The sequence below is a fragment of the Populus alba genome, chromosome 2 (genome assembly GCF_005239225.2).
Source record: "Populus alba chromosome 2, ASM523922v2, whole genome shotgun sequence".
NCBI lineage: Eukaryota > Viridiplantae > Streptophyta > Magnoliopsida > Malpighiales > Salicaceae > Populus > Populus alba.
The window spans coordinates 2,220,463-2,358,308 of NC_133285.1; the positions used below are offsets into that span (position 1 = coordinate 2,220,463).

A 137,846-nucleotide genomic window follows, 5' to 3' on the forward strand; every position below is an offset into this window, starting at 1 on the left:
TTATTTTAATGTGGAATTCAAAACTTTTTAATATATATACTCTATATTCATAAGAAAAAAATTATAGTTTTTCAATACAAGATAAAAAATCTTTTGAAATAATCTTTTAAATTTTATTATTTATAATATTTATAGATTATATTCATATAAATTGTTTTTTTAATTTTTTTTTATATAAAATATTAATTTTTTTAAAAAAAAAATTCAAGTTACTTTTAGGCTCCGTTTGTTTGCAGGAAAGTGAATTCCTTTTGGAAAGTGAATTCCGGGGAAAGTGAATTCCGGGAAAGTATTTTCCGATGTTTGGTAGTGTTATGGAAAATGAACTGGAAAACACTTTCCAGTGTTTGGTTATGTCATGGAAAATAAGCTGGAAAATAACTTATTAATATTTTATTTTTCTCAAGTTTATTAAAATAATGAGGAACAAATCTTACAAATTAAAAAGTTGAATAAGAATGAAATTGAAAAAAAAAATACAATTTCATAAATTATCTCAAATAAAACAAATAATAATCAAAATAATAGGGATCAAATCTAAAAAATTAAAAAAAAATGAAAAATGAAGAAATTAAAATAATAATAATCAACATTTCATAAATTATTTCAAATAAAATAAGTAACAATCAAAAGAATGGGGATCAAATTTGATAAATAAAAAATTTCAATAAAAAAATGATAAGAAAAAAGCAAATAGCAATTATAAAAATAAGGACCAAAGTTAATATAAAAATAAAATTTTAAGAGATGAAATTGAAAAATAAATATTCAAAACAAAATATATATAGCAATCAAAAGTTTGAGGATCAAATTTGATATAATCAGCAAATAATGACATTTCTAAATTTTTCACAACTTCCGGAAATTGTTTTCCCTTCAAATTTTTCAGGAAAACACTTTCCTGAAAACCAAGCCAAATTTTCCTTTTACTGGAAAGTGTTTTCCATTGACCAACTTTCCTACTGGCAAACAAACACAAGAAAGTTTGGAAAGTGCTTTCCCGGAAACCACTTTCCGGAAAACAAACACAGCTAAAAGGAAAACACTTTCCTGAAAACCAAGTCAATTTTTTTTTGACTAAAATTTACTGGAAAGTGTTTTCCGTTGACCGGAAAGTGTTTTCCGCTGACTGAAAATTGTTTTCCGTTGACCAACTTTCCTAATGACAAACAAACACAGGAAAGTTTGGAAAATGATTTCCCGGAAACTACTTTCCGGGAAACAAACAAGGCCTTAGTTAATCTATATAGACTAGAACCGATTCCATATCCAGGTCAAGTTCCTAACGGGATCCGATAACTATTGTATTTATAATAAATATATGGATGTGCTGAAAAGACTCGCGAACAAGACCCCTTAAAATTTATTCGAGACTTTCGGGGAAATCCCGCGAGTCACGTGACAACTAACGTCAGCTGGAATGGTAGAGGGCCGAGCAGGTGGTCACCAATTTAGATCATTGGTTCGTAACCCAACGCCCATGCCAGCCCAACAAATATTTCCCAGCCGGAAGGTTGTCAACTGAATTCTGAATTTATTTATTTTTTACTCCAAATGGGCTGATTTTAGAATACCATGACAATTACATAAAAATAATAAATAAATAAATTTTGAATTTAACATGCATGAATTAATTGACCGTTACCAATGTTTTGATATGCTCAGCCATTGTTGTCCAGAGGAAGAGTGGAAATGAGTTTCTTGATTATATATCTGTCTGTTGATTTCATACAGCAATGTCGCTATTTTCTCATTGTTAGATTATTCGTCCCCTATGTTTTCTAAAAATCAATCTTGGTCCAAAGATTCATTTTCCATGTTTTTTAGTTTCTAATTTGAGAGGAGAAAATGCTCGTTGAGTTTTGATGGGAAAAAAAAAACTTGTAATATTTTTTTTATATTTTGGACTGATTTTTAATTTAATTAAAGGTATAAATGGGTATACTTAGGTTTTTAGATTTTTTATCAAGTGTTTTTTCGTTCAAAACATGATTGAAAAATAAACTTTTAGTGTCAATTACTTTATAAATGATTTTTATGCAACTTTCTAGTTGCTAAAATCTAGGTTGAAATCTAGGTTAATTCAAGGGAAGAGAAATAATTATTGAATTTTAGTGATAAAAGAAAAATATTGTTGATATCAATTTTAATTATTAAAAAATAATTAATTTTTGTGTAAATAGATTTTAGTAAATAAGATGAGCTGTTCTTGTTATTTTAAAATTTTATAAAAAAGTAAATTCAGCACTAGAGCAAGTTTTTGGGTTTCATGTTTAATTTTTTTTTTTCTTACAGATTTTTAAGTTGCTTAAGAGCATAAGCGGGGTCGCTTGGATTTATTTTTATTATTTTATAGGTGTTTTTCATGGTTAAAAAATATAATCTTGAGTTTAAAACACTCCTGCCTGTTTTTCATGCAATCCTTTGATCGCTGGAATCCAGGCTACAGACTTCTTTTTTAAGTTGTTTCTTTGGATTTCCACCTGTTTCAGAAGGTTATTTGTTAAAAGACATCACTAAGCCTAATTCACCATTAAAATTTTTAAGTTGAAATTATTTTTTTGTAGTAAAAAAAGTAAAACACTGCTATATGAATAGGAAGGGCAATTACGAATTCCAAATAAGATTCATCTTTTCCTTTAAAAAGGTAAGTAAAAACACAACAAATTAAAAGCTGGGAAAGAAAGAGTGGAACAAGGCAGCTTCAATTAATCAATATTTATATCCAAAAAAGAAACAATATGCCAATAAATCGAGGGTAATCATTCACCATCAGAAGCCCATTTTCGTTGCAGATCACTCTCTCTAACCGTTTACATGGGCATAATTGAGAGGTGAAGAGAGAGAGAGAGCGAGAGAGAGAGAGAGAGAGAGAGAGGAGAGTAGTGCAAACTCATTTGTTCATTTATCTGTCGTTTTTTCCATTACATGACATATTCCTGTGCTCTAATGACTTTCTTCCTCTTTGAACAGAGAAGAAATACAGGCAACAATAAGGGCTAAGGGACCGATCCAAACCAGACTAAGTATCGCCATTACTTCTTCCATTTTTGAAACGCAGCCGTGATCCGAGGAGCCAGTTTTCAACACCAACACATCTAGAGGTACAACCACACCATTTTTGGGCTCTTCTTTCGACGCCATTTTTATGCGTTTTGGTCATTGCAGTGGTCATTGGTTGCCTGAGTGATGTTGCTATCCGCCATCTGATTTAAAGGGAGACCAGTGCTACTCTCACAAGACAAGGGTATTCGCGGCGGTGTCCCTGGCGGTGCAAATTGTTTTGTGCATATGCTCATCGATTTGCAGGTCAATTGCCAGGAGACAAGGCACGAATAGATGATATATGTCATGGAACTTGTTCTTCCTAGTTTATGAAAAACACCGCAAGGGATTACCATGTAATAATATAAACCTTTTAAAAAAATTTTTTTCAATTTTTTAATTTAAAGTGATTAAAAAAATATTCTTCTACATTGGATATTATTTTTTTAATTGGATTCCAAAACTTTTTGATTTGAACTCAAGTATTTAGATATTCTCAATCAAGGGTCCTCTTATTTCGTTAACTTTCCCATCAGTTTAGAAAAAATTATAGATCTCACGTATCTTTATTACAAACCACATGCAACAAATCTGGGAAAAGTCTTGACAGATTGACCCAATTGTCAAATTTGGGAAGCTTTTGAGACCTAATAATAAAACTAAAAAGTATAGGACCCAATTGGGAATAAATACACACTTTCGGAACTAAATTGATGTTTCCCAAAACAATATACAGTAACTAATATCCATACATTAATAAAAAAATAAAAAAAAACACCAAATAGCAAAAAAGTCGAACTCTTTCCAATTCCAGAGCCGAGACTTGTTACCAGAAGGCAACTGTAAGCACTACTACACCATGATTGTATCCCACTGCTCTCTAACACGACCCTGGCATCCATCAACTCACGAACCCTATTTCCCTAACCTAAAAAAACCAAAATCCCCTCTAACTCTCACTTCTAGCGTAACCTATTCCTTAAAACTCACGGCCCATGTCCTCCCGCAAGGAACTGAAGTAGTGTCCACTGACAACGTTCTTGTACAAAACCCAGTAATTGAGACCGTAGAAGCAAAAGAAGAAGAAGCCCATGGAGTTTTCAATGGAGGGGCAAGCACCAAATCAGAAGATAAAACCCCAGTGAAGAAGAAGAAGAAAGAAGATGAGGACAGCTTTGAAAATAGATTCCAGCTTCGAAATGGAAGAGAGGTTGCTTTTTAAGTCTTTTTTTTCCTTTTTTTAAATAATTTAGTAGCTCTTGTCTTAATCTAGTAACTGTTTTTTTTTTTTTTAGGTTTACGAGGAAAAAGCTTACCTGGTTGGAGTTGAGCGAAAAGGCAATACGGTTGATGCTTTTGGGATAGAGGAGTCCCTTGAAGAATTGGGACAGCTTGCTGATACTGCTGGAGTTGCAGTTGTTGGTTCTACTTATCAGAAGTAAGTGACATATTTTTTAAAATTTTATTTATGAATTTGTGAAATTTCGATGAACATATTGGATTGCTGGTTTTTCTGGTTGTGTTTAGACTAGCTTCTCCGAACCCGAGGACTTACATTGGATCAGGCAAGGTGGCGGAAATTAAGAGTGCGATACATGGATTAGGTGCTGAGACTGTAATATTTGACGATGAACTTTCTCCGGGGTAAGGTTGTGATTTCTTTTAACTTGTCTATGCAAATGGTCTTTGTTTGGATTGCTCTTTGATGAGATGATTGTTGGCGATGTCGATTCTGTGTGGTTCTTGAACTCTTTGTGATTGTCATGATTAATCTAGAAATAGTTTATTGTCATTGTTTAATTAACTTCATCTAAGCTGTATTTTGCAATAAAGCTCTACATTTGAAGTTTTGTTTTGTTGATCTTGTAGGCAACTGCGTAACTTGGAAAAGATTTTTGGTGGAGATGTTAGAGTTTGTGACCGCACTGCCCTTATCCTGGATATATTCAACCAGCGAGCAGCGACACATGAAGCATCTTTGCAGGCATGATTACTGTTGCACTTCGTGTCTAGTAATACATTTCTGATTATCTATGTGAACATGCTGATGATTTTGTTGCTTTAGCATTGTGGAGCTCTTAACACATATTTAAGTAAATGTTGTCATCAAGTTTTAAGAAAGAGGTTAAACATGACAGTCAGTCCTCATAACTTGGAAAGCAAAAACTGTGTATGCACTAACACTGAAAATTATGTGGTCTTTCAAGGTTGCACTGGCTCAAATGGAATACCAGTTACCTCGACTAACTAGAATGTGGTCTCACCTTGAGCGCCAAGCTGGAGGCAGGGTGAAGGGTATGGGAGAGAAACAAATTGAAGTAGATAAGCGTATCCTCCGTACTCAAGTATGTAATTTTTCTTGCACTGAGTTTTTTTTTCCTTGATGTATCATTATTTCCTATAGAACATCCTATTCTGCAATGTGAAGTGATTCTATTTCTGTGATGTTTGGATTTAGTAATGGTAATTGATTTGCTGAATTTGTCTTATGTACTTTGTAATCAAAAGTGATGATTTACATGAAGTTGATTTGGCATGATTTTCTGTCTCATTTGCTTTGCTAGATTGGTGTTCTTAAAAAAGAGCTAGAATCTGTTAGAAAACATAGAAAGCAGTACAGGAATAGGCGTACCTCTGTTCCTGTCCCTGTAGTATCTTTGGTAAGTAAACGCAAACATTATATTATCTATCCTTTCTCTACTAATCCAAAACAGAAAGAAAACAACAGAGTGCTGACCTTAACATATAATTATGTCATGCATTTGACTGTATTTAGGTTGGTTACACAAATGCCGGAAAGAGTACACTTTTGAATCAATTAACTGGAGCAGACGTTCTTGCCGAGGATCGGCTATTTGCAACACTTGATCCGACTACAAGAAGGGTTCAGGTCAGTCCAACAAGTTAGGAAAATAAAAGGAAAGAAAAGTCTTACTTATGAATTGGCTTAGGTATAATCTATTTTGTATAATTATGTATGTGCCGAACTAAAAAATTATTGCTTTCCACTTTGTGTTGGAAACTTTTGTGTTTATGAAGCCAACTTGAGATTGTAGTTACACAATGGATTTCTTTATATTTTACCAATCAATAGGAATTTATATTACAATGTTTTTGGCAACCTGGCCTACTGAAACTGGCTGCATGTACTCACATTAGATGCTTGTGCTGTTTGGTTGCTTCCAGATAAAGAACGGGAACGAGTTCCTTCTGACAGATACTGTTGGTTTCATCCAAAAGCTCCCAACTACCCTTGTAAGCCCTTCACTGCTTTGATGTGAAGCTCAGTGATCATCTCCCTTCCCATTTTTCATGCACAGCTCAAGGGTCTGTTGGTTTTATTGGCTTAACCGACAAAGAAGAGAGTTAGGATGAATTTTATATTATAGATCTCATGTTGCAATGGAGCTCAAGAGTTTTGACTGGTCTGCAAATGAATTGCTTCCAACAGGTTGCTGCTTTCAGGGCAACATTGGAGGAGATATCAGAGTCATCGCTATTGGTACATGTGGTCGACATCAGGTATGATATTGTCCAAATGATCAATAGAATTTGTTCCTGATGACCATTGCCATTATCTTATACCATACAACTATCAAGTTCAGCCATCCACTGGTGGAGCAACAGGTACATGCAGTGGATGAAGTTTTGTCAGAGCTGGATGTATCATCAATTCCAAGGCTGGTGGTTTGGAACAAGGTATTTTAAGATATTTCCTGGTGATTCTGATTAGATTTACAACTAATTAATCTTCACAGTAGTGCTGTGATGTTGTTTTCCCTGTGGACTCTTTTCCGATGATTTACAACTTGATACAAGTCCAAAACTTTTTCCCTGCAATCTTAACTCTGTATGGATAGCATCATAGCCACTGCTGCTTATGGCAGGTTGACAGGGTCAGTGATCCTAAAAGACTAAAGTTGGAAGCAGAGAGAAAACAAGATGTTGTTTGTGTGTCTGCTTTGAATGGCGATGGGTTAGAAGAATTCTGCAATGCAGTTCAGGAAAAAATGAAGGTATCAAGTTGGTGAAAACACCCTGTTGTTTTCTGAAACAGATAACTCTGTTCATTCTTGCTAACCGCGCTGGAGTTTCAGTTGCACTTGAAAACCTTAACAATTTTCTTTTGTCGTAGGATTCTATGGTATGGGTAGAAGCTTTGGTTCCTTTTGACAAAGGGGAGCTTCTCAGCACCATACATCAAGTTGGAATGGTAGAGAGAACAGTGAGTATTTTCTAGACCGTTTTCATTTTTTTCTATTGATAACCAATGTTCTCTCATTAGTTTTTTGTAACCTTCCCCCCCCCCCCTTAATCTTGAATAGGAATACACAGAAAGTGGGACATTGATCAAGGCGCACGTCCCGCTTCGTTTTGCAAGGTTGCTAACTCCTATGAGGCAGCTGTGTGCATCGTAACTCTTTAGCCTTGCTGGATGATTTTGTAGAACTGTAACTACTATCCATACCGTTCATTATCATGTATATATCTATCATCCAACTTACAGTCATTTCTTTCTATTTTCTAAGGGGGAGAGAGATCACCTATTGTTGTAGATAGATTTTCTTTTACAATCCATCCTTGTAATGAAAGCTTCTAGCGAATGATTATATTACGAAGGTTCAGTTTTTCCCAGCCTAACAAATTTCAGAAGGGATTTATGTGTTTCTTACTTCCCGCATTAACCTTTACCATTGCTATTTAGCTGAAGTAACGGTTCTAGCAAACAAGAATTCTACCCATTTATAACCTATTATTATAAATTATAAATAACATTAAAAGATTTGAGTTGGAAATGCTGTTAATATGAACGATGAACCATCTCTAATTTAGGTTAGGTTTTTAGTTGAGTTGAATGATACATTGACCTTATCAAACTTATTTGATCTAATTGAATTTTAATAATTTGGTTGATTCGATCAAACCTCATCTTATCATTTTAATAAGAATAATTAATTTGAGTTTGGGTTGATCTAATTACTCACGAAATAACGGTGAAGTAACGGTGATCCATACCTTTTTTCATGCCAGTCTCTAGATCGGACTGCACAGAACTCACCCTTGACTGCAACGGAAATCCGCGTCTTTGAATCGCAGCATAAGCTCTTAGCATATGGGCTAAACATACTTTTGGAACGTGATGGGTGGATTGGACATGCCAGGACCATGAGAAAGGAAAATGCTACAAAGGAAACTGCGTTGGAAGATGTCAAAACGTCGTAGTTCTACAAAGCACAAGTTAATCCACTAATAGTAGGTGATAAGTTTCGAGAAGGAATTGAGAAATCTGTGGGTGTCTTTTTCCTGCAATGGTGTTTCTGTAACCCGAGAGCCAGGGCCCATGGGCTTGGCCATGACTACTTGAACCTATTAGCCTAAGAAATTGAAAAATCAATATTGAATCTCGGATCTTCTATGCTAAGTCCATTTATTATGGTAATAATTAGTTTTTAAAATGTTATTTTTTTATTTTTAAAAATTTATTTTTATTATCAGAGTATCAAAATAGTATCAAAAATAAGATGAAAATATTAAAATAAATATTAATTAAAAAAAAATATATTTTTTTAAAAAAATGGTTGAATCATTCAAAATCTAATCATTAACTCAATAACTGTTTTTTTTATAAAAAAAATTAATTAAAATTATATTATTGGATTTTTTGAGTGGCGTCACTGATTAACCTCATGACATGGTGAAACCGCAAGTTGAAAGAGGCAGGCTCGGAGATACTCTTGTGATCTTGTCTTGGAGCAGGTACTACCAGAAACACTTACACAACCAAATTCATCAACAAGCACATGTATGTTCTCTTCTATGCCTAAAGAGGCATGCAAACAAGAAAGACATGGTCATATCTATCCACATTAGGTGTTATAGAAGGATTTGGTAAGGGACGCGTTTGAGTTGCAGGTTAAGTAGCAGAGATGGCAAACACAGAGAGCCCATCACTGTCTACACTGAACTATAGGAATCCTCTTTTCCATGGCTTTCTCTAAAGCGTGTTTTAGTTTCATTGTCCTGATTGTTCTCCTCTCATCAACAACGAGCCTAGCTCATCCTGGCTTTGGCTGGGGTGGAAAGGGTGGTCCTTTTGGTGGTGGCTCCTCTGGTCTGTTCCCTGGATTCTACCAGTATTCATGTCCTCAAGCTAATGACATTGTCATGTCAGTGTTAAGAAAAGCTATTGCAAAGGACTCCAGGATGGCTGCCTCTTTGCTAAGGCTTCATTTTCATGATTGCTTTGTGCAGGTCATACACCTGGTTTTGTATTTTTCTTCATCTTCTCTGCATTTTATCTTTGTTCTACGCATAATCTGTAACCATTTCTTTGAATTGATCGCATCATGTGGCCTTGAACAGACTTATAAGCAGCGTATTGATTGATTAAATTGTCATGTTACTGATCTTGCAGGGTTGTGATGCGTCGGTTTTGTTGGACGATAGTGCACAGATAGTGAGTGAGAAGAATTCTGGACCAAACAAGAATTCCCTCAGAGGATTTGAAGTGGTTGATGAAATCAAGGCTAAGTTGGAAGAAGCATGCCCTCAAACTGTCTCCTGCGCAGACATTCTCGCCTTGGCAGCTCGTGGCTCAACTGTGCTAGTAAGCAAAATCCAAAACCAAATTCTACCTTCTGAATTCTGAATTCTTGGCACCTTTTGCCATTTATTAACCCATTTTTTTGCTAACAAAAAACCGGTTGGTGTTTTGATACAGAGCGGGGGGCCTAACTGGGAACTCCCATTAGGAAGAAGGGACTCAAAGACTGCGAGTCTGAGTGGCTCAAACAACAACATCCCTGCACCCAACTCCACCATTCAAAACCTCATATCACTTTTCAAGCGTCAAGGCCTTAATGATATCGACCTTGTTGCTCTCTCAGGTTTTAACACAACACATCCTTCTGCGTATGTTAATATTTGTCACACCACATTATAACACAGATGGATCATTTGATTATTAATTTGAAAACTGCCATCTTTCAGGAGGGCATACAATTGGGGTGGCAAGGTGTGTGACCTTCAAGCAGAGGCTATACAACCAAAATGGAAACAACCAGCCAGATCATACTATAGAGAAAAACTATTTCTTAGATTTGAAGTCAGTGTGTCCGAAATCTGGAGGAGACAGTAACATTTCTCCCTTGGACTTGGCCTCTCCAGCAAAATTTGACAACACTTACTTCAAGCTCTTACTTTGGGGCAAAGGGCTTCTCACTTCTGATGAAGTGCTTTATACAGGAGAAGTTGGCAAGACAATCCAGTTGGTTAAGAGATATGCTGAGGATGAGGGCCGGTTCTTTGAGCATTTTGCCAAGTCTATGGTTAACATGGGAAACATTAGTCCTCTTACTGGTTTTAATGGTGAAGTTAGGAAGAACTGTCGCCTTGTTAATTAAAGTGAGTAATTGTGTAACCTGGTGAAGAGCATTATGTATTGTATTAAGCTTTTAATTATGGTGGAATCCGGTATCTGATATGAATTGAAGTGTTGCAATAATAGATGCTACTTGGTCTTGATTTTATTTTTCGAGTTAATTTCTCTTCTAAATATAAACGAGTGCCTTTTTTTTTCACTTTCTAAACTCAGTTATTTTCCTCTCTTCAAAATATTATTTAAAATGACATTTCATAGCATAGTTGGTAAATCCAAGTCAACTTAACTTTGACTAAATTTTAGCAGTGCATGACAAAAGGAACAATGGTCAGGATGTTGATATTTACAAGACATAATCAGAATTTGTTATTTTGCAACATTTAAATAGTTACTTATTTTCTATAATTTCTTATATTTTAATTTATATATTTTTTATATAAAAAAATCCCTTCTAAAGTATTTCCATATCAATGATTAAAAAATGTATTTAATTAAAGTTTCTAAAAAAATACGAGTACTCAAACAAACAAAAGTAAACTAGAGGGACTCACATAGAAATTTGATATAGCACAGGCACTGAATCTATAACTATCGACTCATCTCCTATTATTTAAAACGTCGGGCCCCCAGTATGATTGTCGTCTGGGCTCGACAATGTGGAACCAACGACATGCCAAACGTCTCCACGGATCGTAAACAAACCAGTAAATAATCCATCCAACGAAGTGGAACACAAGATTTTGATTTTTGATTCCTGATTTGATCCGCGTCGACTCCGATTTCGAAAACTGCATCAAACCAGAGAATTAAAATCCACAAAACAGCGAGCGAAGCAATAGTAAAATGGGAAAACAAGCAACCGCGTGGAATACATTTCAGAAGAAGAGATGGACACTGATGATTCTGTCTCTGTTCACTCTCTTAACACTGACATTCTTCTTCTTCACGAGATCCGCATTCAATTCCTGTAACTCTACTGACCATTTCCAAGCTCAGATTCAATCAGCTTCGCAAACATCAAGTTCAGGACCGAATCCTCTTGGTTTCATGAAATCAAAGCTCGTTCTCCTTGTCTCTCACGAGCTCTCTCTTTCTGGTACTCAATTTCTTCTTCCTTTTCTTTTCGTTTCTGTTTATTTTCAGAGAAGAAAAATGTACTAAGTGGAGATTTAAAATAAAATTGAAGGCGGACCTCTGTTGTTGATGGAGCTTGCGTTTTTATTAAGAGGAGTTGGAGCCGAAGTGGTTTGGATCACCAATCAGAAAACGGCCCAAGCTGATGATGGTGTTATTTACAGCTTAGAGCGTAAAATGTTGGACCGCGGAGTGCAGGTAATTCTTTTGTTTTTTTTTTTGGGTAGATGTAAATTAAATTATTAAAATTTTAACGGATAGCTGAAATGGATAGTTTGGCTTTAAATTTTTTAGGTTTTTTCTGCAAAAAGTCAGAAAGCGATAGATACAGCGATGAAAGCTGACTTGGTTGTTTTAAATACTGCTGTTGCTGGGAAGTGGCTGGAAGGTGTTTTGAAGGAGAACGTGAAGCAAGTTCTTCCGAAGGTTCTGTGGTGGATTCATGAAATGAGAGGGCATTACTTCAAATTAGAGTATGTTAAGCACCTCCCTTTTGTTGCAGGTGCTATGATTGATTCGCATACGACAGCAGAATACTGGAAGAACAGGACTCGAGAGCGATTAGGGTATGTAAGTGTATGAATCACATCAGTTTAGTGGAGTGTATATTATGGCTCACATTGGAGTCTATTTGGATTTTACTTTGCTCTGTGCTTTTTTTCCATCTGATTTTTTTTTTTACGTATCTTTGGTTTTAGGATTAAAATGCCTGAAACATATGTTGTCCACCTTGGAAATAGCAAGGACCTTATGGAAGTGGCCGAAGATAGTGTAGCCAAGAGGGTGCTTCGTGAGCATGTTCGAGAGTCTCTTGGGGTGAGAGATGATGATCTACTCTTTGCCATCATAAATAGTATGTTCTCCCTGCTGATGAAATAACTATCTTGACCTATATTGTTCCATCAGCCAGTGAAAGAGAGAATGTCTGTTCAAGTTTTCACTTTCCACTATCCATTCTAGCGAATGTTCATCGTGAAATTTTTTGTTTAATGAACATTAGAAACCTTGTTGTTGCAGGTGTTTCGCGTGGGAAAGGTCAGGACCTCTTTCTTCATTCTTTCTATGAGAGCCTCCATCTGATCCAAGAGAAGAAGCAGCAGGTGCCATCAGTGCATGCAGTAATTGTGGGAAGTGACATGAATGCTCAGACGAAGTTTGAAACAGAGCTGCGTAATTTTGTTTTAGAGAAGAAGATTCAAGACCGTGTTCACTTTGTAAATAAAACCCTGACTGTTGCTCCATATTTGGCTGCGATTGATGTTCTTGTGCAGAACTCTCAGGTTTGTTCTGCAGATTTAACTTCTGAATTCTCATTGGAACGTTGTGTTTTTATCAATGTTCTTGTTATTTCATCTTTGGAAAAAGGACAAAGGGGCGCTATTGAATTTTAAAAAAATTCTATGAGCACTTGATCAATTAAAGCACCACACGAGATTACAGGAAACTCTTAAACTGCCAAAGCTTTTTCGTAGAGGACCATTTCTTATTACTAAACTCTCCATTTAGAAATAGTCCTTTGGTTCTTCTTTGAACAGGTCCTTGTGCATACATCTCTACACTCAATGCCCTCTTGTCTGAATATGTTGATGCAGAAAACTAGTCTTGTGAAAGTTAAATACAATAAGTAAAGGGAAAAAAAGGATGAAATTGATAATCTAAAGTAGTTTTGCTCTGCCATTGATGCCTTGATTCTTTTGGTCAAATTTCATCTCACACATTATTTTGGTCAGTTTTCCCCTTTGTGGATAAAAATTATTCTGCTAAGCACTAGCTTTCTTGCTGATATTTGAAGTTATTATTAATGTAGGCTAGAGGAGAGTGCTTTGGGAGGATTACCATTGAAGCAATGGCCTTTCAGCTGCCTGTGTTGGTGAGTCTTTCAATCTAAGCAAATATACTGCCCCAAAATCTACCGATTTTTGCTTTTTTTTTTCTTGTGTTCTGTTTCAATCTAGGTGTTAATTTTCTTACTCGCTTTTATTGCAATATTCCAGGGCACTGCAGCTGGAGGCACTATGGAGATTGTCATGAACGGCACCACGGGCTTGTTGCATCCTATTGGAAAAGAAGGCGTGATTCCTCTTGCAAATAACATTTTGAAGTTAGCCACACATGTTGAAAGAAGATTGACAATGGGAAAGAAGGGATATGAGAGGGTGAAAGACATATTCTTGGAACACCATATGTCACAGAGAATATCTTTTGTGCTAAAACAGGTGTTGCGGAAGGCCATGTCCTAGGCTATGCCATGGTGCCATGGTTTACATTGTGGTGTTTTTAAAAAAAAATAATTTTTTTTAGTTTTAAATTAATTCTTTTTGTGTTTTTTTTATTTTTTTAATGTGTTTATATATAAAATAAATTAAAAAAAATATTATTTTATTATATTTCCAAACGAAAAACACTTAAAAATAATAATATAATGATTTTATTTTATTTTTTTAAGGTAGACTCATGAAATAATAAAAAGAATATGAATAATTATTTTTTAAGCACTATAAAATCTTTGCTCTCTCCCTTTGATTTCTTTCATAAATTTAAATAATAACTTTTAGTCATTCTTAATTTGCTAAAAAAAAGAACTTGTCATCATTATTTTTTTATTTAAATATGAAAAATAATTTAAATAATTTTTATATCAATAAGGATTTTTTTTTTTTTTTTAAAAAAAAGAAAATTCTCAACATGACTCTCGATTATAGTTATAAAATTTTAATTTTAATCTAATATCAATCCAAGATAAGATCCCAATCATATGTCAAGAGAATTAATCTTTCTTGACTATTGTTTTTTCAATAATTAAAAAAATATTATTAAAAAAATTCACTAATTGAGAACTTGATTTTATCCTATTCTATTAAATTATAGATTAATAGAGTTTTCAATCAAGTCAACTAGATAAAAATGACTTGCTCTATTTTTTTATTTAACCCGTACTCATCCAAATCCTAGATTTATTTGTTAAGCCTGTACAAGTTTTACAACTAAGCTCTCAACATTATCTTTATATTGGACCACTTCGTCTATAAGCCTGGGCCGAATTAGCAGCAACGCTACAGGTTACAACGACGTCGTTTATCAGCCAGCATACTGCAAATTAAAATTCAAGTATAAAATCAGGCGACCCTAGCTTCAAGTCAGTTGCAGCGGTTCTCTTCCTCGACAAAAAGAAGGTAAATTCTCAGCTCCATTAACAAGAAAGAAGAATGGCAACGATAAGCAACGATGGAGAAGACGCAGCGCGACGTCGTAATGCAGAGGCGGATTATCGCAAGAAGTTACTCAACCACAAAGAGCTCGAATCCAGAGTTCGATCTAGTCAGTCACTCCCTCCTTTACTACTTACTTTACTTCAAATCATTTCTTTAATTACTTTAATCAAAGATCTAATCTGATTTCTTAATTGGACTTTTCTCTTTATTATTATTATTATTATTATTATTATTATTATTATTATTATCTCCTCTTGTATTAATCACCAAATTTATTATTTTATTTTTGTTTCATTCCAATTTGCCTTCAGAAATTAGGATTAAAAATAATTTTTTTTGTGAATTTCGTATCAAATCATGGGCTATAATAGTATGGATAATACGTGTCTATTTTGCAGCGAGGGAGAATTTGAAAGCTGCAAAAAAAGAATTTAACAAAACAGAAGATGATTTGAAGTCTCTTCAAAGTGTTGGTCAGATTATAGGAGAAGTTCTTCGACCTCTTGACAATGAACGCTGTATGTTTCTTTTTTCCCCTTAATCTTCTGTTATTGCTGTATACATATGGTTGATATTTATAGGCATTTGTTTGATTTATTTCTTTTAAATTTAGTGATTGTCAAAGCGAGCAGCGGGCCGAGGTACGTGGTAGGCTGCCGTAGTAAGGTGGATAAGGAAAAACTGACTTCAGGAACTAGAGTGGTTCTTGATATGACAACACTTACGATCATGCGAGCTCTTCCACGTGAAGTAAGTCATTGTGGTGTTTCAGAACATGTTTTTATGCCAGAATTTGCAGTGTCATGAATGATGTCTGATGTTGTGTGTGTTTGGGGCTGACAGGTTGACCCAGTTGTTTATAACATGCTGCATGAAGATCCTGGTAATGTGAGCTACTCAGCTGTGGGTGGTTTATCTGATCAGATTAGAGAATTGAGGGAATCTATTGAGCTACCTTTGATGAACCCTGAGCTTTTCATTAGAGTGGGGATTAAGCCTCCAAAGGTCTCATTTTATGTTTTCCCCTTCTTTTCCCTTGCGATATACATATAAAGTATCAGCGGTAATATTTATGCCAGTATGAATAAAGTTAGATTATATTTCATCTTAACTTCTTGCTCACTTTCTTTCAGGGTGTCCTTCTTTATGGACCTCCTGGTACTGGGAAGACATTGCTGGCTAGGGCTATTGCAAGCAACATAGATGCCAACTTTTTAAAGGTCAGATCCTGTTTCATCTATTCAGCCCTTTGTTTTTCCTTTTTTTATGTTCTATTGCTTGGAATTGCCCCCTTTGGTTAACATGCTGCCCTTTCAAACTGGATTAAGGTTGTTTCAAGTGCCATCATTGACAAATACATAGGAGAAAGTGCTAGGTTGATCCGAGAAATGTTTGGGTATGCACGTGATCATCAAGTAAGAGTCTTTGTTCCATGAATTTTTTTTATTCTGACTAATTTATACCTCCATTAAATATACAATTTGCTTTTGTCTCTCAAGCCCTGCATCATTTTCATGGACGAGATAGATGCAATTGGTGGACGCCGTTTTAGTGAGGGAACAAGTGCTGATCGTGAAATTCAAAGAACATTGATGGAGTTGCTTAATCAACTTGATGGATTTGATCAGCTTGGGAAGGTAAATTTGGTTTATACTCCAATACCACTTTGTGAGTTGATACTAAACAAAAAATTCCTTTGGGAGGCACTTTTGTAAAAAGATGGGTGTGGTTTTTCTATTTGTCATTATTTTCAAATGTGTATAGTGGGTTTGCTTGGGATCTTCTACACCGTGCACTGTCTTCTGAATCCTGTCTGGTTTGGTAAACTCTTGCTGTTAGCTTGTTGTTTTGGGGGAAGTGAGTAATATCAACATTGCATTATGGGTGTGGTTTTTCTATTCTTCATTATTTTCAAATACATACAGTGGGTTTGCTTGGGATCTTCTGCACCATGCACTGTCTTCTGAATCTTCTCTGGTTTAGTAAACTCTTGCCGTTGGCTTGTTATTGTTGGGGCAGTTAGCAGATATGAACATTGTGTTTGCATGTGACTAGGCTACTGCATCATCCTCTTCATGACCCTTAATTTTGCTCTAATTCCCTGTTGAAATTTGTGGGCCTTGGACTTAAGTAAACTTAATGTCTGATAATTTGGAGATTTAAAAAGTAAATCTCTTGTAAATGCATTTGTTAGCTTATATCTATATCATATCTCTGTTGTGTGTGTTAGCGCTGCATCTTTTGCCAGCCACTTTCTTCTACTAGTTTTCTATATACATGTTTAGATGTTTCAGTTTGCAGCCACTGAATAATTGGGGAAATTGAGTGTTCAATTGTGTGTTGTAGGTTAAAATGATAATGGCCACAAACCGCCCTGATGTTCTTGACCCTGCACTTCTTCGTCCTGGAAGATTAGACAGAAAAATAGAGATTCCACTACCAAATGAACAGTCAAGAATGGAAATTCTTAAGATCCATGCTGCTGGGATTGCCAAGCATGGGGATATTGATTATGAGGCTGTTGTGAAACTTGCAGAGGTGAGTTAGTGGTGACTTTGGTTGTTACATGCATATATCGTTCGCATAAATTATTGTTGCATAATCTCAGGGTTTTAATGGAGCTGATCTTCGTAATGTCTGCACGGAAGCTGGAATGTCAGCAATCCGTGCAGAACGTGATTATGTCATCCATGAAGATTTTATGAAGGTAATTTTTAGTGCACACAAAGAATGTTCTTGTGCATGTTTCTTTCCAAATATATGTGCTCAGTTCTGGTGGAAATTTATTGCAGGCCGTACGGAAACTTAATGAAGCAAAGAAACTCGAGTCTACCGCGCACTACAATGCTGATTTTGGCAAAGACTAGATTCGATCCTTGCCTACAAGCCACGGAGTTGTAGTCAATGAGTCGAGAATTTGGTGTCTTATATTTATAGGACACATTTGTAATGGCAAATTTTTATTTTTCCAACCAAATCATGTATCTTATATTGGTTTTTAGTCTCGAAGTACATCATGGGTTATTTATTTTGGTTGAAATTTAACCTTGACATATGTGAAGTTTCATTTATCCATATTGCTATTTTGGTTGAAATTTAGCCTGGCCTTCAACTGATACCCATCAAATACACTACCTCAACAGGGAAAAAAAAAAAAATGGCGAGGAGGACACGATGAGGCAATCAGGCCCAGCCTCAAGCTAGGAAAAACAGAGAAAGAGAGAAGCAGACGACAGGTAGTCCTGGAAAAGTCACGTTCTTCGGTATTTTACTCAATAATTGTGTTCTGTAGCTATTTTCAGGTAAAAACACCTCATGTTTATACTAATGTCTTCAAAACAACTCAAAAGTCATCTTTACCATCTTTTCAATCAGAGGGAAAAAAAATTTGGAAACCTATTTTCACATCTGAGATGAGATCTAGTTTTTGCGAATCATTTTGAAGTTACTAGATACCTCCAATCGACTCGATAGGCCAGCTTTTATCAATTGGAGGTTACAAAGTCCTTACTCTAAGCTAGAAAACAGCGTTCTGATCACTTTTTTTCTTCTCATTTGTTTCTCCAATCAAAGCCTCTTTCAAAATCAGGGATCTTTTTAAAAATTGGACAAGACTAAAATTGACTATCAAATGAGAAAAATATTTTGGCAACGATCTGTTACAAGTCATGAGGATTGCAAGTTTTGTGAAAAGGTTTATTTAAATCTTGATGTATACTTTATTTGCTCGTGTAAATTCTAAAATTTATTTGAATGAATGAAAAAACATATAGTTATAGACAAACATAAGCAAAAAATTAAATCTAGTGTTTTTTATATGTTATAAAAAAATATCAATAAAAATCTCATATATAAATGATCCTGAACTTAATTTTCAGCTCAATTGAGGACTTATTAGTTATTAGTTGTTAGTGGCACCGGCCCCGATAAGTGAAAAACCACGACACAACCCTTACTAGTAACGGGGATCAATTAGCAAGTTCACTGAAATTGAAATAGCAGACCCGATATTTCTCCTTGGTCATCAAGTTCAAATTTGACAGATACACTGAAAAATAAGGGTAGCTTTTGTTTATATGGCTCCCCGTATGTTTTTTTTTTTTTTTAAAATCTGTTTTAAATTAACTTTTGTTCCAGTGTTTTAGTATTATTTTAATATGTTTATGTTAAAAATAAATTTTTAAAAATATAAAAAAATATTATTTTAATAAATTTTTAAATAAAAAATAATTACTATCACAATACCAAATACTACCAAAATCTACATGAACTTTCTATTTTATTATAACTAGTTAATTTTTTATCAAATTTGAAGAGTGAATCTAATCTCGATCAAAAAATAAAATATGATAAGAAAATAAAATAACTTTCCACTATGCAAATTAATATGTCGCTTGAAACAGCACATTTTGGAATGGTATTTTTTTTTTTTTAGTTTCTATAGTTTTTTCAATTTAAAATATCTATAATTGAAGTTGATTTTTTTTATTTCTTGTACTCATGCCTCCACAACCAATAGTTTGAGAATAAAAAGGAAACGAGAAATGTCATCCAATAATAAATAAATAAAATTATTGATTATTCAAATAGCTACTTATAAAAGAGAAATATACTCACAGGCATGCAAGGAAAGAGAATTATGAGAGATAGAAATAACAAAAAAATCGAGCTTTGATAAAAAATATTCTTATAAGACAATTCTTTTTTTTTCTTAAAATGGTTCAATGGATCGAATATTAACAATTATTACCTAAATACTCTAATATTTCTCCCATTAATCAAGCTAATTGTTAGTTAATCAAACATTGTGATGAGTCAAAATACTTGTTAAGATTTTTTTAAATAAAAAAATTAATCATATAAAATGAATAAAAATTTGAACTTGATATAATCATGTCCAAAATAGTCTTGGTTTGATGAATAAGTCAGACCTAAAAGATTTGAGTCTGGAATCAATTAAACTTAAGATAAAATGAGTCTAGAGAATTGAATCCACCATAATTCAGAATTTTTTTTAAAAAAATAATTTTAAATAAAATCATATAGTAAAATTAATATTATTAGTTATTTAACATATCGAGATGCCTACAATTAAATTTCTTGATGTTTAGGAATCTCTCAATCTTCAAAACCCAATGGTGCAATATTTTGAGAAGCAATTACATTAATGAAATATTCCCTTTTCCATGAACAACGAAATAAGTGCTATGCAGCATGGGCTTTACTCTAGTAGACTATACTGTAACAAGCTCACATCAATCCCAGCCCATTAACAGATTAGCGTGACTGTGATAAAGCCCAATATAGGCCCATTACCACATGATCCTTAAACTTTGGATTTGTCATTGTCCGTACTAACTCAACTCCTATGCCCAGCTTCCCCGCGACAAAAACTGACCCGGCACTTCAAATTACACCCGATATCTCACAATCCGCTATGGAGATATACCAGGTAAAAATACCGGCACGCTTTCCTCTACAAGCCGGTTGTTTTCCTTCAAACTCAAAAAAAAAGTCAACGTTTCTTCGTCGTGTAGCTGCTTTTACAACCAGTTCGCATTCCCTAACCGATAAATCGGAATCCGAATCTCAGAATCGGATGTTCATTCTCGGCATGGGATTTGTGTGTCAATTCTTTGCACAGTCCCTTAAAAAAGAAGGCTGGTAACTCCTAATTCTCCGAGTTTTGAAGCACGGTTGATTTTTTTATTAAATCACTTAACAAAAACGTTGTCGTATTGGGTATTTTCTCAGGGTAGTTACTGGAACTTGCACGAGCAAAACGAAGAAGAAACATCTTGAGGAGAAGGGATTTCATGTTCACCTTCTTGATGCAAATCAGCCAGAGTGTGTTTTTGCTTTATTTTTTATTTTCTTTAATTTTTGTTGACTTTTATTTAAAATGGACTAATTAGAGAACAAACCTACAAATTTTATTTTTTTACTGCTGGGATTATTGATTTCTTGAGTGAATATTTCTTGTCATTAATTAGTTGTCTAAGTTATTGTGTGGAATTTTTATTAATGTTGAGATATCTTGCTTCAAAAGTTGTTGAAATTTTGCTCTTCATTATTTATTTATTTATTTTCAGATTGAGCACTCTAGATGCTTTGAAATGTTACACGCACCTCCTGGTCTCAATCCCTCCTGTTGGGTGCGCGGGTGATCCGGTATGTGAACTGCCTTGTTGAATTCTTTGTTGGATATTGTTTGAATGCTCCCTAAACATGGAACGTTTGATTCTATGCTATTGATTTCTTGTCATTGTTAAGATGCTTCAGCATGCAGAACTTCTAAGAAGTACGCTGTTGGACGGAAATCTTCAATGGCTTTGTTACTTGTCATCTACCAGTACGTATTTTGGTATTATAATTCATAAATGCATGTATGGATGGAAGTCAAATGCTTGTTTGTGTTCTTTTACTTGCATATATATGTGAATATATATTCCAGCATTGAATATTTTGAGAACTTTATCATCTATTTTTTTATATAGATCGAGTGTGGTAAGTGAACATAAGTTTTGTTTTGCTTCAAACTATGTATTTTCTCAATGTTATGGTGAATATGAGAACAATTTGTGTTTTTGAAGGTTATACTGAATCAGAGCCGGTAAATAAACCAATTCTACTAGTTTAATCATCCAGTGCTTAGGCAAATTCAAACAAACTTACTGATTCTCAGCGTCAAATCCAACTTTATAGCAAGTTGATACATATAATAATCTTCCTTTAACATTAGATGCAAAGGCAGCTGCATTTCAACAAATGGTTGTTTCATTCATCATGTTTCTAAGGAAATAGAGTTTTAGGGAGAATTACTGCTGAAAGGCTGCATTATATATGCTTGAATCTCTTCATGAATTGTTAGGGAGAAGACAAAGACTTGGGTTTTTAATTCCCATCATCTGAATTTTTTGGCACGTTCCAACCTCTTCCATCCTTGCAAAATAGTTGGGTTTGACTTGGTGATACTTCATTTTGCTCGCAGGTGTATATGGTCATTGTGATGGTGCTTGGGTGGATGAGGAGTAAGCAGAGGACCCTTATGCACTGCTGTGTAAGAAATATAGCTTGCATGCCACTAATTACTTGCATTATCATGTGGCAGTTATCCAACCAGCCCTACAAGTGAGCTAGCTAAATTGAGGTTAGATGCTGAGGAAGGATGGCTAAATCTGGGCCAAAGCCTGGGGTTTTCCACTCAAGTATTTCGTCTTGGAGGTATCTATGGTCCTGGAAGAAGGTTGTAATCAGCATCTCTATATGCCATATTTGTTTGTGCTGCCCCACAGCTGCCATTGAAGAGTATCCGTATCACTTCTCTATTCCAAGTTCTCACTTTTCTCTTCAAGAATAAGATGCCTAGCTAATTAACCTAACGTTCAGTGCTAGCAACACCCCTTTATTATTAGAAGCGAGAGGTGTTAATATATCACTTTGTTTTTTTTTCCCCGGGAGAAACCATGCACTTCTTTTTGGTTAGTTGGTAGTTAACTGTTAATATTTACCTGCTAAAAATATGGTGTGGTGCGGCTAACTTGGAAACAAATTTTGGCAGCGCTGTCGATACAATAATTAAGCAAGAGCCACAGTCAGAAGGTCAGAAGATGAGAAAATCGAGGCAATACACTTCCAGAGTTCATGTTGAGGACATTTGTCAAGCACTCAAGGCTAGTATTTACACGCCATCCTCCAGGTGGGCATTTATAAAAATATTTCTTTTATCCAGTTTCTTGCACATAATTCATTAGATTTGTGAGAGAGTAAGTCTGCCTCATTGAAAGTAAAACCCCTAACTTAAAGCTAACCTTCAAAAAAATATGATATATCCTTTTAAGTATGCCATGTGCTCAATGAACCCTGTGTCATTTTACCAGTGTTTATCAATCTCTCTCTTTAACTCCAGGAATTTAATATTTTTGTTGGTTGTCTGAAGTGCATCTAGATTCCACTGAATCTCCCTTTTTCAGGGGAATTTACAATATTGTGGATGATGACCCAGCTCCTCGTGAAGAGGTGTTTACATTTGCAGAGGACTTGATCAAGAAGAAGTGGCCAGGCCACACTAAATGGAGCTCTAATTCTGCTAGCGCTGCATCACCTACCAAGAAGGATAATTCAAGAGGAGATAAACGGGTTTCCAATATGCGTATGAAGAGAGAACTAGGAGTGAGGCTTCTCCATCCAAGTTATAGATCAGGATTGCTAAGTATTATTGATCAAATGGAAAACCCATTTCACTGTAGTCCATGAAGTTTGTGAGTCACAATGTTGTTGATATCCGAAACTGAAAGGAGCACAGGTTATAGTCAGAAAGGCTGTGTGAGGAAGTATATTTTTTCTTTGTATCAGCTCATGTTTTGTGTCAATAAAGAGTGAACAACACTCGTGGAGCGTCCAATCATTAGTTGATCTTCTCGGTGCTCCGGACCATTTGACAGCCAAATTATAAGGGAACTGATTGTGATCTTTTAATGTTTCCGGTGCATAATCATTTGGAATGTTGAATTCAGATCAAATTACGTATTAAGGTTTTTTAGAGTTAATTATTTTGGGATCAGAAAATGAATAGATCCATCTCGCAGGTCGTTCTTCTTTGCTAATAATTTGGTCATGACGGTATCAAGCAGGGGAGCCAGACCGGCGATATTCTTCAATAAAGCAAAATTATCCAGAATTTGGTGCTTTGTAACTTGTATTAAAACAAAATAATTGAATCAAATTAAATGATATCTCAGACCAAGCATAGGATGTCAGGATGGCCGAGTGGTCTAAGGCGCCAGACTCAAGTTCTGGTCCTCGTGAGAGGGCGTGGGTTCAAATCCCACTTCTGACATTTTCTCACTTCTTTTTTTCTATATTTTTTCTTTTGAAAAAATGATAAAAATTCCGTTGCCGGGAATCGAACCCGGGTCTCCTGGGTGAAAGCCAGATATCCTAACCGCTGGACGACAACGGATGCTTCTCTGTAACCAGCTCAGTAATCTATAAGACCTAATAAATACTGCATTCATACTGGCTTCTCTTCACATCAACTTCGTCGCGGGCATTCATTGCAATTTAATTAACCTCCGTGAAACAAGATTGGTGCTATATTTTTTAGTAATGATTTGCATGAAGAATTTTCAAACGAAGGGATACACGATAAATAAATTACCAGACAGTCGCGTTAAATTACCACCAATGATTGTATTTGTGTTGCATTATGTAAAAATCATTAATTATATCAAGCATCACTCTCTTTCAACCTTTCAAAAATGGTTTAATAAACCTTGATGATTAGTGTCAAATGAGTAAAATTAATTTATACTCCACTTAATATTAACTATTTCATTCCGAAAAGTAAACTGGGAAGGCACCAAAACTCCTTTTAATTCCATGGATCTTTTCAAAATTGATACCCAAAATCAATGGCCTATCATTTACATTTCGCTGCTGGGAGGCGCATTGCTTTAATGGGTGGTCTCTTAGCCACTTCTGTGCAGCACCGTCGCATAATAGATTCCTCAACTACTGCATTATTAAACCAAAGGCAGACAACAGGGGGAAAGACACCCATCGTGCACGAGAGAGACATTTTCTTAGCATTGATTAATAGAATACAAAAGTGCAGAACATTGTCAAAATTCAGTCCAGCCCATGGATAGCAAAATTAAGGGCTTCAGAGATCAGGCGGATGATTCCTAGACTACGCCTGTAAATGGATTTATCTGAAACCTATTTTCCTCTTTTCTTTTTTTAGAAAACTAAAACTGAAGCGAGGCCGAGAGAGGAGGGACAGATTTTCGATAGGCAAACAAAAAGAGTTAACGGAAAGAATGCGCTCAAGGCCTGAGTTGAATCACAGCCCTCTCCTTCAATCCTACATGATAATCACATCTCCAGCATTTACGGAGAGGAGAACTGGGAAAAAAAGAAGAGATATAAATTATATATATATATATAAAGAAAGAAAAAAAAGGAGAGGCAGAAAACTATACTTGTTAGCAAAGATGGACTATTTTATAAAAAAAAACTTAGGACGTACTAGCATGGCAGCTGAAAAAATGTGTTAAAAATTCTCACCTCAAACTAGTCAAGTCAATCTTTGCCATGCCTTGCCCAAAACCCTTTTTTCTCTGAAAGGGTTCGACTCCACTTAGACCCAAATGTGAAGCGCCGTCTCAAGAATGGCTTCACAGAGGAGCTTGCTACACCAGAACCGGGATCCATCTTTGCAGCTTCTCTGTCTTTCATGGCATTCTTTTGTTGATAAAAATCATCAGAATCGCTATCAAGGTAACTATCAATGACTCGGTTTCTTGATATCTTAAGGCCTTTTGCTTTCCATTCTGCTTCAGTTCTCAATGCTTTTGTGGACATCTTCAAAATTTGCTTCTCTCCTCCCTCACATATTGGGCATGCGGGATCATGCTTGTCAACCTCCAGAGTTGTAGCCTCCAAGCACTCTGCATGGTATACATGCCCACATGGCAGCACAGCAACCACTGGGAGGTCATTGGTGCTGATGATTCTCTGGCTGCTCCACACAGATTTCTCAGTCAAGAACTTTGAGCAAGCTCCACAAGTTTGCAGATCTAAGGAGGGAGAACACGAGAACCTGCTGCTACATCCACTTATTTTTCCAAAGCCAGAGCCAAAGTGCTCACTGTCAAAAGACCACCTCCCTCTTTGTGAAGAGGCTACAAGTTCGGAAAAGGTTCTCATGGACCAACCGTCAGAAGATCCACCATGGGATCCCATTGTTAAGTCATGGCTGCAAGTGGAGAGTACAAATGATGACCTTCCTTCAGACAAAGAACAGTTATTTGGTGATTTTAATCCCAGGATTCTACTATCAGAAACCTGTCTTAATAACCGGTGCCCAGGTGAGCAGCGAGCCCGTCTAGACGGGGTTGAGTTAGGAGGATGCGGATGACCATAGTTTGGTAAAGGATCAGTAGTAGGTGTTGAAAATGATGAATGTACAGAATATGAAATCTTTGGTAATGGCAAGTCTGCAATATCAGGTGATTCCGCCAAGCTCTTCACCTGAAATAAAATTAAAACATTAAGCAATCAGCAGGGATACATAAACAAAAGCATCCTCATACTAATTTTACATCTCTATTGGTTCAAACTCACCTCCATAGGGTGATTGCTTTCCGTGGATAGATCTGCACCAAGAAAATGAAAGTGTTAAAATACACCACCTCAAAGGCAAGCAGGAAAAGAACACAGTCCCAAAAACTGTTATACTTGCAGCAATGCGCGAGAAAAAAGAAGTAAACAAGTAGAGGGAACTCCATCACAGCATCACTATAACTGAAGTCCACTAACAGCAAACAGCAGGTGGATCTGCCAATCCAGGGATGAATTGAAAGTTTTTGTGCCCTACTAGTAAGATATCAATGTACCCAAAAATAGCACAGAGTTTACATGGACTAGAAACCTGATTCCAAAAATCAGCTAAAGAAAATGTCGAGTGCAGGTGCTACAAAGCAATTAGAAGTAAAGAAAATATATAATGAGATTGAAAACCATAAATGTCAGAAATGCATTATGAAGATCAGCAGCTAAAACTTGAATAAGATGCAGATAGATGTGGTCGGGGATGTCTAAATTTTTCACTTTTTTGACATGATCGACTAGCACTGTCAGACTCCTTTTTTTTCTGTGGATTAAGAATTCAAGATCCTATGGATTAGCAAATGAAATAGGTCACTTTTTTTCTGTTCAAATCAAAGTGCACACGTGGATTTCTGGAACAATTTGGCACACAGATTAGAATGGAACTTCAGCTTTGAAAAAGAATTTATTTTCACCTAAATGAAGATCAAACAAAACAAGCACAAAATAGCAAACCTTTACCTGAAGGTTGAGCCATCAGGATCACACCCATTCCTTCATGAACCGGCGATTTCAGAGATATAGGTGTTCCAAAACTCTCAAGCGGGCTTAAACCATCTGAAAGATTACCTCTATCAGAACCTAAAGTCCCCTTCATCTCCACACTAACATCTCTACTGACTCCACATGACATTTGACATGACAAATCCTCAATTTCACCGGCCACACGCCTTCGGTTGTCCCAACGAAAACTCAACGTTGGGGAACATCCGGAATTCCTATGCAATGCTTGACATCCAGTTGTGCTGGGAAAATCTTTATCTCTTGCAGCTACACAACAAGCTGCTCCCATGTTCACAGTATCACAGAGACTATCTAACTCCCCGGAAAAAGCAAACCTTGAATAGAAGCTTAAAGCAGAAAAGCTAGAATTCCTGTTAGAAAAACATGCGCACTTATCATCAAAATCTACTAATCCCAAATCAATTCAAAAGCAGAAATAAATAATCAAATACCAACCTCAAACCATGCCTCTACATGGAGAGTCACGCTACCACAAATCAAAGCCATAGATATTCATTCACAATTCCATAACCCAAAGCATATTAAAACATAAATTTCCAAACAATCAGACATTCAAAATCATACACTAAAAACACATTTCAGCCTTAAAAACACAAAGAATGATTCATTTCTCGTCCATTTCATATAATAAATGTCTCTGAATTAATTAATTACTTAAAGGTCCCTTAAGCAATTCCACACATTACAATATTCAACAAACAGATCAATTTCTGCCTAAATCCGCAAGCTAAACTATTTTTCATCATTATTTCGAAAAAAATCAGGAAACTACTGCTAGTTAACTCACTATTTCCTCGAAATAAATAAACATAACTATCATTTTCAAAATCATAATACACCCAGACACACTGCGCAGGCAAGCGGAGAGCCAGAACATGGAATTTCATGGATTAAAACTATATAAAAAAAAAAACGAAAAAAAAAAACACAGAAAATCCAAAAAAATTAACTCGCTAAATCCGAATCTGAAAAAAACTAGGGTTTATGAACTGTTTTGTTTAACGAACAAAAACCAGCTAATCACAATAAATGATAGAAGGAAGGAATCCTAACCGGAAGTTACCGATGCGGAAAAAGCTTCAACGTATTCTCCTTCACAGTGCCGGTCAGGTGCGAGGGAGAGTGATGAGAGATGGGGAGAAGAACAAGGAGAAAAAAGAAGAGGAATTATAAGATGCTATCTGTTACCTATGTATGAAATTAATTAAAGGCTTGAGACAGTGGTCTTCTGCTTCGTTTGGTTTCCGGCGGGGAAGGAAGAGGCGTTGAATGACAGTGTTAAAGAACGGAAATGATGTGCGAGCAAGTGATGGTGACCGAATTATAGCGAGGTCAGTATGGGGAATTGAGCCACGTATGATGTTTGTTCACTTTTTGGGTGGTGTACTTATGAAGGGTGAAACAGTAAGTATAGATAAAGGGAGACTTTTGTGCTTTTGCTTTCTTCTGTACCACGCGGTGTGCGCACTACGTGTTCTGGTTGCTGTTTGGTATTTTATGAAAAATTGATTTGAAAAAATAATATTTTTAAAAATTATTTTAATATATTACTGTTAAAAAAATTAAAAAATATTATTTTCAATATATTTTTAAAAAAAATATATATTTTTTAAAAAATCATTATTATATTTTTAAATATATCATTGCTTTTCTATTTCCCTTGCCTTTATGGAAAGAAAAGTGTTCCCAGCTTTTCCCATTTAATTTTATTAATAATTAGAAATAACAAAATATAGGGATTGTGATTTGTAATGAGATGTTTAAAAAGAAAACAAGGGGAAAAGAAAAGAAAAAAATACAAAGCAACAAAGGTGGTTTTTGATGTTGTTTTATAAATTTATTAATTTTGATTCAGCAATGAGTTGTATAAATATTTGTTTTCGTAATTATAAAACTAGATATAGAGTTAACTTAGACTAAGTTTCAGATTATGTATCTAATAAAGTTAATTTGAATTAATTTTATTTTTATTTTACAAAAACCAAAATAATATTTTTAAAAAGTATACAAATAATATTTTTTTTATAAAAAAATTAATTGGTTGAGTATTGAGATCTGGCTAGGTTATATTGACAAGTCAAACTTTTTTTTTTTTCAAACTAGTTAATTTTTTTTTTTTATCCTGAATCAATACTCGGTCAATTTCCTTGTCAATCCACGTGCATCTGTCAAGGTTTTGCAGCTGTGCTTGCTTTAAGAAACAATGGCAAGACAATCGATGAGATCTCATCTCCTTCAAATATCAAATAATTGATTAATTCAGCTAATGATGAAGTGAACGTCATCTAAACTTTGAAATCATGCCCCATCATTTCCTCTTCTTTTTTATGAAGCCTTTATTTCCTTTTAAATTTGGAATTATGATGTGATTTTCGGAACTAATATTTTTTCACGAGAAAGAAAAAAAGAAGAGAGAAAAAGGCTACAGTCTAAGGAAATACCAGTCGTTACCATTTTCATGGAGTACATGGTCAAAAACAATCAATGGGTTTGAATCGTTACCATTTTCATAGAGTACATAGTCAAAAAAAAAAAAAAACAAATTATGGGTCAAACCAATCTCCTCATTCCTAGAAGGCTAAAAATTACTTGACTTTCTTGTCCGTGACGTAAGATATAATCTTGTCTATTATACTGGGCTGGATTTGATCTACAAACAAGGGGAGCCCACTAAAATAATTAAATGGGCTTTTTCCTGTCTTAAATGGCTAAAGTCAGCTTCATGGCCCAATAAGATACTAAGGCCTTGGCCCATACAAATCACATATCCTTTCAAGTGGCTCAAATTTCAATTCTAGGTAATTTTATTTTCCAGAATTTAACTCCTGACCTCCCTTTACTAGTTTCGATCGCTCGCTCTTTGTAAACGTAGAAAGAGAACCTATTCCCTGAGGCTCCTTGCTATCGCTTGAAACTTCCTTACTTCTCTCATAAGAAAGGGTGGCCATCTTTAAAGCCACAGCTTCAGAATTGGAGAAGGCAGAGGCCGTCAAAGAGAAGAACTTCTTTCTTTCTTATTAAGAAGACCCAACTTTCCCCCTCTCATCTGCTAAGAGAAGAATCTTCCTAGCCACTGTGTCTGGAGAAACCTCCCAATGATGATCAACCAGCGAGTTGTGAAGCCCACACTCAATAGAACCAAATACTGGATGCATAACCAGTCCCATCCGTGGAAATAATGCCATGCTTGGCATGCCCAGAGCTTATCGAGATTAGGTTTCGGTTCTCTTGAAAAACCATGGGGTTCGAGCTCCATCCTGTGTACTTTCTATTCTATTCCTAACCCTTCCTTCTTGCTTAGCTTCGCAGGAATGCTTTCTTGCTTCCCCAGGTCGAGTCACAGAGAAACTTTCTTTCCGGGGCGAAGGGCTTTAGCGAGCCACTCCTGTCATCTCTTTGACTTTTAAGATCTCTTATCTTCGTTCAAAGAAAAGAGATTTCTATGGTTAACAACGAACTAGGCATAAAACTTTTGTATAAGGATAGCCCATTCTGCATTCTGGTGTGTAGCAAGTAGTGAATTAAGCCAGCTTTCCTTCTCTGACTTTTTCACGAAGTTTAATTTGTTTTTTTATTTGATTTTAAAATTTAATTTTAAAAAATTAAAAAATATTATTTATTTATTTTTAAATATATTTTTTTTTTAAAAAAAAAAAAAAAAGCAATCTCTGCACTCCCAGAACACTGGAAGAGACCTTGCAGCACCGTGAGGCTAGAAGGAAGTCATTAAGAACAATGAACATACCAATTATTAGAGATTGAATTCCTTCTATGGTTCCACGTGAGAAACCAGTACAAATATAAACTACATGTAGAATTGGACTATGAGCTAGAGGTCTTCCGCCTTTCTTTAAAGGTTACGCCACTCACGTCGAGTGGGGCAACCTTTTAGAATGTACTATTTGCCAATTTTTTCTCCAGTGTGCTCGTTTCTAAATAGATATTTTTGCTGAGAAAGAGAGTCAAGGTCAAGAAGAAGCTAAGAAAGAATCCACTGATTGATTTCTTTTTCTCTCTATCAGCTTCTTCGCTCCTCTTTACCTTAGCACCACAGCTCAGGTACGTATCTTCTTTTATCTCCCTTTCTATTTTTCTTAATGCATCCGATCTCATTCAACTAACCCACAAGCGATTTTAGGTCATTTAATTTCTGCTCATTTCCCACTACTATCACGCTCTTGAGTTTAGATTCTTGCTCTTGATTTCCAAATTTTTATTTTTGTTGTTCTCCCGATCTGCCCTTGATTCTATTTTTCGATTGCTGTTTAGTTTTCTTTATTTCATTTTTTCTAGGTCCAATGTTCTTGCCTGGTCCAGTTTTTATTGTGTGTTTTAATAATTTATATAAAAAAAAATCATTTTAAAATAAAGTGATCAGAGATAGGTTTTCAATTTATAGAAATGTTTTTTTTCCTTGCAAATTATCAGATAACTGATTGCGTGTTTGTTATTGGAATGTGGGGAATAGAATCAGAAACCATGCCGAAGAACAAGGGAAAGGGAGGAAAGAATAGGAAGAGAGGAAAGAACGAAGCTGTTGTCGAGAAGCGTGAGCTTATTTTTAAGGAAGAAGGACAGGAGTATGCCCAAGTGCTTCGCATGCTCGGAAATGGTCGTTGCGACGCTATGTGTATTGATGGGACCAAGCGTCTTTGCCACATTCGAGGGAAGATGCACAGGAAGGTCTGGATTGATGCTGGTGATATAATTCTCGTTGGTCTCCGCGACTACCAGGATCACAAGGCTGACGTCATATTGAAGTACTGGACCTATGAAGCCAGGCTTCTGAAGGCCTATGGTGAGCTCCCTGCGAATACACGTATCAATGTAGGTATTGCTGGAGGTTTTGATGAGGAAGACGATGGTGATGCTGCTGCTGCTGCTGGTGATGATGATGATTATATCGAGTTTATGAACGCCGGAACAAGCAGTGCGCGTATAAACTTTATATGAGACGTTAAACTTGCTATAATCCTCATGTAATGCCTTTCTGTATATATCACTTTTAATATTTCTCACGTGTCCTCTTATATATCCTGTGCTGTTTGTGCGGATGCTGGTCTGTATATATATAGAGTGCTTCGTGTTGTGTTTGGCATGTTTTAATGGCTTTTGTAAGAATATATAGGCGAGCTACCCTGTTTGTATCACATTTGGTGATATTTGCATAATGGGTGCAAAATGTGATTGTGTAATTAGGCTGCCTGTCAGCTGCCTTGGTTTTTTGTGCGGATTTTAAGTCTAAATTAATGACAGTAACTTGTTAGTGTTCTGGTTGTATTTACTCTTCCAAGCTTTGTTCGTCAGTGCTTCTGCTGTGTTATTTATCCTCAAGGGAACCGGAAAGGAAAGCATGCTTTGGGAATATTGCATATTTGACGACATGAGCTTCTAGCAGACAGCTATTGGTTTCCAAAATTCTACGTTACGCTTCTCCTTTGCCTCATGCAAATTTGGAATACCCGTGTGTTGCTGATACCAATCCTGTATTTTCTCCTTCAATACAGCCCCTAATTCACTTTCTTTTGTTTCATTGCAACCGAACTAGCACACGTATAAATGTGAGAGCGAGAGTATATTATAACCAAAAGTTTTTTGAAATTTAAAAATATATTTAGATAGCACGGAAGTATTTAGCATTGTTACTCAACATGCTTAACAGGTCAACTTTAAAATTATTAAATTTGATTTTTTATCTAACTTTAAATTTAAAATTAAATCATATTAGAGTTGTTTTAGCATGACATAGTTAACTTGACAAATTTAAAGATAACTTAAATGTTTAGTAAAAAATTTAATTTGATTTTTTTAAAAAAATTAATATAAATTTTATTGAATTTTAAAAAAAAATTTTTTAAAAAATTATTTTTTACCTAATTATATAATAATAAAAATATATTTATGTAAAATTGAATATCAACCAGCTTTATTTTCAACCATGGTAAAAGGACAAACACTAATGAGCTAGGCCAACAAGTCTAGCTTTAATCAAATAGTCAAGGCGTGCCTCCTTTTTTTATCTTAGGAGCAAATAATGAGTTATCCTCTTTTTTTTTTCTCAAAAAAAAAAAAAAAGCCTCGTGAACCAGCGATGTGTCATCCCTTTGCTTTTCAAAAAAAAAAAAAAAAAAACGGATGATAGGTTGTTTATAGTGTTAGGTGTCTTGTGATCCATTGGACACCAACCCAAAATCTACCACCATTATGTTGATTAGAAAATCCCATTTGACAAGTCATTTTCATAAAAAAAAAACTCAAAAATTTGAAAAAAAAAAATAAAAATCTTAATAAATCAGTTATAAACCCTAAAATACCCTCAAATTAAAAACACAAAAATCAACCGAATGGAAAAAATCTAAACTAAACAACTAACTTTTTTTCAAGCAAAATAAATATTTAAAAGCATCACCATTCAACTCCCCTTCTCAAATAGAACTTGTTCTTGTTGACATAAATTTTATCTTTAAAAAGTAGCTAAATCAATAACTTTCTTTTTCCTTGTCTTTTTTCCATATGCTTCTCTCTCCTCTCCTGAATTCAGAAACAAGAAAAAAAAAAGAAGAAGAAGAACTTTTGGACTCAAATGAAGAAGGTAAAAATTCTTAGAGCGAGCGGTCAACACATTTTCTTAGTGTTTTGCATTTCGATACTGGCACTTTAAATTTAATCTTTCCACTCCAATTTGTTACATGAGAATCAAATTAAAAATTTAGATGTTCTGTTAACAATCTAGTTTGTTACACTAAGATGGGCTTGGTCTATATACAAGGACAGCCCACAAAAATAATGGAGCTAGAAAGATACCCAAAACAGCGGAATTGCTAAATACAATTAAATGGGCTTTGGGCCTGTCTTAAATTGCTAAACTCAGCTTAATGGCCCGATACGAGATTAAGGCCTTGGCCCATAAAATTACAGATCCGGTAAAAAGGTTAAATACATATTTACCATCGTTGAACGGCAACCATCAGCAAATAAATAACACTTCAGCTGCTTCACCGAGGATAAGATAGGAAACGATGAAACCAACAAGGGATAGCAGAAAACCCTACTGACGTCACAGCTCCATTTCAAGTGGCTCAAATTTCAATTTAAGGTAAAGGATTTTTCTAGAATTTAACTCCGGACATTGGTTCCGATTGCATGCTTTGAGTAATTTTTAATTTTTGGGGGGGTTACATTTCGTTTGAGCCACTGCTGGAAATGAGAAATAGTCTCTTGTTTCTTAAGCATTTCTCGTTTTTGGTAGGTTAAAAATTTGTAATTTCTCTGTTATTTTCGCTGTACTTTTTTTTTCACTTCAATGTTGTTGCTTTGGTGATGGAGTGGACATGTCTATTGATTGGAATGAGGACTCTTGATTAGCGTCAAGTGGATTTAATTAATCGGTCCGAATGCGTTTTGTGGTTATAGTTTGAAGTGTTCTCTATCTGTTTGATAAAATGACAATGTGCTATGCATCCAAGGCTTCAATCTAGGAGGCTGTGGTATAGCTGAAAGATTTTGTTGGATGATGGAACATTTGGATTCGCTCTCCAGCAGAGTGCTTTCCGATCTTTATGCATGTCACCGCTCCACTGGAAACACCCTCTGCCCCTACTGTACTCCGGCCTGCTGCTCGCTGATTTTTATTTGCAACTTGATTCAGATTTTTGGTTTTGGTTGCTGAAGCATGCAATAAAGGAAAATGTATGGAATTTCTTTCGTGATTGCTCTTTTGCATTCTAGAGTCAATTATCTGGTTTCTTAATATGAGCATTGGATCCAAACTCTCGGAATTGGTCTCTGGTGCTAGCATCTTTCTTGTTTTTGGGTTATTTTTTTTATATGTTTGTTTCGTGAATGGGTGGGTGGGTTAAGATGATTGTTCTGATTTATTCAGGTAAGGGAAGGTTGATCTTGTCAAAGGTTAAATACTTCTTTTACATGTGTTTTGATGAGTGGATGATGTGGGCAACTTTTTAGAAAGGGGAAGATTGACGTTATTGGACACTGAGAGATATAAGTTTTGCTTTATACTGCTTATCATTCATCATTTTTATGGCTATAAATGTTCTCGATCATTGTTTCAAACTAATGGATGATGCTTTCTCAATTACAACATTATATTTTGTAGCTGGAGGATTCTGAAAATTGGAGGATTTATATGTATTTTGTCACCCAGCTTTCATTGTTATGTTTGATAGTGGAGTGTATGGATGACATTTTTTTTTATGCTTCTAAGTTCTTGTCCCTGCTGTCTCCAGTCAGGTACCTGGCAATGATTCTAAATGGGTGTGCCATGCCTTCCGGGTCTGCTTTTAGTAACACTAGAACATGTAAAACAATGGCTGGTATCATGGTTTCTGCCCATATTCCTTGTACAACTGCAAGGGCTGCATTGTTGAGCAGCAGGGCTTCATTGGAACGACATTTGGAGTCTAAATCCTGGTCATCTAGAGGTAGTTTTATGTATCCTCTGTCAATTTCTTTTGTCATGTGTTTTTTGGAGTAAAGTGAAAGGGGCACAACAGTTGGGTTTTGTGAAGGCAACAATGTATGGTAACTTTTGATAAGTAGGCATATGAGAAATCTCACCCTAACTAAATAAGTTTTCAACTCACCTCTGCTCACTTTGATTCCATCTCAAAACTTTTGTTGTATTTGTACTGATTTTGTATTTTTTTTATGGTAGGTTTGCTTTCCTTGCACCTTTCGGCTGCATCAACACCACTCTTAAGTGGAGATTATTGTGGATTTTCACTCTATATTCCCACATTTCGTCGGCAGCGTAGATCCTATTCATGTCCTCGAGCATCAAAAGATGTCCCATACAGTTTTCGCTTTCCTCCAATGACCAAGAAGCCAGGATGGTGGTGGAGGACTTTAGCATGCCTGCCCTATTTGATGCCTCTTCATGAAACATGGATGTATGCTGAGACGGCATATCATCTACATCCCTTCCTTGAAGACTTTGAATTCTTGACCTACCCATTCCTTGGAGCCATTGGGAGGTTACCAAGCTGGTTCTTGATGGCATATTTCTTTGTTGCATATCTTGGAGTAGTAAGAAGAAAGGAGTGGCCTCACTTTTTCAGATTTCATGTGGTAATGGGCATGCTATTGGAGATTGCTCTCCAGGTGATAGGTACTGTGAGCCGATGGATGCCGCTTGCTGTTTATTGGGGTAAATTGGGCATGCATTTCTGGACAGCCGTGGCATTTGCTTATCTTTTTACAGTCCTAGAGTGCATACGGTGTGCTCTTGCTGGCATGTACGCTGATGTCCCTTTTGCCTGTGATGCGGCATACATTCAAATCCCATACGATTAATCCAGAAAAGCAAGAGAACAAAAATTTGTGTTCGCTTCCCCCCTTGTGTTTCTCTTTATTTACCCCTTGTTTTGAACCAGAAGCGTTTTGAGCAGATATAGATCAGTTTATATGAGACAGCCTTGTGTAAATGTTGTGGTCTCATTACTTGTTTTTGTGCTAGAGCAGGATTCTCAGACAGATGGTTGTCACCCGTTGATGCTGTTAGTTGTGTTGTGTGAATTTATTATTTGAATCTTGAATGGTAATAGCATCTTCCTCACTCATCCTGATCCTACTACTTGAATTGCTGCCTGTGGAATTGCGCGGTGGTCATAGCGACCGTGGAATGCTGGTAGCTTGATATGAGTAAAAAATGTGTTACCCAGATCCTTCTCAAACACTGTCTTGCTGGCACTGTACTTCCATTTCACGTGTCCGCATCCGGAGATTCATTTCAGGACAGGGAACTTCTGTCTTGCTGGCATTCTGCTCACATTTCATGCCCCCCCAACTAAAAAAAAAAAAAAAAACCAGAGAGATTAGCATGACTAAGGCCATCGACGATTGTCAGTATAACGCTTATCCTGCAACCAAGCTCAATCGTTTTCCCGTCTTTATACACCGTCCGGGAATTTTTTTTATAGCTGGGCCAATCCACCCTACCGCATTGATTTAATCTCGCCCACTTTTTTCATGAAAATTGATTTGATATCATCTGATCTGTAAAAGCAGCTCTGGCAAGACTTTTAAAATTAAAAACTGCCACTCCAAGCTGGGAAGTCTCTTTGGCTGATGCCTCATTGCTTAACCCTAACAATCAGAGGTTGCACGGAGGATATTAGTGACTTCAATTTGGTGACCACCTGCGTCAAATTGATAGAATAAGTCAAATTCCCATTCCTAGGAGTAAGAACCATAGTGAGAACAGAGAAAAACATACCTTGTTATTATTATTATTATTTTATTTAACAATTCACTAAAACTTGTGGGGAAATTACTGTATCAATGAACAGTACTTTCCATGTGTTTTGGTATGGCCCAAAAAAGCTTTTTTTTTTTCTTTGATTTTTTCAATCAATATTTTTCTTTGATTTTATATTTTAAAATTAGATTTAATTTTTATTGTATTACTCCATTCTCATTATACAGATTATGAGTTTGACATGTTAATCTGGTTGGTTTTGGTTTTTTTTTTTAAATAATCTTTTAATATTAGATTAATTGTGAATTAGTTTTATTAGTTTGTTTTATTTGCTTTATTATGATCTCATAACCCGAGAATAGTGCTAACGGGTTAACCCGGGTTGAGTGTTTTTTTTTTTGCAATTTTATCATTTAATGTTGAGTTGATTGAAAATTAAGTTTCATAATTTGTTTTGATTTTTTTTTCTACAAGGATATTCTGATCTCATGATCAGAGTCGTGGGTTTTATATTTATCCCCAATTAAATTAAGTTTTTTTATATATTTTTTATTTTTATGAGGCTATTTTGGTCTCATGATCTAGGTTATGAATTTGGTGAATTGACATGAGTTATTTTTTATGTTATTTTTAATTGATTTTATTTTTTAATCTCATCTTCTGGTATTGAATTCATTGAAAATTAAGCTTCGTATTTTATTACGATTTTTTTTCTATAGGGTTATTTTGGTATTATGATCCAAGTCATAAGTTTAATAGGTTAAACCAAATTGTTTTTTTCATTTTTTAATTTCATCATTCAATATTGAATTGATTGGAAATTATACTTTATAATTTGTTTTCTATGGGGTTATTATAGCCTTACAATCTAAATTATAGATTTGACATATTAATCTAAATTTATTCAAATAAATCCAATATATTATTATTTTAATATTATCAAAAAGATGTAATTTTGAGTTTTTTTAATTAAATTATACAATTTACAGGTCATTTGAATTGTTTTTTAATCCAGGTTATATCAAGTTAACGTCACACTATTTAATTTTTTTTCTCCACTAAGAAAACAATAACAATATCTGATTTTTATATATATATTTTTAAGAAAATCTTACCTGGCCTCCATCATAGCACCAGTCAATGATGGAATACAAGGTAAATCTTTCGGCCTAATCATCCGTTTGTCCCAGAAAACGCAAACCTGGGTTTTGGGCCCTCTCACTTTGCTTAAATCCCAACCATAGACTGATATAATTCAATACACCATTGGATTAGCCCATATACATCATAACTTAGGTTGCGTTTATTGAAGTGGTCGAGCTGAGCTTTTTAATTTTTTTATGATTTTAAATTATTTATAAAAAAATAAATTTTAAAAAATAAAAAATATATTATTTTAATCCATACTAAAAACACTTTTAAAAAAAACCACAACTATAATAAAGAAAATATTTTCTAGTACATGTGGCAACAGCAGTAAGTATTAATTGTGTCTTGAAATGAATATTTCTCTCCCATGGAAAAATAAAAATATACTTTTTATTATTTTTCGTCTGAATCTACAAGATTTTTTTACATCCGTCCACCATGCCACGCGAAGGCAAAACTAAATTTCCTCTGACCCGAACAAAAAGACAGTTTTGTCCGGGTCAATGTGGAACCAAATTCAAAAGCATTTTGCATGATTGGATCATACACATCATGCTCATTCTCAGGCGTCACATCTTGTAATAAGAGTGAACTAAGCCACCAAACCAAACAGGAAGTGCAAGTGGCAAATCTCATTGTCCAATAATTCAAGAGATTATGTCCAACTCAAGCAATGTTCTTCGGCAAGGGAACCCAACTTGGGTGTCTCTGATTTGAGATGACGACTCATAACCTACTATTATTTGGATCGATTAGCATGGTTTTTCTTTGCACTCAAATCATTTTGGCTATTTTATTACATTTATACGTGCATGTCATTGTAGTCTCCCATCATCCTGCGGGCCATTTTATAGACCACAAGCTTAGTTAAATATTTATTGAAGTGTTTGGCGGAGCCAGTCGTTCGTCCTTGGCATGTCCACAGTTGGAAAGAGCGAGGAAATTATGTTACGCATTGCCACAATTTTACTGGTTCAAGGGCGTGCTTCAAGTAGTCTATATGTGCTAGTTTTAGATGCGCTGAGAATTTTACTTTGTTAATTTTGCTTGTTACTTGTCAAGATTAATCGGTATTCCTATATATAAAAAAATGAGATTAATCGAAATTGATTTGTTTAAAGTAAGCCAATAACATTTTAATAGCAAATTATTTTACTTTCCAATTAAAATGGGATACTCGACTCAAGAGCCGAGTTATGAGTTGATTAAAAACTTGTTTAAAATTATAGTAGTGATAACGATTTAAAATGTGTTTTTTTAGAAATATATTAAAATAAATTTTTTTATTCTTTTAAAATTATTAAAAATTATTTTTGATATCAGCATATCAAAACAATCTAAAAATATAAAAATATTATTTCAAACAAAAAAAATTGAAAAGTTTTTGGAACGTAATTTGCATCGTGTTCCCGAACATGCCCTAAATTAACATGGGTTAAAATTTCAACTATAGTTAATCACTGTAGTTAATTTTGGGTGCATTTGTTGCACATTATTATTCTGGATATAAACATTAAAGAAAAACAATATATTTCGACTTTCGCGTATTGATGGCCTAAAACATCGTGAAAGAAGCTAATTGGTTTCGCTACTGCCTAAACAGCACTCTAACTATTAAAAAAAACTGTGTATCAGTCTCTTGTAACTTTTGGTCACAACATAAAGCCATTTAAAAGTACAGCCTCGACACTAAACTAAGGCATGGAAAACGACATCAATCACTCATAATTAATGAGGGCAGGCTTTTAGATTAGTGGCTTTCCACATGCTTAATCACCTTTCTCCTAATTATAATTTTTGTCATTTTCTAAGCTTTCTTTACCCATCATGCAATCAAAGAGCCAAACATAGAAAGGCATCCTCTGCTTCCTCTTTTTTTTCTTCTTTTTTCTTTTTTAGAAAAATCCCTCCCCTCCTCCCCTCCTCCAATACAAAATCATCTGCGTACCTACGTTCAACCACTTCATTGACCCATTTTTAAGAATTGCTTGGGTATTGTCTTGACCTCGATTTTTGCATGATTTGTTCTTTTTGCGCAGGAAAATAAAAACAAAAATCTGAATTGAAGCATGTTTTTGTCATTTAAACTAAGTATCCGTACTGGGTTCTGAGGATGCACATGAAGTGCACTCTCGGTTTTCTGATGAAAAACATTTTTACTCGGAAACAGCGTATTTCTAAACGGAATCTAAATAAAATGCTTCTCTTTCATGTGCAATTTACTTTCTGCATCGCCTGAGACAAAATATATAGAATATAAAATCCAGGTGCTGCAGAAAACTTAAGTAGAAAGATCAAAAGCTGATTTCTTACTCATAGAACTCAGCTTTGGGTCAAGTACGGTGGGGCTTGAGTGTTTATAGATTCTTGCGCATCAATGCATTTATCTCCTCATTACAACATAAAATCCAGATAAGCACTGCAATTACATCTCAACAATCGCAGGGAAGACTTATGACATGAACTGATTAAAGGGATATGCCAGCGTACTAAGCTAGACTTGAATAATGGTTGCCGGTCAGCGTTAAGCAACCACATTACAAGGGTTAATGTTTTATTTTATATTTTCTCCAGATCAATTTCTTTGTATTATAATCTGTATTTTTATTGTAAGCTAAGAATTTCTGTGGCTGCGACAAGCCGTGCTTTAAAAAAAATCTCAAAATAATACCGGATTGGTTGAATGTGCTTACAGTGGCTTTGACACCCCACCAGCTTTTTCACACTATCCATGGCTGCTGGTGGCTAAATTTGGTATGCACTGTCATGTTTTCCTCTTTATTCATGATTTGGCAGTGATGCGAGCAGCCCACTATTCATATCCTTCTACTTTTGCATGCAGCAGAAAATCTTGGGTTCGTTTGTCGACTTTATACAAAAAAAAAAAAGGAAGAAGAGAGAAGAGAAAGGATGGTGCTATTATTGAAGATTTTCTCAAGTTTTCATGAAGCCCTCTCCAATTTTATACAATTTAATTAATTAAAAAAATAAATCAATTTTATTTTGATGGAATATATGTGTGCTACAGCAAAATATCTCTACATCAACAATATATATTAAATTGGTAGCTGGAAATTTGGAGTTCAAACATGCAATCATATGTCAAACCCTTAATCGAAATACATCGAATCAAAGTGAAATAATTGACGATAAATCTCTTAATTAACAAGAAAGGTGAGGAGATCCATGACGCGGCTTATTCCTTTTTATTTCTTTCTCCTTGCAGTTTTGTCTGTCATTGATAATTTATTCTAACTTCAACGTTTTAGCGGCTCTGAAATTGTTATGGGGGTTGTTTGGTTGTGGAGACAGGATTTTGCTGGTGTCTTGTTTAAAATTATTGGAATGTGATCTCATGCAGCCTCCCTTATTCTAATCGACCACGTATAAAATTCGTTTTGATTTTTCTGTGGACTTGTACGTGTCGACTCTTTACAGGCCGGTTTTCCATGAATTCTTTTATAAAAGATTGGTTTTTCTTTCCTTTTATAAAAGAGAGACTCAAGCGAGCTACAGGCTCCTTGAAAACGAGAGACACTGATAACATTTAAGTTTAAGATACTTATCATTGGATTAAGTGGTTGTTGAAGTATGATTTACAGTATAAAACGTTTGAACAAGTGATTAATCGGTCAATAATTCACCTAAAATATATACTTGGCCTGCTTAGCCAGCTAGCCTAGATGCATTTCACGCTTGCTCCTGGCTTTTCAAGGAAGAGGAGGGGGAGCAGTCGTAGATTTCTTTCTGGTCCATAAAAACGTGCTTGACATGCTAGTGTTGCGTGCGAATATGGTAAACCATCGCTTGGTGACATTTATGGCTGTCTCTTGGCAAATGTTTTTAGCACATGGACAGCCAAGCCAAGAAAAACACAGCGCAAGTCATTGTTCTTGAGAAATATAAAATAAATGATGAAGCCCACACCAGTTATGAGAAATTATATCATTAATTTACCACTTAGCAGAAGACAGAGCACATAGATACACAAATCCAAGGCCTTGCACACCATACTTATAGCGACCCTTTACAAGCCAGAACACTAATCACATTTTCCCTAAATTAGATACATTTTTCTTTTCAATGCGCACCAATTTCTCGTTAATATCATAGTATTATTTCATTCTAGGCCCTAGTTAACCTAGTATTCAACATCATATAATTGAGAAAGAGAAAAGGAAAAGGAAGATGGCCCTCCCTTTTCCTCTCCAATCATTGAGACCCTGAAGAAGACAAACCATAAATTGACCAATTTCCAACCCGTGGAGATGGTGATAATCAATACTGAAACAAATCTGGAGATGCCATGATGGGCTGGTTAAGATAGATCAAATTTAATGGATTCATGAAGTCATGATCTGCACTAGTTTGGAGATCCTCATGATGATCAATTTGAAAAACCCCATTGCTTGTGCTGATATAATTGAGGATCTCATTGAGAGAATCAAGTCTATGGTTCAGTTCCATCATCTGTGCCCTTAAAATAGAATTCTCAGCCTCAACATTCAAGAAGTGTTGTGTTGTGACATTGATGGTTGTAAGGATTTGGTTATTGTCCGTCCTTAGCTGTGCCACTTGAGCCATTAGATCACCCAAGTACTTCTGTTTTCTCATCCTGGATCTCCTTGCAGATTCTCTATTTGACAGCATTCTCTTCCTTTTCCTTTGATCCACCAACATCACCTGCTCTTCAGAGCCTGAGTTTTGCAGCTGAGTGGAACCTGAGGAATTCCCACTAGAGGATGCCATATAGATACAGAAAGACTATATATTTTGCACCAAAAACACTACCACCAACAATAAACCTCGATAAAAATGAGATCTTTATAGTACGGAGAATTCCAACCTTATAGATTTCAAAGACACAGGACCCAGGTAGTGATAATAATATCCAGAGAGTTAAGATAATTGTATATAGATATTCTAACTAATTACTATATACTATAATCCAGGCAGAATTGAGAGATCACTTATGAAAAAACATAGAACCAGTAAAGGAACACAACTGAGAAAGATTGGACAAGGTGGGTTCTGCGTCTGAGAGAGGAATTGATCATAAACCCTGACCGGAGGATTTCACTGACTACTGGAGACATGAACCTCAAACATTAAGATCCAAACCTGCAGCATCAAGATTTTGATAAAACAAGATTTATTTTTGGCAGAGTTACGGCAAGAAATAGAAATTCCGGGGTTTCTGTTTTGGACTCGAAAACTCAGAAACCAGGACTCAAAAAAGAGACAAACCTACAAGAGAGGAACAGAAAAAAAGAGAAAGAATAGCTAAATTACTTGCTGATGCAAAACCAGCAGAACCTTAGAGCACAAAGAGAGCTGAGAAGCAAGAAATCCTGATAACTAAAGGGGAAAGAGAGGAGAAGAGAAGAGATTTTAGATGGAATGGAGAAGTCAATTTATAGAACGAAAGGAGGCGAAGGAGATATAAGAAAATTTTTAAAAAAAAAATAAAAAAAAAAAAAGAAGAGAAAAAGTAAAGAGCATATTATTAGCATAGGAATCTCCAATGAGAGTGAGTTGTTGGCGGTGGCGGTTGATCAGAAATGTAGGGTGGAGCATAGTTGTCATGCATGACATAAGAATTGATTTGGAAAGGGGTTAGGGTAATTATAATATTGGTTAATTCGCTAGTCGTTTATTACAACGGAGTCATTTTTTTATTTTATTTTTTTATGTCAACTTGTTTGAGTTTGTATCACACGATTAACAAGTTCATTGAAATTATTAAAAATCAGGTCTAGTTTATTGTTTTAAAACTTAAATCGGCTTGATAGGTAAATTATAAATCAAGACTACTTTGAATTCAAAATAATAAAAACAAAAATTAGATCAATTCAATAAAAATAAGTTTGACCCGATCAAAACTTAATTATTAACATATTTATGTTTTAAATTTTTTTATTAAAATAATATTATTTTAATTCCTTTTATCTAAAAAAACCAAACTATAATTAATCAACCAAGTTTTAGTAAATTATTATTTAATTTAATTTAACTAAAAACTGGAGCAAATCAAGATCTGCATCCTGAATTTCTCGAACAAAAAAATTTCTTGACAGTACGGACTGTACCATTTATTATTTTTTGTTTTCTTTTGGATCCTTTTTACTAAAATTTTACCACACTTTCACTGCTGTTACCGAGATTAACCGCCCAAGTACAGCTTCTCTTTGACAACGGGTGCCTGCCTATCTGGATGCAGCAGGGGAATCTTGGGGATGGAGGTGGGGTTTGTAATTTGTTCGAGGGTGATTCGGACCTTGCGCGTAAAAGAGATGGAGTTTATATACTTGAGAATTTCTTTTCTTTTCGCTTTTTTTTATTAAAGGAAATCTTTGAAGTTAAAGTTTGCGTGTGGCCGAGATTAAATCTAAGATTTAAATTAGTTGAAGTACACAGTTATCACATCCATAAAATAATAATTTTTTTTTTAAAATGATACAATAATAATTATGTTCTGTACTATAGAAATGATATAGAATTTAGTTATTTAATTATTCATGTATAATTAGTTATTTAGTAATTCGACTATTCAATTATGATTTTGTTGTTATAGTACTCGTTTTGACTATATGGATTTTCAAAAAAAAAAAAAAATACTAACAGATCTTGTATTTATAAAAATGTTTAATCTAAATCTTATAGATTTTTTTGACCTTGTATCAAATATTAAATTTCTTTTTATTGATTAAAATTGAATTTTAAAAAAAATTAATACTCAAACTATAATTGAAAGATAATAAATTATTCCTATAAAAATATATAACATATTTTTTTCACAGTTCAGTAAATTTTAATAATTCTTGATTTTTTAAATATCATATATTTTTTTAAGATCAATGTGAGTCTTCAGGTGAGTTTGCACGCATCTCGATTTATTTAATGGACTCTGAAGTTAACGATCATGTAAGCTTATAGTAATTTTGAGATTTATGAGATTCGTACTTATAGCTTCTAAAATACAAACTCAAAATTTAATCAATTAAACTATATATATTCCTCATAATTAATATCATAATTTTTTAAACAACTTGAAGGAAGTGCTGACTTGGGTTGGTGTAGCATTAAAGATGGATTTCTTATTTTTTATGCTTTTACATCTTATTGAAAAATATTAACAATTAATGCGGTGTATATCCTCACATGGCTCCAATTTCCTAACATGTCGCCTAGAATACCTCTCCCACGACTCTTTGTAATAATAATAAAAAAAGGAGCTGTGTTGAAATGACTGGGCAAGCCGGTTCAAGAAATCTGCACTATTATAATCTTCTACCAAATGTCTCAGCTCAAAAACAATTCGAAGCCATTCAGTAGCATATTCAGTGGGTTGATGGCATATTAGCCGGAGAAGGCCCTCAAAGTGTATTAACAATTTTGGAAGGGAGGTGGTTCACCGGAACGATGTTAATCCACCGGATTGCATGGGCTTTTTGTCAATGCCACATGGGATTTGCATTTGTACGTAGAAGGTAATTAAAATTGTTATTAGCTACTTTATGAATATAATCATTATTTAACAATATTTAACTACATAGAAAAAAAATTCAATATGGGAAAAAAGATAATAAAATTCCTGAACAATTCTCAAATGAAAATTAAATTAAATAAAAATATTATTTTACCTTAAAAAAATAATAATCTAGAAGGGTTTTTTTTTAAGAGTAAAATCATCTTTCTACTGTTAAAATCAACATGGAACAAAGACAAATCTAAAATGAAAACACTACACTTTTTAACTTTTCTTTTAATATATTATAAAAGCACTAGAGCTGAGACATGATTTTGAATGTGTTTAAGAATATAGTTATAGTTGTTTTTAAAATTATTTTTTATTTAGAAAAGTATGTTAATAATATATATTTTTTATTTTTTTAAAATTATTTTTAAGATTAGTATATGAAAATGATTTGAAAATATAAAAAATATATTAATTAAAAAAAAAATAAAAAAAATTTAATTTTTTTTAAAAACTTTTTAAAACACAGTAACAAACGCACTCGAAAAGAACATGCATCTATCTTTTCCCCGGATCTATACTGCCGTAGTAGTCAGATTTATTCGTTAATTGTTTTTTTTTTTTTCAGGTTAATCTAAATTCAAGACCTGTTTTAATGATTTTATAATGGTTAATATAAATTTAATCAGACTACAATACTCATTGTTTTACTTAATTTAATTATCACGAAGATTTATCTTAGAAGCCAGTGAAAAATACTCAGCAGTTTGATTTATTTCCTTTCTTAAGAATCCTCAGTAGTCTGAGTTTGAATAACATCGCAGTAGCGATTGATGAACTGGAGAACGATTCATCAATCTGTTGGTTCAAATCCTAATGAATCTCCGATGGTTTTAGAAAAAAGTCGGGAGGAGATATTGTCAAAGCAACGCTTGATTTACGACACTTGGAAAACATAGTTTCATTCTTGAACAAGCAAATTTTAATTTTTGCAAGTTGACAGGGATGTATACCCACGGAGAAACTTATAACTGGTTTTGATTATTTTTATAATGCTTGTTTTTTAGAATATTTTTTATTTTAATATATTAAAATAGTTTAAAATTAAAAAAAATAATTAAAAAAAAAACACTTTTTAATCAGAGGATCAAGCGGGGTGACACCGAGCTCTTCAGCAAGCTTTTTGAACCCCACTAATGGTGACACAACTCAGGGAAATCAAAGTGCTGGATCTTCCGGTGGGGGACACTGCAGACCCCAGCCATACCTCGATGGTAGATATTCCTTTACTCTTTTTTAGCTTCTAATTTAAAAATATGGTGTAAATTATATTTTTTAAAAATTTATTTATTTTTATTTAAAATAAATTTTATTTAATAATTTTAATTTATTTTGATGTAAAAAATAATTTTTAAAAATAAAAATTTTATTTTAACATATTTTTAAATAAAAAATACTTCAAAATACCACCATTATCGTAATTTAAAACACACATAAAAGTCTAAAGTTCTAAAAGTTGTAATAGAATTCGACAAACCTCTTGGCTCTTGCCCAGATCTCCCAAGATGAATATTGGTGACACCAACTAGCCCGTAATACATTTATTTACCCACCAGTTCTTTTGTAAAATAAAAGGGTCGATTGTATATTTGATCCTTCTAATCTTGACATTTTTTAATGTCACCCTTCAACTTTTATTTTCTTAAAACCCATTCTTATTCTAGTCCGTAAAGGATGTAATCCCCATCATTTTTTTTTTTTGGCTATTCTAAGCACGTATTCTTATTTAGATTCTCTGAGCAATAAAAGTATTAGTGATGGAAGGACCACAGTCTTAGTGGACTAATAAGAGTTAAGAGATGGATTTGATGAAAATAAAAATACAAGAACCACATTAAATAATGGGTAAGTGTGCAAAGTCCTCATATTATCGGTCAAGAAAAAAAACTTGATTAAATATACTAAAATAATATTTTTAATCTTTTACATCAGTAAATTAAAATAATAAAAAATATTGATTTGAAACTTTAAAAAATAAAAAAGTCACCAGGCAAAATAAAAGTGATTTTAAGAGCGGAGTGACAAAATAATTAATCCAAAAGGGACGAACCATTCTTCTAATTTACAGAAGACTACCTTTTTGTAGGCAAATAGGATTTTAAAAGATTAAAATAGCAGCCATGGTCGGAGACACGAGATTTGATTAGGGCGTCACGAGACCAATAGCTTACTGCCGGATCCAGTACTGTCGAAGTGACTACTTGCACTGTCTTAATTGTTGCCCTTTGGTTCCTCCTTGCCAGAACCCTCCAAACTTCCCAAGTAATCATCAATTCTGCAAACTATGTGTAAATTTCACACGTAAAATTAATACTCCCCAATAAGAAGTAATATTAATTAATTAATTAATCTAGGAGCATCAATCACGATACCCATGTTGGATAAACTTATTTTAAAAACTCAGCTACAGATTAGGTCAAAATACATGCTTCATCCATTCCATTTTTATTTTTATTTTTATTTTTATTTATCGTTTTTGAAAATCCAATAGAAATTAACTTCGGTCAACTTTTTTACAATTTATTTCAGTAATTAAAATTTCAAAGATTAAGTTTTAGGAGGATTAAAGTTTTTATTTTTATAACCATTGTAAATTCTTATCCAGTATAAAATAAAATAAAATATTAGTAAGAAATATGTTAAATTTACTTTTGAAAAGTTACAAGGTTCCATAAAATTGGGACAAAAGGGTGATAGACGAATGGATTTTGTGCATCATCATATAGAATCTATTCACCTTTAAGTAAATGTCATGCTATTATTCATTGATTATTTGAATAATGTACTGGATTAAATTTATTCAATAATTTTATAGACCACATTGTTCTAGCATATCAATTTGATAAGATTTTTGATGAGTTTAATGGGATTTATTAGCATTATCCATGTTGTAGATTTGACAACACTACTGTCAAAATTTTGGCTAGTTCATGGGTCTAATATGCAACACTACTGTGACCCTACCACATGGATATTCACATTCATTTGAAAGTTATGCAAATCTTTGATTACATGATGGAGAATTACCCTCTTCGTAATATTATTCAAATCTTATTCTGAGAAAAGAAATATCGACTATATAGCTATTTTTTAAAACCAATTTCATAGAGATATATTCCTTCTCTTACAGGTTTCTGTAGATCTTCTACACTGGATATATATATATATATATATATAACTTTCTTGCAATAAATTGAAACGAATGCTTAAAAATGATTTGTTGCTTGCTTCAAGAATAATCCAAAGAGATCTATGGTGAGACATTGCCGATTACGTGATCACTACTAAAAAAACACGTCCCAAGTCACAACAATCTATATACTGTATCCCCAATCAAAAGACAAAGCCAACTCATAATTAAGGCATGTTTTCATTGGACGTCTTGTGGGAGCTAGAAGATAGTACACTACATAAAGCAACACCGACCTTGATTTTGATCGAGACCAGCCACAAGTGTTATTGTGGCATCAAACTAGATTAATATCCCAATTACAAATGAAATACAATTTTCTTGTTTAGGGATAAAAGTGTTTGAGAGTATTGAATTTTTTTTTTGTGTTTTTTAAAAATATATTTCACTTGAAAATATATTAAATTAATATTTTTTTAATTTTTCAATGATTTTGATATACTGATATATAAAAAAAATATAAAAATTATTTTAATGTATTTTTCAATAAAAAATATTTTAAAAAAATATCATGTGACTCTGTACTAAAATTTTCTATATATGTATGTCACAATTTTTCCTGCAATAGATCTGATTATGGGCACCTTATTTTCAAAGTAAAGATTCTTTTTGATCCAACTCAAAAAAAAAAAAAATCAAAACAGAAGCTGTCGTAAAAATGAGATGCAATTCGGTCCACACAAGAAAAATCGCCGGGGCGCATAGTCCATAAAACTGAACCGTGAAGAACAGGAATAGATATCTCTGCGTTGCTAAGTTCCTCGATTGGAAACTGAAATTTCTTCCGCCCTTAACCCCTCATGTATTTGCCTCGAGAAATTTAGGGTGTAATTCTTCCTCTTTTTGTTAGACTTTAATATAGTAGGGTTACGTCAATTTCCATATCTTTCCATCATCCTTGGGCACCGGTATTATTCATTTATTGACTAGTACGGTGATCTTGATTGTTCCCTTTGACTGGCCCCACTCACTGGAATAATCTCCTTAATTTCGTGAAGAACCAGTCGCACTAGGTCTCGGGGCACCTGCGAAAGCAAACAAGTAGCGCCTGTTATGGCTCTGCATTCTGTTTTGCCACTGGAATACCTCATTGTCAGTTGAAGGATGGAAATATGTGGGATATGGTATTGCAAATTCATTTCTCCATGAGGTTGTTTCAGTTGACAACGCCGTCAGGTTCATAGATTCAGGCAAGGTCATAAGCTTTGCTACCCCAATCGGAGTCACAGTCAGTTTGTCTTCGAAAATCCCAAGCAATCCTACCCGAAACAAAGAAAAGGTCTCTTCTCCGCATGCTTAGCCATTCAGGCAGCTGCTCAGGCCACTTGACAAGATCGATCAGAACCTAAAGAGTTATGCTGTAACCCCAAATTAAGGTAGCGTCCGACACCCAAGCCAGCATTGATGAACGGCATTTAAATGGCATTGGCGAATGATGAGTTATTAGTCAAACACTTGTACTTCTTCATCCTCTCATGAAATCTGACTTCCTGTTAAAGAACCAATTCAACCCAAAAACTTAAGCTGTTAGGTGAGGCCCCAAGATATGATTTATATTATTCTCTAACACACCCCCTCAAGTGAAAGCCCTTTGGACTTGAAACTTACACAGGCTCATATTACCTTGTGCTTAATTTTATCAAATAAATGAGGATGGTGAGATTCGAACTCGTGACCGCTTGGTCATTAAAGCTCTGATACCATGTTAAAGAACCAATTCAACCTAAAAGCTTAAGCTGTTAGATGAGGCCCCAAGATATGATTTATATTATTCTCTAACACTTCTAAAAGGAACTGGCTGGTTGTAAATTATTGCAGACTTCGTATCATCACTGGTGCTTAATCTGTATATCTGCCTAGCAGACAAAGCAATTATTGCAAGATTTTCATTGGCGCTCTTCGTTCTGTCTAAAGTACCCAGGTTATAATTCTGATCCAGTGGCTAAATTATGATTATTATTTAATTAGGAATGGGGATATAGCTCTTGTCTAAAGTCTGCCCACTATTTTGAATGGGGCCTTTTGTCAATTTGAGCTTAAATGTGCTCCCGTCGTTGGTATATAGTAGGCCTAACTCCATACCAAACCTTAGCCTCTTTCAAGATTTGTCAACCTAAAGTCTCTAACGCATAAAAAAAGCATGCTGCAATTCTACTGAACATTTATTTTTCTTCAACTGGATGCTAATGAGATCTGGATTACACAAGGAGATAGTACGAATCCTCCAATTCCCAAATCTTCCACTGCGACTCTCAAGCTCTTGAGTACGATATTTTTAACAGGGACTCAAGTCTTAACATAGGGCTTTGGCGAAGAAGGAACTGAGATGTAATGTGATTACGAAGTTCCAAATCAGGGGGGGCATGTGTAAGAGAGAATTTAAGAACATGTAAGATAAAAATGCTGTACACGATTATGGCTTAACCTTTAAGGAGGGAGCAATAAAGGGGGACATGAAAACTTAGTGGGTTTGTGATGAACTGTGACCTCAATAAAGTTAAAGCATTCACAAGTCCTTCATAAGCAGATTAAAGGGAGAACAGGGTGTTCTATTGACATCTTTCATGCTTTTGGTATGGGCAATAAACATGCAGCTGCCATCACTAAAGTAAAAGGGAAGGAAGAAAAGACATCAATGATGACAATCTCATCTGATCTTACTATGATTTTTTTTAATGATGTATTAATATGAAAGCTAGAGCCACATTACCAAAATTGCAAAAGAGTTCAGTACAAAATAAATAAAAAAACAAATATAAATATCATCTAATTGGACCACATTAGAGTACAATCCAAGTCTATACAAATCTGTGCTTGGGATTTTTAATCTTGCCAAGCAATATAGAATAATTAAGTTGAAAATTAATTGATTAGTTAGAGAGTTTATCCTGAAATATAAAATTATTCCGGACTATGAAATCTCCCTTCGAACAACTATGATTCCTGATCTTTGTAACTTGTATTATGTCTATTCTTACAACTTGCATGCTGGATCGTTTTAACTCGATCCTGCCCGATCACTTTTATCTTGATAATGACCTCCCCTTGTAAGCACCAGAATTTGATCGTGGCTTTGGAAAACAGGCTTACCAACGGAATCATGGAAAGTGAAATAGCATCCTACCTAACAAAACGTCTAGCTAGAATAGACCCCATGTTGTAGAAGGGTCAGGTAAAACAAACATTGGATTAGAGAACGACGTCGTACACAACATGTGGATCTTACTGTATAGCACTACTAACGTCCAAACACTGTATATATATAATTGAGAGAGACATTGTGATCGAATTGGGTTACTGAAAATATCAAGATCCACCTCAATAATTGTTGAAGTGGCATAAAGTTTGGGGAATGCTTTACTAGGTATTGCTCTTGGTGATTTGGAATGTGTCCCTTTAAGATAGAACAACAGTACAGAAGAACTGCAAGATTTGTGCCTGAAAAATAAAGTCGCACTGTTGACAACTTGGTCCGAAAACTAAAGATAGAACACCACATGGGTGGATATTCTTGATGGGTTAGTTCGGAGGCAAGGCACTAAGGTTACTTTGGCAAGTCTCCATGCTGGGGTAGGAAACCTTTTAAAAGTATTCTTTCTGTTGGTCGTGATATCAGGGTTGGCAAACTTGAAAGATCCCAGTCAGTTGCTTAGCTACCTTGCGCATATGAATTTAGCTAGTCTTGATATTAGAAGGAGAATGGTGATTTTTCTTCACCGAGAGTTTAATTAAGCTGCTTGACCAAGTTACTGATATTACAAAATTTACCAAGAAATGAAAGCTGAGGTGAAGCAGAGAGTCCTTTCAAAGGTATGTGGTTAGAATCCGAATTAACTTGGTTCAAACTCAGCATGTGTCGGAAAGGTTAAAGAATTCAAAATTGTACTTCTTACTTCTGAAAAGCATGCACAAAGACTAGACCAGGGAAAAATTTATTACGTCAACTTTGGTTGGCCCTAGGCATCCCATTTAATCAGTCTTTCCATCAAGTATGGAGATTGACTGAGCTTTTGCCTCCACTGAGGAAATTTCTTTTTCTACTGGTTACTTTGCTCATGTGTAATTTGAGTAAGAGGAAACCTAAAACTGATCCCCAAGCAATCTATTTTTCAATTGATCTCCAAACTAGAAATTTCGTCGTCTGAATCCCCTGTTTTTCATAATTCCTCAATTGAGTCCATCATATATCTTAATTAATTTTCAATATGCATGGATGAGTCCATAACTTTTTTTCATAATTCCTCAATTGGGAGCTATATTGAGAGTCAATAGATAATTGGAAGACTAATTAATTTGATTTTTTTCTTCAATAGAAAAAAATGAAGAAAACTCTATATAGATATTGGTGAGGCGGAAGCCTTTTATGTCCAAACTACTGCATGCGTACAGCTCTCCTTTTTTGCTCAAATCTCGATATTCAGGAAACAGCTCCAATTACCCCTCACAAGAACAGGGTTTGCCAATTCACAGCAGCCCCACTCGTGACCCATGACAATAGCTCTGAGATAGACCGCCTGCATCTTGATTATACGTGGCTAGAATCCTGTGGTACCAAACATTCATATTCCCATTTCCATGAATACCTAGCTCATTTACTCACGAAGTTACATCCCAACTTCTGGAATGCATTTTTCAACATGAAAAATCAACAGGCAGTTGAATATTTAACAGCTAGCCCCGCAAAAATCCTTTGGTGATTATACTTTTGTTCTTTCTCTATCATTATCATCAGTGCTTCTTCCTATCTCATCTTTCTTTTATCTCCTCCTTTTTTTTTTGTCTGTTTGCCCCTCACATAATAATAGATAGCAGCCTCTATCTTTTCTTCATTGTTGCTGCTGGTTCTAGAGTTGAATTCAATGTACATCATCTGCATTCAATTGGTGATGGTTCAAAATTAACAACGAATTTCGTGGTTTAAATTAAAGGAGAAAGAAAAGACAGCCCGTGAAATGCGCCAAATACCATGCATAGTTCTACGTACGTAAGATTTATCACACTTTACTTTTCCTAGTTTTCCTCAAAGTTATTTTGATTCCAAGGACGCTGCGGTCGGGGAGCAGGAGATGGAGCTCATGAAATTGTAACCATGATGGTCGGTTTGGTGGGGTCAGCCGGTCAGATCACCAGTGACAATTTATTTCAGCTTTTGCAAAAGGGGGCTTAAAAAACAAGTGTTATCAGCTTTTACTTTTCCCGATTCTTTTGAACTTAAGATTTCTTTTGACCTTTTACTTCCTTTATTTGAGTTAAAGCACCTTCTATAATATGGGAGATTAGATTAATCCCCTCCACTGAACCAATTTTACTCCAAATCCAACACTAAAACTGAATTGATATTGTTAAAAAAAATTCATCAAAATTATAAAAATTAAAAAGCCAGGCCAAGCATTTGTGTTTGTGGATAGTGCAAGTCTTGATCACGACTCTTCTGTCCCTTCCTATCGTCAATTTTAATATCTTGCACACCCACACACACTTGATGCTTTAAGTTTAGCCTTAGCGTGCATGGCAAAAGCCTCCATCAGTTTCCACCTTTATCCTCGTACGGCTTTCAAATTTTCAAAAAATCACATCATATATCTTCAAGAGCAGACAGCGTTTCCTCCCCAAGAACTTGCTTGTACGTGGAAGAACAGTGTTAAAGTGACCATCACAAAATCAGAGTAAGATATGGGAGCTGCTGCCATGTTGTCTTTGTTTGGTGTACGCACGTAGTGCCCACCCTAGCTACGACTAGCTAGCTAGGGTTCCTCGGCACCTATATTGATTCCTCGCGAAATTTGCCTTCACTTTGAAGACTAGGAGCATCAAAAATAATTTTGCTATAGAAATTTATTTATTTTCTTGTTTGTGTAATTAATATTCATGTTTGTACATTATAGATTTTAGTGAGAAAAGCTCCTAGTTGGTGGGTATGGAAATTATGAAACGTATTTAAACATGCTAGCTACCTATACCTCCCCCATACCTACCTCATATTAATTGCGTTCATCAGGTTTGGAGGAAAAAACTTTACTCATCAGGTTTGCGATGGGTTCGAAGAGTCTTTATCAACAAAAAAAATTACATTTTTTTATGTTCGCTATTACTATTTTAAGTACATATAAATATTAAAATTTGCCATAACTTTTATACATATTTAAATATAAATAATCAGAATATAAATTCAACAATAAATTAATTTATTTTAAAATATCAATCATTAAAGAAATATTTAAAATAAAAAATAAAAAACAACACACACATATAAAATTGAATATGGGTTTTTTACAAGACAAGTGCTCTTGTACCCTATGCCCATCTTAATTTACTCATCGAAGAAAAAAATACCCTTTGTACCCATTTTTTCAGGTCGATTTTATCTAGTGCCCATAAAAAAAGGATAATTTTGAGATTCAGCATAAAATTTAAATTTAATTAAAGACGATAATACTCGCCATATATGTATGTATATATCTAATCAAGCTCTAGATTTCACCAAAAAAAATAATAATCAAGCTCTAGTTAGCCCAAGCATCCAGCTACCTCTATAGCCTGGGGATTGAGTTTTAATCATTTTTTTTTTGTAATAGAGATGCGATTATTTATATTGCTGTATATACAGGCTATACTTTGGCCACGTCATTGCTTAATATATGTGTGTAAATATTCAATTTAAATTAAGACTTGATATATGTCAGCTCTGTTTAATTACATAAAAAATATTAATTTAATATTTTTTATTGCTAAAAGTTGAAGTTAAGGAGAATACATGTTTGGAATATATTCTAGAGGCTATAATTGAATGAATCAACCCTCCCCTCATGTAATATATATATATATATATATATATAGGTTTAGGGTTGTACATGGTACTAACCATGTAGTATACTATACATGATCAGAATCCTATATAAAATAAATACATGATAAATATAAATATACATAATAAACATTCCATAATACTAAACTATGATTTTAAGCAAACATCTTAAAGCAAGAAGATGGTATTTTAATCTGTCTTCTCTTCCCCGATTGGAAATATCCAATTAAAATGGTTCTCTCCCAAAATGGATACACCAACCAACAAGCCCCGGACCAAAGCCATATTCTATGATGCTACTTAAAAAAAAAAAAAAGATTTCCTCAACTGTTTGAATTAAAATTTCTTACAGAATATATAAATACAAGGAAAAAGTAACGTATAGATTTTTGTGTCAAATTACTTTAAAACCCTAATTTTGGTGTGAAGGAACCTCCATCGGTATTTTAAATTTGAAATACAGTTTCTAAAAAAGAAAAAGGACAGCAACGTTTTGAAATTTTATCTGTTTGGTTATTTTATTCAAGATCATGATTTGATTTCAGTTTGTAGTATCTCTCCCGTGCTTATATTAAAAAAAAAAAAGAGTTAGATTTAAATTTAAACTATTGTCAAGAATAATCACATTCTAAGCATTGAAACAGTTTCAGTGGAAGACAAGAAGGAAATAATTCAACGATGACTCAAGATTCATGCATTTTCCATTGTAATGGCAATCTATCAATCAAATCTTAAAAGCTTTAACAAAGCTAATCCAGATTGGCTGCTCTATCTCGCAAATCATGTGTGATTGTCTACTGTAAAACTATATATTTGTATGTACGCTAGCAGAAAAGGCTTCGGAAGCTGACAAAGAATCCCACAAGCTTGAACGTACGTACCCACTATATATATATATATATATATGCATTTCTTTTCAGGATCCAAGAAGCTTGTCTCTCTCTGCCAAACTATCGATTATTTGCGTTCACACTGTGCTGTATAATATTATAAACTATTTACTTGGTTTTACTTAACGAGTTTTTTTTAGTTAAAAGGATTTTTTAACATAATATTATAGCTCTGCCTAAATGGTCAGAAATTTAAACTTTATTATCTCTATTTCTTTCTAATTAAACCTGGCACTCTCTGTTCCTTTTAGGACTTTGCCCTCATTCTAATAAAAAATGTATTTTAACTAGCTAGAGAAAAACTCCAATATGATTTATAAAAAACTCACCATTTGAAATTACATTCATTACCTTACCACGTAAAGACTAACAATATTATTGATTTAAAAGTGTAACTTAACTGATTATGTTTTGCATTTATTTTTTAAAGGTCATCAGTTCGAGTCTCACGAATTTTAAGATTATTAAAGACTTACATGATCGTTAATTTTAGAGGCCTATGAGATTAGTCGAGTGTATGCAAGCTAACCTAAACACTCATGTTAATAATAATAAAAATATTAACAATTGGTCAAATTTTAAGTTTGTTTCTTAAAGGTTACTAGTTCAAATGCCACAAAACTCATGACCATTAAAATTTTTATGTGGTCATTAATTTCAGTACCTCAGGAAATAAATTGAGATACGCGTAAACTAACTCAAACATAAAAAAAATAACCAGCAACATTAAGAGTCTGTTTGTTTACGCGTTCAGAATCACGTTTAATGTAAAACGCAGAAGGCAAGTGTTTGGTAACAGAAAAACCACTGATTACTGTTCAACTAATTTCTGTGTTGGGAATGCAGGCTTGAAAGAAGCAGCTGAAAGCTGCTTTTCTTGCACTGTTTAATGAATAAATTTAATTTAATTGCACTGTTCACGTAATTGCACTGCAGTTGATTTTTTTTTTTTAATTTAATTTAATCTAATGAGTTAAGTTTTTTTTTTAAAAAAAATAATTAGTTTAGAGTGAATTTTATACTTGGTACTATTTTATCTAATTTTATTATACGCTAAAACAATTATGAAAACTGTAGTTCTTGTCGGATGTATTTTGTACGTAATGGAATTGTAGATGGTTTTAAAGAGTAATAAAAAATATTTTTATATTAAGTATGATTTATTTCATGATATAATAGCAATAGTTAAATCCACAATATTTAAATTAAAAATCATCAATATTAATATATATATATATATATATATATTTAAAAATTATTTTATAACCTCAATTTCAAAAGCATTCTTAACCAAACACATTAAACTACTTTTTGTTCAACCTCAATTTAAACCACAGTTTTAACCAAACACCTATTTTTTCAAACCAACCTCAATTAAAAGCACTTTTTATAAAAACAACTTTTTTCAAACCACAACCACAGCAGCTACCGCAATACCAAACACACTCTAAAACTTTCTAATAAATAAATCACGTTTAAACACATAATAAATGACCAAAAAGTGAGATGAGATTGCAACAGATGCCATTGTTATTCGTTCGAAAATTCCCACGGTATATAAGATTTATTGACAAAATTTTGAAGAACCATGTTATCGGTTGCATTTGGATAATATATACGGTAAAAGATGCAAATATATAAAAGACAGAAATATATTAAATGAATTAATTTTTTTTTTTACTATTTTTTGAATAAATTTCTGTACGGGAAGAAATACTCTATTCCTCTTGTATTCTAAAACAATAATTAAATGCTACCGCAGTTAGCATTTAATTATTGGTACGAGCCCTGTATCTTAAATAATAATTAACTTGGTACGAGCCCTATGCATTTAGTGGCCGTTTATTTACGTAATTCCTTCTGTATTTAAAACAACCACAACAAACAATAAGTTTAATTATATCAAAAATATAATTTAATTTTGATGGGGCTCATACAAATTCACGTTTTACACACGAATTTAGTTGCTTTTTTGAAATTTAATTTTTCACGCGAACAATGCAAATGCTTTTTAAAATAATTTTTTTTTTAGTGTGTTTATTTTTTGTATATATATATATATTTAAAAAAAAAACTAGTTTAGAGTGAATTAAATTCACTTGCACTATAATATCAAATCAATTTTATTCCTGATAATATTGTATCTAATTGAAGTAATAGCAATAGTTAAATCCATAACATTGAAATTATTTTATAACCTCAATTTCAAAAACACTCTTAACCAAACATATTAAACTACTTTTTATTCAACCTCAATTTCAACCACAGTTTTAACCAAATATCTATTTTTTCAAACTAACCTCAACTAAAAGTACTTTTTATAAAATAATTTTTTTCAAACCATAACCACAATAGTTATTCCAATACCAAACACACTCTTAAACTGGTACTGGAGTGACCAGTGAGTATGACAGTCAAGAGTCGATGCTGAATGTGTTCACATAGCACCTATAACTTCTACATACCATTTGAATAAATATAGCGTGTTAAATATTACATAAAGCTAACAACATGGTAGTACAATAATCAGCTTAACAAATAAAACTCTAAATTATGTGGGTTTTTTTTTCCTACTATACATGGTTTTATTTTTTATTTTATCATATATTATTTCTGGATTAACTTTGTAAAAGTTTTTGTATTTTTTTAATTTGGCCCTTAAATCCAGTGATTTAATCCTAATTAATTAAAGATTAACTAATTTTTGATTTTTTTTTTTATAAAAAGATGAGATTAAAAGAAAAGGAAACCATAATGAAAAAGATACACAAACATGGGTAGGCATGCTATAAATTTCATAAAAAATACACTTTGTTTCTTAAACTTTAAAAATCATGCAAATTATATAATTATAATACATACCTCAATATTTTTCTAATTCAATTTTTTTTTAGTTCATGGTTGATAAAATAGAGAAATAGGTCATTGTATTTCGATAGTAGAAAAAAATATGTTGTTAACATTGATTTAAGCCACTAAAATATATGATATTTGTTCAAATAATTTCAGTTGATAAGGGATGATCGTATTAGATGTTGTTTTACCTTTAAAGTTCATGAAAAAAAATCTAGACTCAGGTTAATTTTTGGTTTGGAGTTTATTTCAGTTTTTAAAACTATTTTTTAGGTTTTTTGAGGCCATACATGGATTTATCATGGTTCTTATGTTTTTTTTTTTTACGGTTTTTATAGGTGTTTTGGGTCAAAAATGTGTTTTTGGGTAAAAAAAACTTATATCCTAATTTTTAGACAATTATAATGGTTAAAATCTATACAAATCACACAACACGTTGTCTGATTTTTTTTTTTTTTTTAAAAAGTCATCCACTCTAGCTGCAAAAAAAAAAGAGTAATGAGCTAGGTGGGCTAGGCTGCCCCAACAATACCTGGCCTTTGTTTTTTTTTTTAATAAATAGGTTTTTTTTTATATTCTTTAAATTTATATTTAAATTAGTATACATTCTCTCTCTCATTTTGTTTGAAGAGTTTCTTTTAAATGATGATTTTTTTTTAAATTATGCATTTAGATTTGAATAGTTTTTATGATTAATGAAATAATTTTTTTTTATCTTTTATCTAGATGAACTTTATTTTTAAAAATAAAAAAAATTCTTATTTTCAGATATTATTTCTAATACATGCAGCCTTGCAATGAAATTTTTTCTCCTTTTATTTTATTCAATTAATTTAATTTATGTTTCTAATTCTATTATTATTTGCTTGAATAAAAAAATATATTTTAATATAGCAAACACAATTGGGTAAATATCTTGTCATTTATGATTAAATATCTTAATCTAAAATTATCACTTGATTTTTCAAGATTTATTTTAAGGTATCATTAATGATTTTATTTATTTATTTATATACATAGTTCTCGATGTAATTAATTTAATTACATGTATATATAATATAAATTTTTTGATTTAAACTTAAATTTTTTAAACTACAAAAATACATTAAAAAAAAGTATATAAATTTTTTTTTTATAAAAAATAAAAATATCTGATAATAGTGATGTGTGCAGCACGCGTGAACCGATCAGTAGATGAATGATTGCGTTTATTTACTGTGGCATGGCACGCTCCAAATCTCATCAGCGTCTCAGATGAGTTTTCATTTAAGTGGTCGACAGAGATGGCCCCTCTCAAAAAGACGTTTGGTGGATGGTTGAAGCCCCCAGCTGGTGAATCTGGCATTTAGCAAAACTAGTGCCACGCAGGTGAATAAAAGTGCCGGTGATGCCAATTTAAAGGTATTAAAATGAAAGCGGTTTTATATATGCATTGATTGCCGGCCGGCAAATTGACCTCTAGAATCCAACCGGTCCTACTCCTGAACTGGACCAATTTTTTTTTTTTTTATCAATTCAAAGTTCACCGGGAGTTCAAAACATGATTTGTTTTATTTATATATATATAAAAAAAAAACCTAAAACAGGATCATTAGGATTGACATGTTCAATTTATGACCCAATAACATGTAGGACTGAAGCCTGTCTTAAAATTCACATGACTAAAGCGATATACATTTCTAAGGTGTTCTATTGCAAGTGTTTATGCCATCTAGAATCTGCGTAAAAGATCCCTAATAGCCGAATCGCAGGGGGAACAGAGGCTACTTCTCCGAAAACAACAGCCCTGAAAAATCGAACCTTTGAGGCCTTGATCCGGAGGTGAGAAAGAAAAGGTCCGACTCCCATCCGCCGTATTAACAATAGAAGCCCAATAATAGGTTCAAGGCTTGGGCCTTAAATCATCCAGCTGGCCTGGAACAAGGTTCATGGAACCCCCTGCTCATCGCCTTCAATTAGAAACCTCAAACCTTTTTGAGGTTTCTTTCATTGATAAAAATGGGGGGACTCAAAAGGAGACCTCCACTAGGAGAGCACCGATAAAAGAAGTAAAAATTCAAGCCAATAACTGAGAAAAAAAAGTGGTACAAAAAGTAAATATGCAGACAGGAGGAAAAAGATGTGAAGAGGTGCTGTCACGCACCAGCTTATTACTCCTACATGTTTGCTTATTACATGGATAAAAAGCGAGCTAGAACTAGTTGTTCACTGCCCAGCACTAGCAGTGAGATTTCTCACTCGTGAAACCAGGTCACAATTACCTTCAGTTACTAAGTTTACAAATGAAGTTTTCCCAGAATCGTACAAAGACACACCTATATACAAGCTGAAAGGGCCACCTACCTTTCAGAGCTCAAGCTCATAAGCATGTTCTTGAAACAAAAATTAGTCATATCACGCCCAGGGCAGCGGGGCTGGCTTGTGCGTGCTTCTTCAAGATTATTAAAACAAGAAGGGAAACAGAACATAAACAAAAGAGCTAGTACAACCAACCAAAATCTCGGTTTAAGCAAAATAACCCTCTTAGGCCTGCAGAATTAACAGACAAGATTAGGAGCGCACCTCACCATTGACTGCCGCGGCTTCAGGGTGGTAATGAAGCATCTCCTTCCACATCATCTCTCGTATCATCTCTTCCCCTAATTCCTCATCTATGTCAAGATCAATTGGGACCTGTGCTGGAGGGTTGCTGCTGGGATCATATAGCAGAGACATGTAAGGGTGTTCCAGTGCTCCGGTAACAGTAATCCTTTTTGATGGGTCAAAAACGAGCATTTTTTGTAGCAGATCAATTGCCAAAGGATGTGCATTAGGATAAAGGCGGGAGAGGGGAGTCCCAGGAGAATAAGGAAGTGACTTGATATATTTCTTTGCCTTCGGGTTATCAATAAATTCAAGATCCTCCTCCCTCTGACTTCCAAGGATGCTCATGATAAGTTTAAGCTGATTGAGACATTCTGTGCCAGGAAAGATAGGCTTCCGACCAAGAAGCTCTGCAAAGATGCATCCTACAGACCAGACATCAATTGATGTCCCATAGTTATCACAGCAGAGAAGGAGCTCTGGAGCTCGATACCATCGAGTGACAACATACTCAGTCATGAATTGGTTCTTGCCATTGCTAGTACGTGCCAGCCCAAAATCACAGATCTTTAGCTCACAGTTCGCATTAATGAGAAGGTTCCCAGGCTTTAAGTCACGATGCAGAATATTTGCTGAGTGAAGATATTTCAGACCACGAAGCAACTGCATAGAGAAGTGAGAATCATAAAGACTAAAAGACCCTAGAAAAAAAACCATTTGAATGCCACAAAATATGTCACTGGGACATGAAAATCGAAAGCCTCAAGAATAGGGAAGTATTTAAACAGTAAAAAACTAATAATACAAAAGTGTGGTGATTCAAGCCAGAAGTAGAACAAAAACTTTTGAAGGAGAAACACAAAGTGAAATGCTAATGTGTAAACATTCCACATTTTTGCAGCATGAAATCAAATTCCTTGGACTCTACTGCCAGACATTACTGCAGGAACAGGACTAACTACACAAGCGGTCACTTCTTAAAGTTATCAAGACAAAATAATGATTTCTCCAAATGTAACAAAATAACAATACCATGAGAAACATGAAACGATATTGTAGGACCTCCTATGGTCCTGAACGTTTGAACCTAGGCACTAAAAGTGCAAGCCTCCTGAAAATAATGATCAATTGTACAAGATTAAAGTATTAAGCCAAGAAAATTCAAAGATTGATATCTTAAAAATTAAAACTGGCACTATGGATAGCATTCAAATCTTCATCTAAGTGAATATCACAAGGGCAATAAGGAAACACGGCACATAGAACATCTACTCAAGAAATGTTAAGAAATACCTAGTACACTCTATACTGAGTTGCGACAGGTGAACATACATCTAACCACTGAGTTAATTATTACTTCCATAAGCTAAACCATAACCTAAGCAGGATAGTTATGATGTTGACAGATAGATATTAAACCAACAACAAGATGCATTGAAGCTACCCTTTCCCAGTTGTAAAATACAAAGCTTACATCTGACCAGAGATAATTTCCACAGGCCAAAGCCAAGGCATAATGAAGAGAGAGGCCATAAAAGAAAATTCTTAAAACTCCACATTTGCAGCAGCTGTTAAATAATCGCATGCAAATTTTACCCAAATCCAGGTAACTCAAGCTTTTTAGAAAAAAAATTCATCAAGTGATTTGCAATACCACAAACCTATAATAATAGACTGTAAAGCATTTATTAACCCCCCCCCCCCTTTTTTTTTTCAAAACTCTAACCTAAACTACAAGAAAAACGTGTTCCACTACTAGACAGTACTTGTATACCTGAAATAGGAAGTATTGGCAGTGCTCATTAGTAAGTGCTTGAGAAGACTTGATAATTTGATGCAGATCTGTATCCATGAGTTCATAAACCAAATAAACATCCTTAAAGCTTCTCCTTTGTATGGGCATCATCACATCTTTCAAAGCAATCACATTCTCATGTAGCAGATGCCGAAGTAGCTTCAATTCCCTTAAAGTTCTCAGTGCATCAACACGGTTCTCAAAAGCGTTGTGTATCTTTTTAATCGCAACTTTCTCAGTGGTTTCTCTATTCACAGAAGAGCACACAATACCATAAGCCCCTCGACCTATAGGCTTGATGGGCACATACTTTGTATCGATCTCAAACAAAGTTTGCCACATTGAATAGTAATGCTTCCCCTGATTCCTAACCCCATTTGGTGGCTCAACTGGTGTTGCCATTCCCTGCAATACATTCATTCAATTCAACCAGAGTCGCTCAAAAAACACTAAGAACATTCTCAACTACAGGGATTCCTTCAAAGGCCAAAAATGGGCCATTATATTTTAACCCAACTTGTGAGTATTGAGGCTGTCTTCATCAACAAAATAAGGGCACTTAGCATAACCACAATATCAGGTAAAGATCAATTACAAAGCTAAGCATTCAATGCACCCAAAAAAAATCAACTTCTTATCGTTTCGGTCCAAACGCACCAGCAAAGAAAGATGGGGTTCTAACTCTCTATCTAGAAACGCAAAAGCAATTGAGCAATTAAATTTTTACTTTGCCGATAACACTATCAGAAAAATCATGAGAAAAAAGTCTGAACTTGAATAATTCAAAAGTTACAAAAAGGGAACATTTAAAAAAAAAGAAAAAAAAAAGGACTTACCTTTACTGGTCTTATGTGATCTTCCTTGTCCAAAGAGAAGAAAAAAAATTCACAATTCGCTAAGCCACATCAGAGCTCACATTAAATAAAATCTCAAAGCTCAAATTCTCCCTCAAAAGCAACTCAATCTCTGCAGAAACAAAGCAAATTTATTTCCAAATTGACCCTCAAGCATCACTAAGAAGTTCTCCCATTTTGAACAGTTCCAGCTCCTTCACTAATCACTTTCGCGCCATAGTTTGTACGGATACGGATCCTTGGTGGGTTTATTGAAGCTGTGAGAGTTGGATCTCTGGTAGGTGTGTGTAATTTTGTCAACGATGGTTGAGATTTTCTGCAGCGCATCAAGATTCGTTATCTGGTAGAGATCAGAATCAGACAGACTTAGTAAAGAGAAAGTAAAAGACAATAATTGTTCGTTGGAGAATTTAAAATGAGAAAAATGTTAAGGTACTTAGGATGTCTTTTTTTTTTTAATTATTTTTTATTTTGTTCTATTGTCATTATTATATTTATTGGATCACTCTCTCGCTCGCTCCGGCTGGCTTTCTCTCGTTGCAACGACTGGTACGGGTTTTTTCTTTATCTATTTATGGCGGTCATTTGATAGCTTGGAGAGAGCCGAGAATACGACGTCGTCGTTGCATCCTTTGGAATATTTTTATTTTATTTTATTTTTGTGTGAGCAGAAAATCATTACCCTTATCCAAAAAACGAGAAAAAAAATATCTAGTGCCAGGAGGTGACTTCCATGGGGGAAGTCCACAACACGGGACAACGATACTATGAAAGTCAAATTTAACTGCCGACATCAACCCTCACTTTTATTTGTTTCAACCGAAAACATATCATTGCGTAACCTTTACATTTTCAAGAAAAATGGAGAATTAGATGTATGATTTGCCCTTAATAATTATGTAAGTACCCCACTAGATCTAGTACATTAATTTAGTAATTATTTAACTTAGAGTTTGATTGAGTTTTATTTTAAATTAAATTTTTTTATTAAATCACTATCATTTTGAATTTATATAAAAAAATAAAAGGTTTTTTTTTAAAAAATAAAACAACATAATTTAATTAATAAAAATTAAATTGATTCATCTAATCCGCACGTTAAACTTAATTAACCCGTGAAACAAATTTCAAGCCGATAATACCTGCCCCTCTGAATTTTATGCTATACTATCATTTCCCAATAAATATATGAATTTTCTATTTGAGAGGCAAATACACTTGTAGATTAGCACAAGTTTTCTTCGTTATTTAATGAACTCTTGGCCAGAGAAACGTTGTGCGGCACTAGAAGAAAATAAAGATCTGCGCATGACCAGATCAGTCCTAGGGCACCACTCAGGAGTTCTTTACTAGGTAGGTGATGTATAATATATTATCCATTATTGAGACATTCGCTATTTGATGTCCTCTTCTGCTATGCATCTCAAGAAGTGGCATCAATTCAATTTGAAAAAACCTGGGCGAATGGAGACATTGTTTAAAAGCACAACTGGTCAAGCAGGTCGATCCGAGATTTAATTAATCAAAACATGGATTAGTTCAAATAAAAAAAATATATTCCTGTTAAATACCCTAGTTAATCCATTAATCCGGTCAATTCAATCAAGCATGACAGGATCAAAATCATGTCATCATCCGAGTTAATTTTTAGGTATCATTACACCATCCTGTTATAGGCAAGGATGTGGCAGCAAGCTGAAGATGGCTGCACCGAAAGGAGTTCTTAGCTTGTGACACGAAGTATTAAAAATGTTGCACAGAAAAGTTTCAAGCTTGTCTAAAACCAAGAAGCGGAGGAGCCTGACCGGAGAAATACAGAGCCGCCGTTGGTGTGATAAAAAAGACTAGAAAGAGTAGCATGCGGTGCGCTTGAGCAGTCGAGTTCAACGCTCTCTCCTTTCACTTGCAAAAAAAGGGTGATTTTGTGGGCTTCTCTTAAAAGACCGCTAGATAAAGGAAAAACACCTGAGAAAAATAAGCTGGGCTGGATTCTACAAATCAACCATATTTCTAAAGAGACCAATGCGTTTTATTTGGGCTTCAGCTTTACATGTGATCTTTTTTACAGAGGTAATTCTGTCTCAGTTGGCCCAAACCACAGAATCCCGTGCGACTATGGCTTGATGAGAGAAGAGGCTCTTGTGGTCTCGCTTTTTTTTTTTTTTTTTTTTTTTTAAAAAAAAGACATCTTGTGGTTTTATTTTGGATAATTTGTTTTGTTAGGCAGTAAAAGGTCCCTTTTTTCATGGTTAACTTAATTTTATTTTGATTTTTAAAGGCACAGAGCGACATATGTCATATTTTTATTAGTCTCAGTTAAAAAAATTAATAATAATTAGAAAAAATAAAAAGGGAGTTTTTATTATAAAAATAAAAAATGAAAGGGCTGGACATACCATACTTTAGAGATTTTCACAAGTTATATTACAAAAATCCATCCTTTTTACCCAATAAGAAAAAAAAAAAAAAACTATCTCCATCCATGTCCAACCTTTTGCATTGGAGTAGGCTACACCATGTTTCCAATCTCAACATGTTTTATTTTTTTTATTAATTAATGTATAAACTAATTTGAAAATATTTTCTATCAAATAATAAAAAAGACGTTTTATTTTGGAAGAATGAAACTTTAATATGTTAGTGAGTGAAATAATGCATGATCATGAGTTAAATTCCAGACAATGAGTTGATTGGTTTAGGGACATCTTCGTACGTAGCTAAAGAGTCTCGAAGTTGCCCTTAATTTTACATGTTGGGAGCTTCTTAATTTCGAAGGTTTCGGTTCCAGCTAGAATGATGGCTACCTTATCCTAGCTTGTCGGTGCCACATTTCTAGTTGAACTTGCCATGCCATGCAAGTAACAATTAGAGACAAGTACTAGAATAGTAGGGAGGGAGATTTTGATTGGAAATCTCTCGATTCTATGTATTGTCTGAGGGATGCATGCTCTCATTAGGGCATATATGCCTGTATAATTAAGGTGGGTTTGACAAGAACTTGATTCCACTTTTTTCATCTCGAGTCACTAAAAATGTGCATGGGTAAAAAGTTGGGCGGCTTAATTAATGTAATATATGTTATGCTTGGGATAGGAAAAAAGAAATTGCTCTCAACAAAGTATATTCTAAAAGGCTAACCTGAGAGAATTTTACCTGATACCATGGAAATATTCAGCGTTTTTTAAACTTAGAGATGGTCAGGAAAAGTTTCTAATGTCAAGTCTTGGATTTTGTATGATGTGAAATATTTATGCAATTAATACCAGCTCTAGGAACTTGATGCTTGTTCCCTCCTCTATCTGTCAAAGCCTTTTTTCCCTTTCTGCTTGATAAGATTTTTCAGTGCCTTATTTTGACTACTTGTGTGTGTTTATATATATATATATATATGGCGACAGCAGGAATCATGCTTAATCATTTCAATCAACTAAAGTTTAGTTGAAACTGAAAATCAACTAAAGCCAAGTTAGGTCCCTGTAGGAGCATAAAGCATTGTGCTCTTTTAATTAATTATCCCTACACATGGAGTTTAGAAAGCAGAAGTCCAAATCAATGCTCCGCCGGGGCGGCAAAAGTTTAATGAAAAAAAATACCGATGTGAGCAGGCTTATTGCTTGATAAGGTTAATCTCAAATAAGAGAAAAAAAGGGAAGTCTGCTTAATATATAAGAAGGTACGTGAATATTTTGGGACCATTTTGGCATCACATCATCTCTTCCAGAGGCGAGCAAAAAAATCGTTGAGAACTTGCTCTGGTAGTATGGTTCCGTCGAGAACAGAAATTTTAAAATAAAGAAGAGTACTCGTTGCATACAATAGGCTCTATAGAAGCTTCGTGAGCTTAATTATTTAAGAGTAATTCCCATGTTTAACAGCTTTATAAAAGTTCATCGCCCACTCTCTCTGTCAGCCATCTCCAAGTTTAACACGGTGATCATGGTGATCTCCTCTACCTCATCGGAGATAAAATATAATTTAACATACTAAAAACAATCTAGTATATTTTTATATGTTAATCTCCTCTAACTCAATATATATGTGTGTGTGTGTGTGTGTGTGTGTGTGTGTGTGAGAGAGAGAGAGAGAGAGAGAGAGAGCTATTTGAAAAAGATCTCGACAATATTAACGGTGAAAATTGAAATTTCAAATAGCAATTGATTCAAAAAGCATTGAAAATAGTGGAAGAGAATGAAGATCGATGATGGCGACTCTTTTTATTTTTGCAAAGATATTTTTTTTCCTTTTACATGTCTTTTTTTCATCTCTTCTTTTATTATTTTTCTCTTGGAATTATCTCTCAAAATTCCTCTCTTCTTTTTTTACAGCTGGTACGAGACAGATTAGCCAAAAGGGTCCGTGTTTTCCTTTTTTTTTTGTCCTCTAGCTACTTATATTGTTAGATTTTATATATAAAATAAACTAAAAATTAATTGAATAAGATTTTTTTTATTATTTTTCTTCAATGAAAGTCTTGATTTAAACGTACTTAATTTCTCATTTTCCATAATTATGGATTCCTATCACATATTATTATTTTTTTCCTTTAGAGAATCCAAATTTTTTGCTGATTTTATTAAAAAATCAAAATTTCCATTATATCAAGCTTAAAATCTCACCATTTCCTTCTTAATTACGAGCAAATATTATTATTAAATTCAAATCTCTTAATTTCATTCTTAATCATAACAAAATAATATCATTATGTTCAAAGATCTTTTTTATTTTTTTCTTCTTCTTTTTTGCCTGTTATTCTCACTCCCTAATCTTTTTATCAATTTTTTTAATTTTTTTTTTGATAAAACAGGTAAAAATTAGATATGAAAATAAAAATATAAAAATCATCAAAATATACTTAAAATAAATTATTTTATATAAAAAATATTTTGAAATCACCCTTTAAATTATATTATCAAACGCACACCGTATATCGATTGCATATATTCATTTTAAATGAAAAAAAAAAAAAAACTATGTATAGCATCGGCCGGTGGCCCTTGAATCTTTAAAAATATTCCATGATCTTATATATTTCTAGGTGATGCCCGACAAAACATATGCTCCCTCTCGATATTGGAATTTTGATGTACTACCACTTAATATATATATATATATATATATATATATATATATATATATATATATATATATATATATATATAGTGTGTGTGTGTGTGTATTTATAAATATACTGTGTGTGTGTGTTTTATGATTTAAATTGTCAAGTGTACGGACAAGGTCTTATAAAAGGTAGATAAATGCACGCACTCTTCTTAGCCTCACTCTCATAAAGGAATCAGATCGTACCTTCACCATATCTAACCGTAGATCTCTGTGTCTCTTGTCTACAAAAGCTCTACCTCCTGTCTTCTCTCCCACTCTCTCAATTGTCTATCAATCAACTCTCTCTCTCTCTAACTTATGTATCATCATCATCATCATCATCATCATTATCATCGTCAACAAGCACCTGAAGAGTACGAAAAGAACAATTGCTAGCTAGAAAACATGTTAAAATTACCGGAACTTCCAGACTGTTTCTATCAGAAAAACCAACCAACCTTAATCTTTCCTAGCAGCCCAACACCAAAGCATTCCCTGTACCTTTCCAATCTTGATGATCAAAAGTTTTTAAGGTTCTCCATTAAATATCTCTACCTTTTCAAGAAATCTATAAGCATTGATATCTTGAAATATTCACTCTCCAAAGTTCTTGTGCATTACTACCCTCTAGCTGGGAGGTTGAGAGCCAGCACAGAAGTTGATCAAAAGCTTGAGGTTGATTGCAATGGAGAAGGTGCTGTCTTTGCTGAAGCTTTCATGGATATAACTGCTGAAGAGTTTCTTGATCTTTCCATGAAACCAAACAAGTCCTGGAGAAAACTTCTATACAGGGTGGAAGCTCAGAGTTTCTTGGATATTCCTCCTCTTGTAGTTCAGGTTAGCTTCTTCTTCTTCTTCTTCTTCTTCTTCTTTCATATTTCCTGCAGAGACTTCTCTTGAAATGTTCTCCTGTTTGCTTTTATTTTCCAAGAGTCACTTACTTCTTCAGTGTTCTTGAGTAATTTTTTTCTCAAAATCATTGTATTTCCTAGACCCTGAATTATTCATGGTTAATTAATATACTATGCAACAAATCAACTTACTGGAAATGAGCAATCAGAGTCTTTATTGACTGACTTGTTGCTTAATTAATAATTTTTATAATTAATTAGCCCCTACCAATGGCTAATGTGCTTGCTTTCGTTCCTTCATTAATTTATTCAATCCTCGAAAATCTTGCCAGATCGCCTATTTGCTTTAGTGCTCCCAGATCCTCTGACGTTACCAATTATAGGTAAACACATGTTGTTCCAAGTTGTCCAGTATGATCTTTCTCTTTCAATCATACATGATAGTGCCAAGGCTAAAACAAAAAAAAAAAAACTATGGCTAACGACACCGTTTTACTCTGTTTGCCTCGCTTCGTACTCGGGATAACGTTGTAGTTGATGTCCCTACCCTTCTATCATCACATATTGCTGAACTTTCTTTGTTCCTTTCACTTGTCTTGGCTGGTGAGTAATTAATGAGTTTTGAGAGCCTCTCCTTTTCTCTACCGAATTGTCCCTGGTTACCGAATTTATCTTTACTTTATTATTCAATTTCTTGGCTACTATTCTCTTATAATTTTCCGAATTTATTTCTCGTATTGGTTTCCAGAAAATTGAATAATTGGACGTTCCACATTCAATGGCCTTCGCATGTGAAACACTCTACACACCATAATGTACAATATTCATTTAAACTTTAATTATAGTTAATTATATTTATATTTATCTTATATATTTTAAGAACATTATAGTTTATATTTTTTGTAATTATAAAATAAATTAAATTATAGAATGATCTAGGATATTAAATGCATAGTAAATTTTTTATTTGGTCTTTTGAAAGGAGCCTTTTTCTTAAAAATCACACTTGAAGAATTTACCTTCACATTTTTTTCTTTTCAGGTGACAAATCTCAGGTGTGGAGGGATGATCGTGTGCACCTCGATCAATCACTGTGTGTGTGATGGCATAGGCACATCACAGTTTTTACATGCATGGGCCCAGATTACCACAAAACAGAATCTTGATCTGCCAATCTTACCGTTGCACAGCCGCCACTTGTTAAAACCCCGAAACCCCCCAGAAATAACCTTCACTCACCCAGAATATGTCCGAATTGCCCCTAGAGAAAATGGCCACTTGGACATGGATATTAACCATTTTCTACAATCTCAGCCACTAGTGCCATCATCCTTAACCTTCACTGCCTCCCATCTCCTCCACCTCAAGAAGCAGTGCGTGCCATCGCTGAAGTGTACCACCTTTGAAGTATTGGCATCTCACACATGGCGTTCTTGGGTTAGGGCACTGGACTTGTCACCTTCACTCAACGTCAAGCTTCTTTTCTCCGTAAATGTCAGGAAAAGGTTGGTCCCAGAAATACCACAAGGGTATTATGGGAACGGATTCGTGTTAGGATGTGCACAGTCTTGTTCCCAGGATTTGATCACTAGCAACATGTACCACGGCGTCAAATTGGTTCAACAAGCTAAGTCACGTTTAACTGATGATTATGTGAGGTCGATGATTGATTTGTTGGAGGACAAATCAGTAAAAACGGACCTTCCGATGAGTTTGGTTATCTCACAATGGTCTAAGTTAGGGTTAGAGGATTTGGATTTTGGAGAAGGGAAACCATTACATATGGGTCCCCTGACAAGTGATATTTACTGCTTGTTTTTACCAGTTGCTGGTGATTTTGATGCTGTGAGGGTGCTACTATCGGTGCCAGAGAGTGTGCTCGAGAAATTTGAGTATTACATGAAGGAATGTTTGGGTAATGCAGCAAACGGGGATGCGAAAGGGTCTCATGTGGAAGAAAATGGATTCTGTTGAAGAAGCTTGTGCTATTTTTATTTTATTTTTTTCTCCTTTTCTCTTGTTTTCGACTCTTTAATTAATAAAAACCATGTGTGATGGGATCAACTAATTAATATAATTTGAGCATGTATGTGATATTAATGAAGTATGACTGATGGTATGAGTTTTGGCTATAGATCCGATATGCATGCCTAACCAGGGTGGTGCATGCCTGTTTAATATTGATTAATTAAAATATGTATGGTATCAAATAATAGTAATAATAATGATAAGCATCAAGAAAATATGAGGAAAAATAACTTTATAAATAAATATGAATAGTCGAGCCATGATCTCAAATCGAGATATATCTATAGATTTCATTAGTCCAACGATCCATGTACATTCTTAGACTTTTATTTTTTGTCATATTCTTTTAATATCTAACATTGTTGACTTTCTCTCGATAAACATAAGTGGAGTTGGGCCTCTCTTAAGGTGTGCCTTGAACTATATAAACTACTGAACGAATCGGAAAATTAATATATGATTAACTAACGCATTAAATCCTAACATTATGACGCAATAATTTTCTGGACTTCGTTGATTATGCAGTAATTTCTCCTGACACTTTGGCTTTACCCATAATTGTTCAATTTAAAAGAATATGCTTTTCATTTCTTGTAGGAATCCAACCAGTGTCAGAGGTAAGGTAGCGTTAATTTTGTCTACAAAGCCAGTTGCCAGATTAACATCACTTTGTCATCTTTTTGACTTGCGTTACTAGATTTCGTTTTTAAGACGGGAGTTCTTGGCAGATAAGGATCCATCAAAAGTCCTCTCGGTAGCCTTTTATAGCGTGGCGTATTCGGACCTACTGGCCTCAAAGCGCTCCGGCGCCCCCCCCCCCCCCCCCCGGGGCTTCGAGCAAGGTCGTTTTCTGATATATATACGAGCAGCATTACTGATCGTATAGCCTTACCAGTTTCTAGCCCTAAGAAATTCATCGGTTGAAAATAATCTAAACCGATCAGTAGCCAAATCAATTCGTTCTTTCAGCTATGAGACGGTGATTACAAAGAAACTTCTCGATCTAAAAAATTAAATTATTAGGCAAGGTTTTAACTATATTAATTTCTATCAGGTGAAAAGTTAAGTGCTCCATTCATTTCAAATTATAATTAGAAAATCAATAATACTATTTGGATGCTGTGAAAAAAAGATGACCTAACCCTGTTCATTTTATGGTTTTAGTGATTGGCTATTGTTGCATTATTGTCTTTCATAGAAAAAAATAGTAACACCGGTTTCTTCCGGTTCGGTCTTAGAGGTACTATTTATATATCTAAGTTGGTGTATTCTCCAAAAAAAAAAAAAATCTTACCCTATATATCTCTGCTTGATGTAATGGCACCATAGCATATCTTTGAGAGATGCTATTTAAGTTTATAGGATCGATATGAGGTATATCTGCTGGAATAAGCATACAAACTCATCTGAAAGTTGATTTTGAATCTCTTTCCTTTAGTTTTCCTTTATTCTAAAGCATAAAATATAAAATCGTCGCTATATATGTATATGAACTTAAAAAAGGGCGATGCGGCATCTTATGACGTGTTGAGAATTGTCTTTGTATTTCAAAAAAGGTTATGCCGTCCAATTTCGAGCAATACCCAATTGTAATGCTCCAAAAACAAACCATTAGACAACGTCAGTCATGAGTTGCTAGGTGTTTGATCAATGGAAGGGGCATTTGTGAATGACAAGCTGGATTTGGTGACGAAAACCATTACAAAGAGTATATATGATTGTTATGTCACTGAGATCTTCTTGTTTTTTTTTAATACAGAAGTTTTTTTTTTAATTTTGTCTATATTTAACTCCATTTTGGGCTATTATTGTTTTGAAGATTCTCTTACAGATTCAATAATATCCAACCGAATGCAAGTGCTTGTCATGTAATTATGTTCTTCCTCTGCCTTTCTTCTATCCAACTACCAAGGAAACGATGTGCTATCACATTATTCATGTGAAGAAGCAGCCATTCATCTAATTATATTTGTAGGTATGATTGCGCTGTGATCATAATCTCTCTTTTCGGGAATCGAGGAGTTCCAGCTCTCCCACTATGGACATATCATTTTTGATTTTATCTTTAATACTTGACGGATGCAAACATCGATCTGATATGGTAGGGAGAGTCCCAAAAAACTTTTTTTAAAAAAAACAAAGAGCTGAGATACCACTTTCATTGTGGATCTAATAAAATAAAAGATATCCTCGAGATCTTGTTTTTTTAACATTGTCTGGAAATTGTATATATTGAGTGTTAGGTCAAAAAAAGTTACCAACTTACCATCACATTCAGCAAGAGTGCAATATTGTGCACTTGTTCGACTTTCCTTAAATTCAAAAAGAAAAAAAAATCTAGAAATTTATGTAAAAACATTTTATACACTAGACTGAATTAAATCATATTTAACTAGTTAAAGTAATGGGTATAGTCACAGCTAATAGCAAGCTATCATACAAATCATCAAAACACAAATAAGACTTAATTTTAGGGCTAATTGTCATCTACCGATTAATTCAGGCATGCCCTAAGATCTATATAAAAGGTCTTTATTGATGTTTATCCCATGAAACGGAAAAATAAACTTTTAAATGAATAAATATTTGTATTATTATGTATGATGTTTTTTAAAACACAGTTTATATCGTATTCCAAATGTTCTCTGAGTCTCAAAGGCGTGATTAATACAACAAATTTTGGCATTATGTATTTATTTATTTATTTATTTATATCCTTTTCCATCTTAGAAACCGTGGCAAGCATTTTATCAATAATTAATAAGGCAACTAGGCCACTACTAGACTACTTTATAGATCCACATGAGAGGTACGTAGTGCTACATTTTAAAGGTTTTGATTCCAAATTCTTCTATACAAACCCATTGTTAATTGTCTCACATTAATTTATTTATTTATGATGTGTGCATGTTTTAATATGTTCTTATCCAGCATTAAGTTGTTGATAGGAGTTCAAGACCCACATCCCTCGTGATTCGGTTGACTTTCGGTGGGATCTTGATTGACTTTCTCCATTAATTAGGCATTTCAGTTAATTAATAAAATTATTGTCCAGAAATAATGATGATATTCAGTAACAGTCAAGAACATGGTAAGATTTTGGCAGTGTGTGTATATGAGTGCGTGGGTTAAAAGATTTAATTAATCCCTACTATTTTTATTTATTTATTTATGCTAACTTGCTCTTCTACGGGTCTACCTTTATTTTTATATTAACTATCCAACTCACGTTGCGCAGCGAGTTATACTTTTTTTTTAAAAAAATATTGAATATATAAATTATTTTAATATGTTTTTTATATAAAAAAATTAAAGATATAAATTAAAAAATATATTCAAGCACCTAATTAAATAAATAATAATAATTTATAATTTATGTAAATAAACAAAAAAATCATCAATAACAATCAAAATATAAACTACAAAAATTAAGAGATAAATATGAATCAAGATATTCAATTATATAAAATAAAATATTTACTTGATTATATTTACTGAATTTGTTTATTTAATCAATAAAAAATAAACTCATATTTTAAAAAATATGACCTAATTTTTTTTTTTAAAAAAAAAACTTATTCAACGTAAAAAAGTTACATAAGGCCAAACAAATCAGAAATAACGTTCTTTTTTTATTACTAGAGAGGGATAACTTTTCAAGCCAACCCTTTTGATTTCATTATCTGTGAAGGGGAATATGAAAAGGAAGAAGACAAAGAAACTAAGAACGTGCTCGGATATTAAAAAATTATATTATTACTCCTAGCATATTTAACAAACAACAAGAAGTAAAATGAGCTGATTGGCAGCATAATTAATAATGCTGGATCCAATTTTAAATTGAGCTGAATGGGCCGAAATTAGCAGTCTACACCACTTCTCTTTAGCTTTCATTTAGTGAAAGGACTTTGCCCACGTAGATGACCAATTGGGCCCAGTAAATTTAAGTTCAGGCCCATATAGCTAAAGATCACGTGAAGCATGAGGAATCTCAAGTATCCTTTCTTCACTACAAAGCAACAACCGCCATAGCATGCGTTGGGGAGAGCGTGCAACGAACGCGTCACGCGTTTGAGACGACGAAAGCACGTCTAACATCAGAGTCAACGTCAACTTCACTGAAGTATGAAATAGAAGGGAAAACAATAAAAGAAACAAGAAAAATAGAAGAGCTTCAAACGGTAACCTAAAAGCTAGGCTTACTGAAAAGCGACTGTTGCATCCCCTGATCCTTCCATCTTCTCCAGGCATGCACGACTCTTTCTCAATTTCTAGGTTTGTTCTTTCGATTAATTGATCCCTCTTTTCTTCTCAATTGATTTTGGAGTTTAATTAAATATAGAATTATGCGAATTTGAATTTAATTCTAGTAATTGCGTAGAATCTTTGTAAAGAAACGAGGCCTCTTCTCTTAGAGGAAAAACTAGAAGAAACTTTCCGTAATAAAGAAAATTTTATGAATTGTAATTAGTCATAAGAGCTAACAATTTTTTTTCTTTTTAGTTATTATTGGAAATCTTGAAATTTCCCCAACGGGAAATTTTTGGAACTTTCTGCACCAATAGGTTTTTTAATTTATGCAATTCTTGCTATGAAATAGTTGGTCTTTGGATAATATTTCTTAAAAAATTCCTTTGAAGATTTATCTTTTTTTGTTCAATTTTGTAAATATTTGTCTGTTTAACTGGGCAGGAATCGAGGGGTGATTTTTAAGTAAGGAAAGTGCGTTTAGCAGTCATATCTTGGGCAGTATATTTAGAGCTCTCTTCCATTGAGAAGAGAAGTTGAGGATGGCTAGGATTGCAACTAGCATGCACTTGCCGAAGGAGCCTCAGTATCATACACGCAAGTGGTACTTCAGTAGACAAGAAATTGAAGATTTTTCTCCTTCTAGAAGGGATGGTATTGACGCTGAGAAGGAGTCTCAGTTACGGAAATTGTACTGTTCATTTATTAAAGAGCTCGGCGTAAAGCTTAAAGTGTAAGCTCTAGATTTATCTGTGTTGATCCGTGCATTTGAGCTCTAGATTTATTTGTGTTGATCCATGCATTTGAGATGCAGTGGTCTAGTAACTTGAAGGTGGCTATATGATGCGTGCTTTGGCTGTGTGCTTCCGATAGTGTTACAAACTTTACATCCCTATATGTCCGATTCCATATTTATTCCAATGGAAGTTGCTTCGTGTTACTTGCTTCTTTCTAGCTTGTATGCTTCATTGAAGTTGCCTATTATGTTAGTTGATGAAGTTTGTGGAGGCTGTTCTATTGGGTGAAGATTCAGATGAAGTTGGATTCCTATTTTCACCCAGTTGCATGTACTCACCAGAAGGAAGAATTTTATGCCTTTTTACATTGTCATTTCCAGTTCTGCTGCTGTTCTCTGCATGGCTTAGCAGCATTTATTTAACCCATCTTCCACTCATGGTTGATGGGATGGTACTTGATTATATTCATAGTCTCTTATTGTTTTCACCTTGTCTTGACTTGATTAATCCTTTAGGTGCTTTTGTTGCCATGTGAAGTGGTTTGTTTCACTCTGGTTGCACAATCTCTTGCTATCATACTGTTTGTGGAGTCATCCTTTTGAAACTGTGCTCCTCTATCTCCATGCTCCTTGTGTTCCATGGGAAAGTAAAAACACACTTCGGATGATTGGTGCACAAAACCATCTCCAACAACTCTTAAGTTGTGTAACTTGACGAACCCTCTGAAAGGCCTAAGAGTATTATTTCATAGTTGTATGGCTGTGGTTCTTGACATGTCATCATTGCCCTTTTATGCAAAACAATTTATTTTCATGACACTCTTGGCATTTCATATTCACCGGTGATGGTGACCCTTGATGTCTGCCCTTCAGGCCCCAGGTGACAATAGCATGTGCATTGATATTGTGCCACCGGTTTTACATGCGTCAATCTCATGCAAAGAATGATTGGAAGGTACTACTTCCATCCTTGGGTTGTATCTGGCTCTCCTATTCTCAACAACTCTTGTGTGGGTTGGCTAATTTGTAATTTTTCTTTGTCGGACAAATACTTATAGCCTGCAAAGCGTATATCTAAGCATCCATCTTGTTACACACCCACAGAGCTTACATTTGCATGTGAAACTGAATGTATTGCATCAATGCTTGACATCTATAATGTTGAAAGCAGGAATATGGGTCCATGCTGTTACACTATCTCTTAAAAGGAATTGTTGATATTATTTTTTAATGTAATACCGTTTTCCAGATATATTATACTCTGTTTTTTTTTTGTATTTGAAATGCACACTTGCTTTAACCAAGGAACGAATATCTTTTCTGACTTTTTCAAGCTCCATACCATTTTAGGTCTACTTTTTATCCTTTTCCTCCCCTGTGCTTGAAGCGAATCATCATTTCTAAAATCAGCCCACATGCTTATGTTTCACATGCACAGAAACATATACCTTTGTTTTGGGAAACAACAAGCAGATGGCTGGTTTTGATTTGCCTTTAATTCCTTGAAAGTTTTAAAAATTGCAGACAATGGCATCTGCAAGCATGTTTCTTGCTTGCAAACTGGAGGAAACTCCGCGCTTGCTGAGGGATGTTGTTGTTGTGGCTTACGAGCTGATGCACAAAAGGGATCCTTCTGCCTCACATAGAATCAGGCAGATAGTAAGTGGATTCCTGTAATTCTTTTAGTTTCCATGGTTCCAAGCTGTTGCGCTTACTTATCCAGCATATCATTTGCTTTTAGGGATTTTGCAGTAGTCAGAAGGAATTGCTTGTAACTGGAGAGAGGCTTTTATTGGCAACAATTGGTTTTGATCTTGATGTCCAACTTCCTTACAAGCCACTTGTAAATGCTTTGAAGAAATTGAACATATACCCAGATCTTGCAAAAGTAGCTTGGAATTTTGTGAATGATTGGTAAGCCCTCTATTTGCTCATTGTATTTGGTCCTGTGTAGATTTGATTATAGATTCTTGCCAATTATCTTTTTGAATGATCATGTATTTCTGTGATGGGATTTGCAGGCTTTGCACAACTTTATGCTTGCAGTACAAGCCCCATTACATTGCAGCTGGTTCCATGTATCTCGCTGCCAAATTTCAAAAGGTGAAACTTCCTACAGAGAAGGGAAATGTCTGGTGGCTGGAGTTTGACATTTCACCTAAACAATTAGAAGGTATGTTGGTATATATTGCTTTAAGTCAAAATTATGAACATCGGAATCCTTGATCTTGACTACCTGCTGATATCAATTAGCATTTCTACTATATTGAATATTTACGCAGATGCAGTTTCTGTAGTTCAAACATAAATTTTTTTTAAGAGATGCACCCATATTATTAGTAGAACAACTTTTTTCTGCTCATTCATGTGTCCTCGTTTAACTTTCTGTTATTCATCAACCTATTTTCACAAATGCTTTCCAGAGGTCATCCAACAGATGGCCAGGTTGTTAGAGCAAGATCCAAAAAGGACTCTTCCGGCAACGCATGGGAGGGTTCCACAATCTAAAGCTTCTGCCAAGAAGATGGTTACCAGTAGTGCGCAATCAGCTGTTACAAGTGTATCAATGTCTAATTCACTTGCTAGCGATGGGGCTGTGATGGAAGCTTCATCCTCATCTGACAGAAACACCAGCCTGAATGAAGTTTTACCATGTCAAACAATTGATAGTGGTGCAAGCAGTGTTGTTGAGGATGGTGATGGTAAGAATCAGCCAAGAACAGGGGACTATGAGTTGAGCTCCAGCAGCAATATTGCCCCATCTTATAATTCCCATCATAACATTGATGTCCACCAGATTAGAGAGACATTAAAGAGACGGAGATCCCAGATTGCTGCAAAAAGTAGAGCTTCATTGTCCAATGAAACCATGGATGCTGAGTTAGATACGGAAACTTGGATAGAAAGAGAGCTAGAAGAAGGGATAGAGTTGCAAACTGCTCCTTCAGAGAAGAAACGAAGGAAGGTGTGATTCTGAGGATAAGAGCTAAAATAGTTACGTATAGTTGAACGAGTTTCAGTATTCAGACATGCAAATCTTTCTTGGTCTCCTGCAATTGTCAGGCAAGTTTTAGAATAACCTCGCAACATTATTCTTGTCATTTATTGATTCCTGAGAATATCAGCTAAAATAGACACATTTAGTTATATAACATTTTTTGCATCGAATATTTTCATTAGAGCGAGAGTATTAAATTTGTGAAGTTATAGATCATTTATTACAAGAGATTTTGTAATTGTTAGCAGAAGCGGCATCCATGCTAGGAAATAATTCAGCATGTTGTTTTTCTGCCCTTCTTTAAGGTAAAATTAAAGATTTCTTCGTTACTTTATTGTTCTCATTCGTTGTAAAGCTAAGAAAGAAATTTTCCATATTCACAATTGTAAGCATGGCTTGGATGTGCCCCTGTCGTTCCTAGTTTTCAGCCCATTCGACGAGTAGCTTAGATGAAGCTCGGGTAGTCTTCTGGCCCATTTAAGCAAGGATCCATTGGCACTCCGGTCCAGGTCCTCGGTCCCATCAAAAACAACTTGGTCAGAAACGAGCTGGGTCATTTATTGGGCCTCTCTAAAACTTTACTGGGCCGATACTGAGACCTTCTTCTTCTTCTTCTTCTTAGAATATTCTTAGAACAAGGTTATGGATATTTTAGGTGTTCCACTAGTCTATAGTGTAAACTTAGCATTTTCCTTTTGCATTTTTTTTTTATTACATACAATGAACAAAAACATGGTGTAAACGATTAGAGAAACTATGCTGGGGGTTGAACAAAGGCTAACAAAAAAAAAAGATTATTTTTTATGTGAAGTATAATTTTAAAATACATTCATCACCGCATTTCCAAGCACTCATAAGAATAAAAAAAAGGTTTTAAGATCATCATTATAATTTTTTTTTCTTTTCAGATTAAAACGAGTATTTATTTATGAATTAACATTTTTGGTTTGAATTTATAAAATATTAATTACAGATATCTGATTTCTATTATTTCATGCCCATTAAAGGCTTCAAAATAAGACTGAAGTCAATGGAGAAACTTATTTAAGGGGTCATTCGGTACTATTTTCTTTTCCTTCTTCATGTATTTGTTTTCATTTTTAATTAAATAAAGAACAATTACCAAAGTTTTTAAAACCAAACAAGATGGTTTTAAAAAGTTGTCACAGTAATTTTTAGTTTTGCTTTTTTAATAATAATAATAAAAATAAAACTGGAACGGAAACCACAGATCGTATATTAGAGAATAACAAGTACTTAGTGTGGTGTATTTTCATTTATTTTTAAGATTCTTGAAAGCCAATATGTTTAAGAAAGATGTAACAGTGTCATCTAGGCAAATGATGTGATGGTCAAAGGAGGAAAGAATGATCCAATGGCCAGTCCTCCTGAATTAGTCGATTCTTTTCTTTCTGCCTCTGAAAATTATAGTAAAATTGATAAGAAGGACGCTTATTTTTTAGTCTCTTTTCCTTTCCACCTTCACTTTCCAGACCCTTTTGCACACTGGCAATCCTTTTTCTCCGTACCAAACAAAGTGCTGAGACATTTCACTTTCCATCATCTATTATTTTTTACCGTCCACTTAGCACAGGGAGAAGCAAATCAAGATCACAAACAGATCACGTGAAAGGTCCAGCATCATTGGACTGCATCTGTTCATAGACAAAGACAAGAAAGCCTATCTGTGCTTTATGCGGGACGACGACCTGGATAAGAGTTGTGCACGAGAGATATTGCGACCCCAATAGATTATAGCCAGAAAGATAGAGAGGAGTTATAGAGAATAAGGAAATATTTCTAGGGCTCAGTGGACATGGAAAGCAAAGAGAAACATGGCCCTTCTTCTGTTGAATTCTCATGCCTCAAGCTTGACAAAGCATATATTCTGGGGTTCCCACGACTTGTCTTCTTCTCAACACCTTTAAATCCTGCTCGCTTTAGACCACCTCCTTGAATTTGACAAGCTTTTGACTCGATCGATCGAAATGGAAGAACGAGAAACTGCACGTATTTTATATCATAGGTTAATGGCAAACTTTGATTGCTTTAAGATCGATTACTTGGCTTCCTTTTCCAGACCCTCTACAAAAAACAAATTGCTTTAGTGACGTCGAACCAGTGAGAATATTTTCAGCTTGCTTTATCGATGTTTGAAGGAGAATTTATTGGACTTCTAATCTCCTGAAGATGGTTGATGATGCATACTTTATACCAGTGATGGTTATAACTATAATATCTATCATGATAATGCGTGTTTGGTAGGAACTCAGCTTTTTGACTAGAGATTGAACTGAAAGTTCGAAGTTGCGTCCCTGATATTATATATATATAAACAGATTGGCATGGACGATTCACTGTGTTTCTTGTTATAGATAGTGGTATAATAATCAATGAACTTGTCATTGGAGATAATATATTTTTTTCGTTGGATCCATTAATTATTATAAAGAATGATTGAGAAGAATTCAGTTTTTTTTAAAACCTTTTAGGAGCACATTGCGAAACTACATTATCTTTAAAAGCAAAATGATTTATAAGATTAATAAGAGATAATTCAGTCTTTTTATATTTTAAAAGCATAATTCATATTACTCTTAAAAACAAAAAAATTTAAACTTGCATCCATATGATATTTCAAACTTGGTGTTTTAGTAATTAACTAGTTGGCTGAGATGATTTGGTCTTTTAATAAATATAAATGTTATTTTAAAAATAAAAATAATTGGAGCGTGCGATAAATGTGTCAACGAGTAGGCAATGTTCGCACTTTTCAAGCGATGTGTGAGTTGTCATCCCGCATCCAAACAATGTTTAGAAGCGTCTTATGATCAGTGTGGCGCATATACACAGTAGTGTAGTGGTTGGCTCTCATGAACTTTATTCTTCCCCCTCTCTTTTCTCTCTCTTTTCTTTGTCAAAATATCAAGGTATTCTTTTATTTGTTTTTTTGTATCCAATTTGATCTTTATTGTTTCGATTGTTATTTATTTTTAATTTTTTTTTATTGTTTTTATCCTTTAATTTTATCGCTCATCATTTGGTTTCAATTAAGTTTTTTTTAATCAAATTTAGTCCTTATTTTTTTTTGTTTTTTATTATCTTTTTTATATATATATAATTGAATTTTGTTTTCAATTTCATATCTCAACATTTGATTCCAAATTATTTTTATATCAAATTTAGTTCTTATTTTTTATTGCATTTTTTTTCAATCTCATGCCTCAATATTTTGTTAGGTTAACACAGGTTGACTAAAAAAAAACTTTCATTAACTTATTTTTAGCTTCACCCTTTCAACATTGGGTTTTATCTAGCTTGCTTTTGACATGGTTATCCTAATATTACATCAGATCATAGATCTGACATGCTTAATCTGAATGGGCTCAAGTCAGGTTTTTTTTTTTTTAAAAAAAAAAACTTTTTTAACGTTGTCAATTTATTTATTGCAGTTACAATTTTTTTTATCTATGTCATTTAAATTGGCCAAGTTTATTAAACCCAATCAAGTTAATGAACCGAGTATCATATTTTTTTTTAAAAAAATAATATTTACATCATTTTAGCATTTTTTTTTTTTACATTAATAAGAAGAAGTAAAACTTTCAACAATTCCTTAATTTCGGCTGGAGATACACACACCTTGCCTTTCACCAAACAAGAAAGGTGGTCAATTAATTAGTTTCGGTACGCAGGCCAAAAATAACAAGGAAAGATCACTTTCCGTAAAACCAAAATGTTTATAGGGTAATTGATCATCCAAGTCCAAGATCTACAGTGGAGCGGAGGAAGGTCGCAGATACATATCGTCTGGGAAAAGAAAAATTCTTTTATCACTTGTGATTTGGTTGCTGAAAAACATCATCAAAATTATAGTCTTTTCAGGGTTGTTATACACTGAAAGGTGCAGAAGATTACAGTACTCGAACAATAATTAGAACATTTGCAAAGCAAGTTTGCTCCAAGGGTTGAGGATCCTCCATTATCTAATTCAGGGTAGCTAAGAGATGGAATTCCTATGAGTTTGTGTATGTGCTTGTTTAGTTGCCCATATATAAACTTAGGATATGATTATTAACTGCTAAATCATTTATTATCATAGCTTTATATATTTAGCATGAAATATAGAAAGCATTAGCTTTACAAAATGTACGTACGTCTAGTTAAGCTCAAGGTTAATTAATACATACTATATATAACTATTTAGAAAAGACTGCAACTTTACAATAAAAATAAAATATCTTTATTGAAAGTGCCACCAATGGGTGTTTTACACTTTTACCTAAGGTTGACTGGCTATGACCGAAGAAAAGGGTTTTTTTTTTTTTTTTTTTTTTTTCAATTTATGATTTTGATGGACCCCTAAAGACATCGATGACAGCAAAATGCTTTTGGAGGGTTATAGAACTGCTTTTAACAAAAGTTCATGTAAAGAATCTTTATAAAAAGAAATTATATATATATATATATATATATATATATATATAATAAATGATTTAATTATAGCGCATATTTGAAAGATTCACCATGTTTTAATCCAACAATGAAATAAAAGGTTGTTAATCTTCAAACGGTAGCCGTACGTATACCCTTTTTATTCAATCACTCACTCTAACTTTCGATATGATTGCTACTTTTGAATGAATTAAATGCACATTCGAAATTCCCAAGTTTTGAGTCCATGTAGGAACCAATCCTGGCCTTTTTTTTCACTTTAAGTAGTCCTCTAATTAATTAATTATTATCTGATTTGTACACGAATATTATTACCTTATTTTTTATTTTATTTTTTAATAATCTATACTTGTTTTGCAAGTAAATAAGGGTATGACAACCTAGCATTAATAATCACATAAATAAATATGTTCAAACAGAAAAGAAAAACACAAAAAAAACAACAACAAGAAATAAAAAATAAAATAGAACATAAATTAGATCAATTTAGCAAACTTTTTGTTCCTCTTAGCAAGTTGTGTAAGTAAGGTTTCTTTTAACTGACTTCAATTATAAAGCGACAAAAAATCAAACACTGAATTCCAATCTGACATTAATTTCATCTTGAAAAATCTAAAAATTTCTAGCTAACTAAATACCCCCACAAGATAACGTAGGCCGAAGTGAAGATAGTTTTATTTTTGGAGACTTCATGGTATTGTATTTGGTAAAATAATTAAGAACAAACACATAAAAAAAATAGAATTTTTAATGATCTATTTATTATGAGTGTTTAGTGTTAATCTAAATATAAAAATATATATATAGATTAAACTGGAAATACTATTTTATTTTTAATAAATAATTATTTAACAGTATCAAAAGCAAGATTCATATAGCCTAATTTGTAAGAAGAAGGTTAAGTTGTTTAAGTTCCTGAGATCGGAGATCTTTTTCAAGATAGATTCCACAACCAACAATCCGGCATGGTTCTAGAACTGAAAAAGCTTCATTAGTAGAGAGAACATATAATCGAGGAAATAAATATCTAAGAATGTCAATTTCTAATCACCAATCCGTCAAAAAACAAATATCCTTGGTGTCTTTCTAACATATTGCCTCGTATCACGAGGGAATAGGTCCAAGGCAATTTCTAACATATATACCTTTTCACTAGCAAGGCCATTGCAATTGCTTTGCTCAAGACAATTTTGTCCTTGTCTACTCATCTCTCATGATTCTATAATTAGTGTTCTTTAATTTAAAATATATTTTTAGTTTTTTTCTTTAATGTTTATATCAATTTATTAAAATCATAAAAAACATCAATTTAATATCTTTATGAGTGCTTATTACAAAAAATCTAATACCATGCGTAATTTATCTTCTGAACACAAACTGCTTTCTAACCTTTTGCCATCCAAATACTAATTTAATGAATGGCATGCTCCAATATCTGTCCTTTCATCCATCTATTATTTCATTTTATATATGTTCTTGACCTTTCTAATTAACGCTTGATCGAGCCTCCTTTGCTTTCATCACGCCTTGAAATTATTGTTAAAGGGCAGGCAGTACACTTAATTACGCCTTCCGATTTCCTTGAACGAATCTTTCAAGATTCATGAAAGTGAGAGTGATAATTAAAGATTTATGTAAATTGAAATGTAGAAAGAAACAGCTCTTTTGTGAATTGAATCCTGGAATGTAGCGGGACTAGGAAGTTTGCAAAAGGTGACCTGCAAGAATAACTAAGGAAGTAAAGCTTTCGTTAATTAATAAAGAATAATTGCCTTGAATAAGAAGAGGGAAAAAGTAAGCTAAAAACAAATAAAAAAACAAAAAAACAAGAGGTGGGCGGGCATGCTAGCTAGCAGAGCAGCTACAGGTGGGTAAAGTGAAGCTTGCCCATGCTCTTATCCCACATTCTCCCATCAACTTTTCGACTGATGTGAACCCTTGTGGGCCTGAACAAAACATTATTATTATAGGTCTTCTTAGAGGGATTGACAGCTTAATCATACTTAATTCTCTGATGGATTGACAGCTTAACATACTTAATTCTTTCATGCATTGACAGCTTGATCATACATACTTAATCTATGAATATTAATTGAGCATACAGATTTTAATACATATATATATATATATATATATATATGGTTTGATTGAAATTTCTTACAACTAATTTTTTTTATATGCAAGCATTCTATTGGTTGTGCCTTACAACTCAATATTGTTAAGTTGGAAATATACATAATTATAGAACTTTCTGTAAATTTGAGAATTTTATTTGGAAGGTTTCGGAATTTTAATTATCCTTGAATAAATAGCATAGAGATTTTATAGTAAGTGTTTATTTTTATGTTATGACATCCTTTTTAAAATACTTATTAAATTGATTTTTTTATGAAAATATATTAAATTGATTTTTTTTATGGCCGTGATTTATTGATATTAAAAATAAATAAAATATATTATTTTAATGTATTTTTAATTAAAAAATTAAAAAACAAAAGAAGACAAGAATAAGCAAAGCACCCGTACACATTTATAGTATGGATAAGCAAACGTATGTATATCTGTCAGAACACTAGATGGAATATACAGTAAGCAGCAAACTAATAATTAAGAGCAAAATAAAATTTGAAAATAAAATGAAAAAATAAGATATGTAGAGACAGGTGTGCATCACAATGTTTGTATAATGAAAGACTACAAGACTAGGGTTAGCTTCTTTTTGTTTGCCACTAGGGGGATATGATTGAAATTAGATGAGACTCGATCATTAATTCTTCCAAAGCATCATGATGAGCTTTTTTGAAGTTTAAAAATTAAAAAAAAAAAGAAGAAGAAGAAGATAAGATAAAGATAAAACATTAATATTTATCCTTCATTATTTTTTTTTCTTTTGCTGATAAGGAAACTATATCTATCCTTAGGTTGAATTGATGAAATTACATGATAATGTATATTTTGTATTTTGGGATTGATGACTTTTTTTAAAAAAATAATATTGTTTTAAAAAAAATTAAATAATTCAAGTTAGCCCATCTTATATATACCCCTAGTTTTTAATTTTATAGGTTAATTGCTAAATAAATTTAATAACTATTTATAAATTCCAAGATATTTCATTAAAAATTCTCACATCATGATCATGATATGGATATTAAAATATGATTGCAAGTTTCTTGATAAATCCAAATGACCAAACCATGTACTAGCTAGTCAAGACCATGAACGTCGAATCAAAATTCAGTGACTTAGTACTGATACCTTTATGCAATGCATGCATCTGGAGACATGTCACCTTCTTCAAGTAATATTTAGAAATTGTTTTTGTTTTTAAATGTAATTATAGTTATTTTTTAAATAATTATTTTATGTTAAAATATATGTTAATAATATTTTTTTTATTTTTAAAAAATTATTATTGATATCAGAACATTAAAATAATTTAAAAATACTAAAAATATATTAGTTTGAAGTAAATAAAAAAATAAAAAAATAATTTTTAAAAAATACTTTTAAAATATAGAAAAAAAAGCCTTTAGCTAGAAAATGGAGAAAGCAGAAGCATTCATGAAAGAAAGGGTGCTTCGAGGACATGTTATAAATTTATTTAATGACTTGCTGGTTTTACATGAAATAAAATGAATGCAGTACAAAAAGATAAAAGAAAACAAAAAAAAAAACATATAATTTATGAAATATTAAAGAAAAATTGAAAATTCAATCCGCTTGCACCTTGTTAAAATTCATATTGTTTCTTATGAGTCAAACACTTTATTTTATGATGAAGGAAAGGAGATTCCAAGCTCAATTATAAAATGTACCTTTCACTAAAGAAAATTATTAACAAATCAAAAAATCTATAGTTTGAGGGATGCAGGAAAATACTCCTCAACATTATAAGAATTTTTCCCATAATTGTCAAGTACTAGAATAATGGAATAAAAAATTATCCAAAATCTCTTACTCTATAGCATAAAATTAACATCTAGATTGCTCAACTAGAAGTAACTCGTGTTGAAGAAGAAAGTCATTTATACAAAGTCGATTTTGAACTATCAACAACATAAATATTTGTATTTTAAATGAAGCCATTTTAAACTTTATATTAGATTTAAAATAATTAAATTTTTCAAAAACAATTCTGTCAATAAAAAAAACTACACAATTTAATCAAGTAGTTATCATTTTGCCTAAATTTCACATCTTTTGATCCAGTTCATTTTGTGAAAGGTGCACCCTTTCTAAAAATTCATGTTATGTTTTAATTGTAGAAAACAACAATATGCCTCGATTTAGTAAAATAATTAATGAATCTCCGAATGGGTAAAACTATAAGAAGTATATATAAGTAAATGATCGAAACACCAAGGAGAAAACTTATTAAATTCCAATGTAAATTACAATGCATTAACTTAATTTACAGTAAAGCTAATTAGCTATTGTGGCTTTCATTCACCGTTGTGGTGTTTTTGTGTTTGAGTGTATTTTAAAAATATATTTGTCTTGAAAAAATATTAAATTAATTTTTTAGTGTTTTTTATGATTTTAATATATTTATGTCAAAATAAATATATAAATTTAAAAAAATATATTTTAATATATTTTCTAGCTATAGAACTTTTGAAAAAACACTACGGAAGCAATTACATGTGATAAGAAAATATGTAGTGCAAATTATAATGGTTGCACATGCACACACAAATTTCATTTCATTAGTAATTAAAAAAAAAAAAAACATGTTTTCCTAATGCCAAAGGTTGTTGTAAAAATTATATCTTTTATCCAATGAAGCTTTTTATGGGTTGGTGTCTCCGATGCAAGAAAAATTCATAAAATATCTTGGAAAGTGGTTGTGAGAGAAAAGGCAAGAAGAGGTCTAGGTGTGGGCTCTTTACAAGGGAAAAATAAGGCTATGTTATTTAAATGGCCATTGAGTCTAGGAGACTCCAATTCTGGAGGGTGGCAGGACATCATCATCAAACACAAGTATAAGCCTTCTGATGAGTCAATGGTCTTCCAATTCTCAGTGTTATACTATCACAGCCATGGAAAGGCATAGACTCCATTATTAACTCTGGTTTGGCAACTTCAACTATCTTGAAGAATATGAGTGTAATTGTTTCAAGGTGGTTAATGGGGAAACCATTAAATTTTAAACAGATAAATGGCTGCAAATTAGAGCTTTGCAAGCTTGTTTCCGACGGCTTTATGATATATCAACATCCAAAACAATGACACTGGTGGAAATAGGGGACTTTATGGGAGATTCTTGGCACTGGATGTTTAGTGGAATCGGAGATTAAGGTCTTCAGATCAGACACAACTTCAGCCATTTGTTTTCCTAATAGATAAGGTCAAATTGAGCACACACAAAGAGGATTTGAAGCAATTGACAGCAGAAAGCAATGAACAATATTATCTTGTCACGTCTTGCATTAAACTTATTGATAAAGCAGAGTATTCAGGTACACTCACTTTCACTACACTATTATGGAAAGGATTTTCTCCTCTTACGATTGAAACGTCCTGTGGCTTTTGCTCCAAGATACAATCTGTACAAGGGATTTTCTAGTACGTAGTTGATAGCTCTAAGTGAAGCAGCTTGTCCTCTTCATGATAATGGCATAAAAAATGTGAATCGTCTTTTTCTTCACTGCTATGAACCTTGGTATCTTTGGCAACGATTCATGAATTGGCTGGGCATCAGTTGGTGCATGCTGAAATCTATCGATCAAGTTGTTTTGCAATGAAGTATTCTAGTTAAAGGTCGATTCCAGTACTGAAGAGCTGCATTTACAATGTTAACTTATGGTATTTTATGGAATATTTGGAGTGCAAGAAACAAACAGATTTTTTAGGATATCATGTCGATTTGGACTATAATGTTTGAGCTTATTCTTCATCGTTTGTCTCTTTGCTTGAAAGTTATGGATGCAAATTTATCTGGGAATGATTTATGTAGCAGTTTAGATGGTATTTTAAAGTGGATAAATAGGTGATATTACATAATCTTTCAACTCCAATTCTTTTCTATATATATATTTTGCTTTCATCCTTTATCTTTTCATATCAAAGCTTTCACATGTACATTTAATCACTTTTTTTAACATATATACCATTGTCTCAAAGGTAGCCAGGTCTTTGCAATAAAACACCTGGATTATTATATATATTTGAATTTAATTAGTATATAATTACAATTTTTTTTAGAAGTTTTCTTTAGTCTCTGAATTACCCTAATATATATTTGAATTAATGCATGGGTGAAGTTGTAAATTAACCATTTACCTAAAAGAGAGAGAGAGAGAGAGATTTTAATTACCCCTTCCAAATAGACTTTCAAGCTGAAATTAATCTTCACATCGAGAAAACAGATTGTCCCTTAATTCGTAGGTGCACAAACCTTTGATTGCTAAGGCATGTTGGGTGCTTGCTTAATGAAATGTATATATAAGGACACCCTTGGACATGTGGCTCTGTGTGTATGTGTTTTTGTGTGTGCGTGTGAAAGAGAGAGGCATGGTTTGGTTGTTATCATTTCTCTCCTCAGCCCTTTGTTGAAAGCCTTGGGATCGAAGGCAGGATCTTTAATCATAACGTAGGGGAAGTGTAATCATCTCCCTGTAATTTCAGAGTGCACAAAGAGAGAGAGAGGGAGGGAGGGAGGGAAGAAGGGAGAATATTGAGAAGCTGCAGGAAAAGAAAAAAAAAATTATTAAAGTCGGAGAGAGGTATGGATCGAGATGGGTTATCCAAGCTCTCCCACCTTTTTTTTAAGGCTACTTTAGATGGAAACTTGAAAGAGTAAAGACCAAACTGAGAAAAGTGGCTCTCCAAAAGAAAGAAGATGTGTGGGTGTCACCTGAACTGTTTCTTTGAATAGAGTGAGAGATTCCTAGAGCAAGCAAGCCATAGATTGTTATATCTTAATTACTTATCTTGGGATTCTCAAGCCTTTTAAATAATAAACTCTCATTATTATGGAGTCTGCAAATCTCCATCGCCAACATGATCAGCTCCAAGACCAGTTTGTTGGGTCTTCTTCTTTAACTGCTACTACCCCATCTAGCTATGCAGGAGCTGGAAGCACCCATGCTTGGACCCAAACCGTCACTTTGTGAGTTCTTTCCAGCTCTGATCTCCCTCTTTTCTCTCCCTAAACTATAAGCAGCTTTCCACAACGAAATGTTTTACTGTATTTCACAGCGCCAGCGTATATAAATTAACTTTAGATTTGGAATCTCCTTTTTTTATCTCACCTTTCTTTCTTTTCTTTTCTGATGATTTGATGTACATCAATCAAAATGCCTAGGAATTCAAACCTGTAATATGTTTGGTCTTTGTTAACCATCAAATGATTTTTATTTGGAGTTCAAGACCATACACCCCAGATAGCTAGCTATATATTAAAAACTAGATGGTTTGTGTTCTCTTTTTCATTTTTAGAGAGTATTATTGTAGCTTCATGTGCTTCTAATTTTCTTGTTTGAATTGGTGGTTTTTAGGGCTTTTTTATTTATATTTATTTTCTTTTAACTGATCTTTATGCAGGAATTCAGGCAACTTAAGTCCAAACTACAATGGAGGTATCTTCAACCCCAGACAGAAATACGGGAGTCCAGTCTCTTCTGTCAACAGCACCATGATTCAGGACCTAGGCTTTCAGCACTGGAATAACAATGCTGGCAACTTCAACAGCTTTTCAGCTTATCATGACCTGCAACTTTCAAAAATCAAAGAAGAGCTCTCGTCGGATTCTTTTCCAAAATTTACTGAGATGTTAAATAGCCCTTCAAGTACTATTGAAGATCCACATCTATCTTCCTCAAGTTACTTCAAAGATGAACAAGAGGGTCTCAGTCTTAGTGAAAAGCTCCTTCTCAAGACTATTTCACCCGGTTTTCCAAGAAATGTCCATGATCAGTTTTCACCCCGAGAGATTTCCTCTTGTCATCACAACGGTTCCAGCTTTGGAAGTGCTATACCCAGCAGAGAGAGCTTTAGTCAGATATATCCTAGTATAAATATTTCAAACTTGAAACAGCCATCTTCACCGTTGATATCAGGCTCCTTTGACATGAACTTGCAGGGCTTGGATCTCTTAACCTCTACTAGATATAGTGGAAGTTTTGCCCAACCTTCTGACGATCCTCTTGCTATGTTTAATAAAGACAGTCTTTCTTTTGGTCTCGATCGTATGCAGCAAGCCAGTCAGAGGCCATCATGTAGCCCTAATAAGGTGAAGTTTAATTCTTCTTCCCTCTTCTTTATCTTTTTCTTCATTTTTGGAGCAGCAGCGAGCTGTTGCTTAATTTTACCATGGCATGACAGATAGTTGTTGTTTTTGCAATTATTTAGTATTTCATTTCTTCTCTCCTCAAACGAAAGGTGGCATTATGTATATCTGCAGATATACATGTCCTTAATTTGGCATTAAATGGATCAGCAAATTCGAATTTATCATACAAAAAAAACAACGTAGTGATTAATTGAGCTTGTACAGGTGCAGCAACTCTAGCTAGATAGCTAACGATAATATGATTAAAATTTTTAATATATTTCAATTATATATATATGTTTTTTTTCCCTATGTTGATAGTAAAATTTAAAAGCTAAAACCCTTTATTGTAAAAATTTTCTTTAGCAACTCATGGCACCAAAAGAAATTAAAGAAAAGCTAGCTAGCAGCTAGCCTTCTCTTTTGCTACATGATGGGTACTTTCAGCTTTAAGCATTGTATGAATCTCTTTATCAGGAGAATCGCTCTTTATTATCTTCTTTTCTTAAAATGACTTTTGAGCGATCATTGAACTGATTTTTATCAGTACTCTACTCTCTGTATTTCAAAGATATCCTCCACCAATGAAATGACGGAGGCTAAAAGGCCCAACAACAGCTTGATGGAGCCAAAGGCAACACAATCTGCTGCACCCAAGAAATCGCGGTTGGAGTCACGCGTTTCCTGCCCTCCTCTTAAGGTGCGAAACCTATAGTATTTGAATAACGTTTTGTAGAATATATACACACATGCGTTATGGCTCCTTTTATTTTGTTTTTTCTTATGCGATTTAGCTCAGATTTGTGACATTTGGTATTAATTAACAGGCTAGAAAAGAGAAATTAGGAGATAGAATTGCAGCTTTGCAGCAGTTAGTTGCACCCTTTGGAAAGGTAATCTAAATTTTTTGCCTCAATTTTGCTGCCCCTCAAGTATCGTATATATCATCATCATTGGATGATTAATATTAATGGTTGCAGTCTATTTTTAAGTCTAGATTAAGAGTTCGTTTAGCAAAAGTAGAAGCTTAGAAAAACAGAGCCTAAATTGATTAGAAATTAACTTACACATTTTAACTTAATTAATTTGAAACCAAACTCTATGATTAAAAAAACAAAAAAAAACACTTTATATACTCGAGTGAAAAAAAGGGAAATGAGTGGCAAACATAAACTGGAGCAGCTCATCCGATGTAAGGAAAAAAAAGGAAGTTATTTTTGTTGTTGTCTTGCGAAAGAGGAATTGATTTGTGATTTTGCATGTGGATGGGTTTGGGAGAATATTGCAGACAGACACAGCATCCGTACTAATGGAGGCTATTGGATACATCAAATTCCTTCAAAACCAGGTCGAGGTATTTTCCACTTACCCAACATTCTTCTCATATTTTGTAATGTTCTAAATACTAATTTATCCTTCTCTGACACGAACACGCATATGTTTTCTTAAAATATGCACTAGGATATTGCTAGCGTTGCTGTTACCTATACACCCCTTGGTCAAAACTAGGGCAAAGACTAAAGAAACCTCGTTCTTCTGGAAGAAAATTTTATGTATTATAAGTATACATGCTTAGGCAAAAATGGTAGCTAGGGTTTCCGTCAGGATTTGGCATCTTTCTAATTATGATACGAACAAGAGATCAATGCCTAGTGATCGAATTACTCGGTATGACAGGATTGAGATGCCTTTTGATCTTAACTAATGAGTCACTGGAATATTTGATCTCATACCACTTGAAATAACCCCAGATATAATTTTAATAGCTAAACACTGCCCACTAATTTCTTTTATAGAAGTGTTAGCTTGTGCCCCATGAAGGCTAATTTGAGAAGAGAGAAGGGTAGCTGTGATTTAATTTTATTTATTTTTTTTAATTTCTTTGCAGACATTGAGTATTCCATATATGAAGTCATCCGGCAACAAGACGAGCAGAAGCATCCAAGCGGCGGTATGAAAGTGGCTTTCTAACATCTCGCAATACAAAACATATGAATGCACTTTATGTCGTTTTTAAAGTCCGGTTGGAAGGTTAAACAGAGGCATCGAGATGCTGTTTCGTTGACTTTCCTAGCTAGAACAATAGATATGGTGGAAGTCCAAGTAGAACCCATCTGTTGCTTGATTTTGAAGTCAGCATTACTTCACTGTACCCATGATAAGAGCATGGCTAAATTAATTAAATACCCAGTTTTTCTACCAAGTCGCATTCTAGCTCGGGCTTAATTCTTGTTTAAGATGAACTGTCATAAATCATGGACAGGGGCATGCTAATTTTCCTGATTAATGGGTAATCGATCCTATTCATCAAAAAAAGAAGGAAAAAACTATTTACTGGCCATTATTACTAGCTAGTAGAATGATTATTAGATGATCATTTGTTAGGCATATTGTGTTGGTTAATGATATAAAGTTAATTTATAACATTTTGTGTATGTTGCAATTGTTTCAGGCTTCGAATTTGGGGGATATTGAAGAACCAAAGAGAGACCTGAGAAGCCGAGGGCTCTGCCTGGTGCCACTGTCTTGCATGTCTTACGTAACAAGTGATGGTGGGGGCGGAGGCATCTGGCCACCACCTAATTTTGGTGGAGGGACATAGCCATCTGGATCGACTTTAAGCAATTATGTTAACACTTGATCAAAGATTAAGTACTCTGATCGTTTTTTTTTCTGTACGTTTAGTGGAGCAAATTTGGTCATCCTGCAAAAAATAAGTATTCTGGGGTGGACCAAATTTGATCCATTAACAAGTTAGGTAACAAATTCATATGTAATATCTATGGAACTCTTGTTTTATATGAAAGATTCATGCACTTTAATTGCTTCATGATATTCAACCATGAACATCCCATTATTGGCATGAGATGCTATTGGCTCCAAATAACTCTGAATTTGTGCTATTTGCAATTTGTCCAGCAAACTTATTCACCCTGCTTTTGTTTCGTAGAGATTTGAGGTGGCAAGAGATTGAGTAGCGGCCGGAGGAGCCCCCGAATTAGTCAGTCCGATCAATTATTGAGGAGAAAAGCTGGGCTGGTTTGAAATTGTGGGTACGACGGCAAAAAGGTAAAAACCTTGTTTTACAGTGTGGTTGTGATTACTTTTAAAAAATTTAAATAATTTTTCGTGCTAAAATACATGTTAATAATGTTTTTTTTATTTTTTTAAATTATTTTTTATATCAACACATCAAAATAATTTAAAAACACTAACAACATATTAATTTAAAACTAATTAAAAATAAAAAAATTTCAAAACATACAGGTCCATGTATCACTTTTGTACTCACTAAATTCATGCCACAAATGTATAAACATAGTGGAGGTTGGCTGAGCTTTTTAATATCTCTAGCCGATGTGATACTCTCAGTGCTAAAAAATATCTTAAAATTTGTGTTTGACATCATGCAAGGAATCCATGGTATTGCCTAATTTACAAGCAACGGACTTTGCCGAAACTTGACACCATTGATAGCACCGCCCCCAGATTAATGGATAGAAATCGACCACACGAGGAAATTAAATGAAAATTACAGCTAGCTAACCTTTTCTTTTAATTTCCTTCATTACGAGCTAGCTAATTAAGCTTGATGGCATCGGTTAGATCCTCTTTCATTATTAAATTTAAAGATAAATTCTATAAATAGTTGTTAAACTTGCTTGATTTAGCAGATTAAACTAGAAAATTTAAGTTTTAAAATCCAAATCCAACCAGATTTTTAATTCAATCATATGAGATAGTAGTTAAATCCAATTCAAACTCATTTGAATCATTATCAAAAAAAAAATGAAATAAAAAGAAAAAACAAAATTAAAATGTCAATTTGAGTTTTTTTCCAATATAATTTTCAAATAAAATATCAAACAACTATCTCAACTCAATAACTTAACCTGTTAGGTGAAGTCCCATGATATGATTTATATTATTCTCTAGTACATTCTCTTAAGTGAAAACTCTTTAAACTTGAAACTTGCACAAACTCATATTAACTTGTGCTTAATTTTTGTCAAATAAATAGTAATGATGAAATTCAAACTCATGACCACTAGGTCATCAAGGCTCTGATATCATGTCAAAGAACCATTTTAATTTAATAACTTAAATTGTTAAATGAGATCCCATGATATAATTTATATTATCCGACAACTACAATTCTATGCTCTTAAATTTCATATCATCCACTTTAGTATAAAAATATATACTGGGACATAGTTGTACAGTAGTTAAGAGAGTGAAAGGAAACTGGGCTGAAATTAGATGGAATGCACGGGCGTTCAGAGAAGCAGCAAGTCTCTGTTATGAGGGCCAGGTTCGATGAAGAACTCCATGGATAACCTCCTACCTTTCGGAATGGCTGGGCCTTGCTCAACTTACCCTTCTCGCTTGGAAGAAGATGGGTTGGATTTTGACATTCTGCGCCTTGCAAAATTATCATTATATATGCGATTGCCTTTTAACTGATATGCAGATGGGCCGGGGTTCAAAAAAAAAGAAGAAGAAGAAATGCAGAGCAAAATCATTGAAAACAACACTCTAAAAAAAATATAGATATTTGAATGGGATCTTAAGACTGCTCATTTTCAATATTAGCATTATTTTTTATTAACAGATAAAAAAAAATTATAAAACAATTATTTAAATTTATGACCAACAGATCATTAAAGTTTTTTTAGCTTCCCGGCTAATTAAATTATATGTCCATTATCATTTTATTTGGATATTTATTTGGTATTGTTATGTTTTTTAAATACATATCTTTTTAGCTATTTTTTATTTAAAAATAGTTTATAGTTGATACCTTCTTGAAATTGAAAACAAAGTAAAGAAAGGCAGTGTAACTTAAAAATAAAACTGTTTTTATTTTGAAACAAGAGAGGATATTCCTAACTTTTAATTAAAAATACAATTACTTGTTTGTGTGTGAACTATTTTTTTTCTAATTAAAATAAAAAATTACTTGATTAAATGTCATATTATTTGCTGATTATATCAAATTTAGTTCTTAAATTTTTTATTGCTATATATATTTTGTTTTGAATATTTATTTTTCAATTTCATCCCTTAGAATTTAATTTTTATATTAATTTTGGTTCTCATTTTTATAGTTATTATTTGCTTTTTCCTTATCATTTTTTAATTGAAATTTTTTATCTATCAAATTTGGTTCTCATTCTTTTGATTGTTACTTATTTTATTTGAAATAATTTATGAAATGTTAATTATTATTATTTTAATTTCTTCATCTTTCAATTTTTTTATTTTTTAGAGACTTGATCTCTATTATTTTGATTATTATTTACTTTATTTGAGATCATTTATGAAATTATATTTTTTTTCAATTTCATTCTCATTCAACTTTTTAATTTGTAAGATTTGTTTCTCATTATTTTAATAAACTTGGAAAAAAAATAAAAAAATTAATAAGTTATTTTCCAGCTTATTTTCCATAACATAACCAAACACTGGAAAGTGTTTTCCAATTTATTTTTCATTACACTACCAAACATTGAAAAATAATTCACTTTCCCGAAATTCACTTTCCAAAAAAAAACTATTTTCCAGCAAACAAAATATTTTAGCAAATCCACTCCTGCATGCAGGGCAAGGTAGCCCCTCTCTCCTCCTACCTATAAATACGGGGGAAGAGAGCAAAATAGGTAGGCTTTTGAAGAAAAAAGAAAACAAAAACAAAGAGAGGAGTGAACAAAATGAAAAAAGAAAAGGAAAAAAGGAGAACCAAAAGGAAACAGGGGAGTAAAAAGAGGAAGCACAAAAAAAAAGGAAGGAAGATGAGGAAGGGGAAAGAAAAGTGAGAAAAGAAAGAGAAACAGAAGGGAGAGAAGAGAAAAAATGAAATAGAAGGAAACATGGGAGAATAGAGGGACATTTTAAGAAGAAAAAAATCAAGGGGCAATTTTTGCTGTTGGGAAGAACATAAAGATTAGAGAGAAAGAAATAGGGAAGGCATTTTTTGAGAAAGAGAGGAACGAACTGAGGATTCAAGAGGGATGAGTCTGAAACAAGAAAAGAAACATGAGGTGAAAAACAAACGAATAGAGTGGAACAAGATAGAAAGGGAAGCATAGCAGAAGAAAAGGAAAAAAAAAACATAGCAAAAAGGAAGAACAATAACCTCTCTCTCTTTGGTCTCTCTTTTCATTGTTTGAAACAACAGCAGCACTACCTGGAACCAAAGCTCAATCGCCCCCACGAAGCCACCTTCAACCCAGTTACCAGAACGCCTCAATTCCAAGTAATTCTCTCCCCCTCATTTATGTTTCTCGATTTACCTTCTTCCATGCAGAACGTGCATTGTGCACGTTCTGCATGTAAGAAGGTAATTACTTTATTACTGTGCATAAGCACAATAATCAACTAATTATAATTGATTGGTTATTGTGTTTGGAACAGTAACCAATCCAGATTGGATCATCAGTCCATTTCGCGCGACAAGGCCAAGCCCAACCCAATATAAAGTAGTTTGTATTTTATTTGGGTCGACCGCAATTAAATTTTGTTTCGGGTCCAATCTAGTCAAAACAATTTATAAAGTTTTTCCAAAAAAAAAAATCGTGATTTTTTCGCATGTTTTTCTACTGAATTTTGCTTTTAATATAATTTATATATATATATCTCAGTCGGTAAACAGAGAATCAACAAAGGAGCGCGGTGAATTGATTTAAATACTTGATATTTTAAGAAAAAAACAAAAGGAAAATTGATATCTGACAAGGCAGAGTGCCTTATCCACATCGGCCCGTAAAATCATTACAGACGTGGCAGTATCTGGGCATATTGGGCCGCCTGCAATGTGATTCCGCTAATTAGCAAATAATGTCGTCACCTCGAACGAACACGGTTCCAGTTGCAGGCCCTTTCGTTCTATCCATTTGGCTAAATATCAGAAATACCCCTATACTCACTTCTATATTACAGTGCTATTATCTGTCGGGGTAAGTGGATTCCTTGTTGATTCTGTAATATTGGTGAAGGATGTTTCCGTTCAATTTTGACAAGTAGTGCACCAAAATAAAATTATATTTTCAAAGGCAGGATATCAAGTGAGAATGGCCTAACTTTGACAAATTTGTCGCATGTGACATTGTTTTTCTTCATATCCTATGATCATGGCCTAGTTAGGTGAGAGCATTTGGTGTGTTTACTCATTATATCTGTCTATGAACAGAGGATTAGCGAATAATTTGTGGTAAAGTGAAGAATTAACATTTTGCTTCCTAATTAATGCATTATCGTTTCTATAAAGCTTTTGACTTTTATATTGCTGCCCATCAAGTACATCTTTATTAAACTTGATTTAAATAGGCTAGGTTGATCTTGTCAACTCCCTCCATCTCAGAATAAAAACATTTTGAGTTTTTTTTAAGCAGAAATAAAATTGTTTTGGATAAAAAAATAAAAAAGAAAAATCATCTTGTTCTAGATAATTATTTTTTAAAAAATATTAAAGTTAACTTAATAAAATCTCATTAGAGTTTTACTAAGTCAATCAAATTACAAATTAATTTAGTTGAAGTTTGAACAATATAATAAAATATTTTAAAGTGGAAACTAGGTATAAACAAAAAATTTGTTGTTGCATTATTTTTTACATGTAAAAAAACGATGAATCGAACCAAATGTTTGATTGATAAATGGTTAAGAGCTGCAAAGCTCCTATTAACATACTGCCCCCAAGTTTGACATTATATTTTTCTGATTATAATTTATTATATCAGAATATCACCAATTTTCTTGATATCTTTTTTAGATATATTTTTTCACATGTATGTTACAAAATCAGTATCTAAAATTCTAAACTTAAATATCAAAAAAATTAATTTAAAAAACTCAAAATAAAATTCAACGATGAAGTTACCGTTATTCATCTAAGAAAAGAAGAAGAAATTAATCATGATCATTTTTTAAACATCACGATGTTGACTTTAATTATATTACATGACATGGTCAAACGTATGCCATTTCACAGACTAACAAGGCTAGAACCGTCATTTGAAAAACATCACCGATAAGAAAATCCCAGCTCACATTCTCTCTACAGTTATATATTATCAATCGGTGCTGTAGCATCTCTTATCCCTCCCAATCTCTTACTGCCAAACCAAAAAAATAGAATCTCTTATCTGCTCTCACACCCCTATCTCTATTTCCCTTATTTTCCGAACCTCCTTGTCGGTTCTCCCATCTTTATATGCTCTCAATTCCTTACTCTACAACAACTAACCCACTCCACTCTCCTTGATCCTTTATTTTTTATTTTTTAACTTGATTTGATCGTTTCTCTTTAACCCTTTCTCGATTGCTGAGAAAACTGTAAATACAAGATCGAGAAACTGAAGGTCTTACTGGTTACGTTTTACCGGCTGTGATCGGTGATTTTCAGGTGTGGTGGATTTTTTAATCTTCGTTTCCTTTGATTCTTGTAGAGCAAACACGGATCGTTTGATTTGTAGAAAAGATGATCGTAATTTATTTTTTTGTCTGAAAGCAAGTAGGAAACTTGAGTTTTTGTGTTTTGTTTCTAATTCTGGAAAAGACACGGTTTACAGCATATTATTCTTTCAATCATAAATTACAAAATAAATAAATCTTCAATTTCACCTCAATTTCGCTTTTTAATCACGGTTTTAACCTCTGTTATTTATTCCTGTTTCAGTTATTTTTTTTTTTTTTCTTAAAGAGGAGAGATGGTGTCGCTGCAAGGACCGGTAATATGCCCTACTGTGCGTGCAAAACAAGCAGGAAAACACGCTTTCCCGATGACTGGTCCCTTGGTGAAGGCTAGGCTGGTTAGAAGTGAATTGTGGGGATTTAAGGGTTACAAAACTAAGGTGGGTCTTACTTCTCGGCAACTGAAAGCGCGAAGATGCAATACAGTGCAGTGTAGTTTGAGCTCATCGTCAGATGGTAATGGGAGTACAGCCGAGAATTTCAATGAAAATGATGAAGATTATGTCAACTCCAGTGTCGTTGAAGCTGGTAGGGTTTGCCTTTAAATTACATTAGAGTATCTTGTCTTGGTGATTGTAGACTGCCAGCATTAATCATTGAAGATTTTTTTGTGCAATGTGGTTTGTGATGTATTTAAATTGTTGATTTGAATTGGGTTTTTCATGTAGTTGAGGTGAAGAGTGGATCGGATGGTTTTGTGATCAAAATGAGGGATGGAAGGCACTTAAGATGTGTCCACAACAACCCTCAAGGTGGGCATCTGCCGGATTATGCTCCCCATCCTGCGATTGTATTGAAGATGGAAGATGGGACTGGTCTTCTTCTTCCAATAATTGTTTGTATGTTCGCTGTTATACTCAGTAGTTTCTAATACATTCTTTGCAATACTTTAGAGACCAGTGCTTACTTTGTCATTTTGGAGTGATGATCTGCATTTGATTGCTTTCAGTGGAGATGCCAAGTGTGTTGCTCATGGCAGCAGTGCGCAATGTCCAAATTGTATGTATTTAGTTTCCTTATTAATGTGATAGGCTTTTTATTTCGGAATAATGGAGTTGTCAAATTTGGACTCTGGCAACTGCTTGGATTTGTTTCATATATAGCCATGCTGAGGAATTTTGGCTGTCGGTTTCCAGGCAAGACCAACTATGTATCAAGTGGTGAAGGACATGGTTGAAAAGATGGGTTATGAAGTAAGTTGGTGTTTCTTCTTCTCTTCCCTTTTCTTTTCATAACAAAAAAAATAAAAAAATAGAGAGAGAGAGAGAGAGAGAGACCAGGCTCAAGCACGTGGAAGTGCATAAACAAGCCTAATGCCATATGGCAGATTATAGCCTACACCATAGAAAATCTACGAAGGAGATGCGAAGTATAGTTTCCTTATTTTCTACCATTGTAAGTGAAATACTACTAATTTACACCGATATTTTGATCATGAAACTCTTTTGCAGGTCAAACTTGTTAGAGTTACGAAGAGAGTGCATGAAGCATACTTTGCCCAGTTGTACCTCACTAAGGTATACCCTTATTTTTTGTCATTTGAATTAGTCCATGGTGCATTTGACTTACTTGTATAACTACAAGTAGAAATAGTTCACACTCTTTGATGTTGTCACAGATTGGTAATGAAACTGAATGTGTCAGCTTTGATCTTCGTCCATCAGATGCCATCAATATTGCTGTTAGATGCAAGGTACTCTTTCTATTTCATTCATTTTGTTGGCTGCACCAATATACTCAATGCCAAAGCTTGCTTGACTGAGTGAAGGTGCTAGTTTTCTTGAAATTTCCTGTCGAGAAAAGCCCTAAAAATGTTGATATAAATGGGCTTTCTCATCTGGTGTAAGTGAATGTGAAATGCCTACTGCAATGCATACATCTTTATTCTGGAATGCCTAGTCAAATGGATTTTCATGTCTTATATCTGTGCTTGTTAGGCTAACTCCCTAATGTAATATGTAATGCCTAAATCTTTTCCTGGCAAAGCACACATCAAATCATTATGCCGTCTTGTTTCTCTGTTTCTCCTGCGTCATTTTTATCTTTCTTTGTGGTGGAAAGAGAGAGCAACTTTCTGATAGTTGTTTATCTATTAGGAATTAAAAGAAAGTATGATTCAAGACTGTCAGTAGAGTGACTTAAGCAGTAAAACTGAAATAATCAATGTTTTGATATTGAACCTCTTACAAACTTATTAGTGGCTTGCTGATCGGTAGAAGTGCATCTTTCCTTAATCTGTGTAGGTGCCTATTCAAGTTAATAAGTACCTGGCATACAGTGATGGAATGAGAGTCATTGAATCTGGAAAGCTAATTCAGTCTCCTGCTTCAGATGGCTTGTTATTCACTGAACTTGATAGGTAAGTGTGGAAATGTTTAGATATTTTCTTTCCTTCATTTGTTTATCCTTCAGCATTGAAAATAAAAGTTGCTGGATTTCTCTGGCAAGAAGATTGTTACCCAATAGCAGGTGTGCATCAGTTCAAATACTATTTAGCCAATATTTTGTAATTCATGTTCAGGGATGAAGGACTTCCCTAGATTCAAGAATATGTCTGCTGTCTGTGATTCTAAAGTTAACTATTAATAATTTGAAAAATAAGAACTCGAATTTATATTAATTATGCCTTGGTTTTGGGAAAGAGGAGTTAATTGGAATTGATATGGTTCAGGCCCACTGGACAACCTTGTCTTGATACCAAGGAGTTTAATCTTGTGCGCAACATGTTTACAGCTGCGTTCGAGGAACGTTATGGAGATGCTGGTATGTTTCACTCTTTTTTGCCTGCATGTTTTATGTGCTTTCTTTTTCAGCAGCTTCCTTTGTGCCTATTTAGCCAATATCCATCATCAATTTGAAAGAAACCAGATTGGTTTTTGCTCATAATCACTGCACTGACCAGTCTATATAAACTTCTTGTGATTAAACACAAAGTCAATGTAATAAGCTGCTTTAAATTTTAAAACCCCCTGCTGTTTATCATTTTGGGTGGTTCAAAATTTTCCAACGTAGTCCTTAGTCTATTACAACTGCATTGTAGTTGCGCGCCCTTACTTTTTGTCCTGCTAATTAGTTATTTTCAATGATGTAATATCTTCACGTCTTTATAATTTTCATGATCTGCTACAGCTCAATGGAGAGACAAACTTGGTCAATTTCGGGCAAAGAGGAACTTGAAGAAATATACATGACTGGTGCAAAATCCAATCAGTGATTCAATGCAAAGAAAGTTGTTGATTTGATTCAATCAACAAGGGTTTGCTAACGCATTATCTGTTCTTGGCTGTTCCAGTTCTCACTGCTTAAAACTTGTATATATAAACCATTGTTGGAAGGTGATGAGGATGGTGGGATTATGTGATTATGTGGCGGCATTCCACTCTATCATTATGTATGTAGCAAGTATGTGAATATATGTATAGATAAACTTCGCTAATGAAATGTTGGAAGCAATTGACGATAGTTGATTTCCGCATATTATTCTTGAATGGAAGGCAATTCCCTCAAGCCATCTCTAATCACGCAAGGGATCGGCTTTGCATCTAAGCTTTTTGCTGATTTATGCTCTATAGCTTATCTGTTCACTTCCGCCCAAACGAGAAGTTCAATCTTCTCAAGGGAACTCTCGGAGTACACTGGATGACAGATGTCATCATCATGTGCTCGCAAGGATTCTAGGCATGTATCGTCACTTCAACTGTGTCCGGTTGCTACAAGTCAAACTCGGTGAATGTAGCCGATATCAGCTCTTGAAGGGCATGTGTCGTCCCCCAAAACTGGGTCCCGGTAAGAAAGCCAACCGAGCAAGCAAGTTCTAACTATTTGAACAAGTGAGAGAGACGTTTGCTATTAGTTAAAATTCTCGTGGTGCCCAGAATATTTGGAATTACGAAAAGTGTGGATTACAAGAACAGCAATGGACCGGTTGTCTCTCTTCTTTCCAACCAAACCTAGTTTCGTATCGATAAAAGAGAGAGAGAAAAAACAGAGAGTGGATTGATGGCTTCGAGGCTGAAATTCGAGTTTCCTTAATCTCATCCAAATACGGTCAGTGTATATATTATCAATGAGGGCTTCGAGAACATCACAGGCGATTGTAAAAAAATGACAAGAAGGATTTGGCACAATTGGGAAACACCTTTTGGTCTGGAAAACTGCCGGACCAAGTTGTGGATCGGAACTAAACTTGAAACAATGGATAGTCTTGGGCGGATGAACAAGAAATCGGCTTGTCTTGTGAACATGTCACCTTTTATTTTACTACTATTATAAATTTATTCTGATTAATAAAAAAAGAAACAAAAACAAGATATGATGGATGTAACCTGGAACCAACGATCCAGTTTAAATTGATGGGTCGGTATTATCCAATGCTTGGCCACCGATTGGTTGAGCCACCGAACAACAGGCATCACCCGTTCACCTCAATCCACATTGATTTCAGTTCTAGACGGGGAAAAAAAAGAAATTGACTAAACAACCACGCGGTGTCGCCTAGTAAAACTCCCGCCAAAGCAAGAACCTCAGTTGGCTCCACCAACTGTCGCCGTTGGCTCTAGCCTCCAGGACCCACCAGCACACTCAACAGCCATGCAATAAAGATCAGCCGCATCTATACGCACCGTCTCCGCCTTTCCACCTTCCACTCTTCTTCATTTAAAAAACAACTTTTTATTCGCTTACTTGCAGATAATTACTACTGCTCCTCTTCTTTTCTTGAGTTTATCAATTTCCATTTCGTAACGCTCCTTCTCCTTCCGTCACCATTATCTGTTCCTCTACCAGCAGAAGCAGTCCATGGCAGTTTAAAAAGATTCTTCTGAACTCCGTCAAAAGTAGATCCAAATAAGCAATACAACAGTTACCACAGTCCTTAATTATTATTTTTTTGTAATATTGATCTCTAATTCTTGACATGTCGAGTCCGTCGGATCGCTTAGCGAAGCCTTGTAAGTTCTCTCTTTCTTTAATTATTGAATTTGTTTTGTCATAAATTCTGTACCAATTTTATTTTTTTTTAATTTTCTTTGGCGGAACAATCTCTGTTTAGAAATCACAGTTTACTAGATTATCAAAATTGTGAAAATTAAGCAATTTTGGAACGAAAATAGTGGTTTAAATTGTAATGACTTGTTATAAAACCATGGAATTAAATTTTTAATAACTTTTTTTTTAATTATTTGATGCTTTTAGGTCTTGAGGGGTTCTCTAGTAATGAAGAGAAAAGAGAGCGGAAATCGGATTTTGAGAACTCAGAGGAAGAAAGGATGACTAGAATTGGGAGTTTGAAAAGGAAAGCAATGAAGGCATCTAGTAAATTCAGGCGTTCTCTCACGAAAAGCAAGAAAAAAGGTACTGGTGGCGAAGGGGTTTCTGCTTCAATTGAGGATGTTCGAGATGTTGAGGAGCTTCGGGTTGTAGATTCATTTAAACAGTTACTTATGGCGGACGATTTGCTTCCTGCTAGACATGATGATTATCATATGTTATTGAGGTTCCTTTTCTTCTTTGCTTGCTTGTAGTGCTGATTACGGTCTTGATAAAATATTTTCTTTGCTTTCGTCATTTTTATTTTAATTCATCAAATGCTCTCTTATTGATTGCTTGTTAGCCCGTGTCCTTTGTTTTATTGATTATTTAAATAATCGTTTGCTTCAGTAAATTCGGAATGGGTTTTGTCAGGTTTTTAGGTGTTACATCATCTTTCAAATATTATTCAGAGGCTGATTATGTAATTTGCCAATTGCTTTGTCAATAAATAAATCAAGATTGGCCTGTAAAAAACTGGGAAAATGATTGGCTGCTTGAAGTCTTCAATGGTATGATGCAAGACGAATGGGAAAATGATTGACTGTGTGGTGTTCCTGATTTCTTTTTGAAGCTCCCCTTTGACGTCACCTGGTTAGATTGTCATCCAATTATTTAGCTCTTTTTTTTGTACTTTTATGAATTTTAATTTCAATTGCAGAAGTGATGAGAGGGTCGCCAATTAACAGTGATAGCTGCATTGTTCATTTTGGTTTTCAAATCAATCAAATATAGGCTGTGGTATGAGCATTTACAGTGGTTGTTTCATGTTCAGATTTCGTCTTTTCTAAGTATACTTTTATGAGGTTTAATGATCGCGTGCACATTGGAAGTGAGAGCTGTTATTAATGTTTCTATTTTCACATATTTCTTGATGCTCAAAATGAGGAATTGTTGGTTCAGCTTAGCAGAACTTTTGTGCAGCTTCAATACTCAAGAATCTCGTTTTTGCAGGTTCTTAAAAGCAAGGAAGTTTGATGTTGAGAAAGCCAAACAGATGTGGGCCAACATGCTACAGTGGAGGAAAGACTTCGGTACTGACACAATTTTGGAGGTAACACTAACACAATCATTTCTGTATCCTTACATCTTCATTTTATGGTGGCTATTCTTAGAGAAATTTTTAGGTAGACTAAGTCTACCACCTCACTCATAGACTGATCCAATAAACACAAGACACTAGGATAAAATACAGCGGTCTCCGCTTGTTGATGTATTCATTCCACATGATTTTGTCTATATATCTTGGCCTAGTCTATGAGTGATGCGGTAGACTTAGTCTATGAAGTAAATAATTTCTCCTATTCTTAAGTTTAGTGGCATTTTTCAGGATTTCGAGTTCAGTGAGTTGAAAGAAGTTCTAAAGTACTACCCTCAGGGTTATCATGGTGTAGATAAGGATGGGAGACCCGTTTACATTGAAAGACTTGGAAAAGTTGATTCCAGAAAACTTATGGAAGTGACCACTTTAGAAAGATATTTGAGATATCATGTGCAGGAGTTTGAAAAGACATTCGCGATTAAGTTTCCAGCTTGCTCCATTGCCGCAAAGAGACACATAGATTCAAGTACAACTATTTTGGATGTGCAAGGACTTGTATGTTTTATTTATTAATATCGGGTTTGTTTTATACCTCTTCAAGGTTGTTACATTCTGCATTCTTTTTGAACAAATTTTTCTCTAGGGTTTAAAAAACTTCACCAAGTCCGCACGAGAACTCATCATTCAGCTCCAGAAGATTGATGGTGACAACTATCCTGAGGTATGTGATATTGCTCTCAATTTTCATAGAACTTTTTCTTTAACACTGATTCTTATGCCTGAAAATCAAGTTGGGAAGCTGTTTTGTTACAAGAGCTAAAACAGAAAATTGCACAGACACTTTGCAGAATGTTTGTCATTAATGCTGGTCCTGGTTTTAAGCTGCTCTGGAAAACAGTGAAATCTTTTCTCGATCCCCACACAGCTTCCAAGATTTATGTGAGCAGGGCTTTCCTTAGTTTTGTTGAATTGCCTAACATTTACAGTTGACAGATGTATATTAGCTGATTTTGGAATTTTAACTCAGGTTCTTGGTAACAAGTACCAGAGCAAGTTGCTTGAAATAATAGGCTCTAGGTAACAAAATTCTACGATTATTTCCTCGCTAGTTATCTTCCCTTTCAATTATACAAACTGTCTAAAACTTTTAAAAATATCTTGGAATTTGTTCAGTGAGTTGCCCGAGTTTTTAGGTGGTAGCTGTACTTGTACTGATCAGGGAGGCTGTATGAGATCCGACAAGGGGCCGTGGAAAGATCCAAACATTTTAAAGGTGTGGTGATTACTTTAAATTCTGTGGTGCCTTTGTATGTTGAAACACCATTATTCAGACTTCTGTTTTTGGTAAATCGCTTTTCTAATATGTTCATGTTATATGATTAATTGTCCGTCCACATGATTCTCACTGGTGAAGCACAATATTCCAGACAAATAGTAACTATTTCAAATAGTGAGGGCAGGGTAATTGCTCATGACAAGCCATTCTAACTCTCTCGGGAAAGCTTTTGTCTTGTACAATACTCAACTGCATGTTCTCTAAACTTGGTTTTTTTTTTTTTTTTTTGGCCAAGCCAGATAAAAACAAGTGATACTTCCACTGCAGAGTCAGGATCTGAAGTGGAAGATGTTGGCTCTCCGAAGCCAACTGGGAGCTATTTACTGCCAAGCCTGGTTCCTGTCTCCGAAGAAGTAAGTTTTTCTGAAAGTTTAGATGTACGAGTCTATGTGAAGTTTAGCTGAAGTTGTTTCACTTTAGAAGATGGATACATTAAAAGTATCTTCCAACAGAATCCATTCCTTGCATGAAATGCAAGCGTGTCTGTGGGTTTTGAGTGTTTATATAATGCTAATATTTTAAAGTATACAGGCTAGGGTGGCTGGTAAGACGAGTGCTGCCATTCTTCCTGAATACGATGGATATATACCTATGATTGACAAGACAGTGGATGCTGAATTTCAAGATTCATCTACTTCCACAGGTTAGCAAGTTTCAACGCTATCATACGGATAAATTCTGACTGGTAACTGTTAGTGACTAGGGTAGATGTATACAGAACTTGTGTAGATGGATTTTGTTGTAATAGATAGAGATAGGGTATCCTAGGATTGTGGCTGCCTTCTGGTTCTGCTGCCTCCTTGGTGTGGCAGCCCTGAGAAGGGAACTTTGAAATGAAGTTAAATGTAATATTCCTTTTATTGTAGTTTCACCCTTAGAGTTCCATTTTCCTTGTTTTTCCTTTGGGAAAATTAAAAAAAAAAAAAAAAAAACACCAATCATAGTAGGTGGGATGTTATGATACTTGGATATAAAAACATTACACTTTCAGGGCCTTTATATGGAGATCCAGACGTCTCCTATTGTTTTGGGAGAACATTTATTAAGAGACAAGTCATGGATCTTTTTCGCCTGGCTCATGCCCTAATTATCTTTTCTGACAAGGGGTATCACCATGGCTAGTTGGATTTCACGAGGACTTCGCTGGTTTAAGTTGGAGTAAATGTTATTTGATATGATATTATATCAGATGCTGAACAAAATTAAGAAATTGGTTGCAGGCACACCTTCTCTGTTAAGTGTAGAGAAGGTTTCAGAAGGAATCTCTGCTCGTACCTGGGCTGTGCTTGTGGCCTTCTTCATAACCCTTCTTGCTTTCTTCCGTTCAATGGCATTCTGGAAGGCCAAGAAACACTCTGCATCTGAGTCTGCCAGTGACATTACTGACCTGACTTTTGAATCGGCACCAAAGGAGGAATTCCGACCCCCTTCTCCCACTCCAGGGTTTACTGAGGCAGACCACCTTTCATCTGTCATGAAAAGGTTGGGTGAACTTGAGCAGAAGGTTGACACATTACAGACAACACCTTTCCAGATGCCTTGTGAAAAAGAGGAGCTACTTAATGCTGCTGTTTATCGTGTGGAAGCATTAGAAGCAGAGCTAATTGCAACGAAAAAGGTAACTGTCTCTCTTGTTTAGATATTTTTCTGGTAGAAATTAAGTCTTCACCAACTGAACATGAATCTTACTGTGTGTGGTTGATGGGATGGAGTGGGGTTGTATCTGAGTGTTGGGCAAGCTAAATAGGTTTGATGCCATTACCCCATTTTTCTGATGGATCTTTTCTGCATTTAACAAATAACTATAAGTTTTAGGAATACTTGTTCAATCAAAAATTGATAATGTGAACCTTTGGATGGAAAGAAAACTTGTACTTGTGGTCCATATGGGCATATTTCTAACCATCATGCTTCTCACTCAAAGGCTTTGCACGAAGCTTTGATCAGGCTAGAAGAACTTCTTGCATATGTAGATGGTTGTGAAAAGGCAATTTTTCAGGTAAGAGTATAATCTTTCATCTGCATTTTAAAAGCACAGATCGAAAGCACCGCTTTTTTTCATTCACTGACATCAAGGATTTGGCTGCCCGATGCAGAAAAAGAAGTTTTGCTGGGGAAGAGGTTTCTGTACATGAGGAATTTATGTTGATACCTTCGTTAATTTCCATAACTAATCTTCCACAGATATACAAGGTAATATTCCAATTTGCACTGGATGAGAATTTGGATCCATAAAAAAGAGCGTGGGGCTGTTGCTCCTGTTGTGGTTTGCCTTCGTGAGATAAGTTGATTCTTTTCAGGAAGGTCCTTATGCGTGGACTGTGGAGAGATGCAATTTTTGGATGTACGTTGGAGTAAATCAGAGGAGAGGCCAATTGTAGCTTAATTGGCGTGTTGCTGTTAAGAGAAGATACCAGAAAGAGAAGCGCTTTCCTGGCATTTTGTCTATTCCACATGAAATTGAAATGCAAGCCTGTAGTGTTTATTACTGAGAATTAGCACCAGCAGGCACAGACCATTATTTGGGCAAGTAGCGTTGTGCCTTGTTTATTATAAAATTAAAAAAATTACGCCTGAAGTCTTTTCACATATAGATAGGGAAAGTGTAAGGGATGTGAACATTGACCAAGAGGAAGAGAGGGAGAAGGTAGGATCCCTGATAAACAATTTGCCCGGATGCTGGGCTGCGAAAATACGGCAATGTAATAACAGAAACGATTTCACCTGATCATTCACATTTTCCGTTCACGTTTCAGTTTAACTGATAATTTATCCATGCAGCAGCAAGCACATGTCGAAACCCATGTGCAACTGCACAGGAGATTTTGGAGAAAGCATGCTGCAATCAAGCAGACAATCACAATCAAAATGAGGAACTTACACGGCTAGTTTCTGATGTTAAACCAATGCTTATCAGCTTTCAATTATTCCTGCTAGTTTCAGATGTTTCCTTGTCGTGGAGGAGCTTGATTAGTCCTTGAAGTGCAACATCTGGATCCTCGCTTTTCATTAGCTCTCCAGCAACTTGTGCAGGTGTAGCCTGTACTCTCTCTATCAGCTCCTTAATTTCTCCGAATAAGGGATGCTCTTGAAGACGCAAATAATTAAGTGCCAGTGTCTTGAAACCATTGAAAGTGCAATATGACATGTGCAAGTGGACATCCATACGCCCTGGTCTTAGTAATGCTGGATCAAGCTGGTCCTTGTGATTTGTTGTGAACACTAATATTCTTTCATCTCCAGAACTTGACCACAAGCCATCAATAAAATTCAGAAGGCCAGACAGAGTTACCTGTGACAAAAACACGACTTTGTTAGTAGCATTAAACAAACTTACACGACCAGTCTCAAGGTCGCAACTCGAGAGACACCCCTCTCCTTGTATGTATCATATTCGAACTCGGACATCCAAGCGAAAAATGGCATTGAAATTACCTTATCATCTTCCACGGACTCGAAAGACCGATCAATATCCTCTATCACTAACATTGACCGATTGCCTGTGCCAATCAACAACCTCCTCAAATCTGAATTGCATTGAACCTCTTTTAAGTCCAAATCATAAACATCAAATCTGAGATAATTAGCCATGGCTGCAACTAAGCTTGACTTCCCTGTTCCAGGAGGTCCATGAAACAAGTACCCGCGTTTCCAAGCCTTGCCTACCCTCCTATAAAACTCCCTACTTTCTACAAACCTATCTAGATCCTTAATCAATTCCCTTTTCATCTCTGGGTCCATTGCTACTGTATCAAACGTAGCAGGATGATCAAACTTGATAGAACCCCAATAATCAGGACCATTATAGTCAATAGTATGCAGTTTCACTGTCTTTTTTTCTTCCTTTATTGCTTTAGCTTTTTGCAAAATATAAGGAAAATATGAACCCAAAACTATGTCCCTGTGCTTTTTATGACAAGCTAGCTCGAAATATCGTACCGCAGACCTTGAAAAGGCACTGTCTTGGCGTTTCTTGTTAGAAGAAACGAGCCCATCAACACGAGACGCCGCAACCCACTTAAACTTGACTCCCTTAAACTCGTCAAAAAGTTCCTGATTTTTATCAACACTAACTTCTAGTTCATCCTCCTTTTCTTGCTGATGTACCTTGATTTTACGCGTCGAGGGCAATAACTTTGAGCCTAAATACACGTTAGCAGCCTTGAACATTTGGTTCGCAACGAGTCCGTCAGATTCTTCAATGACAATAGTGAGCTGGGATGATAAACGGGATGATATTTTTTGAAGGCTCGAAGACAAATATTTGTTGACAGAATCGGGAAAGAGTTCGTTTATGATAGAGCGAAAGAGAATGGCAGAGGCAGTGAGAGAAGCTGCTACCGACAAGATAGTTTCATAGCGAGGAGTTGGTGGCCGTGGCAAGCTCTCCGTCGAGAACCACATAGTTTCTACTTGTTAGTTGAGTAAGATTGTCAAAGCTTGAAGACAATAAAAACTTGTTATTGCTGCAGATTCTTGCTGTCTTGGTGGGAGAAAAAAACCCCTGTTAAGAGACAAATAGGAAGAGCTCTCTCCAGAACTTTCTAACAGGGCCTTGCTTGTCGAGAAAGAAATTTTTTGAGTTTTGTGAAGGGGAAAATAGGAAAACCCCTCTCCAGAATTCTCTTATAGCTTCGGTTTTTAATTCTCAAAAAATTTAACCTCTCTAGACTTTACCTCAGCAGGCATGTTCCTCACATTTATTTACCTCGGTGCAAATCCAAAAGAGATGAAAATAAATCTCTCCCAAATATAACTAATACCTAACAAGGAGGGATATAGTTTAAATATGTGAATATTGGCTTCACATGATAATTAATATAATAAATAAACAAATATATTACACGAGATTATGAACTTGTTTGAGATTATAGTTATAATTATTTTTCAAAGTATTTTTTATTTTGAAATGTATTAAAATAATATTTTTTTTATTTTTTAAAAATTATTTTTTAAATCAGTATATTAAAACCATCTAAAATATTAAAAAATATATTTTATTTAGAATTATTTGTTAGGTCCGTTTCTAAACTATCTTTTTAAATAGACTGTGGGCTATTATTTCTTGTTGAGAATATAATGGTAGGTCAAGTATTAAGGGCCATGTGATATGGCCTATATTGTTAATTGGGCTAAACATGGCCCATATAGTGTTAAGAAATTAGATTTTGAGCCCGGGCTTCACTAGATCATTAACAACAATAACTAAAATGATTCGATTCGGTGTGAAAAATATTTAATGGTAAAAATTGAGTGAAGAAGAGAAAATTAGGTGCATCATCAATTATTTATAGATAGTTGTGTAAACGTCAAGAAATCCAAAGTGTGACCACTTCCAAGTCTTTTTCCTCAAAAATAAGCTTTTAATGTTCATACAGAAAAGACACATCACATAATTATCTTATATCCTTGTTATTACGTCTATTTTCAAATACCAAGTGAATCCCATGTCGGGGAAACAAACACATCTTTTGGAGGTCTTTAATTTTTATTATTTTTCATGGTGCAATATGTTTTTTTAAAATGTTTTATAATTAAAAAATATATTAAAATAATATATTTTATATTTTTAATATCATTACATAAAAATAATTGAAAGATAATATATTTTTATCGTCTAACTTTATATATTACAGTAACAAAAATAGATTGTATGATAGTAAATATACTATTTTCTACTGTATTTTTTTGATCTTATAAAATTCTGTTAATTCTAGTTTGCTAAGTTTAAATGTAAAATTAGAACTCTTTTTATTTTGTTTAATTGATTTTTTATATTGATAAGAACTGAGAAGTGAAGTTTCATTCAAATTAATTAATTAATTTGGCTAATATTTTTTACATATATTATAAGTGAAAAAACAGTGGGAATTAAAATGAACAATTCACTGACAATAAATATGAGGATATTTACTTCTATAATCCCATGGCTTTGTTGTTTTCACTTCACACTATTAATTCAGGATTTGATATCATAAGAGATGATAAATTCAATAGGATGGATTCCATCCTGATGATATAGAATAACTACGGTAAAAACTTGAATAACAAGGAAGATTATTACACAAGGTACCTCTTCTTTTTAATGTCACGTGGTCCTAACCTCTACGGACGAGGCACGGGTAGTAAATGTATCATAAACACTGTGTCAGAATCTTACACATTCCTGACGAGGCTTGGAGACTAAGAGGATAGAGTGCTCGATCTAGAGCTTCATTCATTGGTCTCACAATAAAATTCAGTGGGGATGTAATATTGAATATCCTCATTGACCTGCCTGTTGTAGTAAACATTTTACGATACAAATTATGTGAACTGAGATAATCCAGACGACCACGTACTGACTGCTTATGGACTTCGGAGGATCAAAAGGATCGGAATTGGTCTCTTTATCTTCATGTTTCAGGGAGAGCACAAGGATACAACCTCCATTGATAAAAATTTAAGCAGATAGTTCTGTCATAATTAGTTACATGGCAGATTGGTGAAAGCATGGCAATGGCAATGTTTCCGGTGAACCACATGCGTAGATTTTGTAGAACAAATAAAGCAGTGGTTCAGCCACGGTATCAGGTTGATGAACAGCAATAAATGGTTCATAGGACATGAAATAAAACACATTAAGCACTCTAAACGCTCCATACAACAATATTTTTCTTATTTACATAATGGTGCAATAACTGTAAAAATCATCATTAACCACATACCACACATCGCATCTCTGACATGTCTTTGGAGTATAAGGAATAACCATGCCCTTCGTGTCTTTCATCACGTCTTTCTTATATGGGTCATCTTTCTTCTCTTCCTTGGGAGGCCCTATGCTCGTGATTGCTGCAGATTTTCTAAATTTTCTCACCTTGCAAATGATCTTCACTGGATCAGCTTCACCTATCACAGTCACCGTATTCTTTGACGGGTCGAGGACAATAGAAGTTATCCCTTCTATTGTCGCAATTAACTTCATCACCTTCTTCCTGCATTTTGAACAGAGCAGTTCCACTGACACGACAGTTTTCTGCACAGAAAAATAAAGTCAGTTTCCTCCGTACTTTCTCTAACGCATAGCAGAGAAAATTTAAGCCGCAGCAGATATGGTGAAAAAGTACTGCAGAGTGTCAGTGTGAGCAGAGAATGACTCGGGACACTGCTTAGTAAATACAAGAGTACCAGATAAAACTTTACATGAACTTAAAAGCACATATAATGGTGTTTTAAGAGTTCAGGAAGCACAACCTTTGACATGGCTTGGCAGAGTTGAGATAATTTATGCAATGGATACAGAGGCTATGGAGGAATTCAGGGTTGCTATAAATAGATTGTTTGACGTGCTTATTTTACCTCGATCATGTAACAATGATTAGAAGGATGAATATTACATTTACTTCCATGGCGCTGGAAGGAGTTTGGCTGAGGCCCTGATGAAGTAAATGTAAGTAGGTGATAAGTAAATGCATGTCAGAAGGTACTTGATTGGTTCAACTGTTACCTCCTACACGCATTTATTGATGAATTTACAAACACTAGGACATTTTCCATCTACAACATGCCTTTGCGTTCAGTCCTGAACACAGCACGCATCAAAAATTGAATCATGATTATCTCAGATCGGCAATGCATGCAGTTTGTTTTTCCATTTCATGCACCACCGCAATAGATCTTCAGGCAATATATTGCCAGCCATATAAAAGGAAAAATATTCCAATGACAAACACTGATTCAACATATGCAGGTATGAGTCTTCCAAAATTCCGAGAAAGGGTTATGCCGGCCGATATGAACACTCTACAAACACCAGTGGCACTCCACCTCTCACCCCAAAAGTAGTGTGAGTGACACTTTTAAGTGTAGTGCTAAATTGCTAATAGTCCCATGAGGACTTTGGAGTTTGGATCTGATAGTATAATTAAAATTGTTTTTTAAAGTGTTTTTTGTGCTAAAATATATTAAAATAATATTTTTAAAAAAAAAAATTATTTTTAAAATTAATATATCAAAACAATCCAAAACATATTAAAAAATTAATTTTTAACAAAACAAAAAAAAATGAGTTCTTGTAAAAACCACGGTCCAAACATTCTTGAAGTCCGAGGGGACTTTACAGAAAATCCAAAGCTATGCAAGCCAAACTAGCTTTTAAGCTAGGATGATGATAATAGTAACCTGATATTACATGTTCTCAGTTCAGCAAATTTCTCAGTTCAGCTTTATTGAGAGCCGGGTCAGAAGAATGGGCACTGCTTGTCCCCACTTCTGCCACACATTTGTCCTTTTTTGTTGCACTCAAACTTCAAGATGCCGTGATGGCTCCTGATCCATGCACACAGATGCCTTCAGCAACCTGGCAGCTCATTCTTGAGCACATGGAACGGCCACAGGCTGCAGGCAACCGCAACACGCATGATTGTTCTGCTTGGCCAAACAAAATACGACGCTCAAGTCTTCCTTGCCGGGTGCTGCAGGCAACAAGCATGCTGATTTCCAATGTCATTCTTCTGTGAAAGTTGATATTTACCAAACCAGTTAGATTAAGCTTCCAAATCACACATTTACCGATTGCATCATATCCAAATATTGACATGGAACTGAAATGAGAACATACACGCATAGCAAAGAGAAGAGATTATGAAAAAATCGATACAAACAGTTTTGAGAAAGTAAACTTAAACCTCAATTCTCAATTCTGAAAAGCAAAGGGTGATGCTTCCTGCTATTTCAGTTGCCATATGCCTCAGTAAATTTAAATCTAGCTGTATAATTTTAGAGCCCATGTGAGCTTGGGGATGGAGTGGCAGTACAGTAGTTGATGTATCACTTTCTCTGGTGAGCCCACGAACGTGCTTTGTCCCTTTCAACCCTCCCCCCTCATTAAACTCCTCTTATTTGACAACAGAGGATAAAATATTGACTAAATTTCTATATCAGTCGTATGTAAACCGGGGGACATGCACTGTCTAGAAGTTGTATGCAGGCACTGTATATATATTGGTAACTTGAATCGTATACATACATTCATTTGCAGACTTGAATATTCAAAAATTTTCAATGCAGTACAAACACTTAACGAGGTGAAATTCGACACTACAACTACATGATAGGAAAATTTGAAGAGAAGCACATAATCAGGTCCATGGTTCCTCGGAACACATTGGAATTAAGAGACAAGATGTCTTTATTGATTATTCAACGGGCATTATATGATAGTCCAAGAGTATAAAGTTTGTTTTGGCAGAGTTTATCAACACAACACATCGAATAATGGGTCAAAAACAAGCTATCACTGTGCTAGTAGTCAAAGCCAAAACGCAAAAGTTTGATTAATTCTGTCTCCAACTCCACTTCATTTTATGGGGGCCATACAAGAGGTATGAAAAGGCATTGAATTTCAGAATGCAGCAACAACAACGACTCAATCCCAAAGTAATTGGGGTCGGCTATAGTTTACACTTTACATTCTTTAAGGAAATTCAATCTCCTGAAAAGCTAAAGAGGGAAGAGTTCGTAAACCAAAATATTAAGAGCTTCGATCTGCACTTTTACAAGTTACAAGCATTACATCAACAATCAATGCAAAAGATTGCCTAATCAAAACTTACGATCTTTTATAGTCTTGTTGAAACTCAATTTATAGTTTCACTCGCATCCATGGTCCTAGCATTGCCATCTTTATGCTCCATTTCCAACATCTGAGTGAAGCAGTTCAATATCTTCTTGTCCAATTCATAGTAATCTACCATCTTCTTTAAAGGTTTTAAATCCAAGTCAATGAAATTCACCTAGGAAAATGAAACTTGTATAAGATATAAAACATATGGGAGGAAAGATGCCTTGCTGGATAACTTAAACAGTGAACTTTAACATGTTTTACAGCAAGTTAAGATGTAAAGCGATCAATATGGAATCAAAATGCAGCCATGAATGTGAAAATATTAAACAAACCACAAAAATTATAAACGTTCTTGTGTTACAGCACCTTTTAGAGTGGGAATTGCCAAACATGGCACGTGCTCATTTTGTTTCCAATTTCTTAATATTGAGACAGAATAGTGATATTGTAGGCCTCCAAGCAATTTGATATTTACCATGCACATCAAAATATAGATGAAATATGTTGAAGGAAGTGTACCTTGTAATTAAAACTTTGGTTGGTTGACTGTAGGTATACATGAGGAGATCCAAACGCTCCATCTTTCATTGGTCTAAAACTAATCATCAAACTACAGTCCTTTGCAGTAGCAGCTATCAAATAATCCTTTGCAATTTTCAAACTCTCATCCATATGAATGGAATGCAAGGAGGAACATCTATGTGGTGGTCTTGCTTCATCCAACTGTTGGCATACCGCACAAGGCTGACAAACAATGTTGTAATATGCATGAATGGCCCCTTCAATGTCAAAATTATCAAGCCTTTGAACTTCAAGAAGCCCATCCAATACTCTAGAGCAGTAAACTGCCTCAGCAACAAGCTGTATAAAACTCGTTGTGCGCAAGCCATTTTCAGCCAGGATGATGCCCTCGAGTGCATCTTCAAAAGCTTTTCCAGCCACAGCATTAGTTCTCTTTATGCCACCTCCCAAGCCCCCGAATATAAGAGAACCATTCAAGAATACACGGAAATTGTTCTGAGGAGTGGTGTACAGATCCTTGATGGCTTTATGTATTCTTTCCTTGGAGCCAGAAAACAGATCCAGAGGATCATACTCGCTTAATTCTGATATCTAAAAAGCCAAGTTATTCAAGTGAGAATAATTTACTGAACAAATAACAATAATTGAAAAAAGAAACATTGGTGCAAAACTTGGCTCAAGAAAAGCGATATGATAAATGGAAGAAAAATTACCTCTTGTTCGCGCAACTTCAAGACTTGGTGCATTTGAAAACGAGTAGCACTCCTCTTAACAGAATTTCTTTCAGCTATGAATTCCGATGAAGGGATAAATCCACATTTGGGCTACTTGATGGAAAGAAATAAAAGTTATAAATCCTAGAATGAAAAAATATCACTCACCAAGCAGACGAAAATAAACCAATACCAACAAGAGAAAAAAACACAGAAAACACAAAGTACCTTTATCTCAACTGATATGCAAGGTTCATCTTTAAGAACACCTGACACTTTAAGAAATTGAAGTAAACATTCATGATTACAGGAACCACATAAAACAGCTCAATCCACTTTCTAATCATAGATGACAGAAACTTTGGTCCTTGCTGCTACAAATCAAATTGATTTTTCTTCTGATTTCAGGGGATTTTCGGTCACACCAAATCTCCCCGCCACTAACTGTATTCTATCTAAATGCAACAAGTAGAAAATATCATAGCTAGAAAGTCACATTGTATATAAAAAAACACTTCGAAATAACAGCAATTACCTCCAGGGAATAGAGAATGATCAGACATGATAATCACAAAATCACGTTCCAAATCAACCACTGAAACATCAATTCGCCAAGCCGGACGTTGTTTATTTACATTCTTTTCAACACACTCAAGAAAATCCCGCGTTACTGGCACACGTATCTATCATGATTCCAGAAAAAAAAAAAAAAAAAAAAAACAAAAAACAAAAAAAAAAAACAATATTGAAAATCTAAATTACATCATCCATCCATCCATTCATATTCAATGTGGAAATAAATATCACAAAAGCATACCCCAGCATCGACATGTTTGGAACCTAACAAAGGACTCATAACTAGCTGAGTATAAATCTGCTCTGCAATTTCTTTCGTAGGAGAGGTAACTAACTCTTCCACGTTTCTCCATAACAACCGCTCTTCCTCTGTTAATACTGATTGGTTAGAGTCACACTTCGGTGACGACCCGTTCCTTGCTTTTTTTGTTATCCTCATTACTTTCCCAATCTAACATGCATCAAATAATAATTAGCCAAAAAAATTAAAATTAGGCACAGATTTTGCAATACAAGTAAAGTGATTAGAGCTTTTAACCAGCATTATTTCGCTAATGATACGAAACTTACAAAAGAGGGCGATGATCCAGTGTAGGCGAGAACTATATTAGCAGCACCTTCACCTCTGTAGGACCAATCTGCCGCGTCCTTTTGCTCTAATTTGACTTCCATTACTGAATTTGATGTGCTCACTGTGATGAACCTCATTCTACCATCAGATTACCGAGAGAGGAAAAAAAGAGAGAGAAAAGAGCAAAAGATATTTACCTAAAATTGAGAAGAAATTATCTGTTGTTGCTGCGGAGTGTGGATGGTTTCTAAACCCTAATAGGCTGGTATGCACAGTAAGATAAATTCTGAAGAATCGCGGAGAATGATCCAAATTGAAAGAGGAGGAGAGAAGATTCTTTGCTTTGACTGAGCCTCGACAGTATAGGAGAAAGATATATGATAGTGGGGAATGAGGGGAGTGGATAAGGAAAAAAGGGATGCTTGTGGCTTTGAGGTGAAATGCGAGGCGGCCTTTTGTCACTTCAATTTTTAGCAGCTAGTTTACTGGTTGAGAGTCGTCGAGAGAGAATCAGATGAGACAAGGCACTGTTTATTTTTGTGGTTGGTTTAGAAAAAATTATTTTTGTTTTAAAATTATTTTGATATATTAATATACAAAGTTAAATTTTAAAACAAAATATTTTATTATTTTAAAATAAAAATATTTTAAAAAATAATTTTTTTATAACATCAACTAACTATTCGTGGAGAGAGTATTACCCGTGTTTATTTTTAAATTTTTTATTTTTATTAAAAAATAATTTTTTTATATGTTTTATATGTTGTTTTTAAAAATAATAAAAAATATATAAAAAAAAATTTTAATTTATTTTAACATAAAAATTACTTTAAAAAATATTCGTATAACTCTAATAAAACCATTCAAAATGTTGCTGTGGTGCTTGGGGAGAAAAAAAGACACCACGTAGGAGCTGATTGGGGTTAAAGTACCAAGATTCAGGATCCAGAGGCATGTGCTTGCGAAAGTTCTAAACCCAGAAGAAGAATTTTACACGAGCCCGTGTCGACTGAGGTGCGGGTTACCACATTTGGAAATGGTGATGCACGTTCAACCACGTCTTTTTTAAATATTGAAAGTAAGATATATTAAATTAGCTTGGATTAATATGTTAGATCTATAATTTATGTTACGAGAACATGATAATTATATTAAAAAAAAATTAAAATAAATCATAAAGGTTATTTTTTAATCAACCTAGAATTAAAATAAAAAATTAAAATAAAATAAAATGAAAATAATATCTTAGTCAACCCGAGTCACGAAATTATGATAATCTCATGAAAAGCAAATCAAAAAAATTATAAAGCCTGTTAATCAACTTGGTGTTGAATGATAAAAAAAAAATCAATTAAAAAAATAACTTAAAAAATAATTAAAGTCAACCTGAACCACCTTATCGTGACTTAAACCAAAAAATCGAGGATAACTTTTATGGAAATCAAATTTAAAAAAAAATCAAAGCTCCATTTCTAGAATACTTAATATTGAAAGTTAAAATCAATAAAAAAATCAATGAGACTAGGATGACTCCACATAAAACAAATTAAAAAAAAAATATGACGAAAGTTTTTAATTCACTCGATGTTAAATAATAAAAGGAAAAAAAAGAAAAAATCACTAATGCTAGCCTAGAATAAAAATAAAAATAAAAACCAAATTTATAAGTTCGGTGTATAGCCCAGTAAAAAAGAATAATTATGGAGCATGATTTTTAAATATAGTCTAATATTAAATTAAAAAATTAAAAAAAATACATATATTAAAAAATTTAGGTTGCTGAAGTTGAAGGCTGAACTGAAAAAACAAATTTAAAAAAAAAAAACACGCATCATTATTACAGTTAATAGTATTATATGGGTGTTGCTATAAATTAATATTTTTTCACATGGGAAATAAATTGTTAAAAATAACGGTCAAAGTTTATTATCAATTATAATTCACATATTTAGTTTAATTGCGCCAAACTAATCAAGATTAGAAAGCACAAGATTTTTTTGTCCGCGTGATGGTCAAATTTTTTTCTAACATAAAAAGATATATTCAAACAATAATAACCTAAATAAACTCAAGTTAATTTAATTAACATATAATCCATGATAATCCCAGAAAAAAGAAATAGGGGGAATAGAAAGCTCAAGGTTCAAGTTTGGAACAAGGCTATTTTCAAGTGATATTAAAAAAAAAACATGAAAGAAAAAAAAACTTGAATCAACTTGAATTCACTCCACTAACCCACCATTAACAACATGAGATTGAGATAAAGATTTTTTTTTTTTCTAAAGAATGACTTGGAAAAAAAGATCTAAATAAATAAATAAAACATTGAAAACAAAACCTAAATCACATTGGGTTAACCTAATGAACATGCAACATGTGATAACTTCATAAAAAGAAAAGACATAAAAAATAAGAAATCGCAAGATCCAGTGGTCTAACGCCGTATGATTAACTTCTATATATATAAGACAACTCGTGTTAACTTGGCTGGTCTGCAATCCAAGATAATCATAGAAAAAGAAAGATAAAAAGTTTGAGGCGTATTAACCCATCAAAACATGAAGTTAAAAAAAAAGATCAAAATTAAATCGAGCTAGTTTTCGAAACTAATAACTTTAGTTGTGAGAAAAAAATTACTATGTAGAAGATAAGGAATAAATCCCGAACAAAATTCTTAACCATAAAAAAAAAATATTAATCAAGATAATAATGATCAAATATGGTATAAAAACTAACGAGGGATTTAATAAAAAAAAAGTTAAATAAAAAACAATTACAAGAATGAGAACCGAAATTGAATAAAAACAAATGAAATAAAATGTTGAGGAATAAAATTAAAATAAAAAATGATAAAAAACAATTAAAATAATAAGAACTAAAATTAGATAAAAAACAAATGAAATAAAATGTTGAGGGACTAATTGAAAAAAGGAAAAAACCAATCAAGAGAAAGATTAAAAAAAAGAAGAAAAAAAGGAAGTAATTAATAAAACGAGGACTCCATCTGAAAAAAAAAAAAGGATGTTAGGTGACAAAATTAAAAGAAATAAAACAATTCAAGAAAAAAGAATAAAAAAAATAATCAAGAAAATAAGTATCGTATTTGATATAAAAAAATAAAATCAAATGGAAATAAATGAATTAAAAAAAACAATATAAAAAATATTAAGAACAAAGAAAAACTAATAAGAAAAAATCACAATTAAAAGACAAGATAAATAGGAGGATAAACTTGTTTTTTTGGTTAACCTGACATGAGTTTCAAGTAATGGATATAGAAATTAGAAGGAGGGAAAACAAATCCAATTACCACCAAACCACTGTGATTGGAATAACACGCGCTGCCCTAGAAGCTTCACCTCATTCAATGTTTGCGAATGACACGACGTCTAGGAAATATTGGTCACTGCATGACACTACACGCGTTGCCCAATAGATGCAAGCGACGTCACACACCAGTAATTTTTTATTTTTATCTATTGAAAATACTACTTTGCCCCTAATCCATGTAGAATATAACTAAAAAACATATTACAAATACTAAAATACCTTTCAACTTTTAAACTACTAAATTGTCCCTAATTAATTCGCAAGTGATCTCTGAATCCCATGAAAAATACCATTATAACCCCACGATCAAGGAAAAAACTTTATGTGGAGAAGGACAAAATGATAATTATACCGTGCAAGCCCGCAGTAGATAAATATTACAAAACTGTTGAATTCAAAGTATAAACAATTAGAATTCAAATGCTAAATTATAATCCTAAAAAGTTTAAAATCAAGGAAAAAAGTGTAAACAACAGTTTTAAATTTTATCTCGAATATGGAGGAACTGTATATTCATAACACACGTCTGACATGTTCATCATAAATGTTTAAATCACACTTTTAAATGAATACCAGGCTGAACCCTTTATCTAGGTATTCAAATATATAACTATCTATTCATCCTCATTTGCTTAAAAGTTATGATTTTATTTAAGAATTTATTAATTTCTCAGACGAAAATCAATGAAATATCAGTTATTAGTCATTAAATACTAGAAATACAAATTATCTGGCTGTCTGAAAACATTTTTTTTTTTTGGCATGAGACTAAACAAATTATTCGAGTTTTGTTAGAGTTTATTTGAAAGTGTAGTTATAATTATTTTTCAAAAGCTTTTCATGTTGAAATGAATTAAAATAATATTTTTATTTTTAAAAAATTATTTTTAAAATTAGTATATTAAAACAAACAAAAATTTTTTGTGAACATGATTTTTACTGTATTTTCAAATATTGAATAAATCCAGTAGCATCTGCTTTGTATGCTGGTAGAATTTTTTTCTTAAATAATGGATTTTCATATTAGAGAGATGCATAATCAATAATATTTTTCTTAAATGATTGTATCCTTTCTATTATAACAGGGTGTGTATTATTATTTTTTTTAAAAAAACAAAGCTCAAAATAATACTACAGCATCAAATAAAATCGTCTGCTGTCAAACCAGATGTTGCTATGTTGTTATGATTTAGCACTGTTTAGGAGTAAGTTTTAAACTGTTTTTTTATTAAAATTTAATTTTTTAAAATTATTTTAATATTAAAAATAAAGAATTTTTTAAAAGAAAATGAGTATACTACATAGTTTTGAAACTCGTTCCGATCCAGCTAGCTAATCCAAAACTAAAACCAGATCAAGTTAAAAAAAAATTAAAAAAAAAAATCTGATTGATCTGGCAAGATCTAGCTGGAAGCCTATTAATTTTTATTACAATAATATCATTTTAATTTTTTTATAAAATTTTTTTTACCCTATTAAAATCTAGAATTCAATTCTTAAACCGGATCCGATCTTGAAACCATGTTGCAGTGTCTTGTTTCTGTGGGAGCCCGTGCTAGCTCGGAAAAATGGGACCGCGAGATTTGAATAATTCATTGGCCACAGATCAAGTGGCTATCAATCCTATGGATAATCATGATTACATGACGTAATATGGGACCCACACAACTTTAACTAGTTGGCACTCACTAAATGCAAATATCTAATTTGCCGGTGTACTCAAGACAGTGTGTCTGGTTTGATAATGAGCTATTGACCATTGATTACAGCACCGTTTAGATAGATATGATTTAAAAATATATTTGGAAAAATATATAATTTTTTTTATGTTTTAATATGTTGATATTAAAAATAAAATTTTTTATTAAAAATATATTTTAATATGTATATTATTTAAAATACTTTATAAAAACCACTACATTTCAACAACGAAAATATAATATATACATGGTCTCGTGGTGCTTAAATTTGGGCTAATTCTATGTAAAACTATACTAATCTAAGCTCTTTTTATTTTATTTTATTAATATAAGTGTTCAAATCAGCTTATGTGTATCTTGATTACATGAGCCCTGAAATTAATGACCATGTAAATCTCTAGTGGTTCTAAGATTTATAAAACTCGAACTAATAACCTCAAAAAAAAAATCTAAAACTTAACTAATTGAGTTACATCGCTCAGAATTAGTGCAAACATTTTCAAGACTAACAAGTAAGCTGAGATGTCTATGTGTTTAATAAATGAACCATGTTACTTGATGTTGAAGTTTTTATATTTATAAGTCATATATGAATATTTGAATTATTTTGATATATTAATATTAAAAAGCTAAAAAATATTATTTTTAATATATTTTTTAAATAAAAAAAATTTAAAACACAAAAAATTACTGAAAAAAACAAGGGATAGAAATTGTATGGTGCTGTGTGACATACTTTAGGAGTCATCAGGAGAGATAAATAGTCTTCAATGAGTGATGATGTTTTGATAGAGAAAAAACACAGTCAAATCGATCGCTTACTGAGCCAGATCGTGTTGGACACGATAATCATTGTTTCACGGCCGCACTCGTGACAAGCTGATGCAGTGACCACATGATCAGTAGCCTTTGGGGGGAGGTTGGGTGGTGCAGAGGCAGTTTATTTTTGTGCATGTAACTGTGGTTGAATTTGTTTTGAGAATATAATTGATTTAAAAAAATATTAAATTGATTATTTTAGTATTTTTTAATAATTCCAATGTATTAATATTACAAATAAAAAAATCTATTTTTTTAAATCTATTTTTAAATAAAAATATTATTAAAAACAATTTACAACACAGTACAATATTTTTTTAAGTCTCGGATACAGAGGAAAAGAACCCTGAGCCTACATCGAAGCCACTGGGGTGCCTTCGTAAATTGGGTGACATAGAGAGTTGTGGCTGTTGAACCTTTATGGCCAACTTGAAAACTTTGCCTTTTTTTAGTATGTTTCCAGGATTTTTTTTCTTCATTTGTTATCTCTCTCTCTCTCTCCCCTGTTGGTTTATTGTACCGGAGGTATTGGCCCAACGGTTGAAGGGACTTGTTCCCTTCCTCTGCATCTTGGGTTCAAACCTTACCGTGCACGTCTGTTACTTTCGTGGTGTCTTACATGCTCATTGGGTTTGCAGGATGTTCAGTGAACCGTGAGATTAGTCGTGGTGCGCGCAAGCTGGCCCGGACACTCTCGTACATAAAATAAAATAAAATTATGTTGGTTTATTTTTATAACATGACATCTTTGATTTCCTTAAGTGTGATACTTTTCTAAATATGTCACATAATGTGTTATTATTATTTTTTTAAGTGCTAAAACCAAAAAAAACTTCCTTTTTTGGTGCCCAAAAATAGGCTACTACCCGGACAAGGGATGTCTGGACAAAAATATGTCATGTAATGTGTTTATTTTTTAAATATGCTCGGGGTAGGCCTTGCCTCATGTCCCATGCCAGGACATGGTGGTTGGTAGGAACAGTCGTGGACCTACTAATGGCGTGCTCAATTCGGATCCAAATATAGGGGCGTAATATCTGGCCGTCTACTTGCAATTCAATTGTTGGCGACACCCCCCTTTAGTTAGTTCCTTGTTTGATTTTGTATTTTAAGAGTATTTTAAAAAAATATAATTTTTATTATTTTTTTATTTTAAATTAATTTTATTTTGGTATTTTTAAATTAGTTTTAATATGCCTAATATCAAAAATTATTTTTAAACAATAAAAAATATTATTTTAATATATTTTTAAAATAAAAATATTTTTAAAAATAAACACAACAGCAATTCCAAACGGCTACATGCACAAAAACCACACCACGCCCTATCTGTTCATCAAGACAATACCATCTGTTCTGTGGAGACTTGTTAACCTGACAGAAAACCGAAAACGACCCCTGTATATGTTAATGTCTTGTACTATGAACTCCCCCCCCCCCCTTCTCTCTCTCTCTCTCTCTCTCTAGCTTTTATTTAAAATGGCGTTTTTTTTGTAACCCGGGAGTAATTAAGGTACGTAGCTCGAGGGGACGGTTAAAAAAAGAACTTCATGGGAGACCAAATCCAAATTCGCACTACAAATGTCTCACGACTTTGATCTGTGGTTTCGATTTTTGTAGCCCACATTCAACGGAAGTTAGCAAATGGCAGTGGGAACTATAAACGGCTCGGAATAAACTACGAAAGAAAGCCGTGGTGGGGACTGGGGATTATCGCTAATGGGGGACGACGTCAATCAGAAATCTTTCAATCTCCAAATGATGGCCTGAAGGCCAAAATGCCACCACCTATTTTCTCAACCGCACACATGGCCCGGACTATCCACTTTCAAATATTTATGCCCGAGCCCGGAGGCATTAATACGGCCATGCTACGATAATTTCATGCCCTACTTCCAAACTTGAACAAAATGCTTCCTCTCTCATCTTTTATGCTTCCTTGCCTTTGTTTCTACACGGTGCTTCTTCTTGTCACCTTGTTTCTTTTGTATCTTGGATTCTTTAAGATGCTAGAGTATCGTAACCGGATTGCAGAGGCTGATATCCCACCGGGTAGTTGTGGATTGCCGTTGATCGGAGAGACCATACAGTTCATGGCAGCCATGAATAATGGCAGAGGTTTTTACGACTTCGTCCGGGCTCGCCGTCTAAGGTAATAATTCAGACTTGGTGTTGGAATGTCCATTGTTCAGTACTAGATTAGGAATACGATGAGCATGTTGCCTTTTAATCATGAGAGAATCTAAAATCCCTCAAGCATCAAGAAGTTTGATGATGTAATGGAGAACTGAAAAAAAAAAAAAATTGCAAGAGGGATATTAATTTCATTTTGATGACAACAGGTATGGGAATTGCTTCAAGACCAACATCCTTGGACTGGCACAAGTTTTTGTTTCAAGCACAGAATCGGCTAAGATAATCTTAAATAATGAATCGGGAAAATTCACGAAGAGATACATAAAATCAATCGCAGAGCTTGTGGGAGATCAAAGCTTGCTATGTGCTTCTCATGGACACCACAAACTCATCCGTAGCTGTTTGACACATTTATTCTCAACAAGTTCCATTTCTGTTTTTATCAAACAGTTCGATGAACTGGTTGTGAAAAGTCTTAGCACCTGGCAAGACGGGGACACAATAGTTGTTCTTGACCAGGCAACCGAGGTTTGTTAGCTTGATACAAGCCAGCGTGGTTTAACATGCTTCTTAGAGTATAATTTACTTAAAAAATTAAATTAATAGTTTTTTATATTTTTTTAATATAAAAGTATATTTTTAATATAATTTAAAATTTAAAAAATATTATTTTTAAAAAAAAACCACTATATTTACCAAACATACACAAAAAACTGGAGGCTAGAGTTGACCCACTAGATATTTCCACAGGCTTTAGCAAAACTTTCTTCGCTCGAATAACGAATCCTTTAAACGATAACATCACTTTGTCACTCGAGCCTTGTGAGAGGCTAGTTGCATAGGCCCAATTTGGAAGGCATGATCAGCTAAAAAAAACCTTGATCTTGATCTTGGTATCGTATTTGGTGCAGATAACCTTCAAAGCCATGTGCAGGATGTTGATGAGCTTAGAGGACGATCCGAAACTACAAATGCTGCAAGAGGACATAACTCATGTCTGTGAAGCCATGCTCGCCTTCCCTATAAGGTTTCCTTGGACTAGATTTTACAAAGGCCTTAAGGTAATCTACTAACGAAGCCCATCAAATCATAAATGGGCTTCCCATGTTGTGGGTTTGAACTTTATTACATTCCTTTTACAGCCCAAATTTGGGTGTCACTCTCTGATGCCACGAAAATTATGAAATCATGATACTAAAAAAATGATGATGATTCAGGCCAGGAAAAGGATTATGAGCTCACTGGATTTGATCATGACTGAAAGAAGAAGATGCTCACAAGGCAATCAAAAAGATTTTATGCAATGCCTACTGGTAGAAGATGAAAGGCCAGGTTCTGATGAGGCCTATAGGATGACAGACACAGAGATAAAAGACAACATTTTGACCATGATTATTGCAGGTTAGAAGACAGCTATTATACCCAGATTTGCTTCTGTACCTTTGCCTTTGAACGTCAAACTGTTTATAATAGTTTGTCAATGTAGGTCAGGACACAACTGCAAGTGCAATCACATGGATGGTCAAGTATCTTGGAGAAAATCAAGATGTTCTAGACACCCTTAGAGTATGTAGAGAAAGTAGTGTTCTTTTTCACATTCAAGCATCAATGGACGTATTTTGGCCATCGTCAAGTAGTTTTATGCAACTAGTTAAATGACAATCTACTTTTTGTTTGGAGCAGGCAGAGCAACTTCACCTTGCAGAAAAAATTTCACCAGGGCCATTTCTCACACTGGAAGATCTTGCTGAGATGTCATACGCTTCTAAGGTGAATACAAATGATATCTTCCTCATTAATTTGATAGAAATTTTTGGGATTAATCTTTAGAGATAAAAAGAATTCCCTTTCTTGAGAGACTCCTGGTCTGATTAGGTGAATTCTGGTATGAAATATAAACGATCACAAACAGGTAGTCAAAGAATCATTAAGGATGGCATCCATAGTACCTTGGTTTCCAAGATTAGCACTTCAAGATTGTGAGATTGAAGGTTTGTCTCCTAACATCAATAACTTAATCTACGTACTTTCCACCACAACATTGTCTTTGATCATACTATTTGAAATTTAATGGTCCTTTTGTGGTTTTGTTTCCATAGGATTTAAGATAAAGAAAGGGTGGAACATTAATGTTGATGCTAAATCAATACACCTTGACCGTAATCTTTACAATGGCCCCAATAAGTTCAATCCTTCAAGGTTTAATGTAAGTCCCACCTATTGTCAAATCTGATTTCATTTATTCTCTTTCATTTTCCCATCTTGCTGTAAATAACTAATTAATGATCGACAAGCCACTTTTGCTTTTCATGTACAGGATGACTCAAAGCCATACAGCTTCTTAGCATTTGGGATGGGAGCAAGAACCTGCCTGGGAATGAACATGGCTAAAGCCATGATGCTTGTCTTCCTTCATCGTCTGATCACAACATACAAGTGAGTTCTCTTTATAATCTATCTATTTTTCACTCCACATTTTTCAAATGCAACTCACATGCACGCACGCATATGTATACGCACAACTGATAATTATACATTAGGTAGGATGCTAAACATGATTTTTTTTTTTCCAGGTGGAAGGTGATAGACTTAGACTCAAGTATTGAGAAATGGGCAATGTTCTCCAGATTAAAAAGTGGCTGTCCGGTTCAAGTAACCCGTATGGATAATAGAAAGGATGATACCTCTGCGTATGGCTCTCATTAAACAAACAATGAGAAAAACATGGTTTGTATAAGCTGCCTAAAAGGGAACAAAACGAAGGCTTCGTGTTCATAGTTTATTGGGTGATCATTACTGGTTGAAGTAAGAATCAGGCAGCATTCTTTCCTAATTCTTGAAAAAGTTCTGGTCTAAAAGCTTTGCTTTCATGGCATGTATAAATGGCAAGCAAAGGGGAGTTATAATGAGTCAGAAATTTGTAATTTGTATAAGCCTTCCTTTGCCTCGCTCCTTTCTGATACACTCATGATACCTGTTGATGAACAAGCAGCACACAGGAATGTCAAATAACATTTGCAATTCAATCATGAGATAGACGCTGTGTGTATATATGTATTTATGTCTATCGATATGATTGATTAAATTCATGGCTGGATCAATTTCTGAGAACTAAATCGTGCCACGTTAATTTCAGGTAGCCAAGGGCATGCCCTGGTAATATAATCAAATCAATCATCGCTATGCTGACTAAACGATATGCTGTCATGGAAACAATAACATATATCACTGAAGAAACCATCAAATGTTTTGAATGGAAGCTATGCTCATTTGCAATTATTATTATTATTTTTTAATTAGTGTTGTTGTTTAAATTAGTTTATGCACATCTCGATTAATTTCATGATTCTAAAATTAACGATTATATAAGTTTTTAGTGAGCATCATATTAGCAATCACAAAGTTTAAATTTAAAACCATAAACGAACAAACCTTTTAATATTTAACCACCTATTAGATTGTTCATTTGCAAATATTATTATTATAGGGAGAGCAAGTGCTGCTATGATTCTAACAAACTGATCTCATCGCCAGCAAGTTCCTGTCCAAATTATGATCATATGATGACAGTGTTTCCCCAACCACACCATGACAACAAACTGGATGAAATATGTGAATCATGTATACGTATATTCCAATTAATCGGCGGGTGGACCGTCAATTCATGATTTTATAATAAGTTGGCTATGCATAATTAATATGAAGTGGACAGATAATTTTTTTTTTTTTTTCCCAGATTCAAATCTCGACTTGCCACTAACACTACAAGGTGTCGTTGTTATTTGTTAGACATTCACACGCGATTGCATCTCCTTTTAGCATCGCAATGGCCCCTTTTTATCAACTCCACTCCTCTGCCTAATGCCTCCATTTCTTTGTTGTCAAGTAATGCTACTACTTCGTGATTATATATATATATATATATAATCACGAAGTAGTAGCATTACTTGATATATATATATATATATATTGATTAAAAGACATAGGAAGAACACAAAGGCTAAGCTCTTTTTCTTACGCATACACCCGTGGATACACTACTTTCTTAATTTGTACTCGTGGCATTAATTATCGCAAAATGTTGTAATATAATTAATGGACAAATAATCAACTAAAGTAATCTAGAAGATCATTGAGAAACGAGAACAGAGAAGTCTGGTCTGAGTGTGCAAATCTAAGGGTGTTTATTTGACAGCAAGCAATCATTCTTTTGTAGCTTTTCCTATTTATTTATTTCAGATGAATAGTGGGTTGTAGCCCTACTTTCTGCCCTGGATTATGTTTTACGCATTCTTTTCCTAAAGTAATACCATTTCTTTTTTCTTTTTAATCTATTACGATGTTAAATACTAATTAATTGCTTATGGGGGCTACGTTTCAGTAATTAATTAATAGCTGCCTAAATTTCAAAAAAATAAATAAATATGTTTCTTCAATTCAGGCAACGACACTGATCAGTTGTTCACCTTTTTCCCACCATCCAATACGACGACGGAACCATAATTATTTAAGCATAGCCTAACAAATACAGATATGCTAAAGACAATCGAAAAGCACAAGGCTCGGTGGTTGGGTATCTTAAAAAAAATTATGGGGACAAATTGTTGCTATTAATTTTGTTTTGTTTAATATCTATTGCAATTTGAGGTGTCAGCATGGATTAAATTTCTCATTCCTCAACACTTATTGCACAGTTGATGATGTTGACTTAACCACACCAAATGTCTTTCCACGTGCTTAAGACTTGTTAACTGAATTTATTTGTTTTTATATTTTAATTTTTTTTTATTTATTTCAAATTAATATATTTTTAATATCTTCAAATTATTTTGATGGGATAATATCAAAAATAATTTTTAAAAAATAAAAAAACTATCATTTTAATTTTTAATTATTATCAACTTTATATAATCCAAAGTGCTATTGTCTAATCCACTAATTTCTTGTGATAGTTTATATTTTAATTTTTATATGTTTTTTAATATATTAAAATAATAAAAATATGTTTTTAATATTAACAGATTAAAATGAATAAAAAAATTAATTTAAAATTTTAAAAATATAATTAGATCGAAATGTAGAATAGTGCCTTTGAGATCCTCAACAAACCTGCTAACTAACAATAACAACGGTCCGATTTCTAACTCTAAAAAAGAAATCGGGGCATCTTGTATTAATTTCTTGACATGACAGCTAGCTAGTAGTATAAGGAAAGAAAATGACAAACCTAAAAGACAAGGTTATGTGTCCCGGTAAGACTCTATTTTTAGTCTACTATTTCATACATAGTCTTAGTCTTTGTCGACATTAGTTTACTTTGAGTTTTTAGGTTTATCTATTAATGTTTCGGTTACTATTTGACTATTCTAAAACTACTAGAATAAGCTCCATCCGAGAGATGGGAACCTCTCATGCCCGCAATAGGAGCCACCATCCACTACAGCTTCGGACAAACCTCGATCAGAACACAATAAAAGAAAATAAGTAAATATTACATCCGTAGATGTTGACGATGCCTTCTGCTGTTCAATCATCATAAATGGTGCTGTCCCTCCAGAAAATCTTTGCCAATATCACAAGATGGAAGTACGTAAAGAGGACAAATTATGAATTGGGTATGGTTGATTCCATGGAATTAACAACTTTTATTTTGAGCATCAAGAATTAGCATTCATAATAGGAAAAAATTGGAGATTTTTAGTGTAATGGGTAGATGAACTTATTTTGGTTCGAAAAAGAAAAAGAAAAAAGACAGCGTTCGGAACTCATTAGATGCAGTTCTTGCTCGAAAGAGAAGACAAAAAGAAAAGCAAAACTATTGTATTTCGCACATGCTAAACTCTTTGAAACTGAAAAAAACCCAAATAAGTACAAGCATGCTAATTAACTCTTTTATATATATATATATATAAACAATTATGTGATATTTTTAAGGTAGCTGAGAATAAGTGTAAGGGCGTAACTTTCCCATTTGATCAATAGATCATCCATATCAAAATTAAGAGTTCATCAAAAAATTTACTTTTAACAATTTAATCAAAGATTTGAATCTAATAAATTATAGAATAAGTATATATAGTTCTAGACAATCAAATCAAGCACTAATTAATTATCAATTTACCACCGACTGGCCAGGTTTTGATAGTATTGTACGGAGGAAAAGTCCTCCGAAGTTCGAAGTCAAAAACAAAATTAGTTGCATGATTATTGTAATAGTACAATATTGGTGCTTCTGCCTCGACTAACATATAAAACAAAAAGGAAGAAGAAGAAATGATGGGGCATGTAATTAAAAAAGAGACCTCTTCTATCCCCTTTGTTGCAGAATTTCCACCACAAGTGGATAAGCGCAAGCTGCTTCATTATAAATAATCTACATATTATAATACAAGAAAATAAAATATCCTTAATCCCACGGTATATGTTTTTTTTTTAACAGCAACATGAACAAAATAATGCATCAATCTCCCTTTACCTTTGTGGCTATATGTTAATTAGGAAACATAAAAGTAGATTAAAGGATAAAATGGAGGAAGAGGTGGTATAAAATAGGAACGATGACAATGACATTTCCCAAGGGAGGGAGGAGATGGTGATAACTTTGCTTTCGTTATGAAGAAATTGTGTATCCTCCATTGATGATCGTTTTCCCGAACCCCCACTAATCCATTGAAATATTCAAGTTCCTGCAGGTCTCTATAATTGCATACTGAATTCTTATCTGCCCTTTAATTGGATAAAAAGGTGACTTTTTACTTGTGAAGATCCCACCATTTTCAGGATAAAAAATGCCGCTGCTTTTAGGGTTTGGGCAATTATGCACTAATAAAAGCCAAATTCTGCGGCTGTCAAAAGGACTATCAATCGCACTACTCCTATCTAATAATTTTTGTCATTATACCTTATTGATTGGGGCAAAAAAAATGATGAATCTTGATTCTTGCATAGTAATATTTTCCCACGTTTACATGAGGTGATATATATCGTGAAAGGGAATTTCGACGACTAGCCTCTGATCCAGGACCAGTTTTCCAAATGAAATTGATAGATTGATCTCCACTTTTTCAAGTACGCCCCTACAGAGGAGAACATTAAATAAACGTAGACAAAATCTGTGCAAGTGAAAAGGCTGAAGAGATAGCAACATAGAGCCATCAACATGCCAAGATAGAAGTCTGGACTCTGTAGTCCATCCCATCAGCTTGAAATTTTCAGAAATTAGCACAAATAACTAACAGAAAATCATAACTTCATAAAACAGCAATCATGACATGCTTGTCCAAACTCACGATTTAAAAAAAGAAGAAGAAGAAAACGTAATATAATAAAATCGAGATGGATTTTACAGTGCCTAGCTAATTATTCACTCCTTTTTACTAATATTGCTAAATATTAATTAATCACCTATAATTAATAGCCAAATACTGTTCCTCTCTCAAAATCTTCTTCTTATCAGCAATAAACGTCTCAACGGCATGCCTAAATTCGTCATTATCCATCTCCTGCATCGACTTTTTCGCGGCGGCCGGAGTGTTATAATTAAGGCGAGTACTGGTCTTGATCACAGACGACGTAATTTCCCAGCTTCCAGTCTCTGTCTCCGATCTTCCAAACTCTCGTGAACATTCCCTGTTCTCTTTTCCATTCCGCGCTGATCGCGTCCTCCAGCAACGCTTCTGCTCTTCAAACAGTGTAAGATCACGAACTGTCTTCTCCTCCTCTTCAACTTTGGCAGCATCAACAGTTTTCTCCCAGTAGACTATTTGTTTGTCGTCGTATAAGGTATCTGTCTCACGGACTGGAAGATCCTTCTCCTCTACTTGAACTGGTTTCTCTAGCAACGATGAAACAACCAACTGTTTGTCCTCGTGGGTTGTTGTTTTCCAACGAGGAGAGGAGTTGGAGGAGAAGGAAACGTATTCGTCGTAGATATCGTCTTGGAATGGGTTGTCGTTTTGGTCATTGTTGTGGGCTCTTGTGGATGAAAGATAGACAATTAGAACTATGAACATGTTTGCGAGCACAAAAACATAGATTTTCCGGTTAGAATAGGAGAGATAATGAGAGGCGATTTGTGTTATGACAGTGAAGCAAGAAAAGGAGCACCAAAGCAAGACTAAAGCTCCCACTGCTTCCAAAAAGTAGTGAGAGTATCTCATTCTGTTGTACCTTCTCATAGCATCGGCTTTCTCAGCCTTCACTTTGTCAAATTCAAAGGACGACATTGTTGGTTTGTGGGGTTTTGATTTAAAAGAATATATCGAGAGGATGAAGAGAACTTTTCGGAGGGATTCGGGGTTGCTCGTGGGAGACGATTTTTATAGAGAAGGAAAGTGAGGGGAGTTAGGGATCATACAGAGAGGGATGACAGTTATATATATCGAGTGAAGGTAGCCATTAGCTGCTTCTTCACTGGTATTATATATCTTGCCTCAAATGGTTTGGTTTTTCTCGAGGAGGGTTC

At 34.0% G+C, this 137,846-nt stretch overlaps 19 protein-coding genes and 2 non-coding genes across 32 annotated transcripts in view; 14 read left to right on the top strand and 7 right to left on the bottom strand.

The window, feature by feature from the left end:
- Positions 1-3,807: 3,807 nt before the first annotated feature.
- Positions 3,808-8,454, top strand: LOC118052776 (uncharacterized). 3 transcript variants are annotated; one of them, XM_035063825.2, is made up of 14 exons: positions 3,808-4,255; positions 4,341-4,483; positions 4,573-4,689; positions 4,915-5,029; positions 5,253-5,390; positions 5,610-5,705; positions 5,822-5,935; positions 6,232-6,300; positions 6,497-6,567; positions 6,651-6,744; positions 6,933-7,061; positions 7,181-7,270; positions 7,371-7,496; positions 8,077-8,454. In XM_035063825.2, exons 1-13 carry the CDS (start codon positions 3,905-3,907, stop codon positions 7,461-7,463), a joined length of 1,620 nt encoding a protein of 539 aa, XP_034919716.1. In that variant the 5' UTR covers positions 3,808-3,904; the 3' UTR covers positions 7,464-7,496; positions 8,077-8,454. The 3 variants fall into 3 exon arrangements, with proteins under 3 accessions (XP_034919716.1, XP_034919715.1, XP_034919714.1); XM_035063824.2 differs by lacking the exon at positions 8,077-8,454 and adding an exon at positions 7,575-7,670; XM_035063823.2 differs by lacking the exon at positions 8,077-8,454 and having other exon boundaries at positions 7,371-7,670.
- A 246-nt stretch (positions 8,455-8,700) lies between these two features.
- On the top strand, positions 8,701-10,585 carry LOC118052778 (peroxidase 9). The gene is made up of 4 exons (XM_035063826.2): positions 8,701-9,297; positions 9,461-9,652; positions 9,767-9,932; positions 10,036-10,585. Exons 1-4 carry the CDS (start codon positions 9,031-9,033, stop codon positions 10,446-10,448), a joined length of 1,038 nt encoding a protein of 345 aa, XP_034919717.1. The 5' UTR covers positions 8,701-9,030; the 3' UTR covers positions 10,449-10,585.
- A 463-nt stretch (positions 10,586-11,048) lies between these two features.
- On the top strand, positions 11,049-13,868 carry LOC118052779 (uncharacterized). Its single transcript, XM_035063827.2, has 7 exons — positions 11,049-11,522; positions 11,613-11,758; positions 11,855-12,126; positions 12,259-12,413; positions 12,578-12,840; positions 13,368-13,430; positions 13,555-13,868. The coding sequence occupies exons 1-7, from the start codon at positions 11,270-11,272 to the stop codon at positions 13,798-13,800; spliced, it is 1,398 nt and encodes a 465-aa protein (XP_034919718.1). The 5' UTR covers positions 11,049-11,269; the 3' UTR covers positions 13,801-13,868.
- Positions 13,869-14,608: 740 nt separating this feature from the next.
- On the top strand, positions 14,609-17,867 carry LOC118052780 (26S proteasome regulatory subunit S10B homolog B). Its single transcript, XM_035063828.2, has 10 exons — positions 14,609-14,878; positions 15,171-15,290; positions 15,386-15,522; positions 15,616-15,777; positions 15,906-15,992; positions 16,101-16,187; positions 16,272-16,409; positions 17,119-17,310; positions 17,381-17,479; positions 17,565-17,867. Exons 1-10 carry the CDS (start codon positions 14,767-14,769, stop codon positions 17,637-17,639), a joined length of 1,209 nt encoding a protein of 402 aa, XP_034919719.1. The 5' UTR covers positions 14,609-14,766; the 3' UTR covers positions 17,640-17,867.
- A 2,257-nt stretch (positions 17,868-20,124) lies between these two features.
- LOC118052782 (uncharacterized) lies at positions 20,125-23,250 on the top strand. Of its 2 annotated transcripts, none has more exons than XM_035063832.2 (8): positions 20,125-20,436; positions 20,527-20,619; positions 20,865-20,943; positions 21,046-21,124; positions 21,764-21,803; positions 21,884-22,018; positions 22,334-22,471; positions 22,790-22,984. In XM_035063832.2, exons 1-8 carry the CDS (start codon positions 20,141-20,143, stop codon positions 22,842-22,844), a joined length of 915 nt encoding a protein of 304 aa, XP_034919723.1. In that variant the 5' UTR covers positions 20,125-20,140; the 3' UTR covers positions 22,845-22,984. The 2 variants fall into 2 exon arrangements, with proteins under 2 accessions (XP_034919723.1, XP_034919721.1); XM_035063830.2 differs by having other exon boundaries at positions 20,127-20,436; positions 22,746-23,250.
- Positions 23,251-23,527: 277 nt separating this feature from the next.
- TRNAL-CAA (transfer RNA leucine (anticodon CAA)) lies at positions 23,528-23,611 on the top strand. The gene has a single exon. It is a non-coding gene; the product is annotated as a tRNA-Leu (tRNA).
- Positions 23,612-23,662: 51 nt separating this feature from the next.
- TRNAE-UUC (transfer RNA glutamic acid (anticodon UUC)) lies at positions 23,663-23,734 on the bottom strand. Its single transcript has one exon. It is a non-coding gene; the product is annotated as a tRNA-Glu (tRNA).
- A 602-nt stretch (positions 23,735-24,336) lies between these two features.
- LOC118052781 (uncharacterized) lies at positions 24,337-28,056 on the bottom strand. The gene is made up of 5 exons (XM_035063829.2): positions 27,742-28,056; positions 26,626-27,038; positions 25,900-25,931; positions 24,841-25,806; positions 24,337-24,678 (listed from the first exon to the last, which is right to left on the bottom strand). Exons 2-4 carry the CDS (start codon positions 26,954-26,956, stop codon positions 24,856-24,858), a joined length of 1,314 nt encoding a protein of 437 aa, XP_034919720.1. The 5' UTR covers positions 26,957-27,038; positions 27,742-28,056; the 3' UTR covers positions 24,337-24,678; positions 24,841-24,855.
- Positions 28,057-30,437: 2,381 nt separating this feature from the next.
- LOC140955219 (eukaryotic translation initiation factor 1A-like) lies at positions 30,438-31,968 on the top strand. 2 transcript variants are annotated; one of them, XM_073407253.1, is made up of 2 exons: positions 30,438-30,747; positions 31,163-31,968. In XM_073407253.1, the coding sequence occupies exon 2, from the start codon at positions 31,168-31,170 to the stop codon at positions 31,639-31,641; it is 474 nt and encodes a 157-aa protein (XP_073263354.1). In that variant the 5' UTR covers positions 30,438-30,747; positions 31,163-31,167; the 3' UTR covers positions 31,642-31,968. The 2 variants fall into 2 exon arrangements, with proteins under 2 accessions (XP_073263354.1, XP_073263353.1); XM_073407252.1 differs by having other exon boundaries at positions 30,501-30,747; positions 31,157-31,968.
- A 1,683-nt stretch (positions 31,969-33,651) lies between these two features.
- On the top strand, positions 33,652-36,266 carry LOC118052784 (protein TIC 20-I, chloroplastic). 3 transcript variants are annotated; one of them, XM_073407322.1, is made up of 4 exons: positions 33,665-33,784; positions 34,155-34,377; positions 34,935-35,129; positions 35,363-36,266. In XM_073407322.1, the coding sequence occupies exons 3-4, from the start codon at positions 34,949-34,951 to the stop codon at positions 35,998-36,000; spliced, it is 819 nt and encodes a 272-aa protein (XP_073263423.1). In that variant the 5' UTR covers positions 33,665-33,784; positions 34,155-34,377; positions 34,935-34,948; the 3' UTR covers positions 36,001-36,266. The 3 variants fall into 3 exon arrangements, with proteins under 3 accessions (XP_034919724.1, XP_034919725.1, XP_073263423.1); XM_035063833.2 differs by lacking the exon at positions 34,155-34,377 and having other exon boundaries at positions 33,652-33,784; XM_035063834.2 differs by lacking the exon at positions 34,155-34,377 and having other exon boundaries at positions 33,663-33,784; positions 34,939-35,129.
- Positions 36,267-41,940: 5,674 nt separating this feature from the next.
- Positions 41,941-43,469, bottom strand: LOC118052785 (bZIP transcription factor 44). Its single transcript, XM_035063835.2, has one exon. It carries the CDS (start codon positions 42,800-42,802, stop codon positions 42,332-42,334), a length of 471 nt encoding a protein of 156 aa, XP_034919726.1. The 5' UTR covers positions 42,803-43,469; the 3' UTR covers positions 41,941-42,331.
- A 17,976-nt stretch (positions 43,470-61,445) lies between these two features.
- Positions 61,446-65,112, bottom strand: LOC118052786 (mitogen-activated protein kinase homolog NTF3). Its single transcript, XM_035063836.2, has 3 exons — positions 64,543-65,112; positions 63,686-64,111; positions 61,446-62,574 (listed from the first exon to the last, which is right to left on the bottom strand). The coding sequence occupies exons 2-3, from the start codon at positions 64,106-64,108 to the stop codon at positions 61,879-61,881; spliced, it is 1,119 nt and encodes a 372-aa protein (XP_034919727.1). The 5' UTR covers positions 64,109-64,111; positions 64,543-65,112; the 3' UTR covers positions 61,446-61,878.
- A 4,739-nt stretch (positions 65,113-69,851) lies between these two features.
- On the top strand, positions 69,852-72,618 carry LOC118052787 (alcohol acyltransferase 9). Its single transcript, XM_035063837.2, has 2 exons — positions 69,852-70,497; positions 71,553-72,618. The coding sequence occupies exons 1-2, from the start codon at positions 70,066-70,068 to the stop codon at positions 72,483-72,485; spliced, it is 1,365 nt and encodes a 454-aa protein (XP_034919728.1). The 5' UTR covers positions 69,852-70,065; the 3' UTR covers positions 72,486-72,618.
- A 3,956-nt stretch (positions 72,619-76,574) lies between these two features.
- Positions 76,575-80,861, top strand: LOC118052788 (cyclin-T1-3). Its single transcript, XM_035063838.2, has 7 exons — positions 76,575-76,814; positions 77,232-77,520; positions 78,397-78,478; positions 79,048-79,182; positions 79,265-79,437; positions 79,545-79,696; positions 79,947-80,861. The coding sequence occupies exons 2-7, from the start codon at positions 77,330-77,332 to the stop codon at positions 80,492-80,494; spliced, it is 1,281 nt and encodes a 426-aa protein (XP_034919729.1). The 5' UTR covers positions 76,575-76,814; positions 77,232-77,329; the 3' UTR covers positions 80,495-80,861.
- A 10,474-nt stretch (positions 80,862-91,335) lies between these two features.
- On the top strand, positions 91,336-96,081 carry LOC118052790 (transcription factor bHLH110). Of its 2 annotated transcripts, none has more exons than XM_035063840.2 (7): positions 91,336-92,090; positions 92,525-93,212; positions 93,799-93,951; positions 94,079-94,144; positions 94,540-94,605; positions 95,140-95,202; positions 95,704-96,081. In XM_035063840.2, the coding sequence occupies exons 1-7, from the start codon at positions 91,954-91,956 to the stop codon at positions 95,851-95,853; spliced, it is 1,323 nt and encodes a 440-aa protein (XP_034919731.1). In that variant the 5' UTR covers positions 91,336-91,953; the 3' UTR covers positions 95,854-96,081. The 2 variants fall into 2 exon arrangements, with proteins under 2 accessions (XP_034919731.1, XP_034919732.1); XM_035063841.2 differs by having other exon boundaries at positions 91,346-92,090; positions 93,823-93,951.
- A 5,244-nt stretch (positions 96,082-101,325) lies between these two features.
- Positions 101,326-105,198, top strand: LOC118052795 (bifunctional nuclease 1). 2 transcript variants are annotated; one of them, XM_035063857.2, is made up of 10 exons: positions 101,326-101,655; positions 101,929-102,251; positions 102,392-102,562; positions 102,673-102,722; positions 102,860-102,916; positions 103,175-103,240; positions 103,342-103,416; positions 103,967-104,082; positions 104,395-104,486; positions 104,853-105,198. In XM_035063857.2, exons 2-10 carry the CDS (start codon positions 101,960-101,962, stop codon positions 104,912-104,914), a joined length of 981 nt encoding a protein of 326 aa, XP_034919748.1. In that variant the 5' UTR covers positions 101,326-101,655; positions 101,929-101,959; the 3' UTR covers positions 104,915-105,198. The 2 variants fall into 2 exon arrangements, with proteins under 2 accessions (XP_034919748.1, XP_034919747.1); XM_035063856.2 differs by having other exon boundaries at positions 101,953-102,251.
- A 136-nt stretch (positions 105,199-105,334) lies between these two features.
- On the top strand, positions 105,335-112,139 carry LOC118052791 (phosphatidylinositol/phosphatidylcholine transfer protein SFH8). Of its 4 annotated transcripts, none has more exons than XM_035063846.2 (14): positions 105,335-106,672; positions 106,917-107,217; positions 107,985-108,084; positions 108,361-108,627; positions 108,716-108,793; positions 108,910-109,011; positions 109,100-109,149; positions 109,246-109,345; positions 109,648-109,761; positions 109,940-110,051; positions 110,629-111,026; positions 111,333-111,407; positions 111,505-111,601; positions 111,709-112,139. In XM_035063846.2, the coding sequence occupies exons 1-13, from the start codon at positions 106,639-106,641 to the stop codon at positions 111,541-111,543; spliced, it is 1,770 nt and encodes a 589-aa protein (XP_034919737.1). In that variant the 5' UTR covers positions 105,335-106,638; the 3' UTR covers positions 111,544-111,601; positions 111,709-112,139. The 4 variants fall into 4 exon arrangements, with proteins under 4 accessions (XP_034919737.1, XP_034919738.1, XP_073263598.1 ...); XM_035063847.2 differs by having other exon boundaries at positions 111,713-112,139; XM_073407497.1 differs by lacking the exon at positions 105,335-106,672 and adding an exon at positions 107,692-107,771 and having other exon boundaries at positions 107,080-107,217.
- LOC118052794 (protein HYPER-SENSITIVITY-RELATED 4) lies at positions 112,114-114,005 on the bottom strand. The gene is made up of 2 exons (XM_035063855.2): positions 112,844-114,005; positions 112,114-112,700 (listed from the first exon to the last, which is right to left on the bottom strand). Exons 1-2 carry the CDS (start codon positions 113,810-113,812, stop codon positions 112,329-112,331), a joined length of 1,341 nt encoding a protein of 446 aa, XP_034919746.1. The 5' UTR covers positions 113,813-114,005; the 3' UTR covers positions 112,114-112,328.
- A 3,428-nt stretch (positions 114,006-117,433) lies between these two features.
- LOC118052793 (inositol-pentakisphosphate 2-kinase) lies at positions 117,434-121,741 on the bottom strand. The gene is made up of 9 exons (XM_035063854.2): positions 121,595-121,741; positions 121,397-121,518; positions 121,068-121,277; positions 120,786-120,933; positions 120,479-120,519; positions 120,251-120,361; positions 119,535-120,128; positions 119,005-119,184; positions 117,434-117,903 (listed from the first exon to the last, which is right to left on the bottom strand). Exons 2-8 carry the CDS (start codon positions 121,496-121,498, stop codon positions 119,029-119,031), a joined length of 1,362 nt encoding a protein of 453 aa, XP_034919745.1. The 5' UTR covers positions 121,499-121,518; positions 121,595-121,741; the 3' UTR covers positions 117,434-117,903; positions 119,005-119,028.
- A 7,327-nt stretch (positions 121,742-129,068) lies between these two features.
- Positions 129,069-132,418, top strand: LOC118052796 (abscisic acid 8'-hydroxylase 1). Its single transcript, XM_035063859.2, has 10 exons — positions 129,069-129,398; positions 129,589-129,910; positions 130,294-130,443; positions 130,600-130,783; positions 130,869-130,948; positions 131,066-131,152; positions 131,295-131,373; positions 131,482-131,588; positions 131,700-131,818; positions 131,956-132,418. The coding sequence occupies exons 1-10, from the start codon at positions 129,157-129,159 to the stop codon at positions 132,086-132,088; spliced, it is 1,503 nt and encodes a 500-aa protein (XP_034919750.1). The 5' UTR covers positions 129,069-129,156; the 3' UTR covers positions 132,089-132,418.
- Positions 132,419-136,673: 4,255 nt separating this feature from the next.
- Positions 136,674-137,846, bottom strand: part of LOC118052797 (uncharacterized) — a 1,238-nt gene continuing 65 nt past the window's right edge. The window contains exon 1 of the mRNA XM_035063860.2: positions 136,674-137,846. This exon is cut by the window's right edge and continues 65 nt beyond it. Within this exon, the coding sequence (XP_034919751.1) occupies positions 136,783-137,607 (825 nt within the window). The 5' untranslated portion in view covers positions 137,608-137,846 and the 3' untranslated portion in view covers positions 136,674-136,782.

Bases quoted from the DNA above. Each gene is read 5' to 3' on its own strand.
- LOC118052782 (XM_035063830.2), top strand. From the start codon at position 20,141: ATGCCCAGCTTCCCCGCGACAAAAACTGACCCGGCACTTCAAATTACA. The intron at 20,437-20,526 runs GTAACTCCTAAT...GTATTTTCTCAG, and splicing joins TCCCTTAAAAAAGAAGGCTG to GGTAGTTACTGGAACTTGCA. The intron at 20,620-20,864 runs GTGTGTTTTTGC...ATTTATTTTCAG, and splicing joins CTTGATGCAAATCAGCCAGA to ATTGAGCACTCTAGATGCTT.
- LOC118052795 (XM_035063857.2), top strand. From the start codon at position 101,960: ATGGTGTCGCTGCAAGGACCGGTAATATGCCCTACTGTGCGTGCAAAA. The intron at 102,252-102,391 runs GTAGGGTTTGCC...TTTTTCATGTAG, and splicing joins CTCCAGTGTCGTTGAAGCTG to TTGAGGTGAAGAGTGGATCG. The intron at 102,723-102,859 runs GTATGTATTTAG...GTCGGTTTCCAG, and splicing joins CAGTGCGCAATGTCCAAATT to GCAAGACCAACTATGTATCA.
- LOC118052788 (XM_035063838.2), top strand. From the start codon at position 77,330: ATGGCTAGGATTGCAACTAGCATGCACTTGCCGAAGGAGCCTCAGTAT. The intron at 79,183-79,264 runs GTAAGTGGATTC...ATTTGCTTTTAG, and splicing joins CACATAGAATCAGGCAGATA to GGATTTTGCAGTAGTCAGAA. The intron at 79,438-79,544 runs GTAAGCCCTCTA...TGGGATTTGCAG, and splicing joins TGGAATTTTGTGAATGATTG to GCTTTGCACAACTTTATGCT.
- LOC118052779 (XM_035063827.2), top strand. From the start codon at position 11,270: ATGGGAAAACAAGCAACCGCGTGGAATACATTTCAGAAGAAGAGATGG. The intron at 12,841-13,367 runs GTTTGTTCTGCA...TTATTAATGTAG, and splicing joins TTCTTGTGCAGAACTCTCAG to GCTAGAGGAGAGTGCTTTGG. The intron at 13,431-13,554 runs GTGAGTCTTTCA...GCAATATTCCAG, and splicing joins CCTTTCAGCTGCCTGTGTTG to GGCACTGCAGCTGGAGGCAC.
- LOC140955219 (XM_073407253.1), top strand. From the start codon at position 31,168: ATGCCGAAGAACAAGGGAAAGGGAGGAAAGAATAGGAAGAGAGGAAAG.
- LOC118052793 (XM_035063854.2), bottom strand. From the start codon at position 121,498: ATGGAAGTCAAATTAGAGCAAAAGGACGCGGCAGATTGGTCCTACAGA. The intron at 121,278-121,396 runs GTAAGTTTCGTA...GATGCATGTTAG, and splicing joins CTGGATCATCGCCCTCTTTT to ATTGGGAAAGTAATGAGGAT. The intron at 120,129-120,250 runs GTAATTTTTCTT...TTGGCTTTTTAG, and splicing joins TGAAGTTGCGCGAACAAGAG to ATATCAGAATTAAGCGAGTA.
- LOC118052785 (XM_035063835.2), bottom strand. From the start codon at position 42,802: ATGGCATCCTCTAGTGGGAATTCCTCAGGTTCCACTCAGCTGCAAAAC.
- LOC118052784 (XM_035063833.2), top strand. From the start codon at position 34,949: ATGATTCTAAATGGGTGTGCCATGCCTTCCGGGTCTGCTTTTAGTAAC. The intron at 35,130-35,362 runs GTAGTTTTATGT...TTTTTATGGTAG, and splicing joins TAAATCCTGGTCATCTAGAG to GTTTGCTTTCCTTGCACCTT.
- LOC118052781 (XM_035063829.2), bottom strand. From the start codon at position 26,956: ATGGGAGCAGCTTGTTGTGTAGCTGCAAGAGATAAAGATTTTCCCAGC. The intron at 25,932-26,625 runs GTAAAGGTTTGC...TTCTTGGTGCAG, and splicing joins CCTGATGGCTCAACCTTCAG to ATCTATCCACGGAAAGCAAT. The intron at 25,807-25,899 runs GTGAGTTTGAAC...ATTTTATTTCAG, and splicing joins AAAGCAATCACCCTATGGAG to GTGAAGAGCTTGGCGGAATC.
- LOC118052790 (XM_035063840.2), top strand. From the start codon at position 91,954: ATGGAGTCTGCAAATCTCCATCGCCAACATGATCAGCTCCAAGACCAG. The intron at 93,213-93,798 runs GTGAAGTTTAAT...GATTTTTATCAG, and splicing joins CATCATGTAGCCCTAATAAG to TACTCTACTCTCTGTATTTC. The intron at 95,203-95,703 runs GTATGAAAGTGG...CAATTGTTTCAG, and splicing joins GCAGAAGCATCCAAGCGGCG to GCTTCGAATTTGGGGGATAT.
- LOC118052791 (XM_035063846.2), top strand. From the start codon at position 106,639: ATGTCGAGTCCGTCGGATCGCTTAGCGAAGCCTT. The intron at 106,673-106,916 runs GTAAGTTCTCTC...TGATGCTTTTAG, and splicing joins GGATCGCTTAGCGAAGCCTT to GTCTTGAGGGGTTCTCTAGT. The intron at 110,052-110,628 runs GTTAGCAAGTTT...AATTGGTTGCAG, and splicing joins AGATTCATCTACTTCCACAG to GCACACCTTCTCTGTTAAGT.
- LOC118052786 (XM_035063836.2), bottom strand. From the start codon at position 64,108: ATGGCAACACCAGTTGAGCCACCAAATGGGGTTAGGAATCAGGGGAAG. The intron at 62,575-63,685 runs GTATACAAGTAC...TTCTCTATGCAG, and splicing joins GCCAATACTTCCTATTTCAG to TTGCTTCGTGGTCTGAAATA.
- LOC118052780 (XM_035063828.2), top strand. From the start codon at position 14,767: ATGGCAACGATAAGCAACGATGGAGAAGACGCAGCGCGACGTCGTAAT. The intron at 17,311-17,380 runs GTGAGTTAGTGG...GCATAATCTCAG, and splicing joins CTGTTGTGAAACTTGCAGAG to GGTTTTAATGGAGCTGATCT. The intron at 17,480-17,564 runs GTAATTTTTAGT...AATTTATTGCAG, and splicing joins TCCATGAAGATTTTATGAAG to GCCGTACGGAAACTTAATGA.
- LOC118052776 (XM_035063825.2), top strand. From the start codon at position 3,905: ATGATTGTATCCCACTGCTCTCTAACACGACCCTGGCATCCATCAACT. The intron at 5,936-6,231 runs GTCAGTCCAACA...GGTTGCTTCCAG, and splicing joins CGACTACAAGAAGGGTTCAG to ATAAAGAACGGGAACGAGTT. The intron at 7,062-7,180 runs GTATCAAGTTGG...CTTTTGTCGTAG, and splicing joins CAGTTCAGGAAAAAATGAAG to GATTCTATGGTATGGGTAGA.
- LOC118052794 (XM_035063855.2), bottom strand. From the start codon at position 113,812: ATGTGGTTCTCGACGGAGAGCTTGCCACGGCCACCAACTCCTCGCTAT. The intron at 112,701-112,843 runs GTAATTTCAATG...TTTTTGTCACAG, and splicing joins AGTCCGTGGAAGATGATAAG to GTAACTCTGTCTGGCCTTCT.
- LOC118052796 (XM_035063859.2), top strand. From the start codon at position 129,157: ATGCTTCCTCTCTCATCTTTTATGCTTCCTTGCCTTTGTTTCTACACG. The intron at 130,444-130,599 runs GTAATCTACTAA...ATGATGATTCAG, and splicing joins GATTTTACAAAGGCCTTAAG to GCCAGGAAAAGGATTATGAG. The intron at 130,949-131,065 runs GTATGTAGAGAA...TGTTTGGAGCAG, and splicing joins ATGTTCTAGACACCCTTAGA to GCAGAGCAACTTCACCTTGC.
- LOC118052778 (XM_035063826.2), top strand. From the start codon at position 9,031: ATGGCTTTCTCTAAAGCGTGTTTTAGTTTCATTGTCCTGATTGTTCTC. The intron at 9,298-9,460 runs GTCATACACCTG...CTGATCTTGCAG, and splicing joins TTCATGATTGCTTTGTGCAG to GGTTGTGATGCGTCGGTTTT. The intron at 9,653-9,766 runs GTAAGCAAAATC...GTTTTGATACAG, and splicing joins CTCGTGGCTCAACTGTGCTA to AGCGGGGGGCCTAACTGGGA.
- LOC118052787 (XM_035063837.2), top strand. From the start codon at position 70,066: ATGTTAAAATTACCGGAACTTCCAGACTGTTTCTATCAGAAAAACCAA. The intron at 70,498-71,552 runs GTTAGCTTCTTC...TTTTCTTTTCAG, and splicing joins TTCCTCCTCTTGTAGTTCAG to GTGACAAATCTCAGGTGTGG.